The sequence below is a fragment of the Alligator mississippiensis genome, chromosome 1 (assembly GCF_030867095.1).
Source record: "Alligator mississippiensis isolate rAllMis1 chromosome 1, rAllMis1, whole genome shotgun sequence".
NCBI lineage: Eukaryota > Metazoa > Chordata > Crocodylia > Alligatoridae > Alligator > Alligator mississippiensis.
Genome location: NC_081824.1, coordinates 466,617,034 through 466,757,004, shown reverse-complemented (window position 1 = coordinate 466,757,004; position 139,971 = coordinate 466,617,034). Strand labels below are relative to the sequence as shown.

The following is a 139,971-nucleotide window of genomic DNA, read 5'->3' as shown; positions in this document are numbered from 1 at the left end:
CTAGCCCCCGGGAAGCAAGAGTGCACTGGTGAGCTGGGAACAGCCCATTCCTAACATGCCCCCATCTTGGACCCCAGGTCGGGGGGGAGCATACAGCCATTTCAGCAATGCCCAGGGTCTGCCCAGTTGTACCAGCTGGTTTGTGGCACTTAATAAGAGATGCTAAAATGCATCGTGTGTGAGATTCCCATGCAAGAGTTGCAGTGAAGAGATCGGCAGTCACATCCGTGCCTGCACTGGCACAGCCGCTACATTTAGAAATCTGGGCTCTTGTGCTACAACCCACATAATGCTACATCCACAGGTGGTCACTGCAGCTAGGAAATAACATCAGTGAACTGGGCAGGTGAGGCTGAGAGTCAGGGCTGGGAACCTTGTCTCAGGGTGGGAAATGCAAGAGCTAATACGTGTCTGCAGCACAGCCATAAAGATGCTGCATATGCAAGCAGCTCCTACACCTGGCTCAAACAGACAGACCTCCTTTCCCAGAGAAGGAAGCAGGCACAGGCAGACTGAGCAATTTGCTGAAGGCCACATGGGAAGTCTGTGGCAGAACCGGGCATAGCACCCAGCCCTTCTGACCATCCCATGCCTCACTCACAAGTCCCTCTACCCTCCGGCGGAAGCATCTGTGCTCTCCACAGTGTGTCTAATGCCGGTTGTGAGAAACTCTTCTGGCTTGTGATGGTTGGTGAATGCCTTCTTTTTACTGAAATCCAGATTAGTGACATCCCTGGGTGGAAGGAATAACATGGCCATGAATACGTGGTGCTGCAGTGTCTGATGTTGGCAGCACAACAGCTGGTGCACGTGTGTTTGTGCGTGTGCGTACCACACAGCTGGAGCCCCCAGACCTGGAGAGCTGCTTGCCTCTGGGGCCCCACATCACCCACCACCAAGCAGCTGCTCAGCAGAAGGCAGGTGACCCAGAAGGGGCATTGTCGCAGCTGGCACCCTTCCTCCTCTGCTGTTTCCTCCTCCGTCTTACCAGGCACCCAGGATGAGCCAGCATAGGGGCAGAGCAGAGGGACACAGTGCGTGCGTCTACACATTCGTTAATGCTCAGTAGTTACTGGGATGTATGTTATAGCCGACCACGTTCTTAGACCCACACGGCTATAACTTATCCCTGAAACATGGACAATCTCGTATTTAGCCATTTGGAAATGTAAACTTCAGTGCTAACCAAGAAAGAAGAAGTTTTCACCTCCCTGCCTGACATCGGACACCTCCAGGGAAGAAGCCTGCTTAATCTGCCCAGCACAGAGCCACTTTCTCACAAAAAAACCTTCCACCTTCTACCTCCCCTGTGCAAAACGAAGTTTCTTTCCTACCTAGGAGAACTTCTACAATCTTTGAATTCTCCTCAGCCTGAAGAAGGGTGTTTGGACCCGAACGCTTGCAAAGAAATGATTTTTTTTTTTGCTACTATTTAGTTGCTCTAATAAAAGATATCGTCTCTGACCCAGTACTTACCGCATATTTCATTTAGTGCTTGCTTAATGAAGTATTAACTAAATGCGCAGTAACTACAGTTACTGCGCAGTAGCGTCAGTGCACAGGTTTTTAGTCACACTTACTGCGCAGTAGCCTAATACTACTGCGCAGTAGTGTATTAGCGTGGTTTTTGCCCAGCACAGTGTTACTTGACTACTGCAAATTAAGCGTCTTGTATAGACATGCCCACTGTGGCTGGGATGGCATTTGGTCCCCCCGTGAACAGAGGGAGGCTGGCATATGGATGGGGGTTAGAGACACCCATGGCACAGGGGTGCCTGTGTACTCAGTCCCTGCCCATGCTCAGGCACCAGTTGATCTCACACAGCTTCTCCTCTCACATCCACACCAGCTTCTCCCCTCGTGCCCACCTGCTTCAGGAAGGAGCAGGAGCAAAGCTGGGACAGGGGAGGGGAGTTTCCAGCTACAAGTCTGGTGAGAGCCCTGGTAACTTCCCTGCCTCTATTAGAGGGTTTCCATCCACCCAATATCCACATGGAAGGAGCTGGGGTGGGGTGTCCAACCTGCAAACCCAGGCCTGAATCCCATAGATGCATCCTCTGCTCTCCAACAGCACAGCAGTACCAAACTCCACCCCTGTTGCTCAGCTGATAAATACAAGCCAGTTGGGGAGGATCAGCATCCAGAAACCATCATGAATGTCCTGGGGCTGGGCTTTCTACTGCTGCTGGCACTGACAGGAGCCATCAGTAAGTACTCTGGAAATGCAAAGCTTCCCCTGGGCTCCCGGTCCAGAGCTGTAGCTACGCTGGCCCCTAGATCATCTTCCTGCCTTGCAAGGGGATGAGTTAGGGGCTCACGGGTGGCAGAGCGTGGGCACCAGGGAGCTCGGGGATGATGTGGAGTTGCTCTTGGTTGGGTTGTGTGCCAGCCCTGCCTCCGTGAGTGCCATCTTGGGGCTTTGGGAGGCTCACTCGAGCTTGCTCCAGTTTTCATGCCGCAGGAAGATTGCAGGAGCCCCCTGAGCTAGGAGACTGTCCATCTGGGTCAGGTTCTCCTTCTTTCCACCAGGAAACCCACCGGCGTCCGCGGAGTTTCTTGGCAGCTGCAACCCCAGCCCGTCCTTTCTTGTGTCATGGGGATCTCCTCAGTCCTCAACCCACGAGGGCCTAAATTCCCCCTCCTGCCAATCCAGCCAGACCCGTGGGGTGATTGTGCAGGGGAGGCTGGTGAGTCCATCTCACCTGCTTTTAGGAACGTCCAAGGGTGGAGACGACACTGCCTGTCCAGGGCATCTCTTCCAGGGCTGAACCCCCCTGTGTGAGAAAGCTCTTCCCAATATCCAACTGAGATCTCCCTTGTGGCAACTGAAGGCTGCTCCTTCTTCCCCTGTGCCCTTTCTGTGTGAAGCCTGGTAGCAAATCCCCCGTCAGGCATCTGTCTTCCAGGCTCACTCCACTTCTGAAACTCCCTTGCAAACTCCCGGAGGAGTCCAGCCACCTGCCTGGGCCTAGACAGATAAAATGGCCAGTCACCCTTTGTGAAGGAGGGGATTTGGGCTGGCCCCGGCCCCTGCAGGGGAGCAAAACATGGGCATTGTGTGCTAATCTCCGGCATTGCAGCTCCCAGCTGCCTGAGCTGGCCTCCATCCAGGCTGGCTCTCGGGGAAGCGTCAACAGACATCGGTCTGGGCAGAGCGATTTGCTGCTCTCGGGGTAGGGTCGGTGGTTTGAATGCGTCTCTCCCTTGTGCTGGAGGGCCCCAAACAGGTTAGGAAACTAGGAAGAGGGCAACCTTGGTGTTTTGGATTTTCCAGGCTCACAAACAGCTTGTCCTGGGTGCTTCAGGCTCCTCGGAGTACCCTCCCCTGTCATAAATCCAGCCCGTGACATTTCAGCCAAATTGGGGTTAGTCGTCATAAAATCAGAGATTTAGACATGAAAGTGCTAAAATCGGATCTATGGTCGTGGCCGGTTTAAGGCAGAGACACTGCAGTCTCCGTCTCCTGGTTTCTAGCTCCCAGAAGCAGAATCTCAGCAGTCTTTTTAACTAGGATCCCCGATGTTTTTTCATATATGGTTTTGGGTTGACATTGTGAGGTAGGTGGAGCTGGCATCTTCCTGAGTCTGCAGGCAGCCTGAACCAAGAGTTTGAAGAGAGGCGAACAGCGCCATTCATCTCATTCCTGAACTCCTCTGTATCGTCCATGGAGGTCTCTAATGGAAGGGTTTGCTAGGGCCTGGCATTGCCTTAATTCAGCCTGATTCAGTTATTATGGAAGGAAAGATACAATGCGGGTGTCACTACAACTGTGTTTCTTTATATGAGTATCGCAGCTATGAGTCCTCTTGGCTCATCACATAGCTCCTAAAGGAGAAGATTATGGATGAAATGATGGGTTTAGATAATAGGAAGGTAGCAAGCTCTTGCTTACTTGAAAAGCTAATGTCTCAACTTAGTGCAGGATGTTAGATCTCAAAGCACCGTGCTGCAGAGCATCATCCTCTCCATGTGTTATGTGGGAGAAACTGAGGGCCAGAGATGTGGAGGGATTTGCTCAAGGTCACACAGTGATGTGGTGGGACCGAGAAGCTGGGCAGGAGTTGGAGCAGGAGGCTGATTTTGGGGTCAAGGCACTGATGTGGCACCTTAACCCTAGCCCTCTGTGACCTTGGGGTCATCTCTGCACGTAGCTACTCTGGATTAGCTCCCTGATTGCCAAACACAAGTGCCCTATTCTGGGTTAGCTTCATCCAAACTTGACTGCAAAAAAAAGCACTCTTATTCTGCAATAAGTATGTCCTCACATGGCATTACCCAAGGGAGAGGTAACAGCTTCTGCTTGAAGCCCTAGGCTACCTCAGTCTTTGGTAAGATCAGACCCAAAGCCTCTGGGAGATCCTCAAGCCCATCCCAGCTCCTCGTCTGGAGGACCCTTCATGTGTTGGGGCAGCCAGGGAGTGCAGCCTCTCTGCAGATCCTAGTGATATGGGTCTGCTTGTATGAATGGTACATGCAAACATATGTCTCTGTATCTCGTAATCAGTAAATGTGGCATCTTGCCTTATCCCTCTTTATAAGGTCTCGCTCTTGATCCGATTAATTGGCAATTTGTATAACACTAGCCCGCCCTGACTGTGTTCGCTGTATCCCTGCCCCAGGTGCCCAGGAAGGCGCGCTGGTGGCTGCCAAGAGCTGCGCGAGCCGGAGAGGACGCTGCCGCCGGTTCTGCTTCTCTCACGAGGTCCCCATGGGCCACTACGGCTGCCCTCGTCGGTACAGGTAAGGATGCACCGTGAGGGCTGAAGCCCACCATCGTGAAAGCTGGGCTTCCCCAGGAAACCATCCTCAGGGTGATGGACTGAAGCGAAGAGGTGAATGGGAAAATTAAGGGGGGGAAATGGCATTTCAAAAGGGTGTGGAGCTGCTTCTCATCATCCAGGGCTCCACGGGGGCCTCATGTCCTCTAAAGGCATGCAATGATTGCTGTTTTGGCCGGCACTGAGATCCAACCGAGGGCCGCCAGAGCCAAACTACAGCTTGAGTTCATGGGCAAACCTCATTAACATGGGAGGCACACACTCATTTCCTCCTTGGAACAGGACAGGGAGGGGATTTGCTCATGTCCTCCCCACCAACACGAAGCCTATGCTTTGTTTCCAGGTGCTGCGTGCCAAAGAAGTACCTCCTGGAGTAGCCCGAGACAAATGTACCATCTTGCAGCAGAGCCAGCTCCATCCCACCGGTCCCGTAGGCACGTGCCGTGCTTTGCTGACACTTTCTGATGTGACGTCTGTCTCAAGCATCTGGCCGGCGCTGAAGGGTGATGAAGGGAGCTGGGCTCTTTTGCCATGTGTCAGTGGTTGATGCAGGCCTGACCCCTCTCCCATAGCAGCCAGGTCTCTCATCAATGGGAGCTGGATCATGGTCCCAGTGAGAGCTCATTTCTGCCATCTGCGCTGTCCTGGAGCGGTCTCAGTCATGCATAAGGACTAGCTCAGCTGAGCCACATGGACAGGATCCTAGCTGGGATCGTCTGACCCCAGCGCTCTTCCCTGCCCAGGGCAGGGGGTCGGACTCGATGACCTACTGAGGTCCCTTTCGACCTTAATATCTATGAATCTATGAACCTAGGATCCCAGCCTCGGTGCCTGCGGGCCATATTGTGACTTCCAAGTTTGATTGAAGGCTCCTTGTTGATTCCAACGGGGACCATTATTATTGCTCTAAGTGGGGTCGAGTGGTCATAGCATCTTTATAGCACCTCCAGGAGCGAGTTCAAATCCTGATCTGGCTGTGCACCAAAGGCCACCCCAGTCCACACAGCTGTAGACAGATACCTGGCTCTTCAGGGGAGTCAAAAATGGTCAGAAGTGATGCTGGCCACGTTGCTCTTTTGCGTGCTGGCTTCTCTTAACAGTTCTAGTGCTGTGGGCCATCGGGCTAAGGCAGACCTTTGACCTTGGCCACCGAGAGGCCCCAGTGTCTTGGATGCAGTATAGATGTATAATCTAATAACAGATGGTTTTTGCTCCAAGGAATTTAGAGGCCTTTCCTTAGTAACTGGTAATAGAAGAAGGTCCCGTTTTACTGGTTAGCTGGAGATGTTTCACTCATGTAGAGGGCTCACGAGACAGAAGCATTGCACTTTTTCTCCAATCTCTCGGACAGTGGTCAGGAAGAGTGTGTGTGTGATATACATTTGAGGCTGGCTTTTGATTTCAGATACGCAAGAGTAACTCCACTGAAGGCTTCAGAAGAGTTACTCTGGATTTGTCGGACTATGCATGGGATCAGTATAGACAAGCCGGAGCTGGAAACACGGTAGAAGAACGTGACCTGTATGAGGGGTAGAATGGCTCAAAGGTAACTCTTATCCCAGAGTGGTATAACTGTAAGACGCTTAGAGGGTACTTAGCACAGTTTATCACCCTTTAATGTGTGGCTGATCCCATTTTAAATGCCTTGAGAGCCGTTTAAAGGTAACCTGTAACAACACTCTTCAGCTTGATCCTGCTTTTGCTAATCTCCAGTGCAACCCCGAATCAGTAGGACGGTGCTGGTGGGAAGGTACAATCCATGCCTACGCAGCCTTGCTGTGGCTGCTCTTATTGTCAGTTTGGTGTCCATTTGAAGCAACTCCCTTGACATCAGTGGACTCACAGCAGGGTAAAGAATAAATGTGGGCAACACCCAGCTCCTTATTTTAGGCTTCGCAGGCTGGGCCCTGTTGCCATTGACTCCAATAAGAGCAGATTTGTTCCCCTGCCTCTGATGGTTTTGCTTCCCTGGTGCTCCTTTCTTCTGTCCCCTTGCTTAGCTTGTAGCCAGAAAGCTGATGCAGTCTGGAGGCTATTGGCCACTCAATGCACGTTTGACCTGGGCGAGGGTCTTTCACAGTGAGCTGTTGTCCTTGAGATGGCTGCACTGTCCCAGGGCAGCGTGAAGCACCCAGGTTGGATCAGGGTTGAACTTAAGCGAGGCCCTAAATGAACAAATAAAAGCTAGTTGAGGGTGATTCGGGCTTCGCTGGTCTCAGAAATGTTGGAGTTCAGTGTGATTCCCACTTTAAGGGACAACAAAGGCATGGCCACGAGCTCCCAAACCCAGCGCTGAAGTAGTTTTAGAAACAGAGGTAAAGACTTAAGAGGAGTTGGAGGGAAGGTCAAGGAGAATGAGGTAGGGGCTGGACCGCAGAGCATCACATTCAGAGAGCTCCTTATCCTGCTTCCTGAGGGAACAGAGACTCTCTGAGGGCAATACAGGGGCCATGACACACAGCTCTTCCACCCAAGAGGCAACATCATCATGCCAGCTACATCTGTGATGATACCAGCACCTTGCCTTTAAACAGGACCTCCCCAGCTGCGGAGCTGCTAGCAATTTAAAAGCTTTTAATGAATTCACTCTCACCGCTGTTTTCCCCACTCCTTGCCCCCCTAAATAGAAATCTTACTATCCCATATTATCCCATGCAAAATCTCATGGATGGCCTTTCTCATGCATGTGAAGATTTCAGTTGAACCATTGGCCTAAAGAAGACCGCAGTCATGGGTCAACAAGTTGCCCGCCCTCCCGAAGTGAGAATAAATGATGCAAGCCTGGAAGTGGTTGGAAAGTTCATTTACGTCCGTCTCACAAAATCTTGCCTTGGAAGCTGAAATTAATGCTTGCGCTGGAAAGGCAAGCAACGCCATGGCTAAACTTTAAAAGAGAGCTTGGAAAAACAGAGCGCTCACTCTGGACAAAGATGTCCATCTACAGCACTTGCGTACTTAGCTCTCTATTGCACGGCAGAGAAACACGGAGTCCGTTTGCTAAGGAAGAAAGAAAACTGAACAGTTTCCATCTTCAATGTCTGTGCTGTAACCTGGGCATGACAAAATATTCAACTTCACTCTTCTGGAAAGAGTCAAGACACACAGTATGTTTGTGCTTCTGAGACAGAAAAGTCTGTTGGCTAGGACATGTGAACCATATGAGCGACGGCTGAATCCCCAAGGACATAATATACAGTAAACCGGCTACCGGCAGACGTCAATGTGGACGGCCCAAACTCCGGTTTTTTGATGTCTGCAAGAAAAACCTTCATGACCTGCGCATCGACGGCCAATGCTGGGAATCAATCGCTTTGGACCACTGTGAGTGGAAAGCCACCACGAAGCAGGGCCTTGAGATGGAGGGGGTCAATGATAAGCTAGAGAAGAGGCATCGGGGCAGGCAACACAAAACGGTACTCAGCATGCCAATGCAAACTCAACCGAGTTTGAATGTGCAACTTGGCGGAGGGTCTGTCTGCCCCTCATCGGACTCCTCAGCCACTCGAGGCGCTGTGCTGGTACCCGGTAACCTACCAAAGGCGCAATCCCCACGGTCTCCCGAGACCGATGGCTGCCAAAGTGTATGCATATCCCATTTTATAGATAAGGGTGCTAAGGCAGAAGGAGAGAGAAATAAGCTGACGAAGATTATGCATCACAGAACAGGATTTCCCGCAGCCCTAAAGTCCCATTGACTCTAGGAAGTTTTTGTGCGGGTGCTGCCATCTCACAGAGTGCTTGCACACTCACCTGCCTTTGCTGGTGGTGCATGTCCTGATGGCGTGAGTCTGTAGTGGCTGAAGCCCCCCTGCCCCGGGGTGATGAGCTTGGGGCTTGCAGCTGCCAATCCTGCCACGCCAAGGGAGCATGTCTATGTTGGCATTTGGCTGGTGCCAGTGTACTAGCAGAGGGCTTGTGATATTCTGGGAGATGATTTTATACTGCTGACGGGAAGGCTGGGTTTTGCCACTTCCATTAAAATTTGCAGGCAAACCAGTGACCAGAAAAGGGAGCTTCTGTTGACCAAAGCAATGGGGGGGGGGGGGGGGGAGGTGCACAGGCCCAGGAGACTGGTCTCCAAAATGCACCATAAGGGATTGTGGCAAGGCAAAGGAAACTGAACTCTCTGTCCTTGAATTGCCTTATACTCCTGTCTTGCTTCTTTATGAAGAAAACCTGACTGGTTTGTATACCTTTTCAATCCACCCAAAACCTGTCCTTTTAAAACATAACATTAGCAATATCAGGCGTGCTCAAGAACTCACTGGAAGCATCGGGGTGGACTGGGAGCTTTCAGAGGCCACATTTAAACAGGCAGCATGTGGGATCTTTAACAAGGAGAGCTTTCCTCTTTAGTGTATCTCAGACATTGGAGCAACATGGTTTTCACTGACCTAGAAGCATTTGAGAAACCATGCGTACAAATCGGCGCTCCTCTCAGCCCATGTCATGTTATGAGACCTATTAGACCTTGTCCATCGCTCTCGGGATATTATCAGTGCTACTGACCACAGCTCGGAGGGCGCGGGAGGATGGGATGGGAGAAATGGGGGAGAGAGAAAGCTTGTTCACAGACTCTCTGCTCTTCCAAGGGGTTGCCTGACTGGCTCAGTAAGGCTCACCAGCTTTGGTTGATCCAGCCCTGCAAGCACAATCCTGAAGTGCTTCCTTGGTCCTTCCTCTTCCACTGCTGGATGACTTGCGTGTAAACTGCAACGTGCCCAGGCTGATTCTGGTGGAAGGCATCTGACACCTTCCCCAGAGGTTGGCACTTGGGTGACTCTGCCGAGACCCCAGCTCCTCTCTCTGCCACGCTGCAGACCGCAGATGTGAGTGGAAGGATCGAGGAGACATTTTTATTTCGAGGTGGCTCAGGAATTAGGACCCTGCCCAGGAATTAGGACCCAGGTGCCACTGTCTGGCAAGAAGGAGGCAAACACCGCACGATTGATTCAGTTATCAGAAACAAGTTTTATTCATACCTATTTCTGTGCAGCCTGGCACCGCAAGGACAATTTTGTACCGTACAGCAGGCTTGTTGTTTCTCCCTGTATAACAATCCCAAGCAGTCTTTTTGTGTGTGTGTGTGCAGGAAGATGCATTCAAACTGATACAGAGCCTTCCTTCTGAAGCAAGTTGTCCTGAGACTGCAAAGCCCCGTGGGTCACATCCACAGCCCATCCATGCCGGGGGAGTCTTCTCCAAAAGGCTTTGCATGGGGCCTCCTTTATGGGAAAGACGTGAAAAAAATCTCTAGCTGTGCTCCTTTTTGAGGTTGCAGTGAACAGGACGCTTATCTTAGGGAAGGAGACAGACATGAACCGCAGCACGGTCCATACAGAGCCATGCACAGGGCACCCCTAGCTGGGGTCAACCCTGGATACAAAGAGGCCTCATGGAGTAGCAGTATGGAGAAAAACTTGATACCAAACCTGTATTCCCTGTCTTGTCCCTAAATAAAGGTGACAGCTGCTGTGATCCACCACGGAGGCATCCAGGACAGCATCTGTGAACCCAGTGTAGGCCATGTCGCTGGCAGAAGTGTTTCGTATACAACAGTCTATGCAAGCAGGTGATGTACAGAGCTGCAATTCAAGAGTGACTGAGAACCAGGAGGGAACGCAGCTCCCTCTCCTCTGGGCAGCATGGGCTGTGCCATACGGGAAGGAGACACTCTCCTGCTGCTTAAACTACCATAATATTGCACATACTACACACCCTCCAATAAGCCAGGCGCTGCATTTTTGGAAGGCAGCATGGAGACCAAAAGCTTTTTCTAGATTCACAGTCAACCGCGTGGCATAGGGTAAGTCCTCCTGGAAACACAGCCTCGAGGAAGCGTGGCATCCCAGGGGACAGCCTGGGGGAGGCAGCAGGAACTTCCTAAAACAGCAAAAAAGCAAGGCCTCCGACCCTTGCAATGCAATAGCAAGACTGTTATTTCTTTACTGGAAATTGTTTGAGAAGTCCCTGTAAATAATAGTGTTGCTTCCACTCCTCAAGCCTCATCAGGATACTACAGACTGCCCGCAGAAGCTCTCACCCTCTGCCTGAGATCAGTGACCCTTCAGCCAAGTGCTAGAGCCTCACCAGTGGCTGCTAGAGGGTTAACAGTGGCCACTGGCTTCAGCACTTCCAGGGATAAGTGGAAGCTATGTTAGCACAGTGTCTGCTTGCTTCTTTTCTTCCCTGCTTCTATTCCAGCAAAGAAAAACCGGCTTCCCCACTTAAGACACAACCCTTCATTTTCACAGAAAACTAGGGTTGGAAGGGACCTTGGCGTGCAGGTCATTTTGGACGGTGGAGCTAGTCCAGGTCATTTTGGAGGGTTGATTTTTTCGGGGGGAAGGTGCATCGAGTATGCAAGTGTGGTATGTGATCATGGGTCCAGGGGTCAGGACTGTGTGGGTAAATGATACTACAAACAACAAGCTAAAAGCCTGTGAAACAAAGGCCGGTGATATTCGAGTTAGTCTGCAGAGCTAAGAATGCTTCAGTGCTTAAAAAGAAAAAAAACTTTAAGCTATTTAACCAGGATTCTGGCGTCCTGGGCTCTTGAAGTGTGCACCAGAGGAAATGTTACAGACTAAAGAACATTTGAAACAATTACTGCTTTGTGTAGTGTTTCCAGAGGTTTGGGGATTGAAGGGCCACTCTTAGCAAAACCAGGCATCGTCATCAGCCAACTTCTAACTCAAAACACTATGAAAGCATATGTGGCCTGGTGCTAGGCAGACCACTTCCCATGGCCCAGGGATCCCAACCCCTATCAAGGCCTCATTGTGCTATGTGCTGTGTATACATTCACACGGAAAATGGTCCCTGGGCTTGCGAGTCTTGGCCAAGGAAGGGTGAAAAGGGGATGAATCGCTACATTGCAAAGATGAGGCTCAGAGGCAGAGAAGTGCGGCAGTTTGGCCCTCATCGTTATGCATCCTCCATCTCCAGAGCACTTGCCAAATACTGGAGAGGGACTGCAGGAAAGCAGGCCCGAGCAAAGTGGTGGGAGATGCTAGCAAGCCCCCCCACTGCAGACAGCAGGTGCCTTGGATCATATACGGTGCTGCTTTTCTGCAGATACTCCTTTTCGTTGCCTTTCTTCCCTTCTCCAAGCAAGCTCTCTTTGGACACAGCATGGTTCTTAATGGATGGGGGTGTCCCAGGGTGACAGGCCACACCATCCGGGCTGCCAGTCCCAGCACGCAGATCAAGGGTTGACTCTGGACTGTGGACTGGGCAACCCAGGCCCTGATCCTGGACGGCTGTAAACCAGCCCCATTAAAGGTGACGGGGCTATGCACTTTACACCCGCTGAGAATCTGGTGCTTTCAGTGGATTTTCAAACCAAACGGTCTACACATAACCTGGCACCCGGAGAACAGCCCTGTGAGGGTCCAAAATGAACCACCTTGCAAAGAAAGCTGGTCTGGAGGCTCCCGGCAGTGGTATCGGTAGCAAATCAGGCTGGGATCGGTGGGAACCTAACTGGTCACCTCCAGGGGCGGAAGGGCTGAGCACCCATAGGTGCATGTGAAGTGCGGAGGCTCAGTTCCCCTGAAACCTGTCCCTAGGTGCTCCAGGAGATCGATTCTGGACGAGCAGGCTTCATAGTTTCAATGCCCTCCCATGGCACCGAGATGAAGAGCTTTAGGTGATCCTTCCTGCCTGGGATACTGCCCCATCTGCTCAACATCCATCTTTGTCTGTGGCTGCTGCTCGGAGGAAGAAGAGCCCCCGTGGCTCTCCAGCTCCTGTTGGGTGAAGAGCTGAAACACAATCTGCTCACACGGGAAGTCCACCCCACACTCGAACAAGCAGCCGAACAGAGGTGGTGACTCCTCGCACACGGCCAGGTCCGAGTAACCACACGGCCCTTGGTAGAGGACCCAAGGCCTTTCCCAGCTTCTCGTCTCCAAAGGAGTCTTGTTGAGGTAGATGCCCAAGTTGACCCTCCTGTGTCTGCTGGTGGGGTGGGAGTAGACAAGCCATGAGGTGGCACCATGGCAGGTGGTGGAAGAGGTGTTCTTGCAGCGTGCCAAGCAAGTCTTCTCACCCACATCGGGGCCTGTCCCTTCCACACCATCCACCACAGCAGGCTCTTCCATTGGGAAGAAGCTCACCACACTGCCCTGGCACCCATTAGGTGGCTCGCACAGCTCCTTACACCATGAAGGTCTTTCAAAAACCACCCCACGGTCTCTGCTGAACGCAATCGCCCGGCACTTGCCCGGGGTGCGGGCATTGCAGTGCAGTGTGGGGCCTCTGTCTTTGTCTCTCACCTCGGCCACTTCACACTCCACTGTGCTCTTGCCCTTGAGGAGCTTGCCTTTATGCCACTTTTGGCCGCGGTCATCACTGTAGAAGATCAAGGAGTGGGGCTTGGTGAAGCAGGACACGGGAATGCCGCAGAAGCGGGTGTGAATGTAGTAGGTGTAAGCTGGGATCACCAGCCGCCCAGAGCTGAGCTGCACCCCGTGGCCTGGCCCCACTGCAAAGGTGGCCCACTTCTTCAGGTCCTCCCCGATCACTTGCTCTGTCAGATCCATCAACGGGCTCCAGGTCCGGCCGCTGTCCCTGCTAGCGACGTTGCACAGCCTAGCAGCGTTCCTCCCGGTGCAGATCTGGTGCCGCTCTGTCACGTGCTGCCTCACGCAGATGAAGAACAGGAAGACCGTCCCGCTGTCCTCCTCGTACACCGGGCAAGGGTTCATGGTGCGGTGGTTTGGTAGCATGGCTGCCGTCAGGGTTTCGATGGGTCCCCACTGCGGCAAGAAGGAGAGAGGGGAAGACCCGGGAGGTTAGCAAGCTTGGCCCATTCCTCAGGGCATCTCCAAGACCCTGCAAGAAGGCTAGCTCTCTAGCTATCATGAAGGCTGGGGTGTACAGCTGGAGAGCTCATGGAGACCAAACTTCCCTCCCACCTCTGGAACGAGTTGTTGGATAACCAACACTGCTGAAAACCTGAAATAGAGGCCTGTGAGGCTCCTGCCCTACATGGTTATGGTGTGTGCTATCCCACATCTCCCAGTTACAGTGACTTTGCCTTTGGGAACTGCCTCTGGTCCCATCGGCATTTGCTTTTCCTCCCCACGTGGCTCCCAGCGAGATGGAGGCACAGGCCAGCTCCTATTAGAGACACAGCACATGTGAACTACATAGTTGTCCGTGTGACGAGAAGGGACTCTAGTAGCCCCATCATCTGCAATCAGCTGTCTTGGCCCAGCCCCGGCTGGAGCCCATGGGAGGGGTGGTGGTGAGGATGAGCCACGCCGCTGGTATTTTTAACTTGGAGGTGATGCGTCATGAATGAGATCAAGGCCTATTTTTGTGGGAGGCTCGATTTCCCACCCTGCCCTGCTGTGGCTATCGTCCGAGTGAACAGAGGACCCTTATCCCATATGCCCCGGAGGGCGACGGCATTCAGAAACTGGGAGATCGGCTGGGAGAAAGCAGACTCCAGCGCCGAGGGATGCTCCACCTGCCCCGGGACATGGTGGGGTCGTCTGAGAGCATCAGCTCTGCCTCGCCTGCTGCTTGTTGCTTGTCCCCGGTGGGTGCGGAGAAGGGGGCATGTGATCAGTGCTTAAAGAGATTACCAGCAGCTTGCCCTAAACAGAGAGAAATCAGGCTCCTTTAGCCACTGGCGTTACCTCCGGCATGCTGTGAAGGGCTGCCTGTACAGCGCATACACAGCACAGGGGAGGGTGATGACAGGAGGCTGAGGGGCCCAGGCTCTGTGGACCTTGTAGGCAGCAGGAGCATGTACTGCTTCTGTTGCAAGATGCAGAGATGATCAGCTGCTCCAGGCCTCAGGGGTCAATTTGGAAAAATGGTGCTTGATTCCTGCTAGCTTTCAACAGCAGGGAAAGGCATGGAGCACCTCGAAGGAGTGCACAGCACCTCATAGGCAGCCAGCCTGGCATGAGAGGTGTCTGGAGTGCACCACAAGTCACACGCGGGGGCTCTGGAGCCTGCGTATTCAGGATCCTGGGATGTGCTAAGGCTGAGAGCAGAGAGAGATGGGTCTGTTGGGCACCGGGCCGCCAGCTGGCACCCGGTGCACGAGGAATTACCTTCACCGAGGCACCGTGCTTCCAGCCCCTTCGCAGCACCAGGCATTTGGCGTCCTCATCCCTGATGGAGCAGCGCTGCTCAGCAAAGGCCAGGAAGGTGTGGGTGCGGGGGAGGTAGAGCAGCGCCGGGATCCGGTAGGTCACCCCGCCCTGCGCCTCCTGCCAGAAAAGCGTCTGTCTCCTGGTGTTGGCTGGAGCCCAGGGCATTGCTTCTCAAGGCACTGCAACAGCTGCGGGGAGAGAGGGGGAGATCACACCGAGCCTCGAGGGGGCTAAACCTTTGCTGTGCCTTCCTGCCCAGGGGGTGGGTGGGGAAGAGCTAGGCATGGGCCAGAGCCTGGGAGCCGAGGAGGAGGGTGTTGCCCTTCTGCGTTTTCTGCTACAGCGGGGTTTAAGTCTCTCTCAGAGGCGCTGGGTGCTGCTGCAGCCCAGGCTGGGATGGGGACTGGGTTGTGCCAATGCTCCTGCTGGGACCAGAGCTGGAGGGTCCTGGCTGGAGGGTCTTACCCCTCCGCTCAGGGTCAGACCGATGCCACATTTAGGGTCAGGAAGGAGTTTCCCCCCATGGTCAGATTGATGAGGGAGGGAGGTTTGCCCGGCCTCTGCCTGGGATCACCTGAGCGTACATTAACAACTTTTACAGAAGCAAGATGTTAGCTGTCGTGGCCCCCCTGCTTTCCCCGTGGCAGGTTTGGGTGTGATGTCTGCATCCTGCCAGGGTTGAGGCTAGTTTTGCTAAGCTTTTAGACGGTGGCTTTGTCTGGGCTGCTTTGGATGGGGCTGATGCTGCCTTAGGCAGGGGTTGGACTAGATGTGACCTCTGGGGGTCTCTCCCAGCCCCACTTCTCTAGGATTTCTTTGATTTCTATGACCCCACGTGCTGCAGAGTTGGGCACAGGTGCCCCTCTCCCTTCTCTGCTGACCCTCTCCTGCTTTTGGCTTCCTTCTGATGGGAGTTAGTCCCGGTCCCTTCACCCCAAAGTGGGCGTCTGGGCAGGCTCAGACCCCAAAAGCCCCCACTATGGAGAGAAACACGACCATAGCATTTCCAGACTGCCCCAGTGCCGGTCCAGTGCCCCAAAGCTGGATGGAAGCGGGAGCATGATGAGGAGAGAAGGAAACAGCTGCATTACAGACGGCGAGAAGGGGAAGGGGGATCCTAGACCCGAAACGCAGCCTCGCTCGTTCTCTGACAAGCCTCGGAGGGGGCAGAAGGCGCCGTGGTCTCGGCAAGGGGGGGCAGAGGTGCTGGGCGCTCGCTCCAGCTCTACCGTCCTCTCCTGCAGAACCACAGCCCCGGGGCCCCACTGGGCAGGTGCTCAGCGCAGCCCATGCATGCACAGCACCCCCCAGGGATTGCAGCCGGGCGTCACGACCAGGGCGCTGGGCCTGAGGTCCGCACAGCCCTGAGCTGTCAGCACCTGTGCAGGGCCCAATGCAGCTCCCACCAGCCCAGGACAAGCCGGGTGTGATCTCCTGCATGCCGTGGCCTGGATCCGAGCTCACACCAGCCTTTTAGCTTTCGCGTCTCTGCATGCTCAGCCATCCCCCCAGCCCCAGCCCCAGGCTGCAGTCACCGGCTCCCCAGCTCCTGGAGGGGGAGAGGGACCCGGACCCGCCATGCAAGCAGGAGAGGGGGCACCCATAGAGGACGGGTGGGGGTCTCTCTCCAGCCCCCCTCTCTCTCCATCAACTCCCCTGCAGCAGCACGGGGTTGGGAGGGGACCGCCTGCTCCCCCATCCCATCCCCTCTGCCCAGCCAGGCGGCTGCAGCCCCCCCAGCCCATGCATTGCAGCCTGCGCTCACCCTCCGCTCTGCTTGGCCCAGGCGCTGCTGCTGCCTGCCGGGAAAGCAAGCTCCTCCCCTGGCTGCAGAGGCTGAGCCCGCCCTCCCTGCGCCTCCACCCACAGCTGAGCCAACCCCTGGCCCTGCTCCTCTCCCTGCCCCTGCCCTGCCCTCCCAGGTGGGGAAGGGGCCTGCAGGGCCAGGCTGCTCCTCACCTGCACCTGTGCAGCCTCTGCTTGCAAACCGCATTGCAATCTTCCTGGGGCATCTGGAAGGCTGAGGCGAGCGAGCCGTCTTCGGGATCCCAGACAGGGTTGCCATTGCCGACCCTCCAGGAGTTTTCCACGAATGAGATATACATCCCCAGGAGACTGCCGAGAGTCACCTGGGAGATAAATGATAGAGCATCGATTAAAATAAGTATGAAACGTTGAATCCGATTTATGCAGTTGTCTAGTGTGTTTTTGAAACGTCACAGTCATGTGTATTTGCCTTCCTGACGTAAAGTCTGTGTGCCGTAATCATAACTGATGTACACAAGCACGTGGGCACGTTTGGGTTATGTGTTGCGGGCATGTTGGCATTGGGTGTCGTGGGCACGTTCACATTGTGTGTCGCGGGTACATCGGTGGTGTGTGTCACCGGCACATCAGCACTGTCTCTTGTGGGCATGTTGGCGCTGTGCGTCATGGGCACGTTGGCGTTGTCTTGTGGGCACTTTGGCATTGTCTCTTGCAGGCACGATGGCATTGTGTGTCACAGGTACGTTGGTGTTGTGTGTTGCAGGCATGTTGGCATTGTCTCTCGCGAGCACGATGGCATTGTGTGTCACGGGTATGTTGGTGTTGTGTGTTGCAGGCATGTTGGCATTGTCTCTCGTGGGCATGATGGCATTGTGTGTCACGGGTACGTTGGTGTTGTGTGTCGCAGGCATGTTGGCATTGTCTCCCGTGGGCATGATGGCATTGTGTGTCACGGGTACGTTGGTGTTGTGTGTCGCAGGCATGTTGGCATTGTCTCCCGTGGGCACGATGGCGTTGTGTGTTGCAGGTACGTTGGTGCTGTGTGTTGCAGGCATGCTGGCATTGTCTCTTGCGGGCATGATGGTGTTGTGTGTCGCAGGCATGTTGGCATTCTCTTCCATGGGCAAGTTTGCATGATGTGTCATGGGCACATTGGTGTTGTCTCTCCTGGGCAGGCTGGCGTTGTGTCACGGGCGTGCTGGCGTTGTCTCTTTAGTCTACTAACTTCGCTACACTGCAACTGCCTCGCACTTTCAAAAGAAAACCGCCCCCGAAATGGCTGATGGTGAGGGCCCTTCAAAACAAAGCAGCTCCGAAGATACTGGAAAATGAGATTTTAAGGTTAATGAATGAGCTTTTGCTGTATCAGTCATTTTACTAATGGTATTAGAACATTATTTAATTTTCTGTATTTTTAAATTAACGTATACATGCATGCAGACCCACGAACATTTAAACGTGCACTTACAAGCAAAATATCCCTAACCAGATCTCATTTTTTTAACAATAAGATTCCCATTACAACATGGGATTTTGCAGTGCTGTTTAATTATGCAATAGGCTTCAAATGTGAAATCATGATTCCTTCGATGCTCCTTATTTCCACCAAAGGCAAAACAATGGCTCTGTAGTGAATGAGTTTTAGAGTACAGTTGATCAGTCATTAATGTCATTATGTCGTGTGATGAAACCTCCTGGAATAGATGCAAATGGAGTTGGCAACCCTTATTCTGAAGGCGATGCAGAAAACACAGTTTGGATCCGTGTCTGGCAGCCAGAGCTCAGAAAAATTTGTTGTCATCCGACTTCCATGACTTGTGTTCATGATATGAAATGAGTAAGCAGTAAGTCTAAAGCTAACAAAGGTTGTTCTTTTACACCCAGTGTGTCATTAAAGTGTGGATCTCATTGCCACCTGATGTTGCAGAATCTCGTACTTTGGCTCGGTTCAGCAAGGGATTGGACACATTCTTGGAGGAAAGGGGCATCAGTAGCTATGGGTGTTCATGGCTGAGTTATCATATGGAGCAGCGCTGGGGCCAGAAGAGATGCACATGGGACCCCAGCCAAGACCTTCTGCCACTGGACATTGATCTAGAATTACTGCTTGCTTTTGGGCATTCAGACAGCATCCATGTAAGGGTAAATTGATTTTGCCCACATTTCTCCAGCTTGCTTATGAGAATAGCATGTGGAGCTGTGTCAAAAGCCCTACTAAGAATAAACTCCAGGTATATGATATCCACTGGGTTCCCTTCATCTACCACCCCTATTACCCTGTCAAAGGAGGAAATTAAGTTAGCGTGATAGGATTTGTTCTAAACCAACCCATGTTAACAGCTTCTGATCATCTCCTCCCAGCGTGGGTGTTTATAAATTGACTGTTGGGGGATGCAGGGCTTTGTTCACATGTTGGCTACACCAATGCATCTTCTGCTCCCAAGCCAGGAAGTTGATGGGTCCTGGATTGGTGAAGGACACGATGGTAGAGCAGTTAAGATGGTTTGCTACAGAGCCCTAGAGTCTTGCTTTGGACTAGACAAAAGCCACCCCCAGTGGATGGTCCCTGGGAAGTCAGAGATGGCTTCACTCTGCCTGGGCCATTGGCTATGGACGTTGGATGCTAACCATACTAGGCCAATGGGTCATTAGGTTTGGGCTGACCTTTGACTTTGGCCAGGATGGAAAGAGGTCTCTTCTTCAGAGGGAGTTTGGTGTGCTCAACGTCTGGTGTGCTTGGCTCAGTGTCCCCCCTCGGTGCACTCGTTACAAACCTACGACCCTCACTCCTTTCCCTGCTTTTTTGATTTGTTTCCCAAGGAAACAATTGTTATGTCCTCCGTGGCTGCCTTCTTGAGGAAGGCTTATAGTTTTACTCAGTGGGCCTAGGCCCATGCTTCCTCAAGTGTGTAAATAGGCCTGGCTCAACAGGTTCCACAGCTTGCTGTCTGCAAGTTCAGACACATGAAGTACAAGTCATGAGTTTGTTATTGGAGTAACCTTTAATTGCTGTTGGATAGCTGATCTGGCTGCTGGCAGTAGGGGAATAACACGACATACATCAATCCCTGACTTGCTTTTTTCCCCCCCCTATACAAATGATGTATCTATATCTTCTATGGTTGTTTGACGCACATGATCCACTCATATGAAAACCACCCATGTGGAACTGAACGTGGATCATGTGTGTACCTGTACCTTCACTTTACATAAAGGCATCCCAGTGGGTGCGTCTACACAAGGCATTTACTGTGGAGTAGACTAATTAGCTCCTCAGCAAATGTCTCGCGTGTACATGTGCAGGGCTACTAGGCTGGAGTAAACTAATCAACTCTGCAGGAGGGTAGTACTCGTAAACACAAGTACCAACTTGCTGCAGCTTTTTTTACTCTGCAGCAGCACATGCGTAGATGCTGACAGGGCTTGCTGGGGCAAGAGGGGGCTTCAGTGCAGGGGCTGCCTGCCATCTAGTCCTGCACTGAATTATCCTCGTGCCCCAACCAGCCACTCCACAGCACATTGTTTCAGGTCGAAGCAGCTCTGGGCTGGCAGGCTGACCCCAAGCTCCCGGCTCAACACACTGCAGTCCCAAGTGCCCAGTCAAGCGGTGTGCCTGGGAGTAATACGCATTGGAGTTTATTGCTGCATGCTAATTGCACATGTAGACACATCCAGTGTCACCTTTCTTTGTCTCAAATGCAAAGTCTCCAGTTTTAGAAGTCCATTCCAAAACTAGCTTGTTTTCCACCAACTGCAAGGCCTCTGTTCTGTTTACTTGGGCCACTCAGTAAGTTTTGATTCTTTGGGAAGTTTTAGCAGTTAACCCTTTTCAGACATTTTAACAAGACTTGGCCAACAAAGGCTACAGTGTGGTTTCATAGTAGCTAGGGTCAGGAGGGACATGAACAGATCATCTAGCCTGACCACCTGCCAGGCAGGAATGAATGTTGAGTTCACAAGACCCCAGAGGGGTGATCGTTCAACCTCCTCTTGAATTTGCCCAAGGTAGGGGCAAGGACCACTTCCCTCAGAAGTCGGTTCCAGATTTTGGCCACCCTAACTGTAAAATATTGCCTTCTGATCTCTAACCTACACCTATTTTCCATCAGCTTATGACCATTGTTCCTTGTCACCCCACATGATGCTGGGGAGAAAAGGGCTCTGCCTATTTGCTGTTGATTCCCTGCAATGAGCTTGTAGGCAGCCACCAGGTCTCCCCGCAGCCTCCTCTTGCTGAGGCTGAACAGGTTCAGGTCCCTCAGTCTCTCCTCGTAGGACCTGTCTTGCTGTCCTCTCACCAAGTGGGTGGCTCTCCTCTGAACCCTCTCCAGGCTGGCCACATCCCTTTTGAAGTGCGGTGCCCAGTACTGGACGCAGTACTCCAACTGCAGCCTGACCAAAGTTGCATAGAGGGGGAGGATCACCTCTCCGGACCGGCTTGAGATGCACCTTTGGATGCATGACAAGGTCTGGCTGGCCTTGCTGGCTGCGGTCTGGCATCGTCAGCCCATGTTCATCTTGGAGTCAATAATGACTCCAAGATCCCTTTCCGTCTCTGTGCTTTCAAGAAGGGAACTCCCCGGCCTGTATGTATGCTGTGGATGCCTTCTCCCAAGGAGCAGCACCCTGCATTTGTCTACGTTGAACCCCATCCTATTCTCATCTGCCCACTTTTGTAGCCTGCCTAAATCTAGTTGCAGCCTCTCTCTCCCTTCAAGTGTGCCCACCTCGCCCCACATCTTAGCGTCATCAGCAAACTTGGACAGCGTGCTTTCCACCCCCTTGTCCAAGTTGCTGATGAAGATGTTAAACAGTGCGGGCCCGAGGACCGAGCCCTGGGGGACCCCACTGCTCACATCTCGCCAGGTTGAGTATGACCCGTCCACCGCTACTCTCTGGGTGCGCCCCATCAGCCAATTCTTTATCCATCCAATTGTGCAGGCATCAATGCCACAGTCACTTAATGTATTGATGAGGATGGGGTGAGAGACAGTGTCAAAGGCCTTAAAATCTAGAAAGACTACGTCCACAGCGACACCATCATCCAAAGATTTAGTTACTTGGTCAAAGAGCCAAGCTGAAATAGCTTCCACCCCCCGCAAAGACCTCTCCAGTGTTAGTTATCTCGGGGGTTACTTGTAACTTGTGTTAGGTGCTCAGCTTTTTCAGACAAGTGTCCTCTTCAAGGTGATGGTGCACGTGTAAGTTCTCCCCTCATGAAGAGTGCCACACAGTTTTCACATCTGTTCTCTCCTTTTATTGAAAAAAAAAATCATTTAGAAAATGACATTTTATATAAGGGACACACTGAACAGGATCTTGGCAAAAACAGCCAGCAGGACACAAACATGGAGGACATTCACAGCTCTACAAATTCCAGCACTTGTCATTTTTTCACCTTGTGGAGAAGCTTCGTGCTGTACCATACAGAAAAGATAATCTGTCGCCTTGGTTTAAGTTTCTCTCTTTCGACACAGAAAAGGCTTTCCTATAAAAACAATGCCCCCCCAATTAGATAAATATAAAGAAAACTTGCTTTGCTCGGACAGAATTGTCTTACAGAAGGATTCTGTCCTGAATTCCTAATAAAAAAAAAAGCCCACAGAAGAAAGGAAGTTGGTGAAATGTGAATGGTGAAAATCCCAAACACTGCATGGCACAGAGCTCTGCTTTGTAAAGCACTGTCAGGTGAAAGGGAGGGAGGCAGCACAGCACTGAGAAAAACACTCCCTCCTGAAGGACTGATAGGTAAAATGTCATCCATCATCTGTCTCCAAGGTGACAGAGCCACTACAAAGGCAGGTCAACCACTGCACCTAGACCTTTGGCTCTAAAAATCCTGGATCCAAAATTAAAAATCTTGCTTATCCAGAGCTGAATAGGATTTCAGGACAAAAACAGAGGCAATTAACATGTGTTGTGATGTGAATTTATTGGTAGTAATTGAGCCTGACCCCGGTAATTGAGTCTGACCCTGGCAGGAAGGGAAGGGCTGGCATCACTTTATTTTCCTTTCTGTGGCCAACCCGTCGTGAAGCTTGGAGACTTCTGGCTCATAGGCTTCCATGACTAATGTTCCATTGTTGTCAAAGAACTTTGCGATGGACTTGGTGAACTCTGCTTCCCGCTGCTGTTTGGTTTTTCCACTGATGAAGGTCAATTTTAGGGTGTATTTATCATCAAACCTGGAGGGACAAAAAAACAGGGGCCTGAGGTCTAGTTTAGAATGAGACTGGCCGAACTGGGCAGAGCTGGCAGGTGATGATGACCCTGGTGGGAACCCAAGGACCACAGTTACCATGCACAAGTGGAAAAAATTTCATTCTCCCTCATCCTCACTATAGGGGCACAGCTTCCAGAAGCTGCAGGTCCCAGCATGCAATGCTCCACCTTTTTGTCCATACAGGTGGTGCTCTACATGCCCCAACACATACATCGGTTACACAGTAAAAGCTTTGTTATCTGGCACCCATGGGGAATGGAGGGTGCCGGATAACAAAATATGCCGGATAACTGAGCGGCCCAAACAGGCGTCTTTGCCTGTTCGGGCTGCTGCCTGGTCCATTGTGTCTGGGGTGTTGCTGCCCCTCCCGCTGCATTGCTGCCCCTCCCACGGGCCCCATGGGCCCCAAGGAACAGGGAGGAGGGACCCACGCAGCCTGCTATGCCCTGGGCCGTGGAGGCTTCGCAGCACAGGCTGCTTTCCCCCAAGCCATGGGGGCTCTGTGAAACCGGAAGTGCCATGGTGGGCACTTCTGGTTTCACTTTTCCCTTGCAAGCTGGCAAGCCAGTTAACACAGCATGCCAGCTTGTAAGGTGCCGGTTAACACAGCTTTTGCTGTAGTAAAATAACAGAACAATTCTTGTGTTGCAAAGAACTCAGCATGCCCACAACCGGGCAGAATATTTTTAACACCATGGACTCGTACCTGGAATCTCTGGGTTTATCTTGTGAACCACATTTGCACACCTAACGGTGCTGACATTATAGGACAACCCACAGCACCCTTGAAATGATCTCAAGGCAGCTTGGCTGAGAAAGGAAGACTTCCGCTGCTTAGCAGCAGGTGATTGCTCTGACCTAATTGTTATTTTCAGCTAGTTAGTTTTAACAAGGCACAACTGACTCAAGAGGATATAAAATACTAAGGAGGAATTACCTAGAGCATTTGTACATAGGCAGTCATGACAGTAGAGCACTGGTAAAAGGCAGGTGCAAAGGGTGCGGACTGGAGAACATTTAGGGGGTTTGATTAATAACTAACAAAGAATATGGCTTAGAAGCCACCTGTCAAGGACTGCAGTGCATGAAACAGTGACCAGATGGCTCCTTCCACAGGGCTCGTCCAACATAGCCAATAGGCAGAGGCAGCCCAGCCACTTACTTGGGGGTCACTCTGAGTTAGTCCGTATAGAGGAAGGAGACGGATCCCACACCAGGTACCCCACAAAGGAACACACATGGGCAGGGCAGAGGCCTTGGCAAGGCTTGGCTGTTCCACTGCTCTGCACCTGGCTGGCCCTCACAGCTGCAGAACCCACCGCACCTTTTTAGACTGGAAGAAAGTTGCCAGATGTCATCCGGATCCATCCCTGTGGGATCTCTCCTATGAGCTACAAGGAAAATACTCTTCTCTTTGTACGAGGTGTAGATGGTTAGGATCCCCATCATCACAAAATAAGTGCGGGCCAGTTAAGGAAAGGAATATGAGGGACACATGACGACAACAACGTAACAAAGGCAAATGTACAAGTAAATCCTTCGCCTCCACTGAAAATCTATTGTTTAATCTTTTATCATCTTACTGTACTGTTTACAACTTGGTTCTTGGTTGACATTTTATCAGCATGAACAAGGTAAGTGCAAATAGGTGATATCTGCTCACTCTGAAATGTCTTCCTAGTGCCTCGAGACTACAGCTCCATGAGAAAGGAGGGCTGTTTCACTACAGCTGAAAACTGATTTATGAAACTTCCTTGATCCCCTATCTTTAAAACCGCTCTCTAGATTTAACCGTGGCTCATGCTTCTCTACTCCTCCCATGTTTATGCTGCCTTTCCTTCCTCAAAGGCAGCCTTGTACACCAATTGCTCCTGCTACCACTGCACTCTCAGCACCTGAACTATAGTAAACAGCTGCACTATGGTGCTCTTAGTCAAGAGCACACTGCAGCTGCAAGCAGGCAGGACATGTGGATTGTCATGTTAACTGAAAATAGAAAGCTAAAAAGAAACCTGCCAAAGTCTGTCAAATTCTGACAAGAAAAACTGATATATCCTGAGCAGTTCCTGAAAGGAGGAACGCAATGAGGGGTGTTTCATTTGTTCGTGAGAAGAGGCGAGTGTCGCCAAGTGCAGCACAGTGTGAAGGATATGACACCACACAGACGGCTAGGACGGGTTTGGACTCAGGAAAGGGATGCAGATAATCCCAAATCAAAGCCACAATGGCAAAGAGGCAGGAGATTGTGCAGATGAGGAGACGGCCATCGATCAAATGGAAATTCTCCACGTACTTGTACTTTTCCAGGAGAACCTGATGAGAAAGCAAAGAGCCCCAGTTACTGTGTGCTGTGACTACCTTCAGGCACTAACTTCAGATGATGCCTGAAAGCAGGTGAAATTCTTTTAGGACAAGAAAGTTAATTGTATGATTTCCCCATTATTGAACTGGGTCTCAGAAAGGAATAAAGCACTGGAGGGGAATAACCGAGCCATTTACTCTAGTCCCCTGTACTGACAGGTAACCATTTGTCCAAAAACGGTCCTGAGGATCATCCCCTCTTGCCCAACGGTGCAACTAGTAAGAGCCAAGCCTACACTATACTACAGGAAGAGAGTAGGAGGGATCAGGTCACCAACACACAGACCACTACAATGACAGGAAATTACAGCAAAGGGTTATTAGTTCCTGTCATTTTGGACGCAAACTTGCTTTGTCCAGTTCAAATCCATGAGACTCATGAAAATGGCAACAGAGGTGGCAAGAACGTTCCCACCTGAGAACCTAGAGTTAAAAACATGTTCTATAAAACTCAGGGGAAAAAGTCCTGATGCTGAATAGTCTGATTTTATTGCTGCAAGAAAGTATGCTGGAATTACAGCTTAATTACATGGAAGCATTTAAGGAAGGCAGTGAACTACAGGGCTAGTTACAGCTCTAAACAGAAATAGTCCCTGGGAACCTGATGCTGGACATTCAGCACTGGCACTGGCTTTCAATGAGACTTCAGGACACAAGAAGAGATCTCAACGTTTCAAGAGGAACCGAGTCAGAGAGAACGTACCTTTTTGGCAGAATCATCCAGAGAATTTTTCACAGCTGATCCATCCCACTTGTCAATTTTTACTGGTTTGTCATCAATCTTCCACTGCAACACAAAGCAAAACAGTCAGTGACACCAGAGAAGTTGGCATGTGCTAATACATCACTGAAGAAAAATGCCTGTTCTTATACTGAACACAAAGATACCAAGCAAAGTGATCACTGAGATCCATACCTAAAAGAAATTCTCCCGGAGGAACTGTCTGTAATGAACACAGATAAGACACCTACTGCCTTTTATAACTGCAGTGCAATTCCGACTGTTGCTGCAACATCCAGCCAGGCTTTTTCTTTTTGTGAAAACGATTTCTAGATTTACTATATTTTCCAGCTGTGGGCAGGACATGTCACATTTTTAAAGCCCTATCCGCTCAGGTTTAACCCTGATTTGTCTCATAAGTAGTGCTGAAGAAATGGTTTCGCAAAGTGGTTTCACTACAAATATTTCTTTTCCTTACCTTGGGTCCTTACCTTGGGCAAATACTGTTATGCACTGAAGTACTGCCTTCAGCCCCCTGCACTGCAAGCAGCCAGATAGTCTAATAAGTGACTTGCTCCATGACCTGGCCCTACACATTTCAGACCCGTGGGAGTGATTCTGAACTTTGCTTGTTTTATGGCAAAGTTTGAGATGGTTTACAGAGGTACTGCCAAGAGAACTTAGCTCCTTTTGTGGATAAAATAAACTTACACCTTAAAATAAGCCCTCATCTTTGATTTACACTTGTGACAAGCATTGGAAAGAAAATACATATGTGTTCAGAGGAAAGCAGATGGGAATTGCTGGGTGCTGGGGAAGTTTCAACCCTGTGCATTCATGGTCACTGGTTTTACCCAAGACAATGGAAACAACCCCTTAGGCTTTGTCTTAAGGGGTCAAACATGATCGTAGCCCTTATCTTGGTTTGCAGTTTTGAACTACAATTAGCTTATCTCCAGGCAGTGGGTGTTAAAGTGGACAGAACTGTGTTTCTTTGTAATAGTTGGACTGGTGGCCAGAAACCTCCAGGTAACCCACGCTACCACCAAAGCCCACTTCCCTGTTTCACTGGTAGAGGGGTGCCAGGAAAAAAAACGGAAGAAAAAGAAAGGCTTGAAGAAAATAACTGGAACCTGGCTGATTTCAGTCCAATCTAGTCTCTGTTTCTCAAGCCCAGATTCATAGATGTTAGGGGCTGGAAGGGACCTCAAGAGACCATCAGGTCCAGCCCCCCCTCCGCACTTGGACAGGAAAGACTGCTGGGGTCAGATGACCGCAGCAAGGTGAACGTCCAGACATGTTTTGTGGAAAAAGTACACTACCTGCCTACCCGTGATCCTGTTTTGAACACTGCATGTGTAACACTGTTCTGAAAAGGAGCTGTGTAAAAAATGGTGCCTGGCTTCGGCCCCTGCACCTTGAGACTGCAGGATTGTCTCTGCTCGCTTCGGTGACAAAAGGAAGTAGCTACTGGTAGATTTGCACAGGCAACATGACACAGCTGGATTCTTGTTTAGGGCTCGCCACTGAGCTGTGAACTGCTGTTAGCTACAGGAACAAGTTCTGTCCTTGATTATACTCATGCAACAGAAGTGAAAGTCTTGCATACCTGCAGCCTTCATTCCCGCTGATGAAGTGCAAAGAAGGGCTGAACTTTCATGGCTGATAAAACCCTGTCTTCTGCAAGCAGTATTGAGAAAATCTAATCTGAAGTTATCAATAAAACAGGAAGCCTCAAGACAGCATTTCAAAAGTCCCCTTAAGATTAGACCTGTACTTGGAGGTGCATTCTAGGGAAAAAAAATTAAAATCAACCAAGCAGGTAATTACTATATTGCCTTCTAAAAATTATCTGAACAATTATATTAACTACAGAATTTTTTTCACATTTTTGAAGCTACCGTAACTAGCTCTCCCCACAAAGCCATGGCAGTATTTTTGGCCTTGTTCTCATAGAAGGAGAAAAGTGATACCAGGAAAATATAAAGATGTTTAAAGGGAAATGGATCAATGTTTCATGATTAAACATTTAAAATCAGTATTTAAAGTGACTCCAAAAAACTGGAGTCACTGAACAAGTCGTGTTGTTATGAAGAAACTCTGAATTTAAATGTGCTCTTATGGGAAAAGAGCAATTAAGGATACAGGATAATAAAAACAGAGCTGAATACTGCTGAGCTTATAAGTCTGCCGCTATAATATTCACTTTTGTTTCTGGACTTCACAGCACCCTTCTTTGATAAGCAAATGCTAACTCCATTTGATTTGCACACAGTTCATCAATTCAGCTTCCCTCAGTTTAAAACCGCAAGGCAGACCGGGCTGCCCTGTCTCAGAACTGCATCACGAGCCTTGCATTATTCAGTTTTCTTGAAGTCCCTGATAACAAAAATAACGGGAATTTCAGTTTTTATTTAAAAAGAAACTTTCTAGTCCTTGTGAACGCAAATCTACTGCCTATGTCCCTGTCCGTGGAACCCTCCCATTGCAGGGGCATGTGGGCAGCAGATCGCGGCTCTGCCCTGCCCTTAACCCCATGCTGTCTCCATTGCAAGATCCCAGGGTCTCCCTGGCTCTGCCCACCCGTCTCTCTCCCAGCTGTGGCCCCATCCCAGGTGCCCGAGTACATGCCCTGCCCATGCTGGTCCTGCTCCTGGCAGTGGGTGTGGCGTGGATGGGTCTGGGTGCCTGGGCAGTGGAGCTGGGTCTGGTGGCAGCAGCCAGGCGCTGCCAGCGCAGAGGCTGCTGAGAAATGGAGTCTGCTGCGGGCCCAAACAGGCCCGCAGGCCGGACTTTGCCTACCCCTGTCCTATCACCATTTCATCTTCTTGCCTTACTTCTTCCATTGCTATAGTCACCCTCATTTATATATTGTCTAAGATAAGACCATCAACCCTTTAGCGCAGCAACCTTCTCTTTTCATATAGTGTATTCCACTTACAGGCATACTGGAGAAGTACATAATTAGCTTAACTGCACAACACAGTGGTTTTCAAACTTTTTTCAGTTGTGGACTGCCAAAAAGTTTTGAGTGGAGGCACAGACCCCTTTGAATTGTAAGTGTGGGTATTCACATCCTTTTGACTGATGATACTCCTCTTTCATGGACCCCTTAGACATAGCCTGCAGACCGCTGGTGATCCACGGCCCCCAGGTTGAAAACCACTGGCATAACACACGATTTGCTGCCTACCACCCCCATCATAACACATCTTGGTTAGCTAAATATCAGGTGATCGAATACATTGCTTAAGTGCGTGGGATCTCTCAGCCCTGTGGTCTACTTTACCAATTGTACTTCAGTTATGTAGTAGTAACTGCAGCTATGTCTGCCCCTACTTTGTAATTAATAGTACCCCTATTTAACTCAGTGGTTCTCAAACTCTTTGGACTCGGGGCCTACCTTGTTAGACTTGAGGCACCCACTGGAAAATGCCAGCTCTTAGCTTTCCCTCATTTTTTGACTACAGAAACATAACAGAGAAATTACTCTTGCAAAAAACTCAGAAAGCCCACAACAGGACAGAAGGTTTTTGACACTGAATTCCTATTTGAAATCTCTGGGTTTGTCTTGTGAATCGTGCAAGAGTTTGCACATCTAGCAGGGCTAATATTGCGTGGCACTGTATCACCCTTGAAAGGATCTTATAGCACCCCAGATGAGAATCACTAACTGTACCACCAAAAGTGAAGGCAGAACATCTGTCAAAGCGGTGCTATTAGAAGCCTTGAAGATGAGGGGGCCCAATCAGTGCACCGACAGTGCCGTAAGCAATGCTCTCAAAGTTTCCTAGAGAGTCAATTAACCAGAAAATCAATTAACCAGAGGTTTTGTATCAACAAAATCACCAGGCTGCAGCTGGGTTTTGCTTGTTGGTGAGACAGCTGTGTGTTATTTACTAGTCCTTTGAGATTTTAAAACGTTACACAGTGCTATACATTTATGGCTTGCTGTCTTTCTAATATTTATAGTTTTTATAGTCAGTAATTATAGTTTTCAGCACTTCGTACTGTGGCGTTTGATTACCTGGAAAGAATGATTATCCAGAAGGATGGTGACGCTAATTATTCTGGATAGCAGATGTTCTGTTGTACGTGGCACTATCACTATAGTGGTATTAGCAGCCCTGAAGGTGACGAGTTTTTGAGGTTTCTGACTGTTAGTTTCTGAGTCGCTATTAGAAGCCTTAAAAATTAGGAGAGAGGATGCTGCTAATACCACAGCACCACCACCAGTATGTACTTCATAAGCACTGTCTACACTGAGTTTGGCACAGCCTTTTTTCAGAGACGTCGCATACAGGCTAGCCAACCCAGTGAGAAGGGCTTTAGACTAGGTTCACCAGGAGATGGAGACAAAAGCACAGAGGGTAAATAAAGAGCTTGGAGACCTGCACAAAAACTTAGTAAGGGGAAGCAATAATAGACACCTTCACGTTATGAATGCTCAGACACCCAAAATTGTTTATACGCTAATGAGAGAAGCGTGGGGAACAAACAGGAAGAACTGGCTGGGCTGGTTTAGTCGGGGATGATCCTGCCTTGAGCAGGGGGCTGGACTAGATGACTATATGAGGTCCCTTCCAGCCCTACTTTCCTATGAATTTCTATGCAGTACACAATGCCCTCTGGAGTGCTACAGCCATTAATAATACGTTTAATAATAATAAGACGTTTGCTCCTGCTGCAAGGTCACCACAGGACAAGTGAAAACGCGGTCTGTACCAGCTGTCTGAGTAAAACCCACTTCCATGCTGCACATTTGGCTCTGGAAAGGACTGAATGAAAGTGACAGTCCCTAACTCGCTTCCCTGCTTTGGAAAGCAGAGGCCGAGACGAGATGTGTCTTATGATCTATCTTTGAGCTGGGTGTGGTATCATCAACCGATGCAGGACACATTAAGGCAAGCAGGTTACACATGCAGCCTGCGGGGCTGCTTCATCTGATGGGTTTTGCCAGGGAAAGTGGCTTGCTGCACAACCCAGGACCGGCCACAGCAATCAGTGTGCTTGGCCCACCACCACTGGTTCCACCTACAAAGAGCTCCCATATCCAGATCTGGCCTGGAGCAGAAGGTGAGTTTGACACCCCTAAACTAGGCAATGCAGGAGCACAGATCAGCCTTCAACAGGTAACATCTGTCAAAACCCTGCGGGTTACCTTCTTCCTGGTACAACTGGACTCACTCAAGTCCAGTTTTAAATACACCCTGCTATCTCTCAGCCACCAACTGCATCTAAATACTGAGCTGTTTGATCAAAATGCCGTCTCTAAAATTAACATAGATTCATTCATGGCTCTGTTTAGCCTAGACCCTACCAGCAAGAATGGCTGGAATAAGCCCTTCTCCCCTGCAAAACAGAGCATACTCAAAATATCAAGTGTCCAACTAAACTAAAAAGGGAGAAGGCAGCTGCTAGTCAATTGTCTTGCTCAAAAAGGGAGGCTCGAGACCGAGCAAACACTGATGTGAGAGGCAACACCAACGCTGGAACTTCTGCACATCTAAGTATGATTGGAGGCCTTCTGCCAGCTAAACAAATTTAATAACGACACCACGACACTCAGTTTGGTAACTAAGAGAATAAGGCAGCTTCGCAGCATCTCAAAGAACCCTGAGGGGCCATGATCAATCATACACCATCAGATGGCTAGGGTCTTAAGGAAAAGGCTGATCTTATGTTCAAAGAATGCTGAAAGAACCACTAAGGCAGAATAAAGTAACCTGCACAAATCCCATGGAGAAAATTTCAACCTGGTTAGCATATTTGTTACATAATAGCACAAAAATGCTGCATAATTGCCTTTGGTCATGACACACTGCCGTTGAGAGGCCTCCCACAGTGCTTGGGTTTGTCTGACTAAACCTACACTTGCAAATGTGTTCAAAATCCAGTTCTTCAGATAATGTTTTAATGCTACGCACCCCAAAGGCTCTGCTTCTGGAGGTTATTATCAGGCTTCCTTAAAGCCATCCCACGGAGCAGATAAAAGCATTCTAAAATGGATCAACATACATGGGGGATGAAAGCAGGAGAAAGAAAAGTTCTCAAGTTTGTGTGCAAGTAATAGATGATGACGTGGCCACCCACAGAAACCTTGAAGAGACTATCCCAGATTATAATTAGCAGTACCAACAGCTTTAGCGCATGGTTACCAAATGCTGCAGTGTCCTCTGAACACATTTGCTTTGATCACTTAAATAAATGACTGCAATTAAACAGTTACAAAAGATATTGGCAGTAACAATGATACTTCTAGAAGGCCTCCAAGGAAGCCAGCGCGTGAAACTTAACCACAAACACTGCAGCCCTTTGAAAACAGAAAACTCAACAGCTGCCTGCAAGCAAACGTTTCCGGAAGTACCAAATTAAAAAAAACCCAACACTGTCCATATCAACGGTTAATTCAGCTCTCTGCAGGTTTTCAAACCCCAAAAGCCACAATAATGTGCATCTTCATCTCAAGCAGGGGGCCACAGCAGAAGCATTCACGTTGCAACCCCGTCAGATACCAGTGAATTCTGCTAACGCTCCAAACCATGATTCTGATTTTCGATTTCAAGCTTAAAGTGCTCCATTCCAAGCTAAATTCAGAGTGGGCGGAAAGGACCCGAAGAAGATGCATCTAATAAAGATCATGAATAACCATACAATTAAAGAAGAGGGAAAGGAGGATACTATTAAAAAAAATCAACTCAAGCATTTCCTTTTAGGCACAATGGCACGTACTATATTATTAACCTTGAAGGTTGCTTGATGTGCAAAGATATATATACAACAGCACAACAGGCCTACCCTGCACCACCAACTCACACCTTGGATTGTAAGAACTGGCCCCAAGCATGATGGTAAGTTGAGTCTATGATGACTGTGATGAGGAGTTTCTTTTCTATTGGCTTCTAATGTAGTAGCCAAAAGCCTGCTGGCTGCTACAGTATCTGCAGCAATGGGTTGTACCATGCAAATACTCTGGGTCCCCTGAAACTTAGGTGAGAGCCAACTCTTCCATGTATAAAATCATTTAACTCACTGGTGCTCAATCTTTTGGCCCCATCAGGCAGGTGAGTGGAGCAAGGCTGGTCTGTGGGCTGGATCAAGCTCTGCATGCCAGGATCTGGCCTTGCACCACCCCCTCCCTGCTCTGAGTGCTGGGAGCAGGCTCCAAGGCCTGGCACTGTCCCCTCATGTCAGGATTGGTCTTTGGGGGCCCGATACTGCCCCTTCCCACACCAGTGCACCAAGATTGGGTCCTGGGGGCCTGGCATTGAGATTGATCCTAGGGTGCCTGGCTCTGCTCCCTTCTGCCCCAGCACACTAGGTTTGGGTTGTGGGGGCACAGCACTGCCCCCTCCCAGCCCACCACACTGGGATTGGGCCCTGGAGATCAGTGCTGCTTCTGCCTGGCCCTGCATGCTGGGATGGGATGCCAGATCCAGCGTGCAGGACCGGGGGCTCCCCGTAAGTCTGAAAATTTGACAGTGGGGGAGCAGTGCCATTGTTCTGCCACCAGCAAATTTCCACACCCACTGGGAGCCTTGGGGGCCGAGCACTCTTGGTTTCACTAACACAGCACAAGATTAAGACAGGTCTACCTCGGCAACTTCTGCCAGCACCGCTAGCTGCTCAGCAGGGATGCCATCTCCAACCAACACAGCTGTGCTGGTACAAAATTGGAGAGCGTTAGTTAGCTGTGTTAGTTTGAAGTCAAAGTGGAAGGCAGAGTAGATTTGCACCTTATACACTAACCAAAGTGTGCGTAGGGTAGATGTGCACCTTATACACTAACCAAAGTGTGCATGTGTGCACATGCAGGGTAGATTTGCACCTTATACTTATACACTAACCAAAGTGTGTGTGTGTAGGGTATGTGCACCTTATACACTAACCAAAGTGTGTGTGTAGGGTAGATTTGCACCTTATACACTAACAAAAGTGTGCGTGTGTCGGGTAGATGTGCATCTTATACACTAACCAAAATGTATGTGTGCGCACGTGCAGGGTAGATGTGCACCTTATACTTACACACTAACCAAAGTGTGCGTGTGTCGGGTAGATGTGCACCTTATACACTAACCAAAGTGTGTGTGTCGGGTAGATGTGCACCTTATACACTAACCAAAGTGTGCATGTGTGCACATGCAGGGTAGATTTGCACCTTATACTTATACACTAACCAAAGTGTGCGTGTGTAGGGTATGTGCACCTTATACACTAACCAAAGTGTGTGTGTAGGGTAGATTTGCACCTTATACACTAACAAAAGTGTGTGTGTGTCGGGTAGATGTGCATCTTATACACTAACCAAAATGTATGTGTGCGCATGTGCAGGGTAGATGTGCACCTTATACTTACACACTAACCAAAGTGTGCGTGTGTAGGGTAGATGTGCACCTTATACACTATCCAAAGTGTGTGTAGGTGTGCATGTGTGCACGCGTGCATGTGCGTGCAGGGTAGATGTGCACCTTATACACTATCCAAAGAGTGCGTGTATGTGTGTATCTGTGCGTGTCTACGGACGCAGGCGGGGGAGGGTCTCTGGGTCAATCCGGCGTCTTTCACCAGACTAGCGAAATCCTTGTCACAAAGATGTCTGCACGTTTCCCGGCACGGAGGCCCTTCCTCGGGCCGGGGGAGTCTCTGCCTGACCAAGGGTGCTTGTACCCAAAAGCTTGCAAACATCTTTTCCCCCCAACTGTTTCGTACAAGACACTGGACTGACGCCGAGTCGCTGGCCTACCCCTGTATTACACCTCCCCGCCCCCTCCACCAGCATCTCCTGCCGGGCCCACGAAGCTCGCGCTGTCTCTATCGGCTCTGCCAGTCCGCAGCCCCGCGCACTGGCTCTGCCACACCCGACCCGACCCGCTTCCCACAGCCCCGCGCCGGGAGATCCCCTCGGGGCGCCTGGGGGGAGAAGGCGAGTGAGGGCCGGGATGTCTCGAGGGATCATTGCGCCCTCCCGCCCAGCCTGGGCCGCGCCCGACGCCTCCGGGGAGGCCGGAGCCCCCCACACAGAGCGGGGGAAGGGAGGGGGAAAAGGGGGAGCCGGTCCGCGCCGCACCTTATCCAGCAGCCCGTTGCGGCCTCCCCTCGCCGCCATCTTGTCTCCTCCCCCCGCCCCGCGCCGGCCCGGCCGACCTGTCGGGCGCCGATTGGCTCTCGCCCTCACCACTTCCGGCACGGGACCGGAAGCCGCCTCTCTGCCCGTCCCCCCCTCCTCGCAGGGCATGCCGGGAGCCGGCGTTCGGAGCGCGGCGGTTGCTATGGAGACGGCGCGAGCGCAGGTGAGAGCCGCAGGCCCCTTCCCTCCCCTCCCCCGCGGGGGCCTCGTGGGTCGTGCCCCCCCCCCCCGTGACATCATGCAGTATCCCCCCCGTGCCATTGGCGTCATCATTTCATCATGCAATATCCCCCCGTGCCATTGGCGTCATCATGTCGTCATGCAGTATCCCCCTGTGTCATTGACGTCATCATTTCGTCACTCAGTGCCCCATCCCGTGCCATTGGCATCATCACCCTGTCATGCATTATCCCCCCCATGCCGTTGGCGTCATCATTTCGTCATGCAGTGCCCCCCACCCCGTGCCACTGATGTCATCACCCCCTCATGCAGTGCCCCCCCCCCCGTGACATTGGTCCCTCGTGGCCATGGCTGGCGGCTCCGTCGTGTCTCGTTCTGTCCCCGCCTTCGCCCCGCGCTGCCTCGGTCACCCAGCGTCCCCTCCCCTGCTGACAAGGGGCCCCCCCGAGTCCACCACTTGCAGTTTGGGGGATGGTTTTGTTCAATGTCTTCATCAGCGAGCTGGGAGATGGGATGCGGTGCGCCATCGGCACGTTTGCAGGCGACACCAGGCCGGGGGGGAGTAGTGGAGATGCTGGAGGGCAGGGCTGGGATTCAGAGAGACCTGGACAAATCGGGGGATTGGGCCAGAAGGAGTCTCATGAGGTTCAACAAGGACACGTGCAAAGTCCTGCACTTCAGACGGAGCAATCCCCTGCACCGGTGCAGGCTGGGGGTGACGGGCTGGGCAGCAGCTCGGCAGAAAAGGACCTGGGGGGACAGGGGACAAGAAGCTGAACAGGAGCCAGCAGTGTGTCCTAGCTGCCAAGGAGGCTAATGGCACCCTGGGCTGCAATGATAGGTGTGTTGCCAGCAGATGGAGGGAAGTGATTCTTCTGTTCAGCGCTGGGGAGGCCACATCTGGAGTCCTGTGTCCAGCTGTGCACCCCCCACTACAGAAAGGATGTGGACACATTGGAGAGAGTCCAGTGGAGGGCGACAGAAATGGTTGAGGGGCTGGGGGACAGGACTGGTGAGGAGAGGCTGAGGGAACTGGGCTTGTTTAGTCTGGAGAAGAGAAGACCGAGGGGGATTTGATAGCAGCCTTCAACTCCCTGCAGGGGGTTGCAAAGAGGATGGAGCTGGACTGGTCTCAGTGGGGGCAGGTGACAGGACAAGGAGCAATGGGCTCAAGCTGCAGCAAGGGAAGTTGAGGTTGGATATTAGGAAGAACTTTCTCGCTAGGATAGTAAAACACTGGAACAGGTTACCTAGAGAGGTGCTGGACTCTCCATCCTTGGAGGCTTTGAAGACCTGCCTCAACAAAGCCCTGGCTGGGATGATGTATTTGGGGCTGGCCCTGATTTGAGCAGGGGTTGGAGTGGATGTGACCTCTTGTGGTCCCTTCCAACCCTCCTTTTCTGTGAGTCTATCTAAGGCCAGCAGCACCAGAGTCTGCCCTCACACATATCCTATGGCATTGGTATTATGTATCCTTAGCATTATTGCATGCTTATGACATGCCCAGTCTTTTGCATTGGTATCCTGCAGCAATGATGCACTGCTTCTTCACGCTGCTTCCCATCCGTCAGCATACGAGCGATGTCAGATTGCTCCAGACTCACCTCAGAGTCTCATGGCACTGCTCTGTCAAATGCAATATGCAGCTCTCCTCGAGAGCCCCCACCCCTCTAGGCAATGTCCTGTATGGATGCTGTGCCAGTTTCCATGGTCTCACATTACCTCCGTCAAGGTGTGACTGAGATGACATGACTTCCCCCAGTATTGCAAGCTGCTGCTACAGCAAAGGCTGCTTCTCAACAGATGACCCATTCTGTGCTTTTCACACCTTAGTATCAGCTGCACAGAGCATGTAGCTTTTCATTGACTTGCATTGGCATCAAGCTATCAGCGACAGTATGGCACATGTATCCCTCACAGGCATCCTGACCCTGTCGTTGCACCACCCTACTTCCCTGGTATATTTAGGAAGGCATTGTGCATTCTTCATTTTGCATAGCCCAGCCACCTCTGTCATCGCTCTTCAATTTCTGAAGCTATTGAGCTTTCTTCTGTAGGTCTTCTTCTGTATGGGATTCTCATCATTCTCTGCAGTGACTTCTGAAGCATTTCAGAGCAACTGTTTTATGTCATTGCTGAGCCACATCACTGACATCAGCGGGATCCTCCTCATAGATGTACCTAAAAGCATTGTCACATCATGCCCTGATAATGTTATGTGAAATGGTGCTGGGCCACATCATGGGCTTGACACATGCCTCTGCTGTTGAATGGAGGCATTCTTAAGTAACTCAGAGCAATGTCTGGCAGCTCTGGTCTTTTGCTGAATATCACTGAACAGCGGCAAAGCAGCTGCTTGCTGAGGCTGCACCAGCACAGAATTCAAAGTCCTTGTGCTGTGTGAAAACAGCTTCTTCATGCACCGTGGCAGACTTGCATGGAAACGTCGACCTGTTTTAAAGCACGTAGAAGTGGCATGGAGATGAGGTTACACTGCATTGGAGAATTCAGGACGGAGTGGTTGTTGCAGTGACAAGCCACCCCAAGTACAGGTAGCCTACCTGATCCTTCCATTTAAACAGCATCATGTTGTGTCAAAGCACCAACATATTTTGATTTCATTGAAGGAGGCCAACTGCGGACTTCAAATCACACCCTGTCCTACACCACAGTCCCCTTGTTAAAGTATAGTGACCTGGAGTCATTTATGGGGAGAGGAATGAAAATGGCTTTGTTTTCGGAGCTTAGAATACATACAGCTTCTGTTCAGTCTATGAAGGTTTTGCACCTCGGCAACTGGAATCACTTATTCAGTGCCTTACTGTTGGTTTAAGAAGTCAGTTTGAAAATGGTGGTACTATGTGGCTTGATCAGACCTCAGAGGAAGGGGGTAGGGAATAAAAGGGACATGAATTAAAAGACAGGAACAATGTGAGTCATATTCTGCATTGAGTGAATCATGAACATTCTGTTATTTTGAAGGCAGATTTGCTGTCTGAATCTTGGCACCCCCATTTGAACATGTTGGCCCCATTCTCTCTATCACAGTTTACACAGCATCATTCAACGTCTGTTCAGTGATCTGGTCCAGTAGTATTGGCTGCCAGGGAAAGTTTTAATTGTAGGTGTAACTTATTTGTACCCTGCAGATGACTACAAGATGATGGCAACAGGACTGTGCAAATTGGACAATGGAAGCAGTTACGCAACCAACTGCTTCCCCGCCAGGAGCATCTTGCGGACAAACAATGAAGGTAACATTGCTTTGACAGCAGCTAACTTGAAGCCATGCAGCAGAAGGAAGGCCTGTTGGATTCCAGGCTTGTGATTGTTAAAAGCTTGGGGCTGGATCCTGAGCTTGTATAAATCAGCAGAGTACCATTATTTTCACTGAAGTCCTATTGATTTACACTAGCAAAGGGTTTGATCCTTTAGCTTTTCCTTTTGGTGTCTTTTCATCACCCATTTGATTGATATATGCTTCAAGAGCTGAACAGCATTCAAGCTAGGAACTCCAGATGGCTGTTTCAGTTTGTATGCAAGAATTCTTGCTTTTGCATTAGTATATGTTCTGCCGAAGTAAATACAATATTGGAAAAGTCACTGGCTCAAGTTCAGCCTTGCTTTAAGTTGTTGCAGTTCCCATTGACTTCTGTGGGAACTGTCTCTCTCTATTCGTAGGGCTGAATTTGATTCAGTGTGATAAAATCAAAACAAAGGAACAGAGGGTGACTCCAGTTTAAGTGTCACTGTGTAAAAGCATTATTTTTCACTGGCTTGTTTTATACAGGGCCACACAGTGCTGTACAAGTAACATCTTTCAGTATTTGAACCCAGCTCTTGAGAATTGGTCTAGGATTGTGTGAGCACAGCTAATTAAGACTGTGTCTAAACTAGAGAACTGAACTACCAGTAACTGAACAGATGGGAAGTACCTGCGGTGCACTGCGGCCACACTGATCATGCACTTCTCCTTTATGTTTTGGCTTGTATCTGCGTTTGTTCTAGAGTGCCATCTCAGCAGCATTTTCCTTTGCTTGGCTCTAATACATTTCCCAGCACAGCTTCATGAAGTAGTGGCCCACCGATTTCAAAAGGCCTTTTAGCAACCCATAGGAAATTGAGGAAAAATCAGGTTATGTTCTGGTGAGATGCCTTAAGTTTCTGGAAAGTGGTGCTATTCCCAAGTCTTTTTCTCCAGCTGGAGGCCAGGAAGATCATGCAGCTTTTGTTTTCTGCTTAGCCGGAAGGGTTTCTGCTGCCTCTCTGGAAGAGTAGTTATGAGACAGCTATGTGGAAATAGTATGGATTTCTGGAAGCATGGTGGAATTTCTCAGGAACCTATTTGACTTTTTTTTTCTCCTCCCAAAAAGCCTTTTGAAATTTTCTGTGGGCTGTTGCTTCAGGAAACTGTGCTTATCATTGTCCGTTATCAAATGAGCAATTTGGCCACAGTGATAATGCACAGTGCCAGTTTATACGCAGGGCAAAACTGCTGGAAGCAGGGCAGTTTGTTACCACATCGTACCACTGGTACTTATTTGAATGCTAGGTTGCATGTTCACTTGCTAATGGCTCAGTTCTGCGCATACATACAATCGCAGAGTCAAAATTCCTACTCAACCTGGATCTGTGCCTCTCATTGCAAGGCTGTATTTTAGGGGTACCTATTAGCTCATAGCTTGTAAATTCTTTGGGGTTGGGACCTTGTCTTCATTTCTGTCTAGAAAGGGTGAATTTTGTTTTACAAACAGAACAGAAAACTGCATTGTTTTCACTATAGCTTAGGTGTGTGGCTTTCAACGATTTTAGACTCAAGGCATCCCTTGTTAGACTTGAAGCACACCTTGGAAAATGCCAGCTCTTATGTTTCACTCGTTTTTTGACTGTAACAAAACAATACAATAGTTCTTCTACTGCAAAGAACTCATAAATTCCACAGCGAGTCAGAATGGTTTTGACAATGTGGATTCCTGTTTGAAATCTCTGGGTTTATTTTGTGAATCGTGTGAAGTGGTTTGTACACCTAACACTGCTAATTTTGAGTGGCACCCTTAAAAGGATCTCACAGCATCCTAGGGTGCAGCAGTTGGGACCAGGAACAAGACAGAGCAAGACAGGAACAAGACAGAAAGTAAACTCTCTTGTTCCGTGTATAGACAGAACCAACCACAATAAGGTTCTGGTCCATGGCTAGCACCTTTAAAAGTTCTTCGTATGCCAACGAGCATTATCAGAATCTGTAAAGCAAAGGAGCACATTCTGAAACCCTGTTTAAATGTCTCTGAAAATGTTCCAGTGCTTCCCTGGATACACTGTGAATAGTTGTATAATCCACCATTTTAATGCTCATTCCAGCAGGAGTCACAGCATGATGAGAGAGTGGGAAAGGAGCTTTAGAACAGCAGCCAGGGAACAGCGTGTGTTCCTTACAATTGCTTTTTGCTTTGTTTTATGTTCTTTTTTCCCTGGGATTGATTTGCATGAGAGTCAACACTTATGAAATACTTAGAAATCATTAAAAAAAATCCAGGATCGACATTTAAAAAGTAGTAGAATTATGCCGCTTCACATCTCCAGTCACAGCCTGGCTATTCTGTCTTTAGTGATATGGTCGCTAATTATTTTCTTTGTAGGGCATTTATAAATGAGTACTTTGACCGTGTTTACATCAGAGCAATTGATGAAGTGCTGAATGGGCAGTCGGTGCTCTATAAAAGGCATATTCTGAAGTTTCTTGGCCACATTGAGCTCTGTTCTAATTGCGTACGTTCTTAACTCAGGGGCTGGTCACTGGCTGGTGGCACATAAATCTAGTCAGGAGAAAAGAGTGGTAAAAGTGGCTTCACTGTATATATCAGCGCTCCAACCCTGTATAGCTGTAGAAGAGGTCGTTGAGGAGAATGTCCTGGATGGGCCATTTCTGGTGAGTGTAAACCATTTCTGTCGAGTCGTGCCTCAGTGACTCAAGATATGATTAGGTTTGCAGGTAAAAATAATATATTTGACTGGCACTTCTGAAATCTGGTATTTGCTATTACAGTTGCCCTCACTTCACCCTCTCCACTCTGTTATTATGAGTCACTTGTGCTACAGAGAGGATAACATCTACTAGTTCTAAAATCTTGAAGGATGTTGTGATCAGAAAGCTTCAGTAACTCAACTCAGTGGAACAGCTTATGTCTGCTTGTGACCTTGCACTGGTTTTATTGATGTTACAAGTATTACATGAGGCCAGAAGCATCTGTCTTGCTATTAAGTCGTAATTTAGGCATTAAAACCATTTCATCCTTCATCCTCATTTTCCCTGAGCTTTGCTTGTCGTGTTGGTGAACTGCCAACTATCACATTGCTTCTCTAGGCTGGATAGTGTTACCCCTTTGGTTTGTTCTCCCAGATGAAGCTTCATGGTGTGAAGACACCTTCAGATCTGTGTTCTGTGAATATAAGCAACAAAAACCTGGCATTGGTGAGTATGAGATGCTCTCTGAAAGGAACATAGAAAACCACCTGAAATCTTGAGAGAGATTCACTAAGCTGGCCTTTGCAGGTTGGTGTTATAGGCAAAAAATGTGTGAGAACATGGACCCTTCTTCCCCTGCAACCATTCACTGGCTTGGTGAGATGTGTACTATCACTACGGACTTAGTTGATCTCTTGCCTATTAACACATATGACCCTCTCACCCAAGCTTAGTGGTGCTTTCAACTTGTCAACTGTCCTAGCTAACGGGGAAAGGTTAAGATCCAGGTACAGCTTTCCTGTGGGATGGTAACTGGTCCACTTGACGGGGAGAAGGCTCACAGAAGTGCTGATTGTCCTCCAGTGCCTTCCTATAATTCTCCCTGCATGCACAGAAGGGTAGGCAAGTATTCTTGCAATTCACTGGGAAAGAATCATAGAGTGGCACAAGAAATCATGGGATATGGCCCCTAGTGAGAACATGCAGGAGTGCAACACCAGGAAGGAAACACTAAGCAGGATAAGGATTTGCAGCATGGTTGCTCACAGCTGAGCTAGGCAAGTACACATGCTCAGACATAGATATAAATCACTCACAGTGAAGATGCACATGAAGGAGCTTGTTTTCCATTTCTGTAACACAGCAGAGTGGGGTATGACTTTTGGAAGACACTGCAATAGAGATGTTGTGAGAGTTAAAAAAAGACTCATTGATTTCAAACCAGGCTGGTTGTTTTCCTTTGTATTTTCTCAGGTCAAAGACAACGATTTTGAGCAGTTCGACTCTGTTGCTTATGTCAACGCTACAGAAAACCTCTTGACATTAGGTAAGGAATAATGTTGTTGGAATGGAGATGTGTCCCAGAAACATGGGAGCAGAGATAAGCTTGTCTCAGTGTGTGACTAGAGCCTTAATTAGGCTTAAAAAAAACCCCTGTACATGTAGCACTTCTGTGCAAAATAACTTCTCCCCACCCATTCTAGTAGATTCCCTTGCAGCAGTTCTTATAATGATACCACTTAGCTCTTATATGAGTGTTTTCATCAGTAAATCTCAAAACCTTTTCCAAAGGAAATTGGTATCATTATCCCATATAACAGGAGGGGAAACGGAGGCACAGAGCAGTGAAGTGACTTGTCATGTAACAAGTCAGTGGGGGAGCTAGGAACAGGACTGAGTCTCCTGAGTACAACTCCAGTGCACTCTGCTCCGTTAATAAGTAGAAACCTAAAAAATAGTTCAGCAGAGATCAAGGCATTTTAATGGGTCCTTCTGAAGAGAAATTATATTTGGCTCTGCTATAGTGTAGAGATTGTGTTAAGGTTCAGCTTGTATTTTCCTACAAACACATCCAGGAATAATATCAAGAGTATCCAGGGTGATTAAGGTCAGCACATTTTTGAGGGGGAGATGCTTCAAGCTTCAGGGCTTCAGCCAATCACTAGTTCTTGCTAATCAAAATGAGAGCTACAATGGGAGGCAAATTACCACAGCTGCTTATCCAGGTCTTACTTCTTCCTCTGAAGCAGTGGTTACTGACCACTACCAGAGAAATCCTACCAGAGACGCTGGGCAAGACACGGGGCACTGAGTTATGTGGAGTGTGGGTTTGATTGACTTTGCCAAGTTCTATATTATATTGTACCTGTCTGAGGCTTTCTACCTTTACAGTGAAACATGCATAAGAGAGCATGCTCTGCTCCCATGTATCCCACTTGTTTCTAAAAGAAAAGCCTGTGACACTGGAATTGAATGGTTAGACAAGGCAAACTTAATGAAACCCTTTCCAAGTTGCTTTGCTGGAGACAGGATATTCCATCTCAGTCTCTTATCCTTGTTTCTATTTCTTTGTGCCTTTTTAACATGAATGTCCTGATGTGTCTGTCATGGAAATTAACAGGCCAAGGTCTCTGCATGTAGAATGATGCCAAGCTTGATTTAACTGCTTCATGTTGCATCTCAGTGGGATTATTTTAATAGTTGGACTCTCTAGGCCACTCCTTCCTTCAAAATTGACACAACAGCACCTCCCTCTAGAAAGCCACTGTTTGTTTTTAAAAGTTGGCATTTTCAAAGGAAAAGCTTTACCCCTCAACCAAGCATTGGAAATAATTGCCTTATTTCTTCCCCTCCCAGGGAAACATGGTCCCACTCTTGGTACTTTGCCCTCATGTACTGTCACAGCCAGCTGTGAGTTACTCTTTTAAAGTTACTGATTTCTCATGTAAATATTGTCTCTTTTATCAATATAGAGGCATTCCGTAAATTTCCAGGATTACGGGAGCTGGAACTTTCCTTGAATGGACTGAGGCATCTGAAAATCCAGGCTGGGGAATTTCTGACCTTGGAGGTAAGATTGGGAGAAGGGGGGATCTCTGACTTTCTAGCCCCACATTCAGGGTACAGTTTGGGGTGGTTACAGCAATGTGTATCTATGTGCCATTTGCTGTGCACATTATTTAATGAAGAATGTAGAGGGGTTGGAGCGGATGACCCTTGAAATCTCTTCCAACTCTGCACTGTGCAGTCACTTACAAACAGGCTGTGGGGTCCTTGGTTTTAAACACATGGCGACAGCGTGACCCAGCCCACCTGCAGTGGCACAACTGATTAGGGCATGGTGCACAGAGTCAGGACACCTGGCCAAGCAGCCCACTTGCTGCATGATGTTGCTTGATGTTCTCCCCTCTAGGTCTCAACTATCCCGTGTGTAAAATGGGGTTGACTCTAATGCCTCACGCACTTCCCCAGAGACATGCTTTGAGGCACTCCTCAGGCAAAGGCGCAGCTATTGTGGCTCCAGGTGTTGGCCATTCTCAGTCCTTGTGCCCCCTGCAGCCCTGCCAGAGAGAGAGAGGTGTCTTTTCAGACCCTATGAGGCGCATTACAGCCCCAGCAGCATTGCCCCTGGGTTCAATCACTGACTATGTTTTGGGAAACAAAATACCCATTTGGACTGGAAGACCGAGAGGCAGAAAACAAGCCCAAGAACTTCACCTCAGCAGGGTCAGCATTGAGCCCATCACACTCATGGCTGGGCAAGAGCAAAGCCCTTACAGACATAGAGGATCCTGTTTTAAAGACCCCAAGTGACCAAGAATCCAGCATGTCACCCGGATATGGGAAATTTCAGCTTTCTCTCTCTTCCCTCCACAGCTGCCATCTCTGGGCTCTGCTGGGTGAAGCAATCTCTTTACCTCCTGTACCTCTTCCCACTTTAGTGTAGGAGGTTGTTTGGGGAAGTTGGGTCTGAGGTCCTCTTTACACCAGCTAACTCAACAGCCTTAGAGCTTTGCACTTTCACTTGCCCATCCAGGGGGTGAGTTGCTCAGCTGGGCCAGACAGGGTGATGGGCCAAGCTTAAGTGAAATGCATTTTGGACAACAGAATTTTCAAGGCCCTTTTGGCCAGAACTGTGCCCCATCGTTCCATCTGCTACACCCTTGCTAGCAGAAATACGATTTTAGATCAGTGGCTCAGTGTGATCTTGGACCATAAGGTTCTTTGTGTAGATGGGGCCCGTCATTGCCAAGTATCCCCCCATTAAAACTCCATTCTCCCCAGTGCCCTGTTCTGGCTCTATCACACTCCATGGTACACCTTCCACGAATGAACAACAAGAATACTATGTTGTCATAGCTGCTGGATATTTTATTGCTGAAAAATGAAGTTCCATTCCACAATCAATATTTTTTTAGGAAAAGTATAATTTTCAATGTTATAGACATATTTTGTTTTTTAAATCAAATCACATATCTTCCAGACCAAGTGCGCTGATTATGATGACGGAAAGAAACAACTCTCTTCACAGGGCTTAGCAATAAAGGATATCAGCAGAGTCCAAACTAAGTATTTGTTCTGCATTAAATCAGGACTTTCTCTTTCTCGTGGTCCCTAGTTCCTGGACCTGTCTTACAATAATTTGTCTCCTGAGGATGTTCGAGCATTGGGAGTTTTGTCTCAACTCAAGGTTCTTCACCTGACAGCCAATGGACTTCAATCTCTCCCTCCCGACTTGGTAATCTCAGAGGAGTAAGTCCTGAAAGCAAGACAAGCTTTAAGCATTAGTGGCTTGACCTGAGTAAAGTCAGGCCATTATATGAACTAACACTACTGTCCTATGTGAGAGACATGCTGCTGGGGTTAAGGGGATGATTGTGTGGCAGGTAATGTTGTTAAGTTGATACAGAGCCATTGTCATGGCTGGGTGGCAGGGGATTTAACCTCTCTTGACAGCAATTACCTCTTGAAAATGGCAATCCTTTATTTTTTTTTATCAGTGAATAGCCTCACAGTAGCTGATACCTAGCAGAGGGAGTGAGACCCATGGAGAGGGAATGGCCAGTTTGTTAGCTCCACAAACACACAGGTTGGCTGTGGCAACTGTAGTGCAAGGAGAGCTGTGAAGATTGCAGACTGTGTCAGCTCCAAGATCTGCTGGGAGTTGTGGAGAGCCTGGTCAGACCAGAGATCCTCCTTCTCATCCTGTGGGTCATCTGAGGGGGAGATGACATAGCCCTCCTACCTAGACAAGGTGCTGAGTATGGAAAAGCCCCCCAGCTGTTGTCACATGAGGCATCCCCATTAACTCCAGTCTCATCCCTTTCACCCCAGGGGCGTCTGAGTTCAGGGAATGTGTGCAAACTTGTGGGTAGCTTGAACAGAGGCTGTGCAGGCCCCACTGGCTCATTGGCACCATAGCATCTTCAGTGTCTGAAGCCCAAGTAATCAGAGAATAAATCTGCAGAACCAAGGGGTTGGGCTGAAGGAGCCAACGCAGGGGAGTGCTTTCCTGTAACTGGTGGTGATGATCTAGAGTCTGTCTTGCAAACCCATTGCTCACACGAGTACACTTCCGTCATGTCAGTACTACCCTTGAAATCAGTGGGGTTCCCACCTGAGGGACGGGGACTTGCATCAACTTGGCCAGACTGGATCCTTTCTAGGCCCAACCCCAAAGGCTTGACTGTCAGGAGTATTGAGTGCCCTTAGCTCCCATTGATCCTGGTGGCATCCTGGAAGTGAAGGGTGATCAGGATTGGGCCTTTGATGCTTGCTCAGACAAAACTCCCCCTGAAATCAGTTAACCTGACTGCCTCATATGGGGCTTTTGCTAGAGCAAGGACTTCATGCTCAGCCCTGCTTCCTGTGAAATTGGTGGCAAAACCCCTTTTGTCATCTCAAGGAACAGGATCTGCTCCTTCAGGACTGGTGCCTGCTGTCAGAGGGCTTCCAGAATGGCTGGCAGGTGCCATGGCTTTAGTCTGTCACTGTCATAAGTGCCACAATAAAAACAGCATAACACATTGCGTCATGGCTACAGTATATAGTATGGTTCTGCTTATTGATTGTTAATAAAGACTTGGTTCAGTGGTGCTCAACCTTTTTGCCTGGTGTCTGGTCTGTCCATGGGCCAGACCTGGCTGGTGTTTTGGCACCTGGGGCAGGCATGGCGGAGCCACTTCAGCTGGGTGGGGGTGGGGGGTGGGGGGTGGGCAGCAGTCCAGCCTCAATCTGGCACCATTGGAGAAGGGGGCTTGTCCTTGCCCCAACCCAACCCTATAGAGTGGGAGGGGGCATGGCTTGGCCCCAGCCCAGCCATGTGGAGACAAGGGGACATGTCTAGTTGTGACCTACCATGCAGGGCTTGGGGTTTGAGCATTTGGCAGAGGGGAGGGTAGCTGTGTTAATTGCTACTGCTCCCCTGCCACGAAATTTCCTGATCTGTGGGGATGCCATGGCTGGAGGTTGAGCACCCCTGGCTTAGGTGATAGTAAATAAGGGATTAATAGTTAAGAAATGTCATTCAAGGGATAATTGTTACACATTTTTATAAGTCACAACTGGTCATCCACCAAGAGCACGTGTGAGGTAGTTACTTGTTTATAACATGTATTAATCATTTGTTAACTCTCCACATGCCATTTATAAATAGGTTGTTAATACAACACATCACCTCAAGTGCACTGTCAGATTTTTGTATGCAAATGGGAACAGATCAGGGCTTGTATCACTGGTTCAATTGTATTTTCCCCTTGCGTGACAGCTAGTGGGGTGTTTTCTGCTGGTCTTTGTCAGCGTGAGTTATTAATGAGAGTCCCTTTATATCTGCAGGGGTGGTTCTGCTCCACCAAGGTTCCCATCTCTAGAAATCTTGTTGCTGGATGACAATGATCTTTCTCACCCGAGTGTCTTTTTGAGCCTGGCTAATCTTCGCAGGTAAAGATCCTTCTGCCCACTGCAGACATGTGTGATCGCTCTTGGCATGCCCCCATCTCTGTCTGCTGTGCCCCACTGAAAACTGTACAGAGAGTCAGGGTAACTGCTTGAGGGGATTTTCCTTTCTACTTTGCCCAGTCTTGGGATCTGGGAATCAAAGGGAACCAACAGCACAGTGAAAACCACCAGCTGCCCTAAGACAGACGGGTGTATTTGCTGGTACCCAAGGCTCTGCATGACCTTTGGGGAGTAACTGAGGCCGTGAGTGAGCTTCCCTGTTATTTGCAGGGGTTTACCTGCCTCCAAAGGCCCAGCACTTTATTTTAGTCTAGCCAGGTCAGGGAAGCTGATGCGTAGACTCCATTTGATGAAGCATTTGTATTTGTTATTTCTGTGTCCCTTGTAGTGGGCACTGCATTTCACAGGCAGTTGTGCTGAAGAGGGTACAGCACAGCCCCACCCTAGGAGATTCCTGGTGGGGGGTTGTATTGCGAAGGTGCCAGCTGGTATTATGTTTTATGGACCCAACGGGATTTCGGAGGACACCCTCGGTAGAATCCTAGTGGGAGCTAGTTGTGGGTGCACTGTATAGCTAGGGAAAGGCCAGGCATGAAAATGCCAAAGGGAGTGGTGAGGAGAACCTGGCTGAATACCATTCTGTGCTTTTGATGCTCTTTAAACCACCAGCCCCTGCACAGACACTGATCTGCTCAACATCCTCTGCCATGGGTTGGTATTATCTGTTCCTGCACACAGCTCCCAGTGCCAACATTAGCTGCTGGATCATGTTTCCTCCCAGCAGATTGGGTGCTAGGAAGGTGCCGGGTCTGGCATTTTGTCCTTCCTCAGCTTTCATGGAGCAGAGCTTCCAATGGCCTGTGAGGATGAGGTGGGGAGGAACTACACTGAAGCAGGTAGCAGCAGGCAGGAACCCTGGATTTTATACCTGGCTCTTTAGCAAACTTTCTATGTAACCTTAGTCCAGCCACCCAGCCTCTGTGGGCTTCAGTTTGCCATCTGTAAAATGGGAATAATAACACTTCTCTTCCTCACAGCATGGCTGCGAGGGTAAAACAGGCAATGGGTTGCGTGTTGCTGTGGAAGGACAGCAAGTGAAAAATCCTTGTACAGCCCCTTTTAGGCAAAGCTGAAGAGCATCAAGCCCACTGCCAGCAGGCCTGGTCTGCTAACTCCTGAGCATTGCAGTACCCAAGCTGGTCTGAGGGATGCTGGGCTTTCCTGACTGGTGCTAAACATCTTCTACTTCTCTTCCTCAGCGGGGGAGAAGGGTCCTGTGCATCTCCCAGGATTGTGATCTGTATTTCAGGGATAGACAGCAGCTGCCTGGGTGCTAGGGGAGCTCACAGCTCCATGTGCCTATGACAGCGCTTAAAAGAGGGCGATACTGGTGCATGTGCAATGATGAGGTCTCAGGCCTGCCTGTCATTTCTGCCTTTGCTTAGCCTGAAGCAGCTGAATCTGGACAAGAACGGGATTTCGAAGGTCCCGTACCTGCATCAGAAGGAGAATTCCCGGTTCTTCCTCTCCCCTGATGTGGCCAAGATGGGTACCAGAGCAGAGGCAGGGAGCAGGCTCCGGCAGTGGCACAAGCGTAGACAGCGAGGTGGGGCAGATGGACACAAGGAGCCAAAGGAGAAGGGAGGACAACAGGAATACTTCATCTTACAGAACAGCAAGGATCTAGACAGGACAGGTGAACAGCTCTGCTTTGCCTTTGCCCCCTCAGGGCCTTCTCCCAGCTCCTGCAGAAATCATTGGCAGGTTTCGTGGGGTGGAAAGATCAGACCTTTTCACCCGCTGCTGGGCCTCTCCGGAGCTCCTCACTGTGCATCAGTGGGTACAGCTACATGCGGCAGGATTCAGACCGCATATGCTCAGCAGCATTGGAGTAAATTAGGGTTAGGAATTCCCTGGGGGAAGGGTGGGCAAGACCAGCCAAGATGAAAAAAAATAGCAGGAAAATAGAGCTCCTCCATAGAGAGTGCTGCGGTGGGACATCAGATGAGATGGTTATAAGAAGTACGCCCCCTCCCTCCCCCAACCTTACAACGAATGCGGGTAAAATCCTGACCCAAGGGACACAGGTATTCAATACCAAAGTTCCATTGACTTCCTCTTCCTCCAAAGAATGCAATGCATTCAGCAAGCCCGCTAAATCAACTCCTGCTCCTAGCCTCAGTGGATGTGTTGCCATTGAGCCAGGCTTTAGCTGGTACTAACTGGTGTTCTTGTGGGCAGCCTCTGACAAAAGACATCACCTGGAGATTGTCTCTTCGGGGATGCCTACACCACAACAATGCTCCAAATCCAGACATGTGCCAATGAGGGGAGGCCATTCCAGAGGGTCCTGCCGTGGCTACTGTCCAGACTTCAGTCTCTAGCCTGGCTGAGAGCAGCTGCTGGGGATGTCCTTTGGGGCTTCACTGATGCAGTTCCAGGCTGGGAGTGTGCAGATGAAAGTGGGTGGGTGGGGTGTGCTTGGGAGTGGCTATGCTGTCCCTGTGCAGCCACTGCAGGTGACTCCACCATGGCCTGTATCCTTCAGATTCCCCTGCGTGTGGTAGCAGATAAGACAAGTCAGCTCCATGCAGTTGTACATAGAACCTGTTTGTTTGTGCTTTGTTGCAGAGGTCATCTTCACTTCAGCCTCTCGAGAGCCACCATCTCTGGTAAGAGCTCCCCTGCTGGTGTACGGCTCAGGGCAGTGATTCTCAACATGGGGCATTAGGGAGCCTTGTAAGAGTGCCACAGGGTTCCACAACATATTAGCACTGTTAGATGTGCAAGCACTTCGACAGGCTCCATAGCCCACAGATTTCAAATAGGAATCCATAGTGTCAACACCTGTCTGCCCTGCTGTTGGCTTTTGGAGCTCTTTGCCATGGAAGAATAGCTTTGTTATTTTTCCATAGTCAAAAAACAAGTGAAAGCCGAGAGCTGCCATTTTCGGAGGGGAACCTTGAGTCTAACGAGCTTGGGGAGCACTGGCTTGGCATGTGTATTGCAGTTTCCTCTTCCACAGGTTTGTCTCTCTGTCAATGTTAGTCTCTTTCTGAATTATTTTTTGCAAGCCCATCAGATAATGCTGAACCTGATCAGCTTGAATGATTTATGACTAGGACCCACCACTGTCAGAAAGGAGCCTTCTCAAAGGACTTCTCACTAAACAGTGAACATTTCACCTACATCTGCTGTGGCTTCTTTAAAGGGAGAGCTGTGCAAAATACTGCTCACCCAGGCTTGGAGTCAAAGACAGATGCAAGCTTGCTACCAGCTTTTTCAGCAGAAGTGATGTGTCTGCTGTCTAATAGGTTGCTCAGCCAAGTCCCAGCTACATGGTTACATGCAGGGGAAGTCTGGGGTGTTTCAGCCCATGCTTCTGCTTTCTTGCCCTAGGGCCAGAATGTAGCTAGTTGTAGGAGAAGTTGGGTCTTGTTTCATTCCTGGTACATCTGTCATTTTGGATGGAATATGCACATTGGTGTCTGACCCCCGCTGCATACCGCTTGGCTTTTCATAAACTAGCTGCCGCCCTTGCAGCGAGGCCCAGTGGAGGAAGAGGAGACCCCTGGACACCTTTTGCTCCATAGTCCAGTAGTTAGGACACTGACCCAGGGAGCTGGAGACCTGGGTTCTAGGTCACACTCAGCTAGAGGGCATTTGAACCTATCTCCCCAATTACTAAGAAAGAACAGTGCCCCCCCAGGCTGGGCTTGGCTGAGGGAACCCTTCATGGCCTCCCTTGAAGCTGACCTACTGGGCAGTCAAGTCACGTGGCCAGGTGGTGAGCAAGCAGGAGAGAGTTTGGCTGCAGCCTAGTCAGGTAGGTAGTTGCCAGGGAGGGATGCCTGGGCTCCGTCCTTGAGCCTTTTATATTGTTGAATAAAAAGCATAAACAGTCAGATCCTAGGGGCAGAGGTGGGCTTGAACCTCTGTAGCAGCATAGGTCCTGGAACCCAGGTTTCCAAATCGTGGACAAGCTCCCAAACCTCTAAGCCATCCTTTAGTTAGATAGAGGCTCCCCTGCTCTACAAGTCCATAAGGCTGTGCCCTTGGATGATTAGGAGGCTCTGACTATGATTCCACGTGGTCAGAAACACCCAATTCACGGCTGCAGGGAGAAGTGCAAATGCTGCTTAACACCAGGAGTGGGGTGGGATTTCAGATCCCCATCCTGCAATTCCCGTTGACCACCCAATGCATCCCCTGGAATATACGTGGGTGGGTGGGATGCCCAACTAGAAGAGATCCCAAAACATTTAACAACTCAGAATTATACTTCAGGGCCTGAAATTTAGGTGAGGCTGTGCACACGCGCCTTTCTGACTCCCTGTAACACTTCTTACCCGGTTGTAAGCATGTTCTAGTGCTCCTGGCTGGGCCCGGTTGTCAGTCAGGATCCAGGGTTGCCATTCCCTTGCTGTATGACCCTGCATGCATTTTTTGCCTAATATGTTAGACCTGAGGGCCTCAACTTAGGCACCAAGATCCATTTAGGCACTAAAGCAGCACATTTTTTCAGAGGTGTTAACACACAACTCTTTAGTATCACAGGTGCAACACCCCCCCCCCAGCCCACCACTATGCATGCATGTGTGCGTGCTCATGTGTGAATATGCATGTGTGTGTATACACATACGTATAATAAGAGTAGTTCTGATTCCATCCAGGAGAGGGGAGTGTAACCCACATCTCAAATATTATACAACCAAGTTGGATGTATTTCAAACTGCAAGGCAGTTCCCCGTCCATCGTCATGCGACATGTGAAAGGCTCTCACAAGGTGCCCCAGAACTTGGTCCTGCAATGGCACAGTCTTCAAAGAACACTGTTTTAAAGTGCATTTTGGTTGCTTTTTAAGTAACAAGGAGGAACTGTATCAGCTGCTACTGAATATCCAGATAGGAAGGGCCAAGCTATATTTCCATGAAGAGCTTTATACAAAGGTCTCTAAATGTTTTACAAATGTACAGCAATTCTCAGAAAAGAAGTAAGTATAAGCAGTCCCTCCTCTTCTGCTTGCTGTGTCATCAAAGTTGCTGGACCACCCCAGAGGTCACAGTTTTCCCCAACATGACAGTTCCACATCTGCCTTGCCAACTCTCAGCACCACGGGAAAAGTGAGTTACACAGATATCAAACGGTCAGATTCAGTGCCCCATTTACATTGATAAGGGCAGTGCTGCTCTCTTAGTTGCTATTGAGATGTGTCCGACCAATTCATGATGTCTGCCTGTGTCCAGTTTGTACAAGAAGGTGTTCATTGCATGCATAAGCGTTTCAAATGAAAACTTTGAATCCTGGAGCCCAAGAGGTAGTCATCAGAGAAAATTATCCACTGGTAGGCTGGTACCCATTTATCCCATCTCATCTTTTAAAGGTAGAGCGGTTAAGTGGCTTGTCCAAGGTCTCACAGTCAGTCAGTGGCAGAGATGGGAATGGAAGCCGGGCATCCTGGTCCCTGTTCCTATGTTTTGATCATCACGCTCCATCTACTAACGTTGTACATTTTTCTGTACACTTAACGCCTTGCTGGTGGCTGTTAGGGCATGTGGGCACTGGAGTGGATTAGATGTTGCCATGTCCCTATTACATCCTGGTATGACATCGGATCTCCTTTTCTCCTGTTCCCCTCTTTCGGGTAGGATGTTTCCAACAAAGGGAATGACCAGTCATGCCCCGCTGACTCTGAGGCTCTTCCGGCAGCTTCCGTGAACACAATGAACCAAGACTTCATGCCGCCCTTTCCAGAACTGAGGTCTCTCAGCCTGGCCAACAACAAGGTGGTTCAGTCCCTGGGGTGAAAGATTTACCTTGGTCTGCCTTGGTGTAAGGATAAATCTGGCAGGTTGAGGGGACTTTGTGAGAGCACAGGAAGTGGGAGCTGCCATTTCTCTCCCGTGTGCAAGCCCTAGGCTTCCTGGGGAAGCTCTTTGAGAAAATTATCCAGGAGCATATCTGCAAGGGACCAGCAGGGGAGATCATGCTTAGGGGCAACCAACATGGGTTCATTCGAGGCAGGTCCTGTCAGACCAACCTGGTGGCCTTCTATGACCAGGTCACAAAATCCGTGGACGCAGGTGACACGGTGGACATAGTCTTTCTGGACTTTAGGAAGGTCTTCAACACTGTCTCTCACCCCATTCTCATTAAGAAATTAGGTGACTGGCGTTGATGCCTACACAGTCAGATGGGTCACAAATTGGCTGGAGGGCTGCACCCAGAGAGTGGTGGTGGACGGGTCGTTTTTGACCTGGAGGGATGTGGGCAGTGGGGTCCCCCAGAGCTCGGTCCTCGGACCCGCACTGTTCAACATCTTCAGTGACTTGGACAAGGGGGTGAAAAGCACCTTGTTCAAATTTGCGGATGATACTAAGATGTGGGGAGAAGTGGGCATGCTAGAAGGGAGGAATAGGCTGCAATTAGATCTGGACAGGTTACAAGGGTGGGCAGATGAGAACAGGATGGGATTCAATACTGACAAGTGCAAGGTACTGCACCTGGGGAGGAAGAACCAGCAGCAGACCTACAGGCTGGGGAACTCCCTTCTCATCAGTGCAGAGGCAGAAAAGGATCTTGGAGTCATTATTGATGCCAAAATGAACATGGGCCGCCAGTGTGGGGACGCAGTCAGGAAGGCTAACCGCACCTTGTCGTGCATCCACAGATGCATTGCGAGCAGGTCCAAGGAGGTGATTCTCCCCCTCTATGCGGCACTGGTCAGACCGCAGTTGGAGTACTGCGTCCAGTTCTGGGCGCCGCACTTCAGGAGGGATGTGGACAACATGGAGAGGGTCCAGAGGAGGGCCGCTCGCGTGATCAGGGGGCAGCAAGGCAGGCCCTATGAGGGGAGGCTATGAGACCTGAACCTGTTCAGCCTCCACAAGAGAAGGCTGAGAGGGGACCTGATGGCCATCTATAAACTGGCCAAGGGAGACCAGCAGGCATTGGGGGAGTCCCTGTTCCCCCAAGCACTACCGGGAGTTACAAGGAATAACGGCTGTAAGTTGACTGAGAGTAGATTCAAACTAGATATCGGGAGGCACTACTTCACAGTCAGGGTGGCTAGGAGCTGGAACCAACTTCCAAGGGAAGTGGTGCTTGCCCCTACCCTGGGGGTTTTCAAAAGGAGGTGAGATAATCACCTAGCCGGGGTCGTTTGACCCCAGTACTCTTTCCTGCCATGGCAGGGGGTCGGACTTGATGACCTACTTAGGTCCCTTCTGACCCTACCAACTATGAAACTATAGGCATGATTTCTTGGTGGAGATAGCTGGTCCTGGCGGAGGTTCTTGATGGGACCTCTCACCCACCCCAAGGGTATGTTCTTTACCCTGTGATGCTGATGGGCTTGGAAATCTCAAGTCCCTCGTATCAGACTTGCCTTGTTTCACCTGTGGTCTCTGGTGAATCAGTGACTTCCCTCCTGGCCTATGCCATATGGTTCTTAGAAGCCCCTGTGACATTGCACTGGTAGTAGCAGGATCAGGCTGCCTGCCTGCCTCTGCCCCAGAAATCCAGGGTGCTGGCCTGGAAACTGCTGCCCCTGCTGCATTCATGTGGCCTGCATATATGCCTGCTCCAGTTGTCAGCTGCCAGCAGGTGCAGGACAGTGTCCAGCACTGCCCTGCCCAACCCATGCAGCTCAGAAAGCAACGGGAGGTTTGGCTGTGAGTGCACTGGTATAGAGCAGGCACCTTCTCCCTCCTCCCTGGCCTTGTGCCCACACACGCAGCTGGGACGGCTGCAGTGCTTGAGGGGTCAGGCTGGCTCGCTCCTGGTCCTCTTTCACCTTCAGGCCCAACCGTTGTTGTCTTGTGTTATGTCCTGTGATTCCTCCTTTCAGATAAGGAGATGCGACTCATGGAGGCTGCACCTCCCAGTATGTGCCGCTCCACATTGCCCTGAGCAGCCAGGCTGCAAGAGGGGAGGGTGCCTGCACCCTCTTGTGCTGCCAGAGCTTGTTTGGGTGTGGCACATGATCTCAGTGCCTTGGGGATGCAGCTTATCTCTGGATCCTCTGCATCCTCAGTTGCTGCCTGGGGCGTTCGCACCATCCCATGCCCCAGTCTCTGAGGTTGTCCCCTATCCAGCACAGCCACTTGGGAGGGAACCAGAGGCAGTTCTGCTGGACAGTGTTTTATCTTGCAGATTGAAAGCGAGGAGGACCTGCTTCCTGCCGTTCTCTTTCCGTCTCTGCTGGAGTTGAGCTACTACGGGAATCCCCTCAGCACTTCCAGGAGCGGTACAGTGTCAGCCGTGCACCCTACAGGGAACTCTCCCATCTCCTTGTATCATCCACTGTCCCGTGTCTTAGACTGTATGTCCTCCCTTGTTCTGCACTGATATGGCACCCGGCCCTAAAGGGTCCTGGATGATGGCACTGGAGCAGCAGTGCCCAGCCTTTTCACCCCATGGGCTGGATTGGGGGTGCTGGGTTGGTTCATGGGTTGGATCCCATCCATGGGCCTGATCCACCACATCATGCTGGCCTGGCCAGGGTCTGATCCATCTGCACAGGGCTTAAAAATTTGACAGTGGGAGAGCAGTGGCAACATTAATTGCCACCGCTCCCCTACTACCAAATGCCTGAACCCATGGAGAGCTGTGTGGGCCAGGTGACGTGGTTCCTCAGGCCAGATTTGGCCTTCAGGCTGGGGGTTGAGCTTCTCTGTGTTAGGGTGGTGCAAAGAATAACAGGGCTTGATGTTTTGTGAGGAGGGAACCCATGCAGGGGAGATGCACTCAATGCACAAAAGGGTCTGCCCCACACAAATACTCAGTTCCTCACTAGGGCACCAGGGCTTACATTGTGGGTGGCCGTAGGGAAAGGGTGGAGTGCGCGCTGCTCCTCATAGACTAGTTGCCATCTGATGGTTCTTCTGCTTTCCCAGACACAGAGACTCTGCCTGTAGCTGCGAGCTGGTGCAAAGGCTGCTGGGATAAGGGAAGGTGACAACCCCATCCCTAAAACCACCAGCAGAGCTAGTTGCCCTGGTGGGGAGCGTGCCTCACCTCTCCTAATGAGCATGGGCTACTTGGGCATTTTCACTTCCAGCTCCCCCTGGAGATGGGGCCACTTTTATGTAGGAATCTAAGGCCTTGACTTTCTGGAGAGGAAGCCTGTATAGGGTGTTGAGCCTTTGTTATGGCTCTGGGGCTGGGGTCTTCTGGGTTGTCTAAGAGATTCAGGTGCATGACTCTTGATTTTAGAGGCTAATTCCTTTAGGTTCCTGCATCTGAAAGCTTGATCCTCTGGGGTCCTGTGCCCTCTTGTCAGCCCTCTTGAGAAATGGGGGCAGACCCTTCACTGTCCCCAGTCACCGTAGCTCTGTTGAGAACTGTGGAGTGATGGCAGCTGAGAGTCTCCATGGATGTCAACGGAGCTGGGCCCCAAGGCTTTTCGTAGTCATAAAGAAGTGGGGCTGGAACGGAGCTCCAGAGGTCACATCTAGTCCAACTCCCTGCCTGAGCCAGGATCAGCCCTATCCAAACCATCCTATACAAATCCATAATCTAACCTCTTAGTAAAACTACACAGTTAACTCTGATGCCACACAAGACCTCACACTTGAACCTGCCACAGGTAAAGCTGGGGGACCACGGTGCCCAACATGCTGTTGATGTTAATATATGCTTAAGAGATCCCAGGAAAGGCCATGCTGCTTGCTACAGAGGAAGGCAAAACCCTGCACAACCTGGCTGCAAATATAGCATCAGTGTGATCCTGAGTGGTGGGGCAAGACCCTCTAGCCAGGAACATCCAGGTTTTAATCTCAGCAGGAGCATCAGCACAGGCCAGTCACAATCTCCAGCCTTGGCTGCAGTCAACACCCAAAGCCCCGTGGAAGGCTTCAAACCACTCACATGTAGCAGAAAATGTGGGGGGAACAGGGTTCCCTCCCAGCCTCATAGGGCAACCAGCAAAGCTCAGAAACCCGGGAAGTCCCCGTAGTAGCACACAGGCACAGGGACACTTAGATCACCCCCAATAAGAAAGCTTTAACTCTTTCCGCCCCTAGTGGGACCCAGAAGAAAGTGCTGGCCTCTGCTTGTACTTCCAGCAGAGTCCTTCCAGCTGGCCTCCACGGAGCCAAGCAGAATGCTGCCTTGCTGTGAGAGCTCTGTGGTGGAGAGACCTTGCTTGGGACAATCACTGGGACTGCGATTGCATTGATTAAAGCAACCCGCGTGTTTTTGCAGGTGATCCACCTCTGCTGACCAGTTTCCTGCAGTGCAAACTGGGGATAAAACTGATCCGGAGAAAGATTTCCAAACTGGAGAAGCTGCACATCTGTATTCCTCTCAAGGCCAACAGAAAGGTAGGCAGGGCCAAGGCTCTGAGATGCTGTCAGCTCCCATTCAAGGGGATGCGAAAAATTGCAGCCACATGGGTACAGGGTTTTGCGTGCCCTGTGCTAACTTGCACTTGGCTCATCCTGCTGACCAGTCAGCTTGCACATCCCCCAGCTTGCAGGGCATCCCTGCTAGTTCATGCTAATAAACTCAGCTGCAGCTGAGTCAAATTGTGGCACAGGTCAGTCCAACCTCTAGGCATGGGGCAAGCTGCATCTTGACCTGTAAGCTCAGACCATTGTGCAATCTGATGTTGATGTTGGCTCTGTGCGTTGCTTGTGTGCTCAGCACTAGCACTGATTCCTGTCCCAGCAGGGCAGAGCAGTCCTGGGAGCCTGCCCAGTGTGTGCCATGGCTTTACAGGTTTCCTCTCCTTCTGTTCCAGATAACATCTCACCTCCCAAAGGTGCCAAAGCAGCCGCTGATGCTAGAAGCCCCGCAAGAATCCTCCTGGAAACTGTGCTTGGATACCAAGGGAGCACAACCAGAAAAGTCCAAAGAAGGATTACATAGTCTGAGCCTGCCTGACCCCCTTCCACCAATTGAACCATCTGTGGAGCAGAACAAGATGCTTCCCTATGGAGCCAAAGTGGAGGAGCCTGAAGGTTTCCCCAGCCTGAGCCTGGCAGAGAAGGACTCTGTGATCAGATTGTCTTCTGCAGAGGAGAATGAGGCTTCCCACAGTGCCGAAACCTTTGGTAGTAACCGGGAGACAGAGGACTGGGACTTTGAGGTTGGAGCTGATGGAGCTGAAGAGGATGTTGAGTCATTTTTCATGACTCAGGTGTGTGAGTTTGGGCAGCCAACACCCAGTGCCTTTGAGAAACCTTAAGCCCCCCCTGACACATGTAGCAAACAGGGGTGGGGGACAGCAATCAGCAAATCCCAGAAGCCTGGAAAATGCCTATGGTAGAACACAGGGATGGCTATGCCTGTATCATCCCTGACCAGTGGTTGGGGTGTGCTGTGGGGTCAGGGTCCTGTATTAGATGATCAAGTTGTGGTATCATAGTACACACCAACAGGGTAGCTGCTTGGACATCTAGGTGTACTTAATTTTAACACTTCCTGAGGTGATGAGTGCCTTTCGTTAAAGCTGTGGAGCCCCAGTTGATGGAGCTGTAGTTGGTGCAGTAGTTGCTAGGCTTTGGCCTGGGCATCCCAGAGGATGGAAGCGATCACAGACAGGGCTCAGATGAATGAAAGAGGAGATCTGCTCCCTTTCTAGAGTTCCTCTTGGCCTGAGACCATGACCAGAGCCACAGTGAAAAACTCCTGTAAATATTTGCTCTTGCTGTCACAAGGTGGACGATGCATCTGGTCCTCTTTGGCGACCTGAAACAGAGGAAAGACATGCGAAGAGGAGCAAGCAGGGGAAAGGGAGCAGAGACCAGCACATTCCAGCGAAATACAAAGGCTATGAAGAACTGCTCGACGCCAAAACTGACCCTGGTTTCCTTGAACCAGTCGGTGAGTGAGTAAAGCAGGTGTCTTGCTCTCTCTTGGCCGGGGAGAGCACTCACCACTCTCTCAGAAAGGCTTGGGTCAGGTGGGTCAGATCGGATGGTCACAGCTGTCCCTTCTGACCTCAGTGCCTACGGATTGCTCCAACCTGCCTTCAAGCTTTCCAGCAGCCTAGATAGCACATCAGGGCATCTCACTGTATGGGGGGTGGGAGCAAGGAGGGGTGCTGCATTCCTATGTAGTCCCCCGTGCAGAGGATCTGAACAAAGTTGTGTCAGTGATGCTCCCCTGAAGCCTTAAGAGACTTTGCCCTTGCTCAGTTACCCATATCCCAGGTGAGTGGAGCAGACCCTATTGCCCCACGGCCTGGAGCTCTTGTTCTTACCTATGCTCCTCAACACAATGCTCTTTGGAAACTGCCAGGTCCTGCCACCCTGAAGTGTGCAGAAGCAGCCAGAGAAACCAGCAGGATGTTGTTGGCACATCAGTGCTTGGTCCTTACAGTCACCAAAACTTCCACCATTGCTTCTGCAAGCTTAGCCTTGGTGACCTGCCTATGTTTCAGCTGTCTGGTCCCATGCACGGTCTGCTAGAGATAGTGCCTTTCACTGGGTGAGGATGACCACTCCCTGATCTGTAGAAGTGAGGTTCTGCTGTCCAGTGGACAATGCTGCTGCTGATCCAGGTGCCCGACTGCCCCATCCAAGATGAAACTCCTGTCCCGGCTGCTGTGTTACATCCCAGGGGAAAGCAGAAAAAAACAGTGGGCTATCCCAGCCCTGCCAAATTATCAGATGTCACCAGGGGCTGTTTGGAGCCCATTACCAGGCTAAACAATTAGAGCAACCATATTTCCTCATCAAGTAGCCAGATGTAAGATCTAGCTGTGCCGGGGAAAGGTGGCAGTGATGGAAGAAGCATTTCTTAGCCTTTACTCTAACCTGTTGTGCGGTGAGGCTGTGAAATAGGTGCCAGGTCCTCCACCAGGAGTGGTTACCAGGATACAGTCATGCACCACATTCATCGTTCCCTCTGCCAATCAGAGCATGATGCTTTGGGATAAAGGGAGCTGGGGTCTCTCTTTATCAGACTAGTTCATGTGGCAAAGCATTGTGTAGCGCGGGGACACAGCGACAGTGGTGACTTCTGGCTGCCGTGTGTTCACAACTGCAATCATGGCAGCAGCTGCTTTTCTTTGTCTCCCCCAGCATCAGCCCCCCTGGGACAGCTCCCCTGTTCACCCCACCCTAATGATGCCTCTGGTGCAGCCTGACTGTCATTGCTGGTGGCAGCAGGGAAGTGAGCAAACGAATTTATCAAATGCTTCCACTTTCTTTCTGGCCCCAGGAATCCAGCAGAACGTCCAGGCTCTGCAGCATGCTCTCAGGCACCCCCTCGTGTACCGTGACTCGAGGCCAAGGCTGGACAGCCTGCAGAAACCCTATGTGCCCAGGAGAAAGGTAAGGAGGTTGGACCCTGAGGGCAGAAACATTGTGTGCATCTGCACAGCTAGAACAGCTCCAAATCAAAACTCTGGATCCAAGTATGGGGATAAATCCAGATCAGAACTTGGTAATGGGCTTGAGCTGAAACCTTGGGCCCAAATGCCCCAGCCAGGTCTGGGTCAGAACTTGGACTCTCGTCTTTTCTCGCTACATCAGTGGTCTAATCCATAGTCTAGCAGGTGCCTCCTCATCTAGGCATGTATGTAGTAACTATAGGCTGCGTCAGACTTCAGAGCCTGGTTAACAGGTGCTAGCAAGTGCTTTTACCAGAACAGCAGGGGCCAACTTTGTTGGCACGAGTGTCACAAATTGATCCCGCGCCCTCCCTGGGTGACACTCTGATCCCCTTCCCCTGCTGCTCTTTCTGCTCTGTGCCCTGGCAGCAGCTGTGCCACCTGTCCCCTCCCTGATCTGCTGGGTGCCACACGCACAGGCTGCCCCTGGCACTTGTGGCACCCACGCCGCTGGTCGGCCACCCCTGGATTTGAACTTTGTAAAGGACGTCAAGGTATTGCCAGAAGATTGTCTTCATCCAGTTGTGTGGACTTGATCTCCACCCTGGACCATGGTGGGCTCCAAGACATGCCATGTTCCAAGCTTTGTGGTGGCTTGTAGTGTTAAGTTTGAAACAAGGATGGGATGGGTGTGGGCCAGCACAACTCTGGTGAATGGACTTAGGAGTCCAATATGTTTGATAGCCCCTCAGCTAGGGCTTAATGAGATCAGAATGGCATTTAGAAAAGTCCATCTGAATAGCTATTTATGGAGTAAACTCTTACCTGGCAGCAGAACACCTCGAGGCCTATACAGCAGGCTTTTTTGTGGCACCGGGCAGCTGAAAGAGATGGCCAAGTCTAGCATAGTAAAACAAGGATGCATGGCCCTGGGATGCTTCCTTGGGCTTGAGCGAAAGCTCCAGCAGCTTTGCCCGGTGCTGCAGCTCAGCAGTTAAGATGGACAGGTCTTGTTTCCAGCAAGAGAACGTTTTGCCTACCTGCGAGATCGGGCGGGAGGGAACCGGGCCGGACTCTCAGCATGCTCACAGGAACGAGGGGACTCGCTCTGAGGCAGAGTCACCCCTCCTTATTCTTGCTTGCTTTCCCACAGGTTGGGAAGCCGCCTGGCCCTGCCCCTCGACGGACGAAGGCAGAGGTGATGGAAGACCTCCTGGTGGCCATGAGATGGCCTGTGAACATCACAGAAGTACCGCTAGGTGTGTTCCCCCCTGCCCATGACTCGTCTCAGGGCTTTAATCCTGTGCAGAGATTGTGCTAGAACTGAGCGTAGAGGCGCTGGACACACCTGCCTTATAAGCATTAGATTAGTGATGGTAACTTAGGTGGCCCACTGGTTGAGACAGCAGACTTAGGATGGGATGTCTGGGCTCTGTCCCAATTTTCCCCGTGGCCCAGGGATGCCAATGGCTGTTCCACTCGATGTCGAGGTCTCTGCCCCTTGGTTTCCCCATCTCTTCAAGGTAATGATCCTCCTCCAGGAGGTGCTGAGGGTTTTAGAAGCTGGGAGGACTCAGCCTGTTGCAGAATCAGGCCCTCCAGAGCCAGACCTGTGTGTGTTTCCTTGACAGCTCAGATGCAGGTAAATGAGGAAGTAAAGGTAGTGTGGACCCTGCTGCTTCTGTTTCTGACAGCAGGAAATAATTGCTTTCAAATCTGAGAAAGCACCACGCAAGCCTCAGCAGGAGGGTGAGGAGGACAGTCAGGCATCTCAGCTCTGGAGGGAAAGAGAGAGCTCACAGGGAGTGCTGGCTTGGCTCTTGAATCCTCTGCAGCAGTGCTTCGGGTTGAAAGGCCATGTTTCAGGTGCCGTGATCACTCTGCACTGGGGCTGTGGACTCAACCCCTAGCACTGGCCTGCACACATCCTGCTGCTTTACAGATGAGGGAAACTGAGGCAGGGAGGTTAAGTGATTTGCTACAGTGGAGTCAGAATCAGAGAGAGGTGGGACTGGAAGAGACCTCCAGAGGTCACATCTCGTCCAGCCCCTGCTTGAGGCAGGATCATCTGTATTCAAACCAGCCTGTACAACTCCACAGTTTAACTTCTTAGCAAAGCTACTGTCAACCCTGACACAACACAAGGCCTAACTCCTGCACCTGCCACAGGTAAAGCAGGGGGACCACAGCAGCCAACATCCTGCTGCTGTAAAAGGTGGTTAATATGCACACAAGAGATCCGAGGCAGAGGCCGTGCCCCCACTGCAGAGGAAGGCAAACCCCCCCAGTCCATATCAGCCTGACCAAGGGCAACATGCCTTCCTGGCCTCAAATGCAGCAGGAGTCTGAACAGAAGCAAAGCCCTCTAGCTAGAAACCTCCAGCTTTAAGTCCCAGCAGGAGCACTGGCACAGCCCAGTCTCCGTCCCCAGCCTGGGCCTACAGCCAGCACCCAGCACCTCTAGGGGAGGCTTAAAAAGACCCTGACACATGTAGACAGGGGCTGGGGGTGGAATGTCTTGCACAGCCCCTGCAGCAACTAGCAAAGCCCAGAAGCCTGAAAAATCCCCATACTAACAGAACAGGCATCACTACACCTAGATCATCCCCCAACCAGTGCCTGTGCAACCTCTTCTTGAACCCCTCCAGTGATGGAGTCCACTGCCTCCCTGCTCTAGCTGTTCTCACCGCTTTCCGAGTCAGCCTCAGAAAGCCTGGGGACGAATCATTTACTCAGGCCGCTGAATCAGCTTCTCTCCTTGCAGAGCAGAAGCTGTTTCAGGCACAGCCGCAGCCTCATTGTTTTTGGGACTAAGCTGCTTTGTGCTGCCACCGTATTGTAACAGTCACAGTGGAGGCTCATGTGTTGCAGTGAGGCGCTTGATGCCTGGGTGCTTCTGGAAAAAAAACAGTCTTATGCTACGGGGCCAGCCTTTCCAGTGCTGATCCTCACTGACTCAGCGGGAGCACTGGTGAAGCAAAGGGTGCAGGGTGGGGTGGCCATTGGTTTCCCCAGTGGAGTTGGGAGGGAAGCAACAGGAGAATAAAATTCAGCATGACCCCAAGGAGAGAACTGAGTCCAGGGGACAGCCAGCAAGATCGTGACTCTGATTTTCCCTAGTGTCAGTGTTGAAGAAGAAGACGTCCAACCCGAAGGAGTACCAGGAGGCCCTGCGGCTGGTGAGGGAGTTCCAGAAGACGTACAAGGCCGTGATCGCCAGCTCCAGCAAGACCCTTCCCAAGGAGTGCAGGAGTGCAGAAGGGTTGGGTCAGAGCCCAGCTGCAGGAGCTTTTGCCGAGGTCCAGGAAAGCAAATGGCAGCCGTGGGCTGTACCATCAGCTATGGCCAAGATCCAGAGCCTCAAACATTGTCCTCTGGTGAAGGGAAGTCCATCTGTGGGGCCAGCCAGAGTGAAGTTTGCTACATAGACACATTTCTGGGAAACTGGAGCTTCTGTTTGCGTTGCTGGAAGATGACGCGAGTTTTAGAACCAGTCTATTGCAGTGGTTTGGAAACGCAGGGCAGCAAAAGGACACGTGCAACTCGGCCGGCCTCAGACAGTGACATCCATGTTTGCTGGAGCAGCGCAGTCATGTTTGCTGCTGTCCGCAACATCACAGCTCCAAGCATGGAAATAAAGAGCGTACAAACCTCCTGCAGTTCAGCCCTTGTTCTGGTGCTGTAGACCATGGGGCATCCTGTGTCTTCAGGCACTTGGGAGATTTGCAGGCCAGCTGTGCAAGGAAGCACCGAGTGCTCTTACATGGGAGAAGACCCAGAGGGGTGGCCACACCCCTTTTATCCCCCCTTCAGCAGGTGCAGGGAGGAGGAATATGCCCCCAGGCCTCTGCTGCTGCCGCCACAGTTCCCAGTAACTGCAACCCAGCTGGAGTGGGCAGGCACTTGTCTTGCTCCCAGGACCGCACCCAGCAGTGGCAGGCAGGAGAGGGGAGCGAAGGGAAGGTGGGGAATGCTTACCTGCCTTGGGACCGAGCCCTGGCTGCAGTGCTGTCTGCCTGCCCTGGTGTAGGGGAGCAGGGGTGGGGGGCAGGCTGGGAGCAAGGGGTGATGCAGCCCTTCCCTTCCCTTACTAGGCCTACCATTCTTCAGCGCCAGAAGTAAACCCTCACCCCTTTTAGAGATGGCCCCAGTTCCCCTCTCAGGAGCTTGGGGAGAGGATTGGTAAGGGTGCAGCTGAAATCTATGGGCTCACATGCCCCAATCATGGGGCTGGGAGAAGTCCTTTCCCTGCCTTGGGATTAGGCAGCCCCATTTCAGGCATTAATCACTCTTCTGGGGCTGGGAAGGAATTTCTCCCTTGCTGCCTAATTGGCCTCTGCGCAGGGGTGGGGGGGGTGTCATCTTCCATTCAGCAGTTGAAGCCTGGGGTGGGTGGGGGTGACATAGTCCAGTGCACGCTGCTACCATTTGGCCTGGGCCTAGTACTGGCAATGGTTCAACATAGGCTTGTGTGTCCCGATAAATCAACTGGAATTGGATATGGCAGCAGGGAACGGGGTGGGAGGAGACAGCCCTCTCCTCACCACCCCTTGGCTTTCATGCAAGAAGTGGGTACAAGGACATAGCTTATAGGGTGTGGGGAGATGGCAGCAGCCCTCCATCAGGTGGGAGAGATGGCAAAGGAAGGATGACTTATACAGGACTGGAATGACCGCTGCCTTCAAGGCAAGACTGGACTTTTGTCTGGAAGAGACACTGAAGCCCAGGCGTGCAACAGGGCGCACAGCAAAGGCAGCTGGATGCGAGTCCATCACACAAGGAGTCACACTACTAGTCCTCTAGCACCTTCCCAAATCCATCCATCTGTAACATAGTGCAGGAGGTGTTCCCACACCCTGACTCGAGACCCCTCCTCACCCCATCATTTCTGCATGGGCTGGGTGGCTTCCCCAGGGTGACTGCTGCTAAACATTACTGGAGCTCACTCCAAGTCCTGTGTTGGTGCCTTATAGCATCTACGAAGGTCTCTGCTTATATAGCAACTCTCCTTTCCCAATGGCTTGTTCTGATCTACAATGCTCCAACATATATCTTAACCCTAATTCTGCTCCCTGATTGCATTTGAATCAGCAAGGCCCCTGCTGGGCTCTTCTGAAAATCCCACCCTAGGCGATAGAAGCCGTGTCTATGCTAGAGAAATGGTGCAATTCTCTCTCATTTTGGCCAATATCAGTTCAACTCAACAGGAGCAGAAGACAGAGATTAGAGTTCAGACTTATGCTATCATTGTGTCAGTCCAGTACTCGCTGCCAACTCATTCTCAGCCTCAACTTACCATAGTCCAGGACTTAGGAGCATTTCTTTGCAGGACTGGCTAGCTAACACCTTGGTGGACTGGACACAGCAGTCGTGGGTTCCTTGCATTCACCAACAGACTTTAGTAGCCAGCGGCAGCTGTGACACACGTGTGAACAGACCCTGGCAGAATCAAGTTAATGTGTGTAGTGACTTCAGAAATAAAAAAAAAAATACTGGTCATTCACCTTAAGAACCTGGTTTTTATTCTATGTTAACCTCTGCCTTTATCCTGTGGTTAGAGCCCTCTTTTCTGCTGTTAAAATGCACAAGGTATTTGTACGATTGGCACATTTCTATGTTGTGACAGTTTTTCACGACCATGGTATAACTCTGCTTGGAATAACAAGCCACAATACGAAAGAACCCCGCATGTTATCGTACCCGCGTATTATACACATGCAAGTAAATGATCTTTCAGTAACCGCTGATTTACTTTATAATGTTGAGACCCAGAATGACCACAGTCTTTTGTTGCACTGCTGTTTGAGTTGTAAGGTGAGGACACACCAAAGCACAACAATTTAAAGCATAGTGGAAAAAAGGTAGCAACATCTAGATTTGTTTTCAACAGTTTGACAGGAAACACCAGAAAACCAGGCATACACAAAAGCCCATTATTTGTAATCAGTTAAAGACTTTTTTTTTCTTTGCATAGTGAAGAGCTAATTCTATATCTGTTTGATCCTTTGCGGTGGGTGAAAGATACAGGGAAGAAACAGGTTTGCATCAAACAGCACATAGAGCGATCGTTCCTGCTTCTGAGCTACCGTCCCAGTAACGGATGCATCCCAGTTTTCGCCTAATTGCGAAGATCTACAAAAGATCCCATAGATCTACATCACAGTGATCTTCTGGGCCTTCCTGTCCACCTCCAAGAGTTGTACAAGGAATGGTCTTCCGCTTTCTCTCTCGAAAAATCAGAGAGGATGGGTTTGGATGAGATGCTTCCCAAGTGCACAGGACAAGCTCCTTGTCAGCCTTTCACTGAATAACTACAAGATGGCAAAGAGATCCCGGAAGTCCAGCTGAGAGCCCAGGAGGGCTATCCTTGAAGCATTGCTAAAGGCCTGTTTTTAAGATCAGTTATAGTCTTTAAGGCTTCTACCTCCCCCTTGCTTTCAATGATAAAATACAAAGCACTTGTTCAAGCTCTACGTCATTGACTACTGCATACTGCATGTACAATATCATTTGAAGAAAAGAAATACTGACAATATAGGACAGCGTTATACAATCATCTTGCGCAATCCATTCTTTTGGCACTTTTCCTTCATTTGCTTACTGACTGACATCTGTCATCGCTGACCCCAGGAAAGCATGGCGATACTTATTCCCCCTCTGACGGAGGGAATGCCATAGATTCAGAGCAACTTTTCAGTCACGTGGCATCTTTGGCAGATTCAGTCATTCAGCTACGACACAAAATCCCAAGCCCCTTCTGGTCACATGGAAGTGCTACGAGCCAGGGCAACTGCTTGCTAGTTAGTCTTCCAGGAAGGCAGTAAGGTGGGGGAAGGTGTCCAAGATCTCAGACACGTGCCTGCGCCTTCTGGCAGACCAGAGGGATTGTGCTGCATCCCTCAGAGAACTTGGTATCAGAAAAGGAGGAAGATTAACGATGATTTCCAAATATATCCATTTTAAATAAATACTTGGTTTTGCTCTAGTGCCTCCGCAAAATGCGGAGATCCTGAACAGCATCCACAGTTCTGGTGTCTCAGTGCGAGCTGTTATTTGACCGGTATTTCTCCTTGCAACAAAGGAAGTGTGCATTTGACTGTTAGCGTGCGAGAGGGGCTGGGAACTTCTCTTCTTTTAAGTGAGGTTACATAAAGTACGTCTTTTTAAACACAAGCTTTTTAGTAATAAAAGCCTTGTTCACCTTCAGGACAGTGTTAAATGAATAAATACATTCCCTTAGGTCGTATCTTAAAATCGCCTCTTCAGTCTTCAGCCTCTCCTCCTGCAATCTGCACCAGCACATCAGTGGAAAGATGCCCAGCACCTTCGCAGGACGCAGGGGCAGGCTGCAGGGGTCCGGTCATGCTCTCGCTAACTTTGAAGGGAGCAGGATTTGGGCTGCGCTCTGGAACTGGAGGGTGACTGACTGGGGCCCGTCTTCATGAAGCAATGAGATGGCGAGGATAATTTTAAGGACTGCACTTGTGTTTCACAGAAAGGTTGCATTACTGGACTGCAAAACTAGCGCAATGCTTTGTGAATAAGCACCCCCTCGAACCAGCCCCACCACCACATTGGAAGATGCTGCTGCATCCGGGTAGTGACCAGCTTTTCAAAGAGGAACAAGGTCTTTTCAGACCTGCAATTATTCTATACGTGCACACAGAAACCAAAGGCCCCCTTAAATAAATATGGATGCAATGGACCAACACCGTCAGAAGGGCCTAGCAGGGTCCAGAGCTGTATCTACTGAATCAGTGGCAGCTTTGCTATCGAGACAGACCTTTTGTGTGAGCAACCCATAGAGAACAGAGCACATAACAGACATTCAAGCATTATTTTCTTCCACAGAGCTTTGGCTCAAGGAACTTTTTTTGCCCTAGACAGTGCCTCTTACAAATCCACTGAGACTCAGATTTTGTACAAAAAGAGATTAAACACACAATACCCTCCCCCTCCCTCCCCACCCCCATATTTAAAAAAAGTGTTCAAAAACAATCCAAAAAAAGGACACTGGCCTGGTGGGCAGGACCCCCAAAATCTCATTCCCAGAAGACACGCACTCGATTTGTAAAACCCACGCCAGGCTCTCTCAGCAAAGCCAGCGCTAGAAGACACCATCATGAGCACGTTGAGAAAGGATGGGGACTGACTGAGGAAGCCGGGTTCAAGTTTCAAGGCATTAACTGGGGGTAAGAAAACCAAAATAAAATAAACTCAGAATGTCTGGATAGTACAAAAAGTTTTAGCTCTTAGAACAAGGGAATGAAGGGTACATAAAAAAAAGAAGCAACTCTGTCCTTAAATTATCCTGCCGTTCTTAAGCACTAGAAGGGGCCAAATTCAACCCTCAGTTATTCACATCCACCCCACCTGACTGACTTCGACTAAGTCAATGACAGCCAACAGTGGATGTCAAGGACGTTGGCTATCAGCACGCTCAACTCCCTTTGAGTGAATGAATTTGTGCCTACTTCAGTCAGCAGTGCGCTTGGCCCGGTGAGGTTGCAAGCACGTAACTGAGGGCAGAATTCTCTCTCCAAAGAGGGTCAGACCGTACCGAACCCGTGTGCCGCAGCCATCCGGGTATAGTCGCGTGCGGAGACCCAGCACCCTTTTCCTGACTTCGCATACCATTTGAACATCCAGCAGTTGTTGTGTTAATGCGATAATATATTATGTCATCATTGCTACAAGATTTCTCAAAACGAAAAAGTGTCGATCTGTTGAAATATAGTATTTAAAATATATAAATTTCATCCATTAAAATATAAGATTTCTTATTTCTTTTTCTTCTCTTTTTAAAAAACAAAAACAAAACCAAAACATCTGGTTCAAAGTAGCATGGAGCTTCAGGGTCCTTGTAGTTACACTGCGGAAAGGGGAAAATAAAACCAATTTCTTTGATCCCAGGAAGGCAAGCCATTCATTACCACACAAGGAGAGAAGCTGCCAAGGTACAGGAAGTGAAGAGATGTATCTGAGAGGGAAGAGAACAATTGAACTCTTCTACAATCAACCCCACCGGTATGCCACGCAACCAGAACTTCCCCAGACCCCATCCATCCACCCAGCAGCCTGCCACACTATCCCTTAGGCATCTGTTACTATCTGTCACCTGGTGCCAGGGCCCGCAAGACATTCGCTGGCAGATTCGCACCACGAAGAGAAAGGTCGTATTTAAAGCAGAGAGACCCGTGTACTAGCAGGCCTGGACTCACAGTGAATACACTGAAAGGCAGTACTTGAGCAGGGAGCAGGCTTGACATTTCTGAGCCCGCTGCTGGTGGGAATTGAGGGAATTTCAGTTGTTTTAACAGCGATGATAATTACAGGTGGGAGGAAAAGGAAGAATGAATTATAGTCCTCTCCTAAGTAAATGCACCTGATACTGGCTTTGGGCACGAACACTTAATATACCCAGTGATGCCAATCCTGTCCTGTAACCAGTCCAAGACAGAGGAAAACCAGCACCCGTTGGACATGCTGCACTGGCACCATGCAGAGCTGGGGGAAGCTCGCCTGGGTTATAAAAACAATTCTGCTGAATCTACCCAGGTGACGTAGCTTGCTTTTCAGAGTACGGCACTGAGAGGCCTATGCTGTTTCCTATACCTGAGCTAGCCACACACGGCCCGTCGTGCCTTGTGGACAGATAGGTTGTCTTCTCGAATACCAAGCAGGCTGTCTGGGACATCGGTTATTTGGGCCATGCTGTGACACCAAACTAACGGTGAGAGAGAGCCCTGCAGGAACTGACTGGACTGACCACCACGTCTGGGGTGCACAACGTGCTCTCCCATGGAGAGGGCCCTGGGCCGAGAGTCAAGCCACTTAGGCCCGGAATGTCACTGGGTGTTGAGCACCCAACGTGAAACGGCAAGAGCCAAGATACTGAAAGCTGCTGGATACCCGCACCTCTCAAGACTCCAATGGGAGCTTTGCATTACCCAAAGTTGGTGACTGTATTGGGATGTTGCCACAGCTTACACATTCACGAAGCCATGGCAGCAGATACTTAGAGATATGAGATGCTTTGAACAGGAGTGGGAGAGAAGCGCCAAAGGCATTGTTATGACTGCAGGACTCTGGTTCCCCAGCATCTTTAAAGATGCTTATGGGGGAGTCACAAGGAAATGAAATCAGTTCCTTACCAGGGTGCAGGGGGAAGAGGGCAAGAAAGGAAAGTCTCTCTGCTCGTAGATGCCAGGGCAGGGGCGGGCAATTATTTTGGGCAGAGGGCTGCTTACTGAATTTTGGTAAGCCATCGAGGGCCACATGATAGGCAGCCAGGGCCAGATAAATATTAATTTTCAAAATTATTTAGGGACCCCATGGGCCGGATAGAATGGCCTGGCGGGCCGCATCCAGCCCCCAGGCCACATTTTGCCCACCCCTGCACCAGAGGAACCCAAGCAGAGCAGGGTGGAAGTCTCCACTTTCCCCGACAGCATACAGCTCATTTTCAGGAACACATTCTCAGTAACGTCCTTGTTTTCCACATTTCCTACTTTGTGTCTGGCTTCATGCACTGTGTAAATAACCTGTGCTCCTGACTGCGGGATGGATTTCCCTTTGTGTGCCCTTGAAGGAGTGTTACAAAACTGCATCCTACTCTTAGCTCTCATTAACTGGAAAGAAAGCATGAAGCAGAACCACATTCCTGTCCTACTGCTATAAATTTATGAAAAATTCGATGATTATACACTGTGATAAGGATCCATGCACCATTTCTAGCAGCAAGAGTGGAAAAGGACATAGGATTGGAGGCCTTAACACTGGCCTAGCTATGTGACTAGGTCTTTTCAATTTCTGTCTCTGCTGGGAGGGCAATACAGCAACGCGCAGGCAATCCAGGACCTTTTTGGAGAGTGCTGGGGACAACTCCTGGTGCAAGTGTTGGAGAGGCCAGGTAGGGGCCATGCTCTTGTTGACCTGCTGCTGACAAACAAGGATGGCTTGGTGGGGAATGTAGTAGTAGATGGCAATTTGGGCAGCAGCAACCATGAGATGATTGAGTTCAGGATCCTGAGGAAAGAAAGGACGAAGAGCAGCAGAGTAAAGACCCTAGACTTCAGAAAAGCAGACACTGATGCACTCAGGGAACTGATAAGCAGGGTCCCCTGGGAGGCCTGTCTGAAAGGGAAAGGAGTCCAGGAGAGCTGGCTGTATTTTAAAGAAACCTCACTGAGGGCAGGAACAAAGTATTCAGATGTGCAGGAAGACTAGCAAGTATGGCAGAAGACCAACTTGGCTTAGCAGGGAACTCTTCAGTGAGCTAAAGCACAAAAAGATAGTGTACAAGAAGTGTAAACTTGGACAAATGACTACAGAGGAGTATAAGGTATAAGAGTATTGCTTGGGCATGAAGGGCTGAAGTCAGGAAGGCCAAAGCACAACTGGAGTTGCAGCTAGCAAGGGATGTAAAGGGTAACAAGAGCTTCTACAAGTGTCAGCAACAAGAGGAAGGTCAGGGAAAGTGTGGGTCCCTTGCTGAATGGAAGAGGAAACCTACTCAGAGATGATGAAAAAAGGCTGAAGTATTCAATGCATTTAAACCTCAGTCTTCCTGGCAAGGTCAGCTCCCAGATTACTGCCCCTGGCAGCACAGTTTAGGGAGGAGATGAGCAGCCAGCAGTGAAAGAACAGGTTAGGGACTATTTAGAAAAGTTGGATGTGTACAAGTCCATGGGGCTGGACATGATGCATCCAAGGGTGCTGAGGGAGTGGGCTGATGCGATTGCAGAGCTGCTGGCAATCATCTCTGAAAACTCATGGCAATTGGGGGAGGTCCCAGATGATTCGAAAAGGGTGAATATAGTGCCCATCTTTAAGAAAGGGAAGAAGGAAGATCCAGGGAACTACAGACTGGTCAGCCTCATCTCAGTCCCTGGAAAGATCATGGAGCAGGTCCTCCAGGGATCCATTTCTAAGTACCTGGGGAACAAAGTGATTAAGCAACAGTCAGCATGGATTCACAAGGGGCAAGTTATGCCCGACTAACCTGATTGCCTTCTGTGATGAGATGACTGGCTCTCTGGATGCAAGAAGAGCAGTGGATGTGATGTACCTTGACTTTAGCAAGGATTTTGATATGGTCTCCCACAACATGCTTGCAAACAAGCTCAGGAAGTACAGGTTGGATGGAGTGGACTGTAGGGTGGATAGAAAACTGGCTGGATGGTCAGGCTCAAAAGGTAGCAATCAGTGGCTCAATACTTAGTTGACAGCCGGTACCAGGTGGAGAGCTCCAGGGGTCAGTTCTGGGGCCAGTTTTGTGCAATATCTCCATAAACGACCTGGAACATGGGATGGAGTGCGAACTCGGCAAGTTTGGGGAGTAGTAGATACGCAGGAGGGTAGGGCTAGTAGCATTCAGAGAAACAGCCAGACTGGAGGATTGGAACAAAAGAAATCTCACAAGGTTCAACAAGGAAAAATGCAAAGTCCTGCACTTAGGAGGGAACAATCCCATGCACCAGTACAGGCTGGGGGCTGACTGGCTTGGCAGCAGCTCTGCAGAAAAGGACCTGGGGGTGACAGTGGACAAGAAGATGAATAGGAGCCAGCAGCGTGCCCTCGTGAGTAGCATGCTGGGCTGCATTGGTAGGAGCGGTGCCAGCAGCTGGAGGGCAGTGATTCTTCCCCTCTATTCAGCACTGGGAGGTCACATCTGGAGTACTGTGTCCAGCTTTGAGGCCCCCCCCCTTACAGATAGCATGTGGACAAATTGGAGAGAGTCCAGTGGAGGGCAATGAAAGTGGTTCCAGGACTGGAGCCCACGACTTGTGAGGAAAGGCTGAGGGAACTGTGCTTACTGGAGAAGAAGACTGAGAGGGGATTTAATAGCAGCCTGCAGGGGGTTGCAAAGAGGATGGAGCTGGACCATTCTCAGTGCAGGAGATGACAAAACAAAGAGAAATGGTTTCCAGTTGCAGCAAGGGAAGTTTAAGTTGTATTTTAGGAAACACCTTCTCATGAGGAGGGTAGTAAAACACTTTAACAGGTTACCTAGAGAGGTGGTGGCATCTCCATCCTTGGAGGCTTTCAAAACCCAGGTAGACAAAGCCTTGGCTGGGATGATGTAGTTGGGGCTGGTCCTGCTTTGAGCAGGGGTTGGACTAGATCTATGAATCTAGATGTGACCTCCTGAGGTCTCTTTCACCTTATTTTCTATGTTCTTACCGCTGGCTCAGAAACTGCTGGTGTCATGGCTTTAGTAAAAAAATGCCCGCTTTTAGTCTTAACTTAGAAATGTCAGCGACCACATTTAAGTGCATTTCAGTGTATGCATGGTGAGATCAAGACTTCCCTTCTAGACTGAGGGAATATACAAGGCAGATGAGTGTGTGTGCGTGTAACCTGCAAGGACCCCAGCTTCTACTTGAACTGGACCTCAAGTGTTTTACCATTAAAAATGAGAAACAATTTTGCAGGTGGAAGTATGACAAGAAAATAGTTTTTTCCCTATAGGCTTTTTCAAAACCTCATGTCCTCTAGAAAAGGCAACATCGTCCGCTAAGTGCTACTTCGCACCCGTAGTGCTCTTTGACCGCAAGAGATACTGATCCACTCTTCCTTTCCTCCTATCCACTGTCCTGTTCTCGCTGTCAAAAATTTGCTGCAGCTGCAAAGCCAGCCGCCGGTCCTCCTCCTCCTGTTGCAATTTTTGCTCCATCTCCCTCACCAGGGGATCGTCGACGGCCAAGCCCATCTCGCCAGCTGTCTGCCTCAGTCTTTTAACAGACCCATTCTGTTCCAAGTGCTTTGTTTTACAACATCTCTTCCGGCCCCGGCGCAGCGAAGGGGGCTGTTCACTGCTGACATTTTCAACAGAGTTGCAGGTACCATTCTGCACATTAATTAATTCACTATTGTTCAGGTATTTCAGCTGCTTTTTCCCTGCCGTCTTGACCAGAACTCCCCCTGGGCTACTGTCTGGTGGTGCTGGGTTGGCTCCAATGATTCTTCTGGTCATTATTTTTGTGCCAACACTAAGACAAGATTTGTCCACGTAGGAATTTGCTTTGACATCGACCGTGTCTTGAGCATTCAGAGAGGCTCTGTTTGTTCTTGTGTTAGGTTCACAGGAACTGTTGTCTACTGTTAAGGTCTGTGAACCTCTTTTCTTGTCACTAGCCCCTTCTGGCTTGCCTTTGCTGATAGAGGGGGAATAATCTATCTCCATGTTACTGTCTGTGGCAGTGTCAGGGGGGACTTGATCATTTAACATTCGTGGGTGCTCTTTGCTGGAATGAAGGGAGTGTGCAATGTCAGGGACCAGGAAGTCCTCCCCGGTCTCTGAAGCCAGAGATGTCAGGGTGGCTTTAGAGAGAGTCTTTTTGATCTGGCGCTCCTGAAAGATCTGCTCCCATTTTTTCAGGATCCTGGGGCTTGCTTCATAGGTGGTTGGTTTCTGCAGGCTCCGGCTGAGGTTCCTTGGAGTTGACTTAATGATCAAAGGACTCAGGACGCGGCCATCAGGAAGTCGCTTTGGAGGGGTGCACGGCGAGCAGACGATGGGTTTGAAATGATTGAGCTCCTCCGAGATGCTGTCGTTGCTCTCGGGGCTGATGGAGCGCTCCGGTTTGTGCAGTGTGGACAGCGAGGAAGCCGAGTTGAAAGTCAGACGTTTCTCTGCAGTCAGATCGGGAGCGGAGAGGCAGCGATTGTTTTGGGTGGATAACAGTACTCCGATAGGCGTGGATGTACTGGTTGCCGACATGACCTGCAGGACAAGTCATCGAGGTTAGAAAGCTCATGGTTGCAGAGGGGTGGAAAGAGAGGGACTGGAGTAAAAACACAAGCACAGTAACCACTGCACCCGTGTATCAGATCAAGATACCTGTTGTACCAGCCAGCTTCAAACACCTTGTTTGGCTCTGGCCAGCAACTTTCTTCCCCCCACACTTTAACAATGGGCACAAAATCTAGCCTCTCTCCTAGCCCCCGAGATCCTGCCTGCCAGCCTCTCAGCTGCGCGCACACTAATCTGGAAGGCAGTTTATGACACTGCAACAAGTCCAGCTCTGGTAGTCTGAAGCAGACTTGGCAACCAGAGCAGGCTGGAGCACATTAAAGGGCTGATCATGATGCACTAAACCCCACATTCATCTACAGCATTAGGATATGCTTGTTTCTCCCCAAGTAGGGGAAGCTGGCTGGCTGTACTAGTGGTGAAATGCTTGAAGCAATGGAACAAATAAGGGCCCAAGAATCACTGGCATACACCAACCAGCAGCAGGATTGTTCGGCAAGGGGCCGCTGCTGAAAGCAGATAAACAGAAAGGTTTTCTTTCCATCAGCTGACTGACAGGGGTGGAAAAGAATAAGTATTAAACCCAGGCTTTAACTCCTCAATTGCAAAAAGTGGAAAGGTTGTCTGAAGGACACAGAGCAGGACCAGTAAAATAATCAATCCCCTGTGCATTATCTGAACACAAAGCCATTTCAGCTGATGGCATTCAAAGCAATAGAGGAGTCTGCAATGGATCCCGTCAACCTCAATGGGACCTGGCTTGGGCCCTTTGAGATGGACCTTTTCCCAGACCAGGGGCCATGACTGCAACCTCAGAAAAGCTGGCAGTCCTTTGAATCTCGTCACCCACACCATTTGGGTCACCCAAGTATGGCTGAGTGAGGACCGTCCTCATCGCCTTCTGCTTCCCAACCATGCTGGCACTCCAAGGGACTCCTCGGGCTTCTTACACTGACTGGATGTTTTGCATGGTTGGATATCACTTGCAGGGGATGAAGTAGAGGCTGAAGAAGAGGGATTTAACTGCACCAAGTGGAAGGTCCCAGTAAGGGAGGGAGCTGATGTGGGGAGGACAGGGACATTGCCCTGATCCAAGATGAGTTGTGAAGGTTGCATGGAGACTGATTTAGTGAGGATCGCTGGCTGGGCAGGGAGGTATGGAGGGAAGTTGAGGTACCGCTTCAATCAGTGGAGGTCAAGACCCTGACGTGCAGTTGGAGGAAGGAAGGCTCTGGAACAAAGGGCTCGGTCCACGGCTGCAGAGGACACCCCACCCCCATGCAGGAAGGCTCAGCAGAGAGCAGGGGGAGGGAAGGAGAAGAGATGAAGGGCTGCAGATCTGCTAGGCAGGCCCTGACACTGAAGCATGCCACATCCCCCACATCTCCTACCTTGGTTGGGCTGGGCCTTTGCATGTGGACACAAGGCACCAGGTACTGGGTGCGAGTGGGCTAAGCAGCACGGACTGAATCGGCAGGGATCACACCTGCTGCGGGAGAGCCAACGCCGGGCAGCACAGACCAGACCACACCGTATGCACGTGGGAAAGCTGCTGCTGTCGTTGCAAACCACTGGGATCCCGCTGGCCAGAGGCATGATTAGGAGGAGGCAGAAATGGCCCCATAGATGAAGATTAGTAAAGGAGTCAGAAACAGAGAACGAATGACTGACTAGCATGGCTTCTGTCAGAGAGGGCAAGTACTGGAGTTGATGGTGCTGACAAAGGTTTTAGGGATTAAGAAACCCCTGTTTCTTAAGGGAAACACTTCCACAAACTGCTTCCAGAAACAGCAGGAGCAACTCCCTACATGGGCTGGAACAGCAGCCAGACATTACCTGAAAACCCTCCAGATGTGCTTAGGAACCACGACTCCTACCAAAGCCTGTATGCACTGTGGGTACACAGTGTCCCTGCAAAGCAGGCCAGTCACTTCCTTTCAATTAAACACTGGGCCCCATGGTTTTTCCAAAAAGCCAGACTGGACATGCTCTTCGTAGACCTGTGCTACCAGCGCACAGGCAGAGAAGCAAAGGCCAGGACAACAGTGATCATTTTTGCTTTGTTTGAAAAACAACTTGACAGGGACTGGTGTGTCTAGGGGGGAAGTAATTATTTTCCAAAACGCAGACAGAAAAAAAGTTTGGGTGGGGCTGGAAGATTTCTTTCAAGGCTCTGAGGGGGTCCATTGGTTTAAACAGTCAAGGAATCAGCTTGGAAAAAAAAATTCACAAAAAAGGAGCCTTTTGACTCAGTTACCATAGGATGCAAGGCTAAAAAAGGAAAAAGCCTAAGCATTGTCTGTTTTTTCCAATATCAGCTCCTCTGGCAGGGTCTGATCAGTCACCCAGAGCTAACACCTCCATTGACAGAACTCGGTAGTTTCTGTTTCTAAATGACCAGCGTGGTGGTGTCTTTACCAGCCGCCCTACATGTGAACATCTCCCCCAGGGAACGTGACACGCTTCCAGATTCAGCCGGTACCTTTGTTTTGCTGGCTGGAGCTGCCCGCTGCCTGCTCTTTGATCGATCTTGGAGGGTGTCGCTGCAGCTCTGACTTCTCTCCACCTTGGAGGTGAGGCTCCTAGAAAGCAGGGATCAGTAACACATTCAACTTGGGTATTCACTTAAAAGCAACACAATAGTGACACCAGCAACAGTCACTCGCACTGTGTGGGGTGGAGGTCCCTGCCTTGGCAGAACTGAGCTGGCCCAGGAGACCCCCCCCATGTTTGGGGTAAGGAGATTTGGGAGGCAGACTGACTGGGCGCTCTAGCACATAAAAGACGTAGGTGTCTAACTTAAGCGGCCTCAAGAACAGGACCCAGAACCCACTGTTAGGCACCTGGGCTCCCCATACAGAGCAAGGGGGGACAAAGGTGCTGCAGAAGGGTGATCCCAAAGCACCCACACACTGAGCAATGCCAGCCAAACTAAGCACTGGGGTGCATCTGGGGCTTGTATCAGGGCTGCAGGCTGGCACTTCCGTGCTTCTCATTTGGAGGAACTGAGCGGGACACACTGTTGCCTTTTGAAACGTGGCTGGAGGAAGCAGAAGAGGAACTGGTGGTGGTAGCCCCACCTTTTAAGAGCCTCGTGGTCAGAGCACGGAGAGCCAGCTACAGTCCTTTCTGCACAACGGCACAGCTTCAATAGGAAGGATGGCATCCAAAGCTCAGGCTTCAGGCTGGTGGTTAGTGCAGTGTCTGGTGGATTGGGAGATCTAGCTTTGAACTAGGGTCCCCATTTCCCAGGCAAACGCTCTAATCACCAGGCTCTTAATTTATTTTATTTAGCGAATGCAAATCCGTGAAGCCAAGCAATAGCCTTGGCACTGCTCACTGCCTTTAGAAAGAAAGCAGCTAGGCGTCTGCTTTGAGAGGGTACATTAGACATGGTCTGTGTACGCATGCTGGACCAGATCCCTGTGGGGATGGATCTGCCTAATTTCTGGAGCCCACTGGGGCCGAGGCAGGAACTGGGTATCTAACTGCTTGGGCTGGGGCACAGGAACAACTGCGGGCAACTGGGGGCACTCCCTGTCAAGCAGGAAGGACTCTAACAAGGTTAGGTACATCCAGGGATGGTTGTAAGCCGAGCAGGTTTGTTCTCAGCTATAATTTCAGTCCTTGTGTCTTGTTTCAGGTGCTTTCTTTGGGCCTGGCACTACACATCAGTCTGCTTCTTGGGGCACTACACCTTGCCCCACACCCAGGGCTTGTGGCACATTACCCCTCAGTAACTGCATGACATTATGAAAGCCCCTAGTGCTCCTTAACTTAGTTTTACACTGTGATGCAAGGAGTAAAGAGAAACAAGTTATGAGGCAGAGGACATAAGGGGGTGTTTGTGAGGGTGGTTTAAAGAATAGTGTTATGGATGAAGCTACCACATAGGTCATCACGAAGTGCGAACAATAAAGATGACAAGTTTAACAAGCTCTAGAATAAATCCTGCAGAGGATTAACCCCCTGAGAATTGTGTGGCAGCTACAAGACAAACAGAGCTTATTTTTCCCCCATAATTCCAGTCTCATGGTCTCCAACTTGAAAATAGCCACAGCTAATTTTGGGTTATGACAGCTGTTTGAGTGAGATTTTCAGCACCTCCAGGATGTTCACAACAACGAAATGATCACGAACAATATTTAGGTTTGTCATGGACATTAATCAATTTGTACCGAGCCCCCAACTTCTTACCCTGAAAAGAAAGGAAAGGAATAAGCGCTGCCCTTGGACACAAAAGCTGACCGATGCATTTGTTTGCCCTGGAAAGGTTCCTCATTCTCCGAGTCCGAGAGTCGTTCAGGAAACTGAAGTTAATCAAGGAAGAATTAGCTGACACGCACACAAAATGAGTCACTTGGGAAACAAACTTTTTTAATTACATTTCAAAACCCCCAGAAGTCCATGCAGCGGTTACAAGTGACATGCAGAGAACAGAATGATTTTCCAGCTGGCGTTAATGGTCACAGATCCACTATTACTGGAGCTACAAGAGTAGCTAAGTGAGAAGCTGGTCCAATATTTTCACCTGTATTCATTATATGTTGCTAGGATTACAGAAAATGCTACTTTAGAAATGTTTTTAAAAGGCATTATTTCTTGCATTCCTTTAGCTACTATGAAGTTCAAAGGGCCAAGGCTCAGAGGAATCATATATACCTGAGGTAGGTAGAGAAATAGAGAATTGTATTTACAGAAATACATATGAGGGGGAAAAAAGATAGGATGGTATGGTTTACAGAATGTATTTCTATTCTGTAGTATCATAGCTGAACTCAGGTTACTGTCTCCAGTCCCTTCAGGGGTAGAAAGAAGTAAGGCAATTCTGCTATGAAGTTCTCTTTTCTAAGGGTATAGAAGTCCAAGTGTCAGCAGTGTAGGAGTGGCAAATACTGGACTTTAAAGTAAGCAACTTCTGTGCCTAGAAAAAAGTTACTGCCCCAGGACTGGGTCCTGACAATGCAGAGCTATATTTGGGTACTTACGCATTCCTGATTCATTTTAAGCATCAGTGGTTCCTCTTTTTTTTGCTCTTCCATTTTTCTTTTTCCTACTTCCATGTCTTCCAGAATTAGCTTGTGGATCAGATCCTCTGAAGTTTTCTCCTCTTGTAATTTTTCTTCTCTCAACTGTGCAAATGGCAAAAGAGAAAACATGAGAACATAAGAGCTGCCATTTACCGGGTCAAATCGTAGGTGCATCTTGTCCAGTCACTGTGCCACGCACTAGCAGAGAATAGATGCTGAAAGGGAGAGAGAACAGGGTGGGGTGACCAGGGTTTTTCCACTGTTCCTCTCCCACTTGCAGCCACAGCATTTAGGGTCTAGGAAGTTACCATACTTGAAACAGGCTGTTCATAGAGGCTGTGTGTTTCCTGAATTAAACATGGACCTCGAGAGTCTGAAAATCCTATGTTCTAATCCTAGCGCTGGACAATGACTTGCTGTATGATTTCAGTTGAGTTGCTTTACACCTCGCTGTGCGTGTTGGTTCCCACATCCATAAAACAGGATCGTTATCTGGAATGACGAGCAGCCATTTCTGCAAGGTCACACACGCACTTTGTGAGTACCACAGCTATTACTGCCTTCACACATCTTGAAATACCAATGGCCTTGTTCTTAGGCCCACCATTTGATATAGCCTTTCCCTTGTATTTCTTTTGAAAATATAAAGAGACAAAACACTTTCACCTATTTTAAAGAATCGGGTGACTGATCTTGTAACAAAGGTGCAGGAAGGAACTGTAGGATACATACCCATAACACTTCCTGTCCAGACAAAGACAGATGGCAGGTTTAACCTTCAAATGGATTATTTATTCAGACGTGCCAGTGGTGTTGATTTAATTAAAAATCTGCATAAGTTATGCCGTTACCTATATTAAAATCCACTAAAGTACAAGTTGTTTGGAGGCAAGTGTCTGCAGGACCTTATACTCTGGCTGTATTTCAAGACCATATTATTATTTCACAAAATCAAAGAACTGGAAGGGACATCAAGAGACCATCTAGCTCCGGCCCTTGCACTGAGGCAGGACCATCTAGACTATCCTAGACAGACCTATTTCTAACCTGTGCTTTAAAACCGTTTTTTCTGCAGAAAAAGCTGATTTCTTCTTGTCCTTCCCCCAATGGATGTGGTCACCACCTCTTTGTAACAACCTTTTCAATACTGCATGACTTATGTTTCATCTTAGTCCTTTGTTCTCTAGAGACGCAGTGCTCAAGCTCTGGACCGTGCAGCTGTGTCAACCGGCCCATGGTGCTTTCTACAGGTCTGGAAATTTGGTGGCAGGAGAGCGGAGGAAGTGTTAACTGCCGCTCCCCTGCTGCCAAATTTCTGGGCCTGTGGGGAGCCCTGTGGGCTGGATGATGTGATCCTGTGTACTAAATCATGCTGGTGCTCCATAAGGCCGGTGTGCGGGGCTACACCAGCACGCAGATGGATCCAGGTACATGGGTTTGGACTACCATGCAGCCAGATCCAGGCATGCAGTGATTGGGCCTGCATGTGACAAGATCCAGCAGCACAGGGTCAGCCCCAGATCCTACCCGCAGACCTACCCTGTGCTGGATCTGGCTGGCAGACTGACCCTGTGCCACTCATCAGCCTGTGGGACTGGCAGGTTGAGTGCCACCGCTCTAGACTAAATAAACCCAATTCCTTCAAGCCGTTCATTCCCTAGAAGTTGTCCAAAACTTTTGCCTTCCCTCAGGACTCTCTCCAATTTGTTTACATTGCGCTTAAAGTGCACTGCCCAAAACTGAAGTTGATCACAAGGGATCCTGGTTTTCTCTATGTAAAAATCACAAATACTCTGATTTGACCCCCTGCCCAATTCCATGTTTGTGTGCGATTAAAATGAAATACCATTATATGTGTATATATCAGCTGAACACTATGTTTTATTTGCAACTTTTAAACAATTTGGAAGCTTAAATCATTATAATAAGTTCTAAATACCTATATATTTTGGCATTTGATTTTGGTTTTGTTTTTTATCATGGGCCACCGCCGCCTCCTCATGGGAGTGGGCTGCAGGGTAGGTGCCCCGGTCGACACTGCCAGCATGCAGGCAAAGGACCCTGCTTACCTGTCCATCTCTACCCCCATCAGGACATGGTGCACCTGGGTCCTGGAGTAGTGATGCTGCCTGGGTTCCCCCTGTGGGCCTCAGCGCCTACAGACTGCCCCCCACCCTGCTACTCCAGCCCCCACCCACACAGCCCTGCCTTGCCCCTGCCAGCCCTGCTGCCTGTCTCTGCAGCCCCCACTCCACTCCCCAAGCCCTGACAGTGTCATCCACACCTGACCCCCAGCCTCCCTCGACCCCCCAGCCATACTGGTGCCCCCTGTTCTCAACCCACAGCAGCCCTACCCCTGTCCCCAGCAAGCTTTACTTACTCCAAAGGCTTCAGGAGGGAAAATGACCCTGAGCCAAACCCTGGCTGACTCAGATTCTCAGGCCTTGCTCCCTCCCCTCTCCGGGCAGGGCTTAGGGTTTCCTGCCCTTTTTGCAAGAAGCTCTTGCAGGCTGGGACTTTGCCAGTTTGCAGAGAGGTCTTTGCACAACCCACAGATCCCTCCACTCCAAACAGGGAAAAACCACATTCTTTTCCTTTAAATGGGAAAAATGCACGTTTTTCTGCAGGAAACAGAAAACCTGGATTCCTGTTGATCACTAAGGGTTCGGGAAAGCGAACTTCATCAGGCCCGACCAGTCCGAATACACCTAGCTTATCTAAATAGTGGGACCACATTGCCACGAACATCGCCAGCTCCAAAACTGCAGAGACGTAGCCTTTGGCATGTGACAGCAGCGGTACCAAGCTTATCCTTCCCCTCCAGTGTCCCAGCGAAAGAATGAGACCAGCTCCATGTGTCGAGAGAGGGTGGTGATTGCACTGTGGTGGGTAGTTACCACTCTATGAAAAACCAGCTTGGGGGGCAGGATCCACAGTTGTGACCAGTGTCACCAAGCTGTGCAGAGGCATCTTCCTGAGAAGGGCTCTCCCTGAGCTATGCTGAGACAATACATGAAGGGTTCGAGGGAGTCAGGGGAAGCAACAGGCAAGATGCTTATTCCTATTCTGCCCTGCACTCTCTTTCCTCTGGCCTCCAAATGCATCAGAAAAAGGACCAAGTCTCCAGTGACACGGAAACCGGTCATTCGTGGGAGCGGGGCTGGTTCGGAAAACTGATGCTTGCAAATTCGGGCACTAGGGCCTGTCCAAGAAGCTGAGTGGATGCAGGCTGACAGTCGAGTGTGCTTCTGGGCACAAGATGGGGCATGGGAAGTATCTCCTGGCAAGGCCTGACCTCAGCAAGCCACAGATCTTCATCATTCAGCAAGCAGCAGCAGTATTTCAAAGGCTAGCGGGGAACCCCTGCTCGTAAGGCGACAGGTGGAAGTGGACAGGCTGCCTGCTGATTCTGAGCAGCCAGATGTAAAGGGCAAGGGAGTAAGTAGAGCCTACTGTGATGGTGTTTGCTTGAGGGAAGCCTTAAGGGAGCATTTTGGTGCTGTGCCATGAATGGTAACAACATTTGCTTTTAAAGGCAGCACCCCAGTCCTGTGTGGGGAGGAGAGGTCACACGCTTGGGCGTGCTGGTGGCCATCAATGCTTTAATGCACGTGACGAAACCCAGCGCGAAAGAGGAAAGGCTTTATTTTAGGTAACAACACTCAGTGATGAAACACAGAGGGAATGGGCACAGCGAGCCACCTTGTACGCAACAAAACCCCCCGAAAACACCAGCTTACAGACAACCGACCCCTAAGCAGTCAGCAGGCAGAGTCTGGAGCGAGGAGAAAGGACTAAGGACTCGTCAGCATGCTGCCTAAAGTCTGGGGTAGGTAAAGCCAGAGTTTCCTTTCCCATCTGCAGCTTTCCGTGATGCAGCCCAGTGGGGGAGATGGTGCTTGTGCCTAGGCTGAGCTGGGGTGTAAAGCTTCTTATCACAGGTGTTTTCCATGCGATGATGTGATCATGGGGCATTAGGCCTGCTGGTCAACTAGTTTCTGCTGTACCACCATCACTGCTTCAGTAGATTCGTTACATACCCGTATCATGGATCATGCCGGTTCGAGAAGACGCTCTGCTTTGGGATTCACCAAGAAGAAGCTTTATCTAGTCTCCCTCCTTCAGGGTCCTCGAAGCCAGCCCTGGCCTGACTTCTCAAGGGGCAAGCCTCTGGCTCGAGACCCTGCCTCCTCTCTCTCCCTGGCTTCCTTGGCAATCTGCAACACCTCTGCCTCCAAGAGCTCCTTCTAACTGGTCAGCTTATTGGAAACAGTGCCAATATCCCAAACAGCACAGACTGCCCAGCTCCAAACAGAAGTCTTTACTGTACACTGCAGCCCTTTGTCCTCACTTGGACCCCTGCTTACCCCTCTGTGGGACTACACTCTTTACACCATCCTTCCTGGGACTTTTCTCCTCTCACCCCAGATCCCTCCAAACCTCTCGCTCTCTTCAGACACAGGCCACCCACCTGATGGGATGGGGCCTCTGGAGGCACTGCTGGTGATACCTCTCTAAGCTCTTGAGATGATGACAGTAGGTCACCCATGTTTCACATCCATAAAGGAGAGTGGAGATGATGACTGCATCGCACACCTGGATCCTGGTGTCCTTCTATGATCAGTAAAATCAAACCAAAGCAATTTCCTGATGGAGATGCTTGTGCACCAGATCCTGTGCTGGATCTCCTCCTCATTTGTTCTGTGAGAGAGGTGGCTACCGAGGTAAGAGAAGTGCTCGATGGCCTCCAAGGTCTTTGAGGAGGGAGGAGGTGTCACCATTCATGGCCTGGAGCAGGCTGATAGAGCACTTTAGCCTCCTCAGTGTTGAGAGAGGACCAAAGTTCAGTAGGCTTCTGCTAAGAGATTCAGTGCAGTCTCGAGAGTTTTTCCAGCGTGCACACTGATGGCACGGTTAAAAGGACAAGGATGGCCGTCATGAATATTCTGGTCTTTGAGAGAAAGTGTCCTAGACTGAAAAGCCCTCCATTCATTCACTATTCAAATATCAATTCCAGAAGGATGGCAGTCCTTAACGAGAACCAAGATGACACACACACACAAAAAAAAATGAAGACTAGAATTGGGGCAATGATGCATCTTTGTATAACCTCAGTATGGGTCCATCTCCAATCCATTACAAAGAACAGTCGCAGTTATTTGGTTGTGGAAAAGCCTCAAGACTTTGATGTATTTTTCAGGGCATCTAAATCTAGCCAGTACTTTCTACAATGCGGCATGACTGATGTGTCAAAGGCCTTAGCAAGGTCAACGAAGACCATATACAGGTCCTGATGTTGTTCCCGACACTTTTCTCGGACCCGGTACATAGCAAAGACCATGCAACTTGCCCCACAGGATGATGTGAACCACAATGAGATTTCAGAAGGGCTTGCTCAGCAAGAAGTAGAAGATGGTTCATGAAGATGAGGATTTTCCCTCGAGGCTATACCTCGACAGTTCCCGCACACAAACATATCTCCTTTATTGAAGATAGTCATGCTATTAGCATTCCTCAGGTCCTCCGGGATCTCTCTGAGTTGTTCCAAATTTGCAAAATAAATTCATGGGTCACAGTATCAGTTCCTCGCCACCTGCCTTGAAGATTACAGCAGGTATGCCGTCTGGTCCAGTAGCCTTGTTCTTCGTTTTCTTGCTAGCATGCCAGCTTGCTAGAATAGGAAGGCTGGCGAGGGATCCCCCCTCAGGCTGCTAGGTGACAGACTTGATAGTGGCATCCGTCACAGTTGACTCATGGGTCAGGAGTGCTGCAAAGTGCTCTTTCCTTTTAGCCTGGATAGATTCGTTGTCTCTGATGAGCACTGAGCCATCATGCAATCAGCTTGTCCCTGTCCCTGGAGCTGAATCTCCTTCGCTTTATCTTGCCACCACTGATTTTTGAAGATCCTCCTTTGAGCTTTGGGTTTGAGGAGCTGGTATGTCTCTTCTATTGGTAGGAGATGTGAAGGGCTCTTTCTGCTTGGCAAGATGACTTCTAGTTGAGGAGGGCTTGGATGTCAGTGTTGTTCTCTCATCAAACCAGTTTTGGTGTTGATAGGTGGTACAGCCAATGGTTTCAGCACAGGCCATATGGACGGCAGTTTTAAACTCCTTCCAGAAATCCTCAGTGTTACCTTACCTTCAAGTTGTGGGCAGGAGCAGAGAGCTTTTCATGGAGACACTGTTGGAGATCCTTGTGGACCTCCTGGCCTTGAAGAGATTTGGTGTTGAGAGTCCTTTGCATTGCTTTTGGCTGTTTTCAGTGTCTCAGAGCAAGATGGATATTCATAATGGATCTGATGAGATGATCTGTTCAGCAATCACCAGTTGCTCACATGGCTTGTGATACAGACGTCCATTTGATCACGGACTCTAACAGTAATAATAAAGGAGGTCCTGGTGCTTAGAGCAAGGGTGTCTCCAGGCAGTTTTGTATTTGTCACTCTGTCTGAACATGGTGTTCCTAATGACCAAGGATCCTGGTTGTCTCTGATGAAAAAATTTAAATCCCCAATTTTCAGATTTAAAAAAGTAACCCAAAATCCACATTTTTGTGATCAAAATGAAACACCACTAATATATAGATATATATCTACAGTGGTGCTTCATTTTGATCACAGAAAAATGTGGATTTTGGGTTACTTTTTTAAATCTGAAAACTGGGGATTTTTTTTTAAATCAGAGAAAACCAGGATCCCTGCTAATGACAAGACTGGGAAGGATGGAGAAGGACGCCACTGGAGCCAGTTTTCCCTACTCCCTCCTTCCCAGTGGTGCCACTCCAGTTCCAGGTCATGCCCAACTCTGGCACTGAAGTCACCAGGGAGAATGATCTGGTCTTCCTTGGGTGCATTAGTCAGAACATGGTCAAGGTCAAAGTAGAATTGTTCTCTGATATCATTGTCAGCCTCAGTAACCGGTTGTTACAGATGAGATGGAGGGTCACAAGATGTTCGTTGATGTCCATGGGGAACTCCGTAAGTTGACTAACGAGCTGATTCTTGAAGACAAAATGGGTGATGTGGGTGCATTTGTCCTGGGCCAGTTTCCCCTTCCAGAGGAAGGTGTAGCCTCCACCGTCTTCCCTCAGCCCTCATCTTGTCTCACTCAGACCTGCAATGTCGATGGTGTAACTTACTTCCCTGGAGATGATGGCAGTCCTTTTTTTTCTGGCAGATCACTGTCTTGGTCAGCAGTCTGGTTCCAGCAACTCTGTGCATAGCAACTTCATAGCTAGTTGCTGTAAACAGTTTCCCAAGTAGGAGGTCTTGATGCCCCTTTTGCCCCAGGAGAGGATGACAGTCTGGGCCTGACAGCAGGCTGCAGTGACTGCTCCCTGGTTGATTCTCCCTGACGAGATAATTTTTTCCCCCCTTCTCTGTAGATTGAGACCCTGTAGTGGTAGAGAGGCTTGTGTGTCCCAATAATCCTCAGAGTGATGCCACCTGGAGTCTCACACTCCTAGCAGGCTCACCCATTGGGGAACAGGTCTGAGGGGAGGTTTCAGACAAACTGTGGTCCAGCTGTAAGTCCTCAGAGGTGGGTCAGGCAGATGATGTCAGGATCTCAATAGTTGTAACAATGAAAGAAGGCTTCAGCAAGAAGGAAGTCTCCTGTTGTCTAGGGTTCTCCCTTGCCACTGGATCCAGATTTCCATCTTGTCAAGGCTGTGTGGTTGTTGTTTTCATGCACCAGCTTCCTCACGTTGAAGTCACATGCACGTTTCTAACACGGGAAACACCACATTCTTCAAAAACCCTGTGGCGATGGATCAGTGGAGATGGAGATAAGACCAGTGAATCTGGTAGTCTCCAGCCATGAATCTGCAGGCAGCAGTAGCCTGATGGTCTTGCACCTGGGTTGAGACAGAGGTGCAATTTGACAACTGTTACCATGACTATGCAAGTCCTCTTCAGGATCCCTGCTCATTCTGCACAGGGCTAGAAAAAGTGCCCTAACCCTAGGCTGCCTTATCTGCTTTTGCCTGGGGAACCACATCCAGTGGCATCACTCTCTCTGCAGTCAAAAACATCATAAGATGACAATGTTTTTGCAACATGGAGTGTTTTATCAAAGTATCTGTAATTTACTAAACAAATGAAATTAATAAACCTCCTAAAATACACTGTAAAGTATCCCAAAACACACTTGGAGTAGAAGCTGTTTGTGCATTTGTATGTAGTAGTATGGCACCACAAAACATTTTGTATAACAAAAAAGCATGCTAGATGCTTTGGAGAAAGGCAAAAGACCTAGCGGCAAAGAGCTTACAACCTAATGCCCACTTTTGTATCTGTGTACACAGAAGCCAACTGAGATCAGTCAAGTTCTCCTAGGCAAGTTCTCTCTTCAAGACTCCTAGGCAAAATCTTTGAAAAAATTATCAAGGCTCACATATGCGAGAGCCCGGCAGGACAAATTATGCTGAGGGGAAACAAGCACGGGTTCGTGGCGGGCAGATCGTGCCTGACCAATCTAGTCTCTTTTTATGACCAGGTTATGAAACACCTGGACACAGGAGGAGGGGTAGATGTCATATACTTAGACTTCAGGAAGGCCTTCGATACGGTATCCCACCCCATACTGGTGAACAAGTTAAGAGGCTGTGACTTGGATGACTACACAGTCCGGTGGGTGGCGAATTGGCTGGAAGGTCGCACCCAGAGAGCCGTGGTGGATGGGTCGGCTTCGACCTGGAAGGGTGTGGGCAGTGGGGTCCCGCAGGGCTCGGTCCTTGGACCGATACTCTTTAACGTCTTCATCAGCGACTTGGACGAGGGAGTGAAGTGTACTCTGTCCAAGTTTGCAGATGACACAAAGCTATGGGGAGAGGTGGACACACCGGAGGGCAGGGAACAGCTGCAAGCAGACCTGGACAGGTTGGACAAGTGGGCAGAAAACAACAGAATGCAGTTCAACAAGGAGAAATGCAAAGTGCTGCACCTAGGGAGGAAAAATGTCCAGCACACCTACAGCCTAGGGAATGACCTGCTGGGTGGCACGGAAGTGGAGAGGGATCTTGGAGTCCTAGTGGACTCCAAGATGAACATGAGTTGGCAGTGTGACGAAGCCATCAGAAAAGCCAATGGCACTTTATCGTGCATCAGCAGATGCATGACGAATAGGTCCAAGGAGGTGATACTTCCCCTCTATCGGGCGCTGGTCAGACCGCAGTTAGAGTACTGCGTGCAATTCTGGGCGCAGCACTTCAAGACGGATGCAGATAACCTGGAGAGGGTCCAGAGAAGGGCAACTTGTATGGTTAAGGGCTTGCAGACCAAGCCCTACGAGGAGAGACTAGAGAACCTGGACCTTTTCAGCCTCCGCAAGAGAAGGTTGAGAGGCGACCTTGTGGCTGCCTATAAGTTCATCACGGGGGCACAGAAGGGAATTGGTGAGTATTTATTCACCAAGGCGCCCCTGGGGGTTACAAGAAATAATGGCCACAAGCTAGCAGAGAGCAGATTTAGACTGGACATTAGGAAGAACTTCTTCACAGTTCGAGTGGCCAAGGTCTGGAACGGGCTCCCAAGGGAGGTGGTGCTCTCCCCTACCGTGGGGGTCTTCAAGAGGAGGTTAGATGAGCATCTAGCTGGGGTCATCTAGACCCAGCACTCTTTCCTGCCTATGCAGGGGGTTGGACTCGATGATCTATTGAGGTCCCTTCCGACCCTAACATCTATGAATCTATAAGTTGCACACAGAATCCAAAAGAAATCAGTCGAGTCGGACACAAAGTTCTTGCAGCCGAAGCAGAGTCAAAAAGATGCAACATACGGAGGGAAAAAACCATGCCCAAAAATTGTGCGCCTCAATGCTGGAGTTCAGCAAACATTTTGATAGATCCAGGCTTTCTAGGTTGGATGAGGGTTTTTACATTAGACTGATAAACAAGGCATCTAAAAACATATCTGAAGACAGAGCCACAATATTTAGTTTAAAAAATACACAAACCTCACTACATGACACCATTATAAAGATTTGTTTGGTAACGGGAAACTGAAGAGCAACTGCTACATTTACTCCACTACATGGTAAAATCATCTCTCAGGCTGCGTCCAGATGAATGGGAACGTGCGTTTCCCCAGGGACAAGCAGCAGTGGCACATCTTGTGCCGCTGCTACTTGTCCCCGGGGAATGCCCGTGGTGGGACATGCCCAGATGGAGTAGGGGAGGCTAGGGCCAGCAACTGTGCTGGCCCCAGCAACCTTACCTGGAGTCCTGGGGGCCTTGGAGAACTGCAGCTGCCGTGCTCCCGCAGCAGGGAGCCTGGCCAGCGGCTGGAGAGTGGCTCCAGCTGGCTAGGCTCCAGTTTTGGTTGGCGTGCACTGCCGCCAACGTATGCTGCCTTGTTTTTTTTTCCACGTAGGTTTTTTTGACCCCAGGATTTCCCAGGGTCAAGAAACACCGCTGCACTGCAAAGTAGCAGCTGGGGAACACCTGCATGTGCAGTGTGCGGTGCTGCAGATGGGTCTGCAGCGCCACATACCACACATCTGTGCTCATCTGGATGCAGCCTCAGAGGCTAGTCTTGTACAAAGGACTGGATGAGGGATAACAAGCCTTTAAGGTTCCAGTAAGGTTCTTTTGAGCTGTCTGAAATGCTCCCAAAACTCTTCCTTCCCTTCTCTTGTCCCCCCACCAGAACCTGTCAAAATCCACACAGTTCTCCATTTGTTCTCCGGTCCATGTTTGTATTTAATTCAGCTTCATGTACAGACAGACACATGCACACAAATAAAAACATAGAAAATTTTTTATCAGCTTGCTGAAACAGACAGCAAGAGATGCAGACAGAAAACACTGACGGAGCCAAAAAACACATCTCTTTTGAAAAAATACTTTTTATGCTCTGTTTTAGAAGCCTTATATACCTCCTTCAAGCCAGCTGGTTAATGTTGGCACCTAGGCAAATATTTGTGTAAAGATATCTTGGAAAGTTTTGTTTCCATCTGTAATGTAAGTAAAGTTTGCTAGCCAGTGTTACTAAATTTGGCTTGTTAGTTTAATGTTCCCCGATGTGGGTCTTCCATCCCTCTCCAGATATACCTGGATTAGATGTATAGGCTTCCACAAATTAAAATGTCATTAATATGCAAGAAGAATCATGCCACAGAAACAATCCTAATAATAATCCTATTAATAATAATGGGATGTTGCTGGGAAATTCGGGTGTACAATTTAGTGGCAAACAAAACTTCCCATTGACAATATTTACATTAGGTTATACAAAACTGTAAAGTTAAATTATTTTCCCCAAATGCAAACAACACCTTGCAGAGTTTCCAACAAAACACTGCAATACTGTACCAGTTCAAGAGGAATAGGTAAAAAAAGGCTACCTTATTATAGATTTCATAGACATTAGGGCTGGAAGGGACCTCGCAAGACAATCGGGTCCAGCCCCGATTATACATCTCTGATTTAGTTAGTCTGTAATGTGGAACTCTAACCTGCCTTCTGCCGAGCTTATCTAAAGAAACCAACTTGTTAAAAGGTAAAAAAAAAAAAGTATAAAGATCAGGAGTAGATTCTTAGAGGTTTCACTTCTAATAAGCTTGGATGTTAATTAGTGGTACACGAAAAAAAAATAATTTTAACCAAACCTTGCAAGAGCCCAAGAAACTGTTATGCTGGCAGCCTGAGAATAATCCTTCCCATGCAACTGAAGGGAAAAAAAGTTCTCTCGTTTCATGGGCAAATTAGGAATAGTATTCTTGACATCAACATATACACCCAAAATCTGGTAAAACTCACATTTGACATCTTCTCTTCATTCCACGAACTCTCCAGGTTTACGTGGTGTTTAAAGGTGCGCTACAGTGAAGGAGACTGCTCTGTCTATCACTGCTGCTGAGAAGGTACATGTCTGCACATGCCACAGGTAGGAGTTTCCCTACTGATTACACAAGATTACAAGCAAAAGACTGTTTGTTGTGTGAAGGAAACTCAAAACCCTGAGATTTTACTAAGTATTACAAATTTTTACCCCTTGGCAATATAAAAAAGAAAACAAAACCCCAAAGCAAGCGTTCCTTAAAAACAAAATAACCATAAAATCCCCTTTATTTTGCGTAGTTGGATGGATGCTAAATAATTAACCTTATTCTAAGTACTGGTACATCTAGAAGCAAGCTTGTCCACTGTGTCAGGAATAGCCTTTTACAGAATTATCTGAATCTGGTCAATGGTCTTCAATGCAGTAAGTGCCTATAGACAGCAAAGAAGCGCTATGTTGTATTCAACTACAAAAGGGTTAAAACTAGGGTCAATATTTAGATTTTTAAAGCACCTGACCTTTTCAACGAGATGGAGATACTTTAAAGAACTGCCCCTCAAACACAGGAAGATGTTAAGCAAACTGGGGAGACTCTGATAAAGTTCGGTGATTGTCCCCAAGTCACAAAAGCGGAGTTAGGTATGGGATTTAGCACTCAAGACTATGGGATTATGACTTCAGGAGCGTAGCCAATCATGACAAAGAGCTCATTTACGAATCTAGCCAATAATGACAGTTACCATGAAAGGCTGATTATTTTAGTTAAAAATGGAGTATTTGACCCTCAAAATTTCACCTATCATTTTTAAAGCTGCATATTAAAGTAGCTAAGTTTCCATGATGAATGAAAAGTCAGCAGGCAAGTTGTCAGAAGTTGTAGTCTTGGACTTTACTTGCTCACTCATATTTGGGGAGGAAAAGGAACTCTCAGCTGTTGGCGAGTAAAGATTTAAAAAGAGAAGCTCAGTGGACCAGCAGACCAAGAGGCATTAGACAAAAAAAAATCCATTTCCAGAATGTGTGGGGCATAATTAAAATGCCAGCAGTATTTCATTTTGTGTGAAGTGTTCCGCTGAACTGTGTATATAATATCAACCGTTTCAGGTGGGCAATAGATGAAAACAAAGATCTCATGATGATCTAGAGCTGTTGCAGCCTTACTGCAGGTAAAAATGATTGCAGCAAACTTTAAAAAATAGTCAGTGCGGTACAACCTCCGGCCTTCAATCGGCCACAGCAGTCAGATTTGATCCGTGGTGCTCAAACTTTTGGTCCGGTGGGTCAGATGAACAGCGCGGGGCTGGTCCGTGGGCCAGAATGGGCCCCACACTCCCATGCTGCTCCTGGTCCACCATGCAGGACCACTCTATCCAGCTTCCAGGCCCCCCAAGGGTCTAGAAATTTGAAGTAGAGGAGCGGTGCCACTGCTTCCCAGCCATCAAATTTTCAGATCTGCGGGGAGCCCTGCAAGATGGAAGACATGATGCCAGGGGATAGATCTGGCTCTTGGCTGGGTCTGAGCACCCCTGAATTAAGATCTTTCATACAGTTAGTAACTGAGTGACCAGAGAAGTAGATAAGAATGGCCATTTACTGGGTCAGACCACAGGTCCATCTTGCCGAGTATCCTGTGTCATGCAGTGGCAGAGGGTAGATGCTGAAAGGGAGAATGAACAGGGGACAACCAGGGTTTTTTCCACTGTTCCTCTCCCACTTGCAGCCTCCAGCATTTAGGGTCTAGGAATTCCTGATTCAGAGGCCGTGCCCCTTACTCCTTGCGCTCAATAGCTACTGATTACTCTTTTCCTCCAAGGATGTGTTCAGTCCCTTTTTGAATCTGGCTGAACTGTCAGCTTCCACAACATCTTGTGGCAATGAGTTCCACACTTTATGCAGTTTGTGGTGTTAGTTTGAAGTCAGGCTGAAGGCAGGGTAGAAATACACCTTAAAGACTACCTGAATCAGAGATGCATAAGCTTTGTGAGCAAGAGCTCACTTCATCAAAGAGTTTTAATTCCTAGCTACAGAGATTCCCATTTGAGTTAAAGAATACATCAGACATCTAAGTAACATTCCTAACCTTTCACTGGTGTCTATAATAAGGAATTTAGTAACAAAACATTCCCAACACTGTAAAAATGCCCAAAGCCACAACATTTTAATCTGCACAGCAGGCTTGGCTACGTAGGAGAAAAGAAAACGGAAAGCAGTCTGACTGCAATATCCCGCAGGACAGAGATGTTGCATTCCCTTCCAAAAGTGCTTTAATCAACTGAAGTTACTCTATAAACTGCAGGGACAAGCTGTGGACTCTCCATTATTGGAGGTGTTCAAGAAGAGGGACAGCTGAGGGTCAGGGATAGGCACAGCTATGCCTATGTTTTGCTATGGGTATTTTCCATGCTTCTGGGCTTTGCTGAGGGTTGCATGGGGCTGGGAGGAAATTCCTCTTCCTCCCCTCCCTGCTTTTTAAGTGCTTTTTAAGCCTTCCTCAGAGGCACTAGGGATTGGCTACAGCCCTGGCTGGGGGTTTGGGCTGGGCTGTGCCAATGCTCCTGCTGGGACTTAAACCCAGGTGTTCCTGGCTGGATGGTTTTGCACTTCTGCACAGGGTCAGGCTGATCACCAAATGTGGGGTCAGGAATTTTACCCCATGGCAAGATTGGTACAGACAGTGGGGATTTTTGCCTTCCTCCCTAGCAGGGGGCATGGCCCTCTACCTGGGATCTCCTGAACGCATGTTAACAATCTTTACAGAAGCAGGACATTGGCTGCTGTGGTCCCACTGCTTTATCTATGGCAGGTTAGGGTGTTACATCTTGCATTGTGTCAGGATTGACTGTGTAGCTTTGCCAAGAGGTTAGACAATGCGTTGGGTTTGGATAGGAATAACCGTGCCTAAGGGAATGGGGGATTGGATTAAGTGCCCTATCCAGGTCCTTTCCAGCCCTGCTTCTCTATGATTTTATGACCTGGCCAGCACAGGGAACTCTTTCAGCTGTCACCATGAATGATGCTATCAAGACTGCAAGAATGCTTTCAGAATGAGAAAAGTGCACGTCTTCGCTGTATGGCTACACACATATACTCTCCTTGGTTTCAAAGGTGCACATGCCACTCCTGACCAAGCCTTCAACCAAAAAAACCCCCACTTTCATGGAGAAAAAGGCCCTGACCCAGCAGAGTCGACATGGGCTTGTACTGGGCTTTGCATGGCTCCCTGGGAGCAGCTGCAATAGTCAGATCAGGGTTTATATCAGGAAAAACGAGCGAGCAATTCAGAACATAGGGGCAGAATGGACACTGCTCTCCACCTTCACCCAGAGCAGCTACTGCTACACCTACTGCATTTCTAACTCACCAGGCAAGCAGACTTCACAAGTGGCTCGCCACAGGAGACGTTCTACTGTAAAAACTTGACTCACTTCAATGATTGATTTTCAAAACATGCTCCTTTTTAATGTACAAAACAATTCTCCCACACAGAGCCTATTTAATTCCCAAAGGTCTGAAAAGGCTTTTTCTTACCCTTTATTTTTCCCCCCTTTTATTTTCCTTCATCCTTTGCATTAGACCAAGTCTTGAAAGCCTGGCTTTGAAAGATTTGATTTCTGAGACAGTTGCAAATGAGTGAACCGTGGTGGGGGCAGATCAGGACTGTAAAAGGCTTTGCAAAATAATAGTTTGCAACAGCAAACGTACTAATAAACCCTGTATATCTTACAGTTGGTTAAGTAACGCCGAGGAAGGTACGTTTTCATCTCTTGGAAGCCAGCCTAAGATAGCAGTATCTGGCTGCTATGCTTTTAGCTACTGTCAATGTTTCCTGAACTGGCTGGGTGGTATGAAAGGAAAAATGACCTTTGTTGTAGAAGACAGAAAAAGCCTCTGAATGCTCCACATAGGTAAGAAGGTATATTTGTAAAGACTCCCAGTTACTCTGGAAGCAAAGTCATTATTAAGCAGAGTACTATACCTTCTTCAGCTGGCTTTCATATTCCTCACGCAGTTCCCCTGGTTTGCTTAATTTGATGGGTGCTCTGAATATAAAGTCTGGAGAGAAAAGGGGGGGGGGAAAAAGGAGGAACATACTTTAAAAGGTACAATACTTGGAGATATTTTCCTTTATTCTTAAAAATGGCTAGCTATACTGTTATTTTCCATTTCAGTAACTGAAGTTTGACTCTATTTAGACATATAAGGTTCTACGGCATTTCCTTGACCGCATACATTTATATTACAACCCTGCTACCAGAGCTGTGTGCTAATACACAAGGTATTCAAGCTGCCTTCGTTACAGTGCTCTGCTCCCGCAATAGCATGCACAAAACATTTAAGGGACAGTGCCGATTAATAACTTCCATGGTTTCACCCCGCCTTACTTTCTGCCCGTCTTCAGACTAACATGGCTAATCACCTCTTTGCACGATTCTTACCGTGATTCTCCGAGTTGCTTACTAACGATTAACCACCACAACATCCCATGGAGGACTTATTTCCATGTTACAAGCAAAGAGGGTAAGCAGCTTGCCCGAGACGTCACAATGATTCAGTAGCGGAGCCAGAAATAGCACCAACAATAAAATGTGCATTTTATTACACTAACTCTAGTAAGGCCATCTACACCAGCAGCATGATATTCTCATTCCTGGACCCCTTTCTTCCACTTAATTTAAATGCTTGTTTAAGCAATGTTATATTTATCATATAAAAATCTACCTACCATCCACCTAGCCATTTTACACTATCAGCTTCTCACAAAGCAACTTTTTCAACTATAATTAGCAAACAAAGGTTTTCTTTTCCTTGCGCTGTGCTGGGTAACTTTAGCATTAAGTTGAACAAACAGTTTACTTTTAATCTAGACCAGAAAGGAGAAAAAAAAAACCCAAGACAAGAAATAGAAAGTAAACATATTTAGGATACTGGTAAACAGTTACTTTCTGGCTTCCTTTCCAATGTTTTGCTACGGGCCAGCTTCCTTCATGCAGCTCCTAATGTCATCTTGAGAAGTTTCCACCCATTTTTGCACAGCACAAGTCTGAACATGTCATACTCTACAGTTAGAGAGCACGGCAGTCATCCCAGAAAGGAAGCAACCTGACAAAGCTTGCATCCTGCAACCTCAATTCACCTACTTGTTATTATGAATTCAACAACGATCCATCATATTAGTATAGGCAAGCTCTAAATACAGGTGATGGGGAGAGATGAAAAAAATGATGCAACAGAAATGTGCTTTCCTTCAGTCATCATCTCCCAGCCCCAGCAGGAAGGAAAAAAAAAAAAAAGTTTATGACTTGAAAGAAATCATACACTATAAAATTAACTGAGCTGGCATGTTTAACCCTCAAAGATAAAAGGGTACATACTGTCCAAAGGGCACATGCTTGTCTAAAACGGAAAGTTCCTTAAATAGGGTTACCATATGCCTGGGTTTTCCTGGACACGTCCTCTTTTTTGGCCCCCTGTCCGGGAGGGCATTTAAGATGTGAGCGTGTGTGGGTGTGCGCACGTGAGTGCATATGTACGGGAGCTGCGTGGGCAGCAGGGCTGGGGGGGCAGGGGGCTGTGAACTGGGAATGAGGGGCACTGGCAGCTCAGGGGGGCAGAGGCAAGGCATAGGCTTATCACTGCCCCCCCCCCCCCATCAGATACCCCCCATAGGTGTTCTCTTTTTTGATACTGGAAATATGGTAACCTTACAACATAAGTAAATTAAAACACAACAGTCTATAGCCGTTTGCAACCAAATCTTTTGCTTCTGATCTTGCCTATCCATAGAGTTATACAACTTCCTTGTTTGTGCATTACAAAGTTTTAGTTAGGCTTAAAAAACAAAGACTCCTCCCCCCCCCCATGATTCAGAGCTGGCAGGACAAGATCCAGTCATTTAAAAACTGATGAAACGCTGGACTTCCCCATTCCTGCCCTCCCTGCTTTTGCTTTCAAGTTTTCCTGCATTTTGCTGCAAAAGGTGACCTCATCTCCGCACAGAAATGAACCTGGGGCATCTGAAGCTCTGAGGAAGGGCCGTGTATGGCCCGTATCAAAGGTTCGAAAGCAATGAGTCGGGGAGCCAAAAATAAGCAGGAGATGAGATTTTCAGAAGTGGTGAACTTTGGGAGATTTGCTTCCTGGTATTTTATATATTCAGGAATATACTTTCAAGATGTTCTTGTCAACTGCAAAGTCTACAGACTTCTTTGTTTTTTAACCAAACGCTGAAATTCCTCTTTGAATCATGTAACTTTGGATTTGTGATAAAGATCAGGACTGGCAATGCTGTGAAATGAAACCCTGCATTCCCTCACCCGGTTTCAGCCTCCTCTTCCTGGCCAGGAGTCACCTAACAGTTTCGGATTCAGAACCGGCGAGGCGAGGTTGGAAAAGTCACGGCAAAATGTCATAGCTTCTCCACCCTGTTTTCCATTCGTGTCCTCCAGCAGTTCCCGTTCCTCGCAAATTATCAGGCCGGATTTCCACTGAGACCGTGCCAACGGGTCATCAACTTGTAACATGCTTCAGGGACTTTTAAACATTTGGAGTTTGTCTAAGGTCTTATCTTCACTACTAAAAAAAAAAAAAAAAGTATGCAACTCCACTCAGTGTAACTAATATGCACATATCAGGAGGCAAAAAACCCAGCAAGGAAAAGGCATAGCTTTTGCTTAGGTTGGTTTAGCAGCCCAACACAAGTTAACTTGGAATAGATGCAAGGGTGCCCATATACAAAGTTGCATGGATTTAATTAAACAGGTTTAACATCAATACTTTGTATACAGCTTGGGCTTCATTATCTTGCTTTGAAAACCTTAGGGTATCTACACATGCTATTAGTATGCAGCAGTCAACTCCAGCCCACATTGAGCCATAGTTTATTGCTCCTGGGTGCACCATTTGAACGTGCACCCAGAACCGCAGCACACTGATCCAGGTCAGAGCAGCCCCAGCTGGCAGGAGAACTAGGGGGTTGGCTTGCCAGCCCCAGGGCTGCTCTGACTTGGCTCAATGAGCTGTGGATGGGTTGGATGGGGCACGAGGGTGCTCCAGTATGGAGCCAGCCGGCAGGCAGCACCCCCACTGTAGCACCCTCATGACCCAGCCATTTGGGTCAGCATTTACACCTGTGCAGCTGTGCACAAAAAAACCCGAACTCTGCAGCACGATAGTACTTGTATTTAAAAGTACTACCCTACTGCGGAGTTTATTAGTTTCTTGCTGCCTAACAGCACTGCACACGTAGACGTGAGATGTTTACTGTGGAGCCAATTGGTTTACTCTGCAGTAAAGGTCTCAATGTGCTCTTAGAGTGTAAACTAAATCATGAGCCATTTCTCAGGTGCACCCAGTATCCAGGTGGTAGCCGTATGGGTCTAGAGGCAAAAGGAATCCAAACTCGTGGCGGACGTGATATCTTTTATTAGACCAACTAGATATTTGCAAAAAAACCCCAAACAAACGTTCTTTATTTGGAAGCTTTCAGGCACAGGCACCCTTCATCTGGCATGGGGGACTGCAGACTGTAAACGTTCTTTTTCATTTCTACCTAGGAGAACTTTTACAGTCTTTGCAATCTCCTGCGCCTGATGAAGGGTGCCTGTGCTCGAAAGCTTGCAAATAAAGTTTTTTGCAAATATCTAGTTGGTTTAATAAAAAAAGATCACCTCTGCCACGAGTTTGGATTCCTTTTGCCTCTAGACCAATATGGCTACAAACTGGATACCCAGTACTTCAGCACATTTAATGAGAAAACCCCCCTCAAAAAACAGAAATAAGTTCCATGCCCCCAAAAAGACAAAGGGGTCATAAAGTCAGTTCAAATGACCATCCAAGAATCTCTCTGGCACTGTGGCTCCTGAGGATTTCAGCGTAAAGGTTCAGGTGGGATGATGCTGTACTCTGGTTAGCTTGAGATGCTAGCAGCTGGGGTGTACATATCGGCAGTTTAGAGTCACGATAAATTATGCCAGGGCTGAACTGGCTCCCAGACAAGCCTAAGGGGCCTGGTTTAGGGAGACATAATATTGATGTAAAATAATTATGCTCTCCCCAGTCGGATCTCAGACAGTCACCAACGATCACGCCTATGGTCTCACTGAATATCATTGGAAGTTGGACAATTTTTTTTTTTTTTTAAAGGAAATTGATTGTGGTCCTGGAGGAGTTGTGATAACTTTCTGGACATGCTTTTCAACTGTTTTAGACACCACTCTTTTTTTTTTTTCCATATGTGCTGAACCTCCATACATCAGAGGTGCAAGATGAGTTTTTCTTCTTTTTCCCCCCATTTTACTTCTGTTGCCTAAAAAAGAACGGCACGGCTGCTTTGTCATATTGTTCACAGCTCCTGAATAACATCTTCAGCCACTGGACCACTCCTCTCCAGCCTCCTTTTCAGGTGCAGAATCAAAGTTAAGAAACTTTTTCCCCTGCTATATGGACCTCTGTATTCATCCTCACACCACTGATCATTGACCAATAATTTTTCCCTTTGTTCCCTTATTTGCTGCATTCTAGTAGCGGCCACATAAATTTAAATCTACCCACATATCCCGAGATCCTTCAATATTTTGTTTAAATTGCTCACTTTGGAGTGCCTAGAAGGCAATATATTTGGCTTAAAAGAATGGTGTAACTGGAACAAAGCTTAAGCGATGGCTTTGTAGGTGTTCTAATCATCGAATTACTGCCTGATTTTTGTCAGTTTGGAGGAAAGAGGTAAAAGTCAACAGAAATTGCGTTTTGAATGAAGCTGAAATTGAAGCAGTAAGTAGTGAAAGGGTTGGCTCAGAGACCACGATTGCTGTGGTGACATTCGAATGTCTCTGACAGCAAACTCAATGCTCTACTCCGCTACTTCAATAAGCAGGTTTCATCCGGTAGCATATTTGATGGTGAAGAAGCCAAAGCAGATGCTTTCTGTACCATCCAAGATGTCAACAGATATTGGCCACGTCTCCATGAGATGCCGGCTGCGCAGTAGCATCACGTGGCATGAAGAGTGACATGACACGACTGCGCAGTAGTAACGAGCTACTGCACAGCGAGCATCACCACAAAGCTGTTTGGGGATGTTACTGCGCAGTGTAGACGCAGCCATTTTCTAGTTTGTTACTTAACAACATCTACATTTTACTTTGGGAGAACTGTCTGCTTGTGTTACTTCAATTCATGCAGTTGCTCCTTTCCTATAATTTCTTTCAACTATGCTGAACCAGATAAATTCATTAATGACAAAAAAAAATTAGTATATCAATAGCCTACAGTATTGATCACCAGTTTTCATACTGAAGATGGAATGAATTTGCTATGCGAGTGTTTTTGATTAACATGAAGACGGAAAAATGAAGATGAACTCGTTAGCTTTATAAAAACCATGATCTGGAAGCACTGCTCAACTTCCAGAAGCATCAACCTTGGGTCAAATCCATTTTAAGGTTCAGTTCATTATTCTATCCAACCACAATAATTAATCCTACCACTAACCAAACCCCCCTCATCCTCTAAATTTAGAAGGCTCTGTAACATTTTCCATGGCTGGCATTACCAAAAACTACTTGAGGTCATCATTGCTTCTCTTTTAACTTGAAGTAGTCAAATCAAAGATCAGAAGTAGTACTTTAAATAAGGAAATGAGAAGGACACACAAGTATCAGAGCAGTGGAGCTCTGGAACAAAATTTGCAAAAGAATAAAGTGCATTAAAAATTACAATTTTTTAGATGAAGCTTAAGAAGTTTATGAAAGGGCCTACAGGATATTGTGCCTCTGACAGCAAGGGCTGATGCAACAGGTGCCTTCCAGTGCTGTGTGCCTAAGTTATGCTCATGTAAATATTTTAGGATGAAACACAAAAATGGAAACAAAATCCCTTGGGGGTAAAGTCCTTGATAAAGTCTCTTTTTTTCATCTACTTTCTCAGAAAACAGGTTTTCGACAGCTCTGCCAGACTTAATGAAGAATGAAGGATGTAGACATCAAGGAAGGAAAGGTACTCTACAGCAGAGGTTTCCAACCCCTGGGCCATGGCCCAGTACCGGACTGCGAAGTGTTGGCTGCTGGTCGGCAGGAGGGTTGGCTGCTGGACCGGAAGTCCGGAAGTGACCGGCATACTGCGGATCGGCAGCCAATCCCTTTTTTTATACTCGGTATTAAAAGGTTGGCTGCCAGTCCGCAGTATGCCGGTCACTTCTGGACTGCAGTATGCTGGTCTGCAGTTCGCCAGTCCGCAGTCTAAAAAGGTTGGGAACCACTGCTCTACAGGACTATGCAAAAAGGGCAGTAAGAATACTAGATACAAACAGACACTGCCAAAAGAAGCAGACCAGTTGTGCCAGGATGTGCAATCCTAAGGGACAACTGGCACTGTGTTCCCTGCTACCAGGGGCTTGCCCAGAAATGCCCTGGGACATGCCTCTAAGTGGAGAAAGCTGGGTTCTCCATTTGCAGAGACCCACCCCAGGGAAACTCCTGGATAACCTCCCTGTAAGCTGGGAAGGCCAGGCAGGCGCTCTCGAAGCTTGAGGGGCCTAATCCTGTATAGGAATTCTCAAGGCATACAGGATCAGGCCCTTCAGGCCCTGGAAGCACCTGCTCAGGATGAATGAAGAGCGTGGGCAGCTCCATGCTGCCTGTGCTCTCCCACCAAAAAGTTAACAGACACCTGCCACAGTAAAGTGGCAGACACTATTACTGCCTTTTGTCAGGGCCACCAACATGGCTATTTGTAGTGCAACAAATGGTGCTGCTGTAAAAACTGTTCTGGTGGCACAAAGGCTATGTCTGTTTGCGCTCTATGAGCTGAGGACTGGAATTTAGAAAGTTTAAAGCTCAGTGGGCAGGTCGAGGCAGTCGAGCTAGGTTTCAAGCTACTTATTTCATTACTCTACAGGAGAGCTCAAAGGGTAAATTGTGCCCAAAAGCTTGCAAAGAAAGATTTTTTTTTGTGTGTGATTTCTTAGCTGGTCTAATAAAAGGTATCATCTCTGAACCGGGAGTTTGAGAATTTTGCATTTCTTTTTGTCTCGGACCACGACGGCTACCAAATATATCCCTGAAACAAGGGGTAAAATGGCATTTACTATCTTTAACAGGATGGATTTTCCTTGTATAAACAAAACCTCTCTCTCTTTCCCTCCACAGACAGAATCAGGATAATTTATTTCTCTGCTTTACACAATTATCCCCTACAATGCTTTGAAAGAAGCCACAGAAAAAAAAAATGAAGTGGACACAATCCTTAGACATTTCAGTCTGCAGATGGCTCAGTCTAGCTTTTTTTTGTTGGCTGCTGGCCTTATTTTATGCTCTGTCATAGCCTTTCCCAGACAATTGCAGCAGACCTACATCACAAGCTTACTGTGCCAGGCAGCAGTGCCCCCACAAATGCCAGCCCAGTGGAAGCAGCGTATCTCCTGAACCTTAAGCAACCTAATTGCATGCATAAGATGCTGCAGGCAGGCTGCTGTGTGGCTATGTAATGAACCGGCCCACTGATGCACACACACGACCATGCAGCTTCAGCCCAGAAGGCAGCCCCTGCAAGCAGCGCAGTGTGTTCGAGGGGGCTGCTGACTGGCTTGTAAGCTGGACACATAGACATTCCCTTACGACAACGATAAAAGCTCTATTTTGTGTTTTTAAACACACTCCCCCAAAATATAGGTTTGGTTAAAAATCATTTTAAAGCACTTGGTTTTGGTTCCAATAATTCGACTTAGGTGCAAGCACTGGACAAATGCTGCAGCATTTAGACGTAAAGCTTGTAGCTGTGTTGGTCTCAGGACAAAGGCAAGCAAGGGTCTTTGGGGAAATCTGCTGTCTTTTATTAAACCAACTAAAACAGTAGGAAAAATTATTCTTTGCAGGGTTTCCGGTACAAACACCCTTTGTCAGGCTGACCAACTGCAGACACTTCCTTAGCCTGACGAAGGGAAGGGTGTTTGCACCTGAAAGCTTGCAAATCTTGTAAGGTCCCGTCCAGCCCCTAGCATCTATGAAAGAAGAATTTTTCCAGATATTTTAGTTGGTTTAATAAAATATATCGGATTTACCTGATCTGCAGCATTTAGATCGCAGGCAGCAAAAGAAAGACCTTGCATTTACAAGAATTTACTACTCCATGCTGAGCAAAGGACACAAAGTACACAAAAGCAGCACCAGCCGTGAATATTGAGGGTTTTTAAAAGTAGTCGGTTTTAAAATACGGTTTTAAGAGAATGTACCGTTTTACTGCAGATTTCCTAGATTCAGGGATTATAAGCCTGAGGGAACCACTGTGATCACCTGCTAGGACCTCCTGTATAATACAGACCTTAACATTTCCTTATATTCCTCTTTGAACAAGAGCATCTTTTCCCCATAAAGAATCCAATCTTGATTTTAAAGCTCCCAATAATGGAGAAAACACCAAATTCTCGATGGGTTGTTCCAATGGTTAACTACAATTAAGAAAAGAAATTAACATTATTTTTAGTCTACAATTTTCTAGCTTTAACATCCAACCACTAGACCTTGTTGAATCTTGGCCTCCTAACTAGGTTAAAGGGCCCTTGATTATCCAGTTGGTATTTATTACCTAATTGTCATGTCACCCTTACCTCCTTCACCCAACCTTTTGGTTAAGCTATGCAGATCAGACTCTTCTACTCTTTCATTATAAAACAAAGCGTAAGCCCATTACCCGCCCTCACCTGAGCACAGGTGTGCATGAGCAGCCCCAATACAGCAGCTCAGGGTGGCCCCATGCTGCCGGGTTCCTCTGCCCCACGGCCACGCTCTACAAGGGCTGCCTGTGCGTGCCTGTGCTGGGGTGGGGGAAGCAGGGGCCAGGTCACAGTCCACCATGTAGAGAGCGGATTGTGGCTCTGCCCTGGGCCCAGCCCCATGCTGTCACAGTCCTGGCTCTCGCTGCCTGTCCCACTCCTGGATGCCACTTCCTGCCTGCCTGCAGCTCTATCCCATCTGCCCAGCCAAGTGCACCCTGCCTGCAGGGACCACTTTGGGAGTTTTGGTGAGTTGTTGTAAGGGGGGAGGGTGCAGAGTTGATGACCCAACTCACCAAAACTCCCCAAGCTGTCCTCCAACCCAAATAACTATCCACCTCTGGCACAAGCAGAGAGACTACATTGTTTCCCCCATTCATAAAGTCAAGGATCTCATGAGCCTTTTTGGCCGACGCCTCACACTGGAGCTAGTGTTCAAATGATTGTTCACCCTGAACCCCCTCAAATCCTTCTTAAGAGTTCCCCATTCTGTAAGCGTGGCCTACATGCTTGGTTTTCAGATGTCTGCCTTTACATTTCACTGGGCGTGTCTACACGTTGATTAACGCGCCTTGAACACCATGCATTTACTTTAGTATTTGCTTAATAAAGTACTATCTAAATGCGCCAGCACACGGTTATTCTGTGACGCTTACTGTGCATTAGCCTAATTCTTAACTGCTACACCACTGTGCAGTGCTATTAGGCTAATGCGCAGTAAGCGTCTCGTGTAGAAGTGCCCACTATGTTAGAAAATCTATTCTTTGTTTGCACACAGTTTATCATGTCAGCCAAAATCATCTGTACCGCTAACTTAATCTCTTGCTTTTGGGATGTCAGCAAACTGTCATTAATTACTTTGCATTCTTTCAGGCCACTGACATGTTAGATCCGGAAGGGCTGAGAACAATGTGGCCTACCAATGAGCCAGCTTTATATCCATTTAACGCGTTTGGCATTAATTCTGTATCGTTGTGGTTTCTTAAATCAACACACTTTAAAATATAGGGAAGGAAACAAACAGCCCAGAGTAGTAGAAGAACAGATTAAGGATTACTTAAAAAAAAAAAACTAGATGTGTTCAAGTCAACAGGGTTGGATAAGGTGCACCCCAGGGTACTAAAGAAATTGGCTGGAGTAATTTCAGAGCTATTGGCTATCCTTTTTGAGAATGCATAGAGGTCAGATGATGACCTACACAACTCAAGAAGGGCAAATATAGGGCCCAACTTTAAGAAAGGGAAAAAGGAGGATCCAGGGAATTATAGACCTGTCAATCTGATCCTGACACCTGGAAAGATCATGGAGCAGGTTCTCAAGGAATCTACTGTGAAGCACCTCGAGGAGAGCAAGGTGATCACAAACAGCCAAGCATGGATTCACTGAGGGCAAGCCATGCCTGACCTACCTGATTTCTTTTTATGATAAGGCTCTGTGGGTGGGGGAGAGAAGTTCATGCGATTTATCTAGACTTTAGCAAGGCTTTTGACACAGTCTGCCATTATATTTTCATTAACAAGCTACAGAAACACACACTAGATGAAAGCACTGTAAGGTGGACATAACTGGTTGGATCATCACACTCAGTGAAAGTCCCTCAATGGCTCAATGTCTATTTGGGAGGAGGTATCAAGTGGGGTTCCCTACTGGTCTGTTTAACATCTTCATTAATGATTTGGATGAGGGGACTGAGTGTGTGTGTAGCAAACTTGCAGACAACACCAAGTTGGGTGGAGTTGCATATGCCCTAGAGCAGAGGTTCTCAAACCCTGGGCCGTGGTCGGCAAACCGCAGCCCTCCAGAACTGGTTAGAAAGGCCGCGGCTCCTTTTGCAGGGCCCACGGTAGCGCAGGGTTTGGCCCACTCCTCCGCCCGGGTATTCTTACCCGTCTTCCAGCTGGAAATTCTGGCTGCGGTTGGCTGCGACTGCTGGCCCACGGTTTGCCAGGCTGTGGCCACTTCTGGGACGCAGTTTGCCAGGCCATGGCATAAAAACTTTGGGAACCCTTGCCCTAGAGAGTAGGGCTAGGATCCACAGTGACCTAGATAGATTAGAGAAGTGGTCTGTAATCAATCAGATGAGATTCAACAAGGATAAGTGCAAAGTCTTGCACTTGGGACTGAGTAACTGCAAGCAAAAAATACGGACTGGGGAATGACTGGCTAGGTGGCAGTACTGCAGAGAAAGTAGACCATAAGCTGACTATAAGCCACGAGCATGCTCTTGTTGCAAAAAAAGATGCCAACAGCATCCTGGGTTGTATTAACAGGAGTGTCACTTGCAAATCAAAGGAAGAGATTCTTCTGCTTTATTCAGCACTGGTGAGGCCTTGTCTGGAGTCCTGTGTCCAATTTTAGACCTCACACTTCAATAAGGATGTGGACAGATTGGAAAAGGTCCAGAACAAAGCAACAAAAATGATTACAGGCCTCGGAGTCACGAGTTAAGGGGAAGGGCTCAAAGAACTAGGGTTATTTAGCCTGGAGAAGAGAAGACTGAGAGGGGATTTGATAACAATTTTCAAATATCTGAAGGATGATTACAGAAGTGATGGAAATGGACTTTGCTACTAGTCCTGTCCCCTATGGCTACAGAGAAAGGGCCTCAAGCTTCAGCAGGGAAAATGTAGTTTGTAATTAATTTAGGAGGAATCTTTTGAATATGAAGGTGGTCAAAAAGATCAGAACAGACTGCCCGCAGGAGTTGTGGAATCTCCATCCTTGGAAATTTTCAAGAGCAATTTGGACAGACACTTGGCTGGGATGGTTTAGTCGGGGAGGATCCTACCTTGAGCAGGGGACTGGACTACATGGCCTCATGTGGTCCCTTCCAGCCCTACTTTCCTATGATCCTATGGTACAATATTAAATCAAATACCTTATACAAGTGCAAGAATATTAAAAACCTGTTACCTTTATCAACCAGGCAAGCGATATCACGAAAAAGAAAGTTAGGTTGGTAGATCTATTTTTCATAAATCCATGTTGATTTTGCTTCTTCTGTTTTTATTAATTGCTTACAAAATCAGCAATTATTGTGCCTGAGATTTACATCAGGCAGGCAAGCTTGCAATTCTCTCTGTTGTCCCATTTACCTTTTGAACATATTAGTACAACATTCATTTTTTTTTCCCCTCCCAGTCCTCTGGAACTCACCCAGTATTCAAATATTTTTTAACACATGCTCACTCTCTCTCTCACTCCCACCCCCTTAATGGTGCAGCGAGCTTCTCAGCCCACTCTTTTAGAACTCTTTGATGCAAGCTCACCAGAGCAAGTGATTTCATAGGTGCTCTTAACTTCTGCTTAACTCTGCCAGTCATAAGTTTTTCCTTGTGCCTTTGCTTAACTCAGTGACTAGGAACTGCAGAAAAAATGAGGGATCTTCATTACTGACCTCTAACACACATGGAAGATTAGACAACTTCTCTATAACAGGTTCTTTTTTAACAAAACCTCAGCTGGGAAGTTTTGGCTTTTGGGGCATCTAGTAAATTGTCCTTAAACGGCTTCTAATGATCATTCGTATTTTTCTGTTTAAGTTCTTTTTCCCCCACCCCAACTGATTTGGTTCCTATTTGCTTTCAACTTTTGAGTCTTGTCCTTTTACAAGTACATACCAGAAATATATTACTAGCTTGGGGTTGATTACCTGTGTTACATGCAAATAGAATAAAGTCATGATCACTTGTACTTAGGCTGCTTTAAGTTTGTAATCAACTCCTCCCTCTCTCAAAAAGTCTAATACAGATTTTATTCAACCTGGATACCACACTTTGTGCTCAGAACTGTCCTCTATATTTAGAACATCTTAGGACATTTTAAACCTGGCAGCATGAGATCTCCAAGATGTCACTCACAGCATGATGAGAGGCAATGCTGACACAGGTATAATCATGTTACAGTGGAATACAAATAAAAAAAAGCAGAGAGACAACACAAATTCCTAATCTGGGGTAGAGAACTACCCCAGAAAGAATGAGGGGTAAAGCTGCTGGTCGATGATACCAAGTACCACTTTAGATTTTGTTCGTGCTGGAGTAATCAGTGTAAATCATAAGGGGGTACATGCTTTGTCTCTGCCCCTCTAATGCCATTTTTTGCACACCTTGCAACCTATCATAGATGGGTACATAAAGACTTATTCTCCTTGTTCTCAAATGATCTGTTAGTTGGGTCTGACAGAGACTGGGGCCAAGTAGCACATCTGTTTTTTTTGTCCGTTGAAAAACTGACCAGTGATGCATGCATGACAATCCTGAGTTCATAGGGACTCAAATGGGTGCTCCCACAGACAGAGTCCCATCCGCATTTCCTTTCCAACTACTGGGTCATTCCTAAATACCGGCAGATTATATCCAGTGTTTTTAAACTCTGCAACCACCACAAGTTTTCCCATCAGGTTTCAGTCAAATTGTATTGTTTATTTAGGAGCATAATCTCCTCTTGTATTATCCAGGCTCTCTGTATTAGCATATTTTTAATTAGAGACTTTTTCCTCCCCCCTCATCATATCCTTTAGTGTCTTTAATTTGGTTGCAAGCATCTTCATTCTCTGTAAATCAGTTCCTTTTTAGTATTTGTTTAACAGCCTCCAGACTAGCCTAGCCAACTTGTCCTCAAAGGCTGGTTCCCCCTATAAGAGGCTGCTCAGACAGTGCAGCCCACCCTATCCACAAGGTGGATCCATGCTGCACTACAGCAAACTCCTCCACATTACACCACTTATCCATAGCCAACAGCTTATTTCAAGAATCTGTTATCTTGCATCTCCTTTGTTTGTGGAGCCAGACTGACCTCAGTCATCACTTTGCCCTATTCTCCATTGGCATCTTTCCCTGAAGTCATCAACACATTGTAAAGGTAACCTGGAAAGTAGTGTTGATTAGTGGTGATCTTTAACAACACCAGTGGATTTTTACCAATCAGCTTCAAAGATTAGTTTTATCATGCCTGCCCACCCTTCACTCCTTTCATTCTTAGCATAGTCTCTGCAGAGATATACCATCTTCTTTGACAGCTGGGTGTCTCTTTGCGGGCTGATCAGCCCACCCCACCTGTACACATCTCTGATCTATAAGACCTGCTTGCTCTCCAGAGATCTTCAGTTGTTCTGCAGTTTCCATTCTGAGGACCTGGTAATGACTGAAACATCTAACTGGCTGCATCTACGTGTGCTATTAAGGTGACAAAATAAACTCCGGTGCAGTTTGCACGAGAGTTAACTGCTCCCACGCACACAGTATCAACACATGGGCCTGGGACTGCAGCAATTAAGAGCTGGGGCAGAGCAGCCCCAGGCAGGCAAGAGGTATGGGGGTGGAGGGGTCAGCTCCAGACTCTCAGCAGTAGCATCAGGCAGCAGAGGGGCTGAGTGGGCTAACCAGGAGCAATTTGCTCCTGGCGGTAACCATCTACACAAGCATTTGACTGCAGTTAATTACTCCACTGTATGATAGTACTGTCACAGAATCCTAGGAGTAAGGTCGGAAGGGACCTTGTAGATCTTCAAGTCCAACCCCCTGCCTGGGCAGAAGGAAAACTGGGCTCAAATGACCCCAGCCAGGTAGGCATCAAGCCACTTCTTAAAGACCCCCAGGGTAGGAGCCAGCACCACTTCCCTTGGAAGTCGGTTCCCGATCCTAGCCGCCCTGACTGTGAAGTAGTTCTTACGGATGTCTAATCTAAACCTACTCTCCAGCAACTTGTGGCTGTTATTTCTTGTTATCCCAGGGGGCACTAGGGGAAACAAGGTCTCCCCCAAACTCTTCTGGTCCCCCCTAGTGAGTTTATAAATGGTCACCAGGTCCCCCCTCAGCCTTCTCTTGTGAAGGCTGAACAGGTTCAGGTCCCGTAGCCTCTCGTTGTAGTGTCTGCCCTGCTGTCCCCGGATCATGCGGGTGGGCCCTCCTCTGGACCCTCTCAACATTGTCCAAATCCCTCTTGAAGTGGGGTGCCCAGAATTGGACACAGTACTGCAGCTGTGGCCTGACCAGTGTCATGTAGAGGGGGAGGATCACCTCCTTGGCCCTACCTGAGATGCACCTGTGGATGCACGATAAGGTCCAGTTAGCCCTGCCGACCGTGACCTCGCACTGTCAGCCCATGTTCATCTTGGAGTCAATAATGACTCCAAGATCCCTTTCTGCCTCTGTGCTCTCAAGAAGGGAGTTTCCCATCTTATAAGTGTGCTGCTGGTGACTACTGCCCAAGTGCAGCACCCTGCACTTGTCCGTATTGAAACGCATCCTGTTTTTGTTAGCCCACCCTTGCAACCAGGTCTTGCTGCAGTCTTTCCCTCCCTCCTAGCATGCCCATCTCACCCCAAATTTTGGTATCATCAGCAAATTTAAATCATCAGCAAATTTTGTCAGTACAGTCCTTGACAGTACTATCTTATGGTGGAGTTAATTAATTTACTGCACCCTAATACCAGCACACATGTGGATGGTGACACTTTACTGAGAATCTAATTAGTCAACTCTGCAGTAAAGCACGTGTAGATGCACCCACTGTGTGGAATACCTCCTGGTCTACTCTCTGCTCGCTCATCTTCACCTGCATCCAGCCTATACCTCTTCCTTCTGATGATAACAAACTACAGCTGTCTTCTCTGATTTCCTTGGTGGCTGGAGTAGTAGCATTCCTTGAATCTGGAGTAGCGTTCCCTTCCAAATCTAGTTGGCCAAGGTCTCTTCAACTGCTTCAGTATTCTGCAGTATTTGTACTTGCATCACAGTGCCGAATTGCACTTCCTACAATGAAGGACCATTCTGGCATTGGGCAGGAAAAGACACAGCACAACTGCCGCAGGTCACCAGCAGCAATCTATGGTTGGCTACTATAATTTAAGTACATGGACATACAGATGAGAGGCTTACTGTCTATAAGTCCCATGTGCTGCTCCTGTTCTCACCCGCTTAGATTTCCTCTGGCAACTAGTTCATCAGATGCCAAGCCTTGCCACTCGGTGCAGCATCTCTGGAGATGCTGTTCCCAGAACCAGGAACATGGTTTTTACAGGCAACCCCCCGCTTGGCACTCTTAATTGGTTCTGGAAAAACTGAGCGCTAAGTGAAACAGCGTTAAGTGAAACCTGTTTTCCCATAGTTTCATAGTTTCTCGGATTGGAAGGGACCTGAACAGATCATTGAGTATGACCCCCTGCCCTGGGCAGAAACGAGTGCTGGGATCATAATACCCCAGTCAGATATCTATCCAACTATCTCTTGAAGACCCCCAAGGTAGGGGAGAGCACCACCTCCATTGGGAGCCCGTTCCAGAGCCTGGCAGCCCTAACCATAAAGTAATGCCTCCTGATATCAAGCCTGAACCTGCTCCCAGGTTGGGGTGTTGCATCTTGTGTTGTGTCAGGATTGACTGTGTAGTTTAATGTAAATAAGTGTAATTGGTTCTGCACTACCTGCTGGCCCTGGCCCCGCTGCCCCCGCCCGGCAAGGCACTGTGCGGGCTCTGCCAGGGAGGCCGGGAGGAGCCAATGCCTTCATTGTTCTGCTGCCATGATGGCCCCGGCTGGCCTGTACCCGCTAGCCACCAGTGCACCTGTGCACGGCCCCAGCTACCCCAGGATTAACGGCGAGAAGGCAGCGGGGCTGCGGCCAGTGTGGGGGAAGCTCAGGATGGTGTCCACACCCCATGGGCGAGCGCATGACTGGAGTGGAACGGGTCATGGGCTGCAGCCCGGGGACGGGGGCTCCACAGCCTTGGCCCCACTGTGGCCTGGAGCAGGGGACACTGTGCACATGTCCTTGAACGCTGGCTCGTACTGGCCCAGGCCCTGCACTCCTGCCGGCCCTGGCCTCGGGCCTCATGTTCTTGCCGCTGTAGGCCCTGTGCTCACACCTCCCACCCCTTCTCACTGCTGCCACCGCTCCTCCCCACACACTCCAGCAGCACGTGCCAGAGTGGACCCTGGGCTCCTGCCACCCCACCCTGGGCCCTGCTCGCTGCCACTCACTGCTTCACTCAAAGCCACTGTCACCACTGCTTCCCCCCCCCCCCCCCCCCGTGCTGAGCTTTATAATGAAACACACTGAGTGCCAAATGAAACCAGGCAGGTATTTTAAATGAGTCCTATAGTGAAACCATGGTAAGTAAAACCATGTTAAATGGGGGTTGCCCGTATTGGTCATTTTTTCTTTGGAGACAACTGTAATATTTAGCTGTCTGACAGGTGCAACACCGCTTGGGACAGCACCACTTTCAAGTCAGCATTTTATCTCTGGGTGCATCAAAACCACAAAAATATGAAGATGCTGCATATAGGCAAACAAGAAAGCTGGTAGCAACACAACAAACATTCAAAGTATTATTTTAATGCTTGCTCCCAGTGCTCGAGACACCACATAAATACATTTATTGTCTTTCCTTGTTTTCACCAAGTTTAGAGTACTCTGCTTTTTGTACATATTTGTGTGGCACTTAGCACAATAGATTCCTGAATCCCCAGTTATGGTTGTGGGCTCTGCAATTTGGATATTTCATAATAATCCCAAAGTACATATTAAAAAACCAGGATAAAGACAAATCTTAGATAAATATTTCTGTTAGGTGGAAAGTTATTTTAGTGGAAGACATGGCATCTTTCCTGTGTCATTTCAGAAATAAAAGCTATAAATATTCCTAATTGATAGTTTTATAAATAACTTAGTCCAACTTCCCATTTTAAAGTATTTTTTAAGCATATATGCTGTCTAACTTGGCCTTTTGCTAAAATCCTGCAGGCTCTAGTTGAATTACTAGTAGTGGAACAGCTACCTCTGCTTTCTGAACTATCTGTTTAATTTACAATGTAAGCAGGCAATTACTTTTACAACCCGAAGTTAGGTCCAAGCCTATAGGGCTGATGAAGGCCATGCTGAAAGTTGCTGACTCTTAGCATAGTAATGCAGAGGCCATGCATCTATAAGCAACAGCTCAAGTTAGCGTAACTGTCCTACAGTTCAATCACCCTGTCATCCAGATGTTACTTTGAAGCACCTGAGTTACATGGGCATCCTCAGTGCTGAGATCATCCTCAATTTCTGTACTTGCTCCTTGCATCGTCCCAGGGCCCACTCTACGGGGACACTTCAGGATTCTTTCCCAGAAAGAACATGTCTGTCTTCCAGATGAACCATTTGGAAGCACAAAAGGACTGAATTTTTTGTTGCTGCAAAAATCTAATTGGTCTAATAAAAGATTTAACTTCTAGCATGAGTCCTGAATGCTTTTTCCTCTACCAATACGGCTACAACCTGGATATTGGCATATGGGTAATTTAGGGCAGTGGTTCTCAACCTTTTTTTGTACCAGGACCCATTTGTAAACATCGATAGCCAGTCCCGACCCAGCGCACCTGACTCTTAACCCACTGCCCCCAATGTATGGGGCAGGAGGGGTGTGTGGGGAATGGGGGGCCCCCAAGTTGCCCCTTGCAGGCTGGACCTCTGCCAGCTTGCACGGGAGAAGCCACAGTTTCCCACGTTTTTCTCCTTTAAAGAAAAATCCATTTTTTAAGGTTTATTGATCCATTTTTAAAGTCTGCTTGTGACCCTTAGATATATTCTTGCAACCCACGGGTTGAAAAATGCTAATTTGGGGCATGCGAAAAAAAAATTACTGAGAAGCAAGGAAGAAAGGGGCTTTGCTACACATCAGGTGCTCTGCAGCAACTGCCCACATACCCCCTTTAACTAGGCAATACATGGCAGCTGATCTGTAGTAATTTACCTGGCTTTCACTTACCACTAAGTAAAGAGTGTGCAAAGGTAGCTACCACAGACCAGCTGACAAGTGGCAAAACTCTGCCTCTCCTCTCCTTGCCATCACTTGTGCCTGTGCCCCTACCCTGCAAAGCTTGCAAGCAGGGTCCTAAGCTGAGCTTTCCATCCAGGTAAGCTAGCCCTCCTCATGCAGGCTGGAGCTTATTTTGTGTGAACAATGGGGTGGGGATGGGTTAAAACTCAAGTAAGATCCCAATCTAACTATACAGCATTGACATCCGCACGGCATGGTCAGCCATCCATGAAGCAGTGGCTTTAATTTGCAGCAAAGTAGATTTATATGGGAGCATGGGGGCAATTCTTCCTTACTACTAGACAAGCAAGCAATGGGAGAAAGTGCCCAGGGATGCTGTGAAATCTCCTTCACCAGAGATGCTCAAGAGGAGGCTGGATAAGTATTGGACAGGGATGATTTAAGTGTGCCAGTCCTGCTTTCATGCAGGGGGCTGGACCAGACGACCCTTGACCCACGCTAGGAAGTCTGGTGGTTGCACCAGACGTCAAAGCTAACTTATTTAACAACTTCTTTGCCTCCGTTTTTCTGAGCAGGGACCAAGTCATCCCCCCCATCATGATCCCTGACGGTCCCAGGGGAGGCGCAGCCAGGCCCAGGGTCAGAGTGGACATAGTAAGGGACCTCCGGGTGGGACTGGACATGTCCAAATCAGCAAGTCCTGACGATCTCCACCCCAGAATACTAAGAGAATTGGCAGAGGTCATTGCGGGTCCCCTGGCACAGCTTTACAAGCAAGGTGCCAGGGGACTGGAAAAGGGCCAATGTGGTCCCCATTTTCAAAAAAAAGGAAGGAAGGAGGACCCAGGAAATTATAGGCCTGTCAGTCTTACCTTGGGCCTGGGAAAGCTCTTTGAGAAAATTATCCAGGAGCACATCTGCGAGGGACCAGCAGGGGAGTGTATGCTTAGGGGCAACCAACATGGGTTCATTCGAGGCAGGTCCTATGAGACCAACCTGGTGGCCTTCTATGATCAGGTCACTAAATCCTTGGACGCAAGTGATGTGATGGCCATAGTCTTTCTGGACTTTAGAAAAGCCTTCGACACTGTCTCTCACCCCATTCTCGTTAAAAAATTAGGCGACTGTGGTGTCGATCCCTACACAGTCAGATGGGTCGCCAATTGGTTAGAGGGCCGCACCCAGAGAGTGGTGGTGGACAGGTCTTTTCCGACCTGGAGGGGTGTGGGCAGTGGGGTCCCCCAGGCCTTGGTCCTGCACTGTTCAACATCTTCATCAGCGACTTGGACGAGGGGGTGAATATCACCTTATTCAAATTCGCAAATTACACTAAGATGTGGAGGGAGGTGGGCATGCTAGAGGGGAGGGACAAGCTGCAATCAGATCTGGACAGGTTACAGAGGTGGGTGGATGAGAACAGGATGGGTTTCAACATTGACAAGCGCAGGGTGCTGCACCTGGGGAGGAAGAACCAGCAGCACACCTACAGGCTGGGGAACTCCCTTCTCGTCGGCACAGCAGCAGAAAAGGATCTTGGAGTCATGATTGATTCCAAAATGAACATGAGTTGACAGTGTGATGATGCGGTCAGTAGGGCTAACCGTACCTTGTCATGCATCCACAGATGCATCTCAAGCAAGTCCAAGGAGGTGACCCTCCCCCTTTATGTGACCTTGGTCAGGCCCCAGTTGGAGTACTGCATCCAGTTCTGGGTGCCACACTTCAGGAGGGATGTGAACAACATCGAGAGGGTCCAGAGGAGGGCCACTCGCATGATCAGGGGGCAGCAGGGCAGGCCCTACGAGGAGAGGCTACGGGACCTGAACCTGTTCAGCCTCCACAAGAGAAGGCTGAGGGGGGAATCTGGTGGCCTTCTATAAACTGGCCAAGGGAGACCAGCAGGCAGAGTCCCTGTTCCCCCAAGCACTACTGGGAGTAACAAGAAACAATGGCCATAAGCTGACAGAGAGTAGATTCAAACTGGACATCAGGAGGCGCTACTTCACAGTCAGGGCGGCTAGGATCTGGAACCAACTTCCAAGGGAAGTGGTGCTGGCTCCTTCCCTGGGGGTCTTTAACAGGAGGCTGGATGAACACTAAGCCGGAGTCGTTTGACCCCAGTACTCTTTCCTGCCACGGCATGGGGTTGGATTTGATCTGCCCCTTCCGACCCTACTAACAATGAAACTATGAGGTCCCTTCCACCCTGTGCGAATGAGTTTTGCTGAAGTGATGGACACTTCAGTTGTTGAGGATGGCTAACCCAGGCCAACTATGGAAATGAAAATAAGACTTAAATCAGCATTTAAGAATCTGGAAGTGAAAAATAACAAGTCTGTTTATCTTGTCTAATCTCTGAAGCATGAGCATCACTGGTGCATCACTAGTCAAAAAGCACCAGTGGTTTCTCTTATTTTTTTTTAAATGACAATCTTAGTTTTAGGCATGAAACCTTTTTCAAAAAATTCTCTCCAGCTTGTGTCCATTTAGCTGTGTGGCTTTATAGACGGACAGGGAATTCGCTACAGGAAATGGCGAATTCAGCGTTATTGAAGGTTTCGCCAAGAAGAGACTCCCTTTGGCACTAAACTTGTGTCGGTTCCTAATACTACAGAGATTAACTCCACTTACTGCTATCAGCTGACCAAACCGAGCCCAAGGACAGTACTTCAGTAACCATTAACTTCTGAGCGATATATTTTGCCAGCGACAAAGTAATTAGTAATCAGCCATCTCTGTGTGTGTAAGACTGTGGAAGGGTTTTTCTGAAGCATGTATTTTTCAACTTTGAAATCACAACTATGGGAGCGAGCTGAAGACGTTATACAACTGCTTGATAGGAAGCCAAGCACATACAGAAACTATGATCGCATGTATCCATCTCCTGAAAGCCTGCTCTTCACTGGCTTTTTTAACCAAGGTTCGTATTGATGGAAAAAAAAAAAAAAAAAAAAAAAAAATCAGGGACACTATCTACTGCCTAAAAACAGGCAAAAGGGGTTTTAGTGGGAACTATTTCTGCTTATCCATCCTTCCCTAAAACACACATAACACAATTTGTCTGCCTACCTCCTTAGACCAACACAGCTACAGCTTACACCCCCTAGCACAACTCTTACTTGTTAAAAATAGGTTCAGCAACACTGGTTTAAGGAAATGCCACATCCTTCTCAGCTTAGTCCTCAAGTATTTTATCCTGAGGTATCCCAAGGACTCAGATCTTCATGTAAATGCTGTACAGCCAAGATTTAACCTGTGGCTTCTCTCTACAGAGAAAGCTAACTCATGGGTCTTAAAAACCAACTCAGTGTCCGCCCCCTACTTCTCTGGCTTTGGCTCTTCTCAGCCCATATGCTGTCTAATAAAAGTTTAGGGGGCTGCAGCTAGAGAACAACATAAAGGGAACTCAGAGCACCATAAAAAAAACAAAAACGCAGCATGCAACTGCCTTCAGCCTGGATAAACATATATTACACACACACAAAACACCACCACCAATCACCTGGAGCCCAGTTAATGTCAGCGATCAATTTAATGTCATCCTGGGTATTAGAGAGGAACCAGAGTCCACCTGCCGATGTTTGCGGTATTTGAATCACACTTGCCACTTCATGGTTTCTCTTCCCTGTTGCCATGTGAAAAGGCTTGCATTAAAAAAAAAGGAAAATAATTACCAATTTAGAAAAAAAAAAAGAGTCCAACTGATTCCCTATAGCTAGACTGTTATCAAATACAGGAGCCAGAGATTGAAAGATTAGAGGGAAGAAAGTTCCTGCCAATTTGCTATTTTCTAACATTAGCAGATTCAATTCTCAGGAAGGACAAGGTATTTCTAAGTTGACCTGGACTCCTGAATGGAGCAGTATTGCCTGCCAAGATAACCTGACAGGCCAACTGCTTCTGTAAAAGGTGGGAGTTCATATGTAAAACCCTCCATCCACAACAGATCGCAACTCTATGCAAGGAAAAAAACAAAGCAGCTGCAATCTGTGCTTTATTAAAAGTGTGTGCAGCCCCGAGACAAACAATTAATTACTGCGGCAACTCCGGGTTTACTAAGCCTTGTTAACATCCTCCCTCCTTTATGAAATTCAGCCCAAGGAGACGACCGCTGGAAATTTATATCAAGAAGCAACCACAGAGGCAAGGCTATCACTGTAAAATGTAATCACACCACATGCTAGGACAGCGGTTCTCCGCCTTTTTGAGACTCAAGGGCCCCCTCGTTAGACTGAGGCTCCCGCAGAAAATGCCAGCTCTTAGCTTCCACTCATTTCTTGACTATGGAAAAGTAAGAGCGATTCTTTAGCAAACAACTCCAAAAAGCCCGCAACAGGTCAAAACAGTTTTGAGAGTGTGGGGTCCTATTTGAAATCTCTAGGTTTCCCCTTGTGCACGACGTGTTGGGGTTTAACGCTGCTCATACTGTGCGTTGCCAGTAAAGGGCTCTTGCCACACGGCGGTTGGGCCGAGACAGCGGATCCGACTGAAAAAGAAAGCCCCGAAGTGCCCCAACCCCATCACCAGCCTACAACGTTTAGCTCTCCGAAATGTTTCATGAACCCGACACCCAGAAACCGGTGGTTCTTGCAGCCCTCCCGTGCCTGGTGCGGCGTGGCCTGCTGCATCGGTGACCCTGAGGGACCTCGCCTCAGCACACTCGGTTCACGTGACACCCTCAACTCAGCCCCTTTGCGGACTCCTGCCTGGCCCCAAGAGCTGAGGCCCTGCACGATCAGTGCATGCAACACCCCAGCCTGATGCTATTCGACAGGCAGGTCCGTAACCCAGTGCCCTGCCTGCCACTGGCCCCAGAGCACCCCTGCCCCACCATGCTATTGCCACTGGACACTGGCACTGCTGCCACTGGGAGAGGGGCTCCTTTATAGCCCACACTGCCCGCTGCCCTCCCCCACGTGCTGAGCTCCAGCACCCTCACTGCACGTACGCATGCACCACCCCTACTACCCTTCACTCTGCACGTACTGAGACTTGACACACTCAGTGCATACAACACCCTCGCTCGACTGTAACCACCGCGGTCATGGCCGGCACCTTGTTCACAGCCCAACTCCGCGGGGGCCGAGTCCAGGTGCGCTCCAGCCATGGGACACCTTTCCTTCCTCCCTGCATGTGCACAAAACCGGGGACCCGCCACACGCACACGCGCACACGGCCTGTGCACAGCTATGGACTCGCCATGCATGCCTGCACCCACGCAGAATCACGCATCCTTCACGCACATGTACACACACCGCACAAAATCATGGACCCTCCACACACACACACATAGACAAGTGTGCGCGCATGCACGTGGACAAGTGTGCGCGCGCAATCAGGGCCCCTATACACCCCCCCCCACACACACACACGCACACACAGGGACCCTCCACTCCCCCCCTTCCCCCCACATAGACACACGCAAAATCATGGACCCTCCACACATACCCACATGTGTGCACACACGATCAGGGACACGCACACACGTGTGCATGCACACACACACACACACAATAATCAAGGAGCCTCCAAATACCCCTGTGTGCACACACAATCATGGACCCTACACACCCACCCACACATGTACACACACACAAGCAAAAATCACACTACACATCCACCCACACACGTACACACACGCAAAATCACCCCCTCCCCACCCCCCCAGGGGCCCCCACCCCCGAGTCAGGCCCCCCGGATGCCGTTGGGGGGGGGGGAGGGGGCGCTGAGGCCGGACCCACTCAGGACACCTCCCCCGCACGACGTGTCCCGAGCCCACGTGGGGGGCGCCGCCGCGCCTCCCCCCCACCCCCGCGGGCTGGGCCCGGCCGCGCTCGTCGCCCCGCGCGGGGCCGCACCTGGCTCCGGCGCCCGTTGCTCCCCGGCGCCTCCCGCCGGCTCGGGGCAGCGGCGGCGGCGGCGGCCCGGGCCAGGCACGCACCGCGCGTGCGCCGCCGCCTCGCCCGCCGGGCCCGGCCCCGCCTCCTCGTCCGCTGCCGCCGCCGCCGCCGCCCGCCCGCGCCGCCGCCCCCGCCGCGCCCGGCTGCCGGGGCCCGCCGCCGCCGTCGCCGCCGCCATCTTCTCGCCCGCCGCGGGGCCCCGCCCCCTCGTGCATAGCCACAGCTCCGCCCCTGCTTCCTTATTCATGAGGCGGCACCGCCCTCTCTATTCATATTCATGAGGCGCTCGGCCAATAGGGTGTGGCGGAGCGCACCTGGCCACGCCCCTTTATTTATAAGATGCTGCCCCGCCCTCCCCTCAGCCACAGGCGCCCTGAGGGGCGAGGGGGAGGGCCTGCGTAGTCCTCTCCTCTGGCACCTTCCAGTGTGGGCGCCATGAGGCAGGAAACAGCCCCTTGGGCACGACCCATGCTCTGTCCCGAGACCCTCGAAGACCTCCTCCAGGCACCGCATGTGTCAAAGAGCTCAGACGTCCCCCGCGCCAATCCCACCTGCCGGGGCTTCCCTCTCCCAGGAACCAACAAAAGGAAAAAATCATCTTCCGAATAACAAAGCTTTCCTTTTTTGTGTTAAGGGCACGGTGCCTCTCTTTTGGGGATCCTGGCTTCGTTTCCAACCCTTCGCCCGCTAGGAGCCAATACCAGGCTGACTGGAACGATGCCGGCCGCCGACCGGAAAGACCCGGGCCAGGAGCCGTTCTGCTGACGCGGACGTTCGGGTCGAAACGAATGACAAATATCGCAAAAAGCATCTGGGCGTCGAGAGGGGAACGTGACATCGAGGGGAAAGCGATGTGCCGAGAAGTTGCCGAGCCAGCGGATGATGCGGGAGAGGCGTGCGCGAGCCCCGCGCTGGGCCATGTGTGCTCCACGTGTGAGCACCAGCTGGGCAGGGACGAACAAGTGTGCAACCAATGCTCGAGCAGCCGGGCTTTGAAAGTAAACAGCTTCAGCCTCAGCAGTTAGGAGTGGGTGTGTGTGCTAGGCATGGGCTGCTGACGGAGAGAGGACGCGTGTGTCTGCTCGCCTGCCATGCCTGTGCAGCAATCGTGGCACTGCCTGGATCTTGCTGGTTTGGAGGCTGCGTAGCAAGAACCTTTCCTGGCCGGGCAGGGTTTGCGGCGAGGTGGATTTCAACGGGAGACAGCTATTGGAGAGATTTGCATGGGTTTCCTACACGTAAAAAGAATGCAGGCCTCTGTTTCATCTCATTGGACAGATAGAGACGAGTTGGTTATTGTAGCCTGGAGCTGTCTGGAGTTTCCGATCCACGTGGTCTTAAGCACAAGCAGTGTGCAAAGGGGTGTTGCTCAGACACACACTGCATGTGCTTGCAGCTCTTGGAAAGAGCACGGGGCTATGGATTGCCATCCCACTGCTGCAAAGGTCCAGGAGGAAGGAAATGCTTCCTGCTGTCGCTGCTCCAACAAGGGACGGAGATAAGTAGGCATGATGTGAAGAGTCAGCTTTGAGCAGCTGCTGCTTCCCATTGGGGTTGGGCCCAATCCCCTTGCAAGTGGGACGCATTGCAAGTTGCAGTCTGATGTCTCTGCCTCCCATGCTCTGCAAAAGGACCTGGGGTGGATGGGTGAAGAGAAGGGGGTTTGTACGACAGCTGGCGTCCTGGTTTCCTCTTCGCCCAAGGAGCTGTGGGAGACAACTTTTCCTGGTACTGTAGGACCCTACTTAGGTCTGCCCTGACCAGTTTGCTACTGCTTCTTTAATCCCAGTCTATGGGGGGGCTTTGGGGCACATGGCTGTCTCAGCTGCCTGGTCAGAACAGCTGGATCCATGCAATCTGCTGTGGGAACCTTCTGTTGCAGAGGACTTGAAGGGAGTGGTTTGGGATGAAAGAAAGTCCAGACCCATGTGCCTTTCCGCAAGGGGGTGATGTTGATGCTCCCGCAAGCAAGCACCACAGGCATCGAGGTCATTCGACATCTACTTTCCTGGGCCGGATGTCCGACTCCAGACTCCTGAAGCAAGTTTTATTCTCCCAGCTCAGTCAAGGCGTATGTTCAAGAGGAGGGCAGACTAGTGCTTCAAGGACGTCCTCAAGGCCAATTTGAAAATATGCAACATCGACATCAACATACGGGAGTTTATCACCCAGGACCACCCCAAATGGAGGAAGGGTTTGCTGCAAGAATCTCAGTACTTTGAAACTTTATGACAACAGGAGACAGAAAAATGGGAGCAGAAGATGCAGCACGTCGTTGACCAAACCAAGAACCCAGAGCCACTCACCCGCATGGAAACATGTGCCTAAGCTGCAGCAGAGTCTGTTGATCCCAGATAGGGCTCATCAGGCATCTTCAGACCCAAAAATAAAGCAATCATAGAAGACAATTATCCTCAAGTGTGAGGGATTGCCGATGATGATGATGTTGAGGGCCAGGCTTTTGAAGACATTTAGACACCTGAAGATGCAGATAGGCCTCAGGGGGATTTCCCAAAGCAGTGAGGCATCTCATTCTCATCAGCTTCACACCTAGGTGCTTGTAAAAACCCGCAGGATGCCTTTCTATAAGGTTAGACACATAATATTCTTTAAAAATCTGGCCTTTAATGACTAGCCTGTGAGGGGCATTCCTTTCCCAGCCTGCTTCAATACAGAAAGACCCCAGAGCTGTTCCTAGTGAAGGAGGAGGGTTAGTTTTGTGGCTGACACATGGATTTGTGACTTCTGTCCTGACTCTGCCTTGGTTGTCCACTGTAACGTGTCGCGTGGCTGCTTCACAGCACCTGGTATGAAAGGTGTATTGACTCTAGACCATGCAGAGAGGGAAAGGAGGAGACGGTGAGGTTAAGAAGCAAAAAGATTGATACAAGAAAGCCATGGAGATGCAGTAGTAGGACCAAGAGTCCTCTAGAGCCCAAGCTAATGCTATGGACAGAAAACCAGCCACTTGCTTTCTCTTGTTTTGTGTAGACAATACAGCTCGATACAAGTTTCAGGATCATGCTTCAACCCTTTGGCCAGCAGGGGCCAGAACTGCTCCATGCAACAGGAGCCCTTGCTCTGCCTTCTGGATCCCATGCAGGAAGCATCGGTTTCTAGTAAGGGATAAGCACAGGATCTGCCTTATCTCCCATTCCTGCTGATTTTAGACTATTGACCCTCATTCCTGTAGGGGCCCTGTATTGTCACTGATGTGGTCCTTTATGCAGATCATTAGTTATCGTATGCACCAAACAACAAGGGCCTCTATATTTCTCCCTCTGGCTGACTTGGTATTTGCTGCTTGTATAAGGAGTTGCCTCTGGAGCTTGCCTTACCCCAACTAGTTGCTCTGTCTCAGCTTCAGGCTTTATTAATGGGCAGTGAGAACTGAGTTGGTGCTCTGATACCCTTTTCTAATATAAGCTTCAATTTGATTGTAACCCAGAGCCAGAACTGTGTCTTCTCCCTGTGTTTTTACAGCACTGAGAATGCTGTGTGCTGGAGAGTATACTAAGGGCTAGATTTTAATCTACCTATTAGACGCATAAGTGGACTTAGGCACTTAAGTGTGGGTTTATTCTATCCTACTTGAGTCCCTGGAAAACAGCTGGTGCAAAAAGGGAGTGGGTCTCCTCACTGCTTTCTGCCGAGTCAGTCTTAAAGGTAAGCTGACGGCATGTTGCAGAAGTAGATGCATTCATGTTTTTCCAGGGGTGAAGGGTGGAATAGAATTGCACATAGGTATCTGCATCTACTTAGACAGCCATTAAGATCTGGCCCCTATAGCGTAACAGATTTTCAATTGCTATGAAAGGGTAGTCCGGAAAAACATAGGGTGAAGTTGCACATTGTACTTAGACCATACTCACGGCACTTAAAACACCAGCGTCCTCATGTTAAAGCTTGTTGACTCATGCTAAGTGCCCTCTGAGCCTCTCAACATTTAGCCACTTCAGGCAAGGGTTAGAGCAGAGGTGTCCTGGCTCTTAGCCACATCTCTGCTCACCAGCCCTCTGCTGGCAAGTCCAAGCTGTGCAGGTAAGAAATCATCTTAACCCTTAACGTGCACATAATCACAGCACCTTCTAACTTAAACAGTGCTCAACATTGCACAGGTTTAATACAGGCTAAGTGTAATGTGTAACTTTAGAGTGATTGGTGTATTGCAAGGATAAAAGCTGCAAGAAAGATGTGTAGTGTGGTGGCCGGCATACGGGCACCTGGTGTTGACAGGGAAGACTAGAAGGGCTCGCTTTGAGGAGGAAGGAGGAGACAGAGGTACTGCCTCACATTGCCACAAGGACTCTGCCCCCATGGAGGTCAGTCTCACATAGATGTCATGGGTGCATAAACCTCCAGAAAGGATTCAAGGGAGAACTGTTTGCAAAAACTCCAGTGGGGCTCAGAGGGGCAGGGCTGTCGTTGCTTGTTTATTGAGAGACATAGCAGAACGGTCCCTGACAGCTGGAAATTGTGTTGTGGGAGCTGGACCAAGAGAAGAGAGAAAACCTGGCCACTTCTGGGCCTACATGCTAGTCTAGTCTAAATAATCAGTCCAGGCTTTCCCTGTGTATCTGAGTCTGCCTGTGCCATGGTCTCCCCTCTTCCTAGAGAGTAGGGGACAAGGAATACAGCAGGGTTAGCTACAAGACCTTGGGGATACAGCAAAGGTGTAACAAGCCTAGGCCCAACTGAGGAAGAGCCAGCCCGAGGCCACAGCTGGGAGAAGTCAGGAATTAGGTAAGCTGAGTCATTCACCAGAGCTACAGAAACATGGTCCTTCCCAAACAAGCCTTTATAAACCCAGAGCAGACAGCAGCAAACTTCTTGGGCAGTGGACTGTTGTGTTCCTGGCTGCTTGGACTGCCTTGCCTAGTCCTGACAGTCCCTTCTGATCTTGACTCTGCAGCTCTGACCTTGGCTCTGCGCTCATGACTTGGCTTTCTCCTGGACTCTGCTTGCCTCTTGATACTTTAATCCCTGACCTCAGTTTCTGGATTCTGCCCTCTTCACACAGGTGACCTACCCTACCTATGCCCTGGTCCCTTACGAATAAGAGTCCCTAGGAATGTCTTCTATACTCACCAGGAACTGATTGTAATCACCATGGCAGCTTCTTTGTGTGTCAAATGGTTTGATTGGCCTTATTGCCTGTTCAGACACCTTTATCTTGACAAATTGCAGGATTCATTTTAATTAGACATCCCTGTTGTGTATTCTCTCCCCCCCTGGGGCTGGATTATATCCCACCTCTTAAGTACGTAAGTGGACTTGGGTGCCCAGGTATTATTCTACTCTGCGTTGCTTGAGTCCCTGAAGCATGCTTAATACAAAAGGAGCTTGCTTCCTTCTCCTTATTGCCTTTGTGACTCCTCCTTAAAGGAAGGGTGGTGATATGTTTAACAATTAGATGCATTCACCGATTTTTCAGGTCTTGAACAGGGTGGATTAGAATTGCATTTAGGTTCCTAAATCCACTTAGGTGCCTGATAGATGGAACAGAACCTGGCCCTGGTGTCTGAGGACTGTGCAAAGTTAAATGAAATATTTCTCCCAGAGCTAGTCTCATCTTAGTGAACAGCCTTTCTATGAAAATTCCCACCATTTAATTGCCACATTCAAGAACCTGCAAACTTCTTTACTTTGGTATAAAGAATAATAGAAACGTACAAAATATATCTATGAAGTGGTGAGCTCTTAGAAAATGGATTTGTCTTCCTTTTGGTGCCTAATGGAAGGGGGTCATAGTTTGATTCCCTTTGAGGGCACTGCAATACATCATAATCATCATCATCATTTAACCCATCAAAAACTGTCCTTACAGAACACAAAGAGTTTCATGATTCTCATACTCTTGCAGACCAGCCAACCCTAAAATAAGGATGGCACTTATCCCTACACATAATATAGCTGAGTTCTGTTACAGTTAATGTTGTTTATATATATTTATAATATGTTAAATTATATACCCCTAGATCTACAAATGCAATGGTTTTATTATTTGGTGAAGGACTGGGTGGGCTGTACAAAAAGATTAGAACTTTGTCTTTTTTACAACCCTCCCCCCAAAAAACCCCAAACCAAAAACAAACAAACCCCAAGATGTCTTGTGTGTTTACAGGTATTAATGGCAGTTTTTGCTAGAGATTGCAAGGATCTAATTTCTTTTATAAAATGCCTGCTTATCTGTGGGTGAACCTCATTTTCCTCGTGATTGTTCTTAAACGCAAATGGGGATTTCCATTTCAGCCTGGATGACACAAGAAGATGAGACAGGCAAAAAATTGTCCTGAGACATTGTGATGGAATTAAGTGGCAGATCTACCATTTAGCTGAACTGGATCCTAAAACTTGCTTTAAAAAGCACGGCTGCCTTGTTCAAAAGCTTATGTTTTACTGGCGCAAACTCTGTCACTGTCACACACAGCTATTTTAGCCCAAAGCATTATGCACTTTCTCACAGAGCTTTTAAACAGCACTTGGCCCAACAAATAGCTGTTTTTCTCCTGTTCAAGAATAGCAAGCTACTTGTGATCTTTGCCATGAAAAAGGTACTTAAAGATGAAAAATGTAATAATTAAAGAAATGCTGATTTTTTTCCCTCTTCCCCTTGAGAAATCAATATATTTAAGGGGAGCTGCCAGCAGAGTTGGCCAAAAAGATACCTTCAAATAAGCAACAAATGTAGATTGAGGAGTCAATGGGTGAGAGACAGTAAAGAGACGGGTTGGATTTATGACACATTATAACCTGCCTGACATCTGACTCCCCAGGTATCACTCCACTTTCATACCCCTTCTATCCCCCCCCCCCCCCCGCCTGTCTCTCACCCATTGACTCCTCAATCTACATTTTCACTGACTACCTGTCTTGTATGCATACCAGCCCAGCCACTGGCTTCTTTACATTTCATTATGTCCAGGAAGAGCACACACCAACTGCTGAAACTTCCTTAGCCTGACAAAGGGTTTTTGAACCCAAAAGCTTGCTTAATAATTATTTTCCAACTATTTGCGTTGGTCTAATAAAAGATATCAGATTCACCCAAGGAACCTTGTCTGCCTATGTCCTTAGACCAACAAGGCTACAACCTACACGCCTTAAAGCACTCAAAGCATGCTGGGAATCATCAGCCATGATCTGGAATGAAAATGTCTTCTCCATTCAAGTGGAATGAGAAGGGAAGAATCTGAGCTCTTCAGCTCACCCCATCCTGTCTTTCCTGAAGGTAAAATATGGGATCGTTTGATAGCTCCATAGCTTTGCAGTGCCTGCCAGTAGCTAAAGTGTCTAATCTTTGGTGCTGAGACTTAAGCAGTATTTATGTTGTTTCTATAAGAATGAACCTAATCACAGATCTGTATCTTACCAGCCAGAGGAAGCCAGAATAGCCTGACAAAGTCTATCCTGCTGGTGCAAAGAGACTTGGTTGGGAATATCATAATGTGTATCCCTGTCAATTGATTTTGCAGCGGCTTCCCAGAAGGTGGACTGGTTGGGGAGGTGTGAACGGGCCAGAAGGTTATGGGAGGGAAGGCAGTGGAGACAAAGTCCAACAGAACAAGGCGGAAGAAGTAGCTATGGAGCAACATAGATACCAGAAAAGCTGCCACTATTTTATGCCAGCTTTGATCACCACAGGCTTTTCCTCTTCTGCGTTCATGGCACTCACCATGGCTGCCATGATGATCTCTATGGCTCAACTCAATTTGTTTTCCATGTATTCTGTCTTTTCACCTACAATAACATTTTTCTTCTTGGCTTCCGCAACTTCTAATGTTGCCATGGTGACTTTGTACTTTTAGGAAGAAACGTAGACAGGCCTACTAAATCAACATATGTCTTGAACTCCCAATCATAAGGAACTTAAACCCATCAGTTAATGCATCATACTTAAAACTTCACTTAGATGATGACACTGGGCCTGTTGTCAATGGCCTGTGGTCTTGCCATGTTAATGTTGGGGTTCTGGAAAAGTAAGAAGAGTTGTTGAGTTTCTACATCCAGGTTGTTGAATTTTAGAAAATGTTCACCTCTTAGTTTTATACTTTCCGACATATTTCTGAGTCTCAGAGTCTGGGCAGAAAGGATCTTGCATGTTCTTGTTGCAGAAATACAAATGACATAGAGGATTTAAATGCATCCAGAGTTGTCACTTTATCTATGGACAAGTGCAGCATCTTCCGGACCAACTCTGTCTAAGGCAGGCTTATAGTAACTCATATCCTACCACAGCCAGATGGCCAGGACATCTCTGCAGGGATGACAGACATCGGGAGAAATAAGACAAAGCTGATCCTATGCGGTAGCATAGGTCCTCTTTGTTTCTCCCCTGGTTCTCTTCTTCCTTTTGCGGTGTTAGAATAATCTCCCTCCCTATCATGTTTTGACTTGGATAGCAAGTGCCCTGTAACTAAGATTCAGCATAATGGAATCGCTGATGTTAAAAACATACTTTTGTACATTTTAGGTATTTTGATTATGGATACTAGCTTCTGGTTAATGTGCTTTGTTAACTATGTACAATATACTTCATCACTGCAATGCACCCACCTCTGGGGTGGAAGATGTCAGCCCACCGTAGCATATGGAATACTCTAACAGGTGTCCGCTCTGGGCCGATCCAAACGTGGCCCGCACACCTGTCCCTGGGGCAACCGTCTGCCTTCTTGTCTGCCATGCCTTGTTGTTAATTAGTTAATTGATGTTAATTAGTGGGAGGCTGCCCTTTTATTGCCCTGATGCCAGGGGGCGCTATCTGCAGCTCCGTTTCCTCCCCTACACCGCAGCCCATGCCTTGCCGATGGAATAGACGTTGTCAGGTCTCAGCCTTACTGTAATCTGTCCCCACCTCTTTCGATCTGCGCCCTCTCCGGTGCTAGGGCTCTCCACAGCCCCTCTCTGGGCCTTCTCCCGATGTTGCCCCTTCTCTGGGCCTTCTCCCGATGCTGCCCCTTCCTCTGGGGCTTCCCCACAATGCTGCCCTCTCTCTGGGGCTAGGGTCAGTGCACCCCGGATGCTACACCCTCATTGGCACTGGGGTCCCCACACTGCTGTGGGTCCCCTATGAGGCCTCCTCCAACCCCTAGTAGCCTCACCCAAACCCTCGGTATTTAAATAACAACCAAACACAAGCCCCTGGGCTGTAACATAAAGCCACCAGGCTAAAACATCATTCAAGCCTGCCGGGGAATACTCCATCCCTCAGCAGTGTCAAACGCTGCTCCTGCAGTCAGGCCTCCCCTCTCTTCCCTGAGAGAGCTCTTTCCCCTTTGGCCGCTGGCAGGGAACTGCTCCTCTGGCCTCAGCCCCTGGACTTTATATGGGAGCCAGGCCCTGCCCCTTCTGGTCAGCTGACCTCCTCTGGTTGCCCCGGCAACCAGCAGGTGGACTCATTACTCAGTGCTAGGGCTCTTCCCCTAGCAGTTTTCTCCTTTCTTAGGAGCGGGGCACCTAAGTGCTCTGTGACAAATACCCAGGAAAGGAAATTTTGGCCAAAACTTCCTTGATAAATTTCTTTTCCAATGGAAATTGCTCCCATAGTCTTGTCCCTACTTCTCCCCCACCTCTAGCTCTCCTGTTTGCATCCTCTATTATTATTGAGCTATTGTAATTTATATTGCTGCATTGATTTTGAAAAATCAATCATTCAGATTTTCTAACAAATAATATTTACTAAAAAAAAAAAAGGAGAATGGTAATCATGACTTTACCCTGCAGATTGGTAAAAGTAGAAGGTATCTTTAGACTTGTCCTTGGAATGTGCTTGATCCCAAAGCCAAAGCATGCACTCAAAGACAGTGCCCAGTAGATGTCTCTGTTACCTAGCACCAGGCCTTACATTAAGTATTACTGCAGATGTTAATGTGCTCCTAAAAAAAGCAAAACTTGTTTGTAAAGCAGCAGGTCAGATTTGGATCTCTTGCACCAGTGGGAATTTGGAGTCATTCCATCAGTCTCAGAAAAAACCTGATCCATAGCATTCTCCATTCCAGAATTACACAGAACATGACTAGGATTAAACTGAAGGCCATAGTTTCGATGCCTTTCTCCTGCTTTTTCTCTTTTCTTTCATTCCCAGATTCCTCTCCTTTTAAACATAAGATAGCTTTGCCCTTGGATCTGAGAGACTAGGGCAGTAGGGAGAGTGCATTACTTATAGGAAAAAGATAGCGATTCAATTGGTGCAATCCAGCCTGTCTACACATAGGAAGCAAACGTACATATAGAACGTCACTGCTCCAAGATTAGGATCCTTGCATAGCACAGTGCTGGCCTATAGGCAGAGCGAGAGGGGGCTCCAGTCAGTCCCACTTACCCAAGGAAGTCCATCCCAAAGGACCTGGCAAGCAATAGCATTGGTTGGATCCCAAAGGAAAAAGGCCAGTGTAGAAAGCCTTCCCCACTTCTTGCATATATTCTCAATCCACTGAAGAGTGCTGTCCTTGGCTAAGAGGCACATGGCAGAGGTGGTACAGTCACCTACCCTGGCGATCTTCAAAAAGCATCTTGATGCCCTTCTTCCTGGGGTTGTCTGACCCCAGCAGTCTTTTCTACCCATATGCAGGAGGACTGGGCCCCTAAAAAGCTATGAAACTATGACATGCTTAGTTTGCCATCTTCCTCTCCAATGTACAGAGGAAGCAGGTGCCATGATCTATTTTCCATAGGAGTTGGATATGTGAATGGACAAAGATGCCTCAGTCCTGGGATCACTGAAGTCCCAGACTTACCACCTTATTACCTTAGGGTAGCAGAGAACAAAGCCCATCAGCCAACTCATAGATTCATAGATGTTTGTGTTGGAAGGGACCTTAGCAGGTCATCGAATCCGACCCCCTGCCCTGGGCAGGAAAGAGCATTGGGGTCAGCCAACCCCAGCCAGGTGCATGTCCAGCCTCCTCTTAAAGACCCTCAAGGTAGGGGAGAGTACTACCTCCCTTGGAAGCTCATTCCAGATTTTGGCAACCCTTACCATAAAGAAGTTCATCCTGATGTCCAATCTAAATCTGCTCACTGTCAGTATGTGGCCATTGTTCCTAGTTACTTCAAGGGGTGCCCTGGTAAACAGAGCATCTTCTATTCCTTGCTGTCACCCTGATGAATATGTAGGTGGCCACAAGATCACCTCTCAGCCTTCTCTTGTGGAGGCTGAAGAGATCCAGGGCCCTCAATCTCTCCTTGTAGGGCTTTGCCTGCAGGCCCCTAACCATATGAGTGGCCCTCCTTTGAACCCTCTCGCAGTTGTCCACATCCCTCTTGAAGTGCGGCCCAAAACTGGACACAGTACTCCAGCTGCAGCCTGACCAATGCCGCATAGAGGAGAAGTATCACCTTGGATCAGTTTGTCATGCACCTGCTAATGCATGATAAAGTCCAGTTAGCTTTACTGATCACTTTGTCACATTGAAAACTCATACTCATCTTGGTGTCAACAGTGACTCCAAGATCCCTTTCTGCTGCTGTGCTGCTGAGAAGGTCCTCCCCCAGCCTGTAAGCGTGCTGGTGATTCCTTCTCCTCAGGTGCAGCACCTTGCATTTGTCCTTATTGAACTGCATCCTGTTCTGTTCTGCCCATTTTTCCAACCTGTCCAGATCCACCTGGATTCATTCCCTACTCTCTGGTGTGTTAACTTTACCCCACCATTTGGTATCATCTGTGATTTTGGACACAGTGCTTTCCATGTCCTCATTCAAGTCACTGATGAAGACATTGAACAGCACAGGGCCAAGGACCAAGCCTTGTGGGACCCCACTGCCTACATCTTTCCAGATCGATACCAACCCATCCACCACCACTCTCTGGGTGCGACCCCTAAGCCAATTTGCCACCCACCTGACCATGTAATCATCTACATCACAGTTGCTCAGTTTATCTATGAGAATATAATGAGATACCATATTGAAGGCCTTCTTAAAATCCAAGTAGACAACATTCACCTCGATTCCTGCATTTAAGCATTTTGTGACCTGGTCATAAAAAAACAAAGTTAGTCAGGCAGGATCTGCCTGTTATGAATCCATGCTGGTTGCCCTTTAGCATTGCTTTCCCCACTGGACTTCCACAAATGTGATCCTTAATAATTTTTCCAAAGGTTTTTCTGAGGATAGAGGTGAGACTAACCGGCCTATAGTTACCTGGATCCTCCTTCCTCCCCTTCTTGAAAAGGCCTACATTGGCCCTTTTCCAGGACCTGACCGGAGCACTATGAGTGCTCAAATGACCGTGCTAGCAGCTCTGCTATGACACTGGCTGATTCTTACAGTACCCTTGGATGAAGTTCATCCGGGCCTGCAGACTTAAACAGATGCAGCCCCTCCAAGTGTCCCTTTACTAAGTCTGTGCTAGTAATTGAGATATAGCTTTATGATTTTATTAGCTAGACCAAAAAAGGAAAATCTCTTAGTCAACTCCACACACCTAGATCTACAGTTCCCCATAATGTCTGCACCCCAGAGGTTTTGACCTCCTGGTGCTCTCTGAGTGAGGATGAATAGCTTATCGTTCAGGACTTCTCCACCCTCCCCTATTCCTCCTGGGACCTTGCCTGTTACATTCCTTTGGTTTTTTTTTTCTTCACCATTGCCTTATACCATGTATAAATAGGTCTGCCTGTGTTTTATTCCAGTTTGTAAAAGCTGGATACAAGTTGGGTGTCTCTGAGTCATGTCTAGGAAGGCAGCATTCATATAAACTAAATTGTCTTGATACTGTACACAAGGAAAAAATCAGGAGGCCAACCCTACCTTAAAATTAGTGGGTTTCTTGTTTCAACTTGGCTGCAAATATCCTTTACTATTAGTTTCTCCTTCTATTTCTCACTGGTCTCCCATGTACTATGCTTTCTCTTGTGGGAATATTCTTTTTCTCTCTTCTAGTGTCACAGAGGGAGAATACACAAGCAAAGCCACAAGCCCATCAGACATGTCTGTTTCCCCCTGAAAAATAAATCCAGCCTGTCAGGGTGGTGGCTTGGGTTTCATATTGAATACCCTGACTCCCATCTATCCCAGAACTGCACTTCTGGCTGTTCAATCAACACATCCAGAGAGCTGGGCTGTTCTAATCTTGAACAAAATACACACCATACCAGAAGGCCAAAGGGGAATTTTCCTTCCTTTCTAGTGTGATGCAGTTTGGTGTAAAGAGCCATGTGGGTAACAAATATTTGACAGGTTCCCAGGCTAAAAGAATAGCTGGAGCCCACTTCTTGCATCTTCAAGAATGCATTCAGTTGTCCACATCTTTCCATAGATCAGAGACACACTTAGGGACTACCATCCATCCCATGTCAGCCATATGCAATATAAAAACACCTGTTGCAACAATAATTTTAAGCAACAACTTATCCTAATACCAGGTGTTCAGCTTGAGCATATTTGAGTGCCATGGTGCCTGTGCTTGTGGCATGTGCTCCCATGCTCTATTTGCTTTACAGGCAGGGGGACTCTGGCCTCCCATTCCTGCCCAGGGAATTTTTTTATTGAAATTCAACTCTGCTCTTGTCTGAGTCTGACCCAAATTCTCAGCCACCAAATGCTGCACCTCTTGTATTCAGGCCAGCAGGTGAGTCAGCTGCTGCTTGGTCAGCGCCTTGGGTTCCCTTTTGTCTGGTCCTTCCAAAACCAAGGCATACCTCTGTCAACCTCAGAACCCTCCTGCTCATGAACCTGCATAGATCAAAATCTGTTGCTGCTTTAGCTGTGACCCTAATGGCCAGTTATATCAACAGAAGTTTCTTCTCCCCATCTTTTCCTGGTTCCTTCACCATTTTCCAAAGCAGAGTTTCAAGGGTCCCTATGGAAGAGGATGTTTCCTTCAGACTCCAAATACTGTCATGTCTTTGTACACTTTTCCCCATAAGTGATCCCCCTCCTTCATTGCAGCCCATAACATTAGAGATTCCTCCCTAAAAGATACCTGTTTCGCTAAGTTTTTAGTAGTTGTGCTAGAGCATAGTTTCTCAACCTGTGGTATGCATACTTGTGGGGTACATGAGACACAGGCAGGGGGTACGCGGGTACCCCAACACTCTCTCTTTCTCACCCTCTTTTCCTCTCTCTCTCGCCCCTTCCTCCTCTCAAAACTATGGCAAAAAATTTGGTGCTGTGCGCATTGCACAGTGCTTTAAATTCCCCATTAATAATTTGATGTGCCATGCTTTGCACAGCACTGGGTTCAGCCCTCCTAGCTTTGGCCAACATCACCTCTAGCCCAGGTACATATTTGTGTTGTGCACCCCTGGTTCAAAAGGTGGCAACCCTACCCACACCAGATCAGACATCTGTCATATCATGGCCTTATATACCCAGCCCTTCTCCCAACATACAGCACACATTAGTCTGTAAATATAAAATCCCCTGGAAAATTGAGTGTTGGGGTACTTATTAAAATTTTCAGAAGTTAGGGGGTACTTGCTACTTAAAAGGTTGAGAAACACTGTGTTAGAGGACAGGTTTCTTACAGGAGTTACCCCCATCCTCTTTGTACATGAGTGCATGATATTTAATATATGTACAGTGTGTGGCATCTGCATGTGTGACCCAATCCCTCTTATTCTTTGGTTTAGATATGCTCTCCTTGCTCTCACCTCTATATTCACCACTGCTTGCTCCTGACAGCCTTTCACATATCATCTTTTCTTCCTATGACCGCCACCAGTCTACCACTTCTCTGTGACTACGCTTGCCACGGGTCAGATTTAACATTTCATTCCTTAAAACCTCCAGGGCTATGGATGCTGCACCTTTTGTGATCATGAAACTATCTGGGAACCTTTCAGTTTTTATTCCTTTAGTTTTTATTCACCTAGACTTGGGGCAAGTAGTGTGTGAATCTTCATATTTGTCTTCTGGGCCTAATAGCTCTAACTCTGTGTGCTTCTCTACTTTGGCAACATGCTATTCTTTTATTAAAAGATACCCAGTTCTTTCCTTTCAGGTCCAATGCTTTGCTGTCTGATTCATCATTCTGTTTAAAGCTGTTTCTGAAGCCCCTTGCACACAATTTTAAAAGGGATATTTCACTGTTGAGCTAATCAGATCACATATGCCAGTAATACATAAGCAGCGGGGTTTCCCCCTGAGTCAGTCATGTCTTGCTCTTCCCACTCATTAAACCACAGTATAGGTGCATTGTATACCTGCTTCTTTCATGGGTCATGTTGATCCTCTGGTGCAGTAAAGTCCTTTGCAAGCAAACGGGAATTCTCACAAACTGCAGGGGAAGCTTCACACAAGTCTATTATACACATTTGAAAAAGACAACAGAAAGGTTCCTTTAATTTCCTGGCAGCACCTAGAACTTTGCAGTGTCTGCTATCAATTGGGGTTTAAATGCAGACATTTCAGCTTTCACCAACTCGATATCTAATCTGAACACATTAGTCAAAGCATACGGTGAGTCCCGTTCAAGGAGTCTGGAGAGCTGGTGGGACAGATCGCGGAGAAGATTTTGTGTCTCTTAGAGGTCTTTGCAATTCATCATTGGTTTCATCAGTCAATTCATGGTGGATCTGGCACTACTGATACTCATGTACATTTTGGAATTTATGACATTTTGGAAGTTTGGGGGCAATACCTTGGCTCTTTTGGTGGCATATCTTTATATTGGTATTTCATCATGGGTAAATTTCAGCCCACGGCTCTTGAATGAAATCTCCGATGGAAAAGGCTTCAGGCTTCTCTCTCTTGTTGGAGTTCTTCCCAGGCCGCCGTCATCAATTCAAATCCTTTAGCCGGGTGAATTAGTTCCTTTGAAAGGTATTTGTTGGCAGGAGCAAAACCTTTAAAAAAATCATTCACATTCTTCTCTTCTATGACAAAAACGATGCCCGTGTCTTTATCTTTGTGCGCTTTGGCATTTTTGTCAGTTCGGGAGCTCTTGGCCAGAGAGACTTTGAAAGTGGCTCTTGTCGATCCCTATCGTTCACATAATGCCAGCAGATAACTAGAATTTAAATGATTCTGTAACTTCCAACAGCTTGCTTGCTTCAAGGGGCAGGTCACCGAGTCCATCCACAAAGTTTCATAGAATTATCATCCACATTATAAAGGAATTTTTCAAGGTTTTTAGATGATTTCATCTTGCTTTTGTGCATCTTGGCAGGTGCTGGTATTTGTAGCATAATCACTTCACACCTGCGAAAGTATTTATACAGAGAGATATAATTTGAGAACATATCCACCAACAAATTCACAAGCCGGTCACCATCCAAGTACAACTGGGAATGCAAGCAGTGTATGCAAAGTATTTATTTGCTTAATTTGCCATGTAAAAGCTTTTTGTATACCTCCTTTGAGCTGTGATACAGTTTTGGCAAAAGGACATCAAAGCGCAAGGACTAGGAGTACTGGCTTTAAGCTGCAGCAGAGGAAATTTAGGTTGGAAATTAGGAAGAACTTTCTGACTCTCAGGGTGGTCAAGCCCTGGAACAGGCTGTCTGGAGAAGTACTGGAATTTCCTTCCTTGGAAATTTTCAAGAGCAGTTTGGATGGACATTTGGCTGGGATGGTTTAATTAAGGATGATTCTGCCTTGAGCAGGGGGCTGGACTAGATGACCGTGAGATGTTTCTTCCAGCCCTATGATCAAGTGATCATCTTTTGAGCATCAAGACACAGTTTTTGAAGGTGTTTCAAAAGTGATCATGTATGAGAATAAGAAAGAAATGTCTCCTTGTTTTTGTCACCTAAGAAAGCCACTGGTGGCCAGTGAGAACATTTTTGTCCAGGCACCTGAACCTCTACTTGAAATGGAAATATCATATGTCAAGGGCCTGTCCTGAAGTGTTGCTTCTGCACAACAACACTGGCCCACATATAAGCTTACCCGCCACAGAGGCAGTCTTATTGTTTGGGTGGACTGTGCTGCCCCATCCTCTGTACAGCCCTCCAATGATCATCTTTTTGGTGCCTTGACAGATGTATTATGAGGGTGACAGCCTCAGGATAACAGCAACATGATGGAGACTGTGCAACAGTGGCTGCACAACAAGGACAAGGATTATTCAAATGTTGGGATACATGCCCTTGTTCACCAGTGAAAAAGGCCATTGATGGAGAAGGAGACTGTGATGGAAAATAGCTGTGTGTTAAGTGATGATGTACATATTTTCCAGACCAATTTAATGTTTCTTTAATAGTATTTGGCTCAGAAAAAAAATGAGAGGCAGTACTTTCTAATTGATCCTCGTAAAAAACTTCAGTCTTAAGGCTGTGAAGTAAGGCTATTCCACTGCATTTTTCTTGGTTTGACCATCAAAGAGGAGCATAAACCAATGGACAAATGTTCTACATTCACAGGATGGGGTACAGGCCTGCATTTCTGGCAGAAGACTTTGACATCACATTGGTCCCAGTATCAACAATACCTTTTAAAACCATCTTCTTCACACTGTCAGTTATTTCCTACTGAATTTCAGCATCCACGTACCTGCCATTTTTCAGAATGATTTTCAGAGCATCCATGAATTTAGCATCTTGTCCTGTAGGAAGCTTCAGCAGGTTGCAGAAACTTCCTGATGAATTGTTCCAAGTAAGGTCTAATAAATCTTTGATCTCCTCATAGAAGCAGTGGATTTATCATAGTAAACCGGATCATTTTTGCCAAGGTTTTTAAATAGTACCTGTCTTCCTCAAAGCCAAAGCATGCATAGTTGGTGTGTCTACATGAGATGCTAAATGTGCAGTAGACTAATTCTACTGCATGTTAGTGCATCACGGCAAAAAACATGCGATTGAGCTAATTTTCAGTAGAATTAGTCTACTGCGCATTAGCGTAATTAAAAAGCACTGGTTCATAGATTCATAGATGTAGGGTCAGAAGGGACCTAAGCAGATCATCAAGTCCGACCCCCTGCCCTGGGCAGCAGAGAATACTGGGCTCATGTGACCCCAGCTAGATAATTGTCAAGCCTCCTCTTAAACACCCCCAAGCTAGGAGCCAGCACCACTGCCCTTGGAAGTTGGTTCCAGATCCTTGCTGCTCTGACTGTGAAATGGTGTCTTCTAATGTCCAGCCTGAACCTACTCTCTAGCAACTTATGGTCGTTATTCCTTGTTACTCAGGGAAGTGCTCGGGTGAACAGGGTCTCTCCCATTCCTCGCTGGTCCCCCCTGGTAAATTTGTAGACAGCCACCAGGTCCCCTCTTAGCCTTCTCTTGTGGAGGCTAAACAGGCTCAGGTCCCTTAGCCTCTCCTCATAGGGTCTGCCCTGCTGTCCCCAGATCATGCGAGTGGCCCTCCTCTGGACCCTCTCGATGGTGACCACATCCCTCCTGAAGTGCATTGCCCAGAACTGGATGCAGTACTCCCGCTGCGGCCTGACCAGTGTCGCATAGAGGGGGAGGATCACCTCCTTGGCCCTGCTTGTGATGTATTTGTGGATGCAGGACAAGGTACGGTTGGCCTTACTGACCGCGTCCTTACACTGTTGGCCCATGTTCATTTTGGAATCGATAATGACTCCAAGATCTCTTTCTGCCACCATGCTTTCGAGAAGGGAGTTCCCCAGCTGGTAGGTCTGCTGCTGGTTCCTCCTGCCCAAGTGCAGCACCCTGCACTTGTCAGTATTGAATCCCATCCTATTTTCATTTGCCCACCCCTGTAACCTGTCCAGGTCCTGCTGTAACCTGTCCCTCCCTTCTAGCATGCCCACCTTGCCCCAGATCTTGGTGTCATCAGTGAATTTGAACAGGGTGCTTTTCACCCCCTCATCCAAG

At 48.6% G+C, this 139,971-nt stretch overlaps 4 protein-coding genes across 4 annotated transcripts; 1 reads left to right on the top strand and 3 right to left on the bottom strand.

Annotated features, from left to right (window-relative positions):
* Positions 1–9,729: 9,729 nt before the first annotated feature.
* Positions 9,730–16,712, bottom strand: NEU3 (neuraminidase 3). Its single transcript, XM_006257955.4, has 3 exons — positions 16,659–16,712; positions 14,852–15,081; positions 9,730–13,540 (listed from the first exon to the last, which is right to left on the bottom strand). The coding sequence occupies exons 2-3, from the start codon at positions 15,056–15,058 to the stop codon at positions 12,392–12,394; spliced, it is 1,356 nt and encodes a 451-aa protein (XP_006258017.2). The 5' UTR covers positions 15,059–15,081; positions 16,659–16,712; the 3' UTR covers positions 9,730–12,391.
* Positions 16,713–21,894: 5,182 nt separating this feature from the next.
* On the bottom strand, positions 21,895–35,139 carry SPCS2 (signal peptidase complex subunit 2). Its single transcript, XM_059722373.1, has 5 exons — positions 35,033–35,139; positions 25,948–26,031; positions 25,037–25,196; positions 24,208–24,343; positions 21,895–22,845 (listed from the first exon to the last, which is right to left on the bottom strand). Exons 1-5 carry the CDS (start codon positions 35,069–35,071, stop codon positions 22,659–22,661), a joined length of 606 nt encoding a protein of 201 aa, XP_059578356.1. The 5' UTR covers positions 35,072–35,139; the 3' UTR covers positions 21,895–22,658.
* An 18-nt stretch (positions 35,140–35,157) lies between these two features.
* XRRA1 (X-ray radiation resistance associated 1) lies at positions 35,158–64,913 on the top strand. Its single transcript, XM_014603509.3, has 18 exons — positions 35,158–35,255; positions 38,422–38,526; positions 41,056–41,198; positions 41,670–41,741; positions 42,489–42,561; positions 43,988–44,085; positions 45,634–45,767; positions 47,850–47,954; positions 49,418–49,668; positions 50,604–50,644; positions 53,621–53,758; positions 56,127–56,220; positions 58,179–58,297; positions 58,717–59,115; positions 59,636–59,801; positions 61,143–61,255; positions 62,408–62,513; positions 64,375–64,913. Exons 2-18 carry the CDS (start codon positions 38,433–38,435, stop codon positions 64,680–64,682), a joined length of 2,454 nt encoding a protein of 817 aa, XP_014458995.2. The 5' UTR covers positions 35,158–35,255; positions 38,422–38,432; the 3' UTR covers positions 64,683–64,913.
* A 1,840-nt stretch (positions 64,914–66,753) lies between these two features.
* RNF169 (ring finger protein 169) lies at positions 66,754–121,424 on the bottom strand. Its single transcript, XM_059724642.1, has 6 exons — positions 121,205–121,424; positions 96,798–96,874; positions 81,001–81,144; positions 80,210–80,322; positions 78,495–78,594; positions 66,754–75,982 (listed from the first exon to the last, which is right to left on the bottom strand). The coding sequence occupies exons 1-6, from the start codon at positions 121,422–121,424 to the stop codon at positions 74,780–74,782; spliced, it is 1,857 nt and encodes a 618-aa protein (XP_059580625.1). The 3' UTR covers positions 66,754–74,779.
* Between the last annotated feature and the right edge of the window lie 18,547 nt (positions 121,425–139,971).

Excerpts from the sequence above, each read along its gene's own strand:
- XRRA1 (XM_014603509.3), top strand. The coding sequence starts at position 38,433 with ATGATGGCAACAGGACTGTGCAAATTGGACAATGGAAGCAGTTACGCA. Across the intron at positions 41,742-42,488 it reads GCAACAAAAACCTGGCATTG|GTCAAAGACAACGATTTTGA; the intron begins GTGAGTATGAGA and ends GTATTTTCTCAG. Across the intron at positions 44,086-45,633 it reads GGGAATTTCTGACCTTGGAG|TTCCTGGACCTGTCTTACAA; the intron begins GTAAGATTGGGA and ends CGTGGTCCCTAG.
- RNF169 (XM_059724642.1), bottom strand. The coding sequence starts at position 121,424 with ATGGCGGCGGCGACGGCGGCGGCGGGCCCCGGCAGCCGGGCGCGGCGG. Across the intron at positions 96,875-121,204 it reads GCAACGGGCGCCGGAGCCAG|ACTTTATATTCAGAGCACCC; the intron begins GTGCGGCCCCGC and ends TTTTCTCTCCAG. Across the intron at positions 80,323-81,000 it reads TTAAAATGAATCAGGAATGC|TTTCCTGAACGACTCTCGGA; the intron begins GTAAGTACCCAA and ends GATTAACTTCAG.
- SPCS2 (XM_059722373.1), bottom strand. The coding sequence starts at position 35,071 with ATGGCGGCGAGGGGAGGCCGCAACGGGCTGCTGGATAAG. Across the intron at positions 24,344-25,036 it reads CCTAGCCGTCTGTGTGGTGT|CTTATTTTGTGATGATGGGG; the intron begins CATATCCTTCAC and ends AACTGGCCCGCA. Across the intron at positions 22,846-24,207 it reads CTTTCTTCCAGTCTAAAAAG|GTTTGATGATAAATACACCC; the intron begins GTGCGGTGGGTT and ends TTGTCCCTCCAG.
- NEU3 (XM_006257955.4), bottom strand. The coding sequence starts at position 15,058 with ATGCCCTGGGCTCCAGCCAACACCAGGAGACAGACGCTTTTCTGGCAG. Across the intron at positions 13,541-14,851 it reads AGCACGGTGCCTCGGTGAAG|TGGGGACCCATCGAAACCCT; the intron begins GTAATTCCTCGT and ends TTCTTGCCGCAG.